The 116,132-nt window shown below is 36.1% G+C and overlaps 5 protein-coding genes across 8 annotated transcripts; 2 read left to right on the top strand and 3 right to left on the bottom strand.

Moving 5' to 3' along the window:
- The first annotated feature begins 7,182 nt into the window (after positions 1-7,182).
- Positions 7,183-22,843, top strand: LOC120771675. The gene is made up of 2 exons (XM_040099797.1): positions 7,183-7,307; positions 21,356-22,843. Exons 1-2 carry the CDS (start codon positions 7,284-7,286, stop codon positions 22,673-22,675), a joined length of 1,344 nt encoding a protein of 447 aa, XP_039955731.1. The 5' UTR covers positions 7,183-7,283; the 3' UTR covers positions 22,676-22,843.
- Positions 22,844-25,462: 2,619 nt separating this feature from the next.
- On the bottom strand, positions 25,463-26,800 carry LOC120770604. Its single transcript, XM_040098208.1, has 3 exons — positions 26,756-26,800; positions 25,969-26,060; positions 25,463-25,883 (listed from the first exon to the last, which is right to left on the bottom strand). Exons 1-3 carry the CDS (start codon positions 26,798-26,800, stop codon positions 25,463-25,465), a joined length of 558 nt encoding a protein of 185 aa, XP_039954142.1.
- Positions 26,801-36,701: 9,901 nt separating this feature from the next.
- Positions 36,702-81,955, bottom strand: LOC120770875 (ras-specific guanine nucleotide-releasing factor RalGPS1). 3 transcript variants are annotated; one of them, XM_040098510.1, is made up of 8 exons: positions 81,172-81,955; positions 45,935-46,192; positions 45,339-45,844; positions 44,914-45,238; positions 42,981-43,432; positions 42,709-42,918; positions 42,133-42,243; positions 36,702-39,168 (listed from the first exon to the last, which is right to left on the bottom strand). In XM_040098510.1, exons 2-8 carry the CDS (start codon positions 45,992-45,994, stop codon positions 38,514-38,516), a joined length of 2,319 nt encoding a protein of 772 aa, XP_039954444.1. In that variant the 5' UTR covers positions 45,995-46,192; positions 81,172-81,955; the 3' UTR covers positions 36,702-38,513. The 3 variants fall into 3 exon arrangements, with proteins under 3 accessions (XP_039954444.1, XP_039954442.1, XP_039954443.1); XM_040098508.1 differs by lacking the exon at positions 42,133-42,243; XM_040098509.1 differs by lacking the exons at positions 42,133-42,243; positions 81,172-81,955 and adding an exon at positions 65,629-65,649.
- Positions 81,956-89,719: 7,764 nt separating this feature from the next.
- LOC120771096 lies at positions 89,720-105,940 on the bottom strand. Its single transcript, XM_040098929.1, has 4 exons — positions 104,686-105,940; positions 91,164-92,235; positions 90,828-91,095; positions 89,720-90,727 (listed from the first exon to the last, which is right to left on the bottom strand). The coding sequence occupies exons 1-4, from the start codon at positions 104,771-104,773 to the stop codon at positions 90,452-90,454; spliced, it is 1,704 nt and encodes a 567-aa protein (XP_039954863.1). The 5' UTR covers positions 104,774-105,940; the 3' UTR covers positions 89,720-90,451.
- A 5,413-nt stretch (positions 105,941-111,353) lies between these two features.
- Positions 111,354-112,792, top strand: LOC120771097 (leptin receptor gene-related protein). 2 transcript variants are annotated; one of them, XM_040098931.1, is made up of 3 exons: positions 111,354-111,477; positions 111,687-111,942; positions 112,003-112,792. In XM_040098931.1, exons 2-3 carry the CDS (start codon positions 111,721-111,723, stop codon positions 112,117-112,119), a joined length of 339 nt encoding a protein of 112 aa, XP_039954865.1. In that variant the 5' UTR covers positions 111,354-111,477; positions 111,687-111,720; the 3' UTR covers positions 112,120-112,792. The 2 variants fall into 2 exon arrangements, with proteins under 2 accessions (XP_039954865.1, XP_039954864.1); XM_040098930.1 differs by lacking the exon at positions 111,354-111,477 and adding an exon at positions 111,508-111,598.
- The last annotated feature ends 3,340 nt before the right edge of the window (positions 112,793-116,132 follow it).

Here is a 116,132-nt window from a genome sequence, read left to right on the forward strand (position 1 = left end):
TTTGTTGGAATACTGAAAGCATCAGTGAACACTATTTTGAAACATTATTTGAGTCTAAGAAAAGTGAATACACGATTGGTTCCAAAATCACTAAATTTTTCAGAAAAACAGCGTCGCGTTAACGTTTACCAGGACGTCAGGAAACATATTATTACTGGCGATGAGTCTTGGATATATGCTTACTACCCGGAAAAAGACGTTCAATCCAAAGGTGAGCCGAAGCCGAAAAAACCAGGTCAAATCAGGTCAAAAATCGAAGTTATGTTGACAGTTTTCTTCGATTATTGAGATCTGGTGCAACCCGAATTCCTTCCGACCGGCCAAACTGTCAAGGAATACTATTTGAGTGTTATGCGTCGTTTGTGCGAAGCTATTCGTAAAAAGAGGCAGGTATTATGGTCCGAAAAATCTTTTGATTCTTCGTGAGTTTTTCAACAAATTTTCTATCAATATCGTAACGTTGGTACAAGTGTATTGGGGCCAAGGGGGATTATTTTGTGGGAGACCACCTAGATTCTAAGAAAAAATTAAGAATATTAATTTTTTGGACTAAATATTTTTCGCTTATAGTAATACATCCGGGTATGGTTGTGGTCAAATACGATTGTGCTGATACATATTATAAGCAAATTCAAGCCAATATAAAGACTTTGCGCTATGAGTTTTTTGAGCTTATAAAAATATAACATTTGTTGAACAGTGTTATCGATCAATGCCCTTAACCGATTTTCGAATACCAAATACGCACCGTGAGTACACAGTGGTCTTTAAGGCAGTGGCGCATGAGTACTCGATGGGCCTATGTTCACATATGCACACATACACAGGTATATCGTAAGTATATTTGTATATACATATGTGTGTAAGCATGGTTATTTATAATAGCTAATTAATAATGTGATCATTGGCATACAAATTTTATGTGACGTTGAAAGCAACACACACCAGCTTATTAAAAATTATTGAGCTACGCCGCACAAAGAATGTAATGTGATTTATTTGCTTTAAGTTTTGTTGTTGCTAACTGTTTTATCAAACCAAATCAGAAATATATGCAAAGCCAAAATCCAAATTACGTGTCGACCTTCCTCATATTGGCTGAGAATTCCCAACGATGCAGTAAAAATGCTAAATAAAAGCAACAACAGCAACAACGACAAATAAAAACAGAAAACTAAAAATAAAAATTAAATCATAACTGCCAACTATTACTATTAATGTGGGAAAAACAACGCAAAGTAGGCGCTTGACCGCTTACACACACTCACACACATACATACAGACATATTTGTCAATGTAGTTGTGTGCGCCAAAAACTGCTGCATTTATAACTTTGCAGATTGCCATTTTTGTGAGTTTGGCGAATTTATCACCCGGCTATTGCAACAATACGCGTCGTAAGCGTTAAAAAACACTTGGGAGTAGCGAACTACACGCACACACACTTATGTATATGTTTGTATATTTAAAGCAACATTTAATGCAAATATGTATATAATCACCGGTGTTACACAATTTGGGAGCGTGAATGTTGCACAAACCGGCAGGCCATAATGAGGTGAACGAAAGCAATAAAACAAAAACAAAAAAAAAACACAAAAAAGAAACAATATTAAATAAAATGCCTCTGTATTTATATTTTTGGAAGCTGGCAGCGGCAGAGTAGGCGAAATTACTAGAAGATCATTGTGAGCTGTGAAAATTACAAAATTATTGCTAAACACCCTGCCCCTTATAAGGGTTAAAGCAAGGGAATTGCCTCGTGAGTGCAAAATTTCTCACAGTCTTTTAATTCGCTCTCACACATACACTCGCTAATGAGCAACAAGTGCAAAGCATTGCAGCGAAGGATGGTAGAGTGAACTTCGTAGTGAAGTGTTGCCAGAAAGGAAGGCTTGAATGTTTGCTATGTAAATAAAAATACAGATAAATAGCTAAAATACTTAAAAAAAATCCAAAAAGTACTTCATTATTTTAGCGATTATAATTAACAAGTAAGGAAAGGCTAAGTTCGGGTGTAACCGAACATATTATACTCTTGCAACTTACAAGAATCAAAGCCAGAGAAATATTTTATGGTGTAAACCGTCAACCTGAGGATAGAAATCCAAGAAATGCAATACAAACATTTACTATATATGTATGTATAATTCTTATACTGACAGACACATAATATTTGCTAGAAAAACGAAAACCATTGTATGTATGTAGTATATGGTAGTTGGGTAAGTATCGACGTTCGAGAATCCAGATATTAGTTATATAGAGGCAGTGGCGTAGCTAAGGGGGCGAAGGGGGCCGTCGCCCCGGGCGCAACGTCTAGGGGCGGCAAAACGATCTTCGCTGTTTTTAATATTCAGAAAAATACTTCAACAAATTTTTTTTACAAAATTTATTATAAAAGATAAAGAGTTGTACAGTCACGATGTAATAATCTGAATAACAATGAAAAATATTAATTTTTACTCGAATACTCTTTAGTCTTTACATTTGTCTTATATCTTTTGGCTTATATCTTTCTTAAAAATAGTGATAGAACTTAAAGATGCACTTTTCTAGCTTTGTCTAGCGACCTGTCACTCTCAAAGTTACCCTATGCTTTGAATGTAACAAATACTTTCATTTCTCCAAATTTTCAAAAATGGTATTTGAAAACTTCAATTCGGGCAAAAATTCCTGCAAGTTGTGTCAAAAGTGTACAAGATATATGGCGAAAATCGATTTTTTCTATGGCTTTTAATAAAATTTCTTGTAAATTTACTATCAATTTCCTCGTATTGTGAGAATTTTGGAACTTCAGAATTTGCGTGATATTTTGTAAAAATTCACTTTTGTTCGAATCACCTCATGAAACTTGTAGGTAGGTAGATAAAGGGGGGCGGCAGAACATCCTTTGCCCGGGCGCCCGAAGTTGTAGCTACGCTACTGTATAGAGGGTAAGTCAAGTTTTTAACTCAATTTTATCTCAAAGATACACTGTTATGAGTGAAACACACTCTGCAATTTTTATTGAGATAACTCAAATATTGGCCGATATACATACATATTCAGCATAAAATCACCTAGAAGTCGAAAATCTTTATATTAGGTGTATGGGGGCTGAGGGAAGTATTGACCTGATTCAACCCATTTCTGACATACAGAAATACCATTGTCAGAGAAAGATTAACCCTGAACTTCAATTATAGGTATTGGGATCCAAGTATTGGGTACCTACGGGCTTGAACAGTTTTTGTTAGAATTGAACAATTTTTGATTATAAAGTGGCATATACTAAAGGCATTATTCATACAAAGTTTAATCCCGTTATATTAATAGCTTCTTGATTTGTGTACTGAAAAATAAAAGAATCAAGTGGAATATAAAATGGATGTTATATGGAAAGTAGGCGTGGTTGTTGTCCGATCGCTCATTTTCACAACGTGACATAAAAATATGAAAAAAAAATACCACAAACTAAATTTTGTCGAAATGGGTTAGTCGGGTCCCGAGATATGGGATTTCACCAAAAAGTGGGCCACGCCCATCGTCCAATTTTTACCCCAGTCCCTATAAAGCCTTATCATACCATCCCGGCGGCAAATTTTTGCGTTTCTTGTGCATTTGTTTTGAACAGTACCGTTAAATGGGGAGTGAACGGAATTTTCATCCGATTTCATCCGTTTTCACACTGTATGCAGGAGTTCTTAAAATATTCGTTCTTGAATTTGGTTGTCTTAGGTTAAGCGGTTTAGGAGATATGCACATGAAACTTATTAGAAGGCGGGGTCACGCCCATTTTTCCACAACTTTTTTCCCACAGGTGCCATTGGCTACTGCAAACCTCCATTAGATAAATAAATGAGGATTGCACTGATTTTTTGTACTAATAAACCTACATACAAAGTTTCATCACGATATCTCACTTTTTACTCCAGTTGCAGCTTGCACAGACGGGCGGACAGACAAACAGTCAACCGGATTTCAACTTTCCGCGTCACCCTGATCATTTATATATATATATATATATATATATGTATAACCCTATATCTATCTCGATTAGTTTTAGGTGATACGACCTCTGCAAAGGTGTTAAGGATTATGATTTATGATGCACCTGGAATGTCCGGTCCCGTAATCCCAGCTGGTTGATGTCCTCGTTAGTGTAAATGCTGACATCACTGCCGTCCAAGAAATGCAATGGACTGGACAAGGACTGAAGCGAGTAGGTCTTTGAGACATTTACTACAGTCGCCGAGTACTTGCATTCACCCCGGGAATGAACGTCTAGCCACAATTCGCATCAAAGCGAAGAAAACCGAAGGAAGAGAAGGACGATGTGACCAAAGATTCTCTGAGCGCTTGGGACGCACCTATGAGAGCTGCCCCCGCCATGATGCCAAAAAATCTTGCTTGGACACTTTAATGACAGGTTGAGCAAAGAAGGTATCTTTGGCACACGGTCGGTAAATTCACCCTCCACTATGAAACATTCCCAAATGGGTTGAGGCTGATCGACTTCGCCGAGGCCCGAAATATGGTTATTTGTAGTAATAGATTCCAGCATAAGCTGTCTCGGGATCGAAAAGCCACCAACCAGATCGATCATGTTGTGTCAAAACACGCACATCAACAAACATAAGGAAGGTTCGTCGAAAAACTGGGACGACATTTCGAGCTCCTTCCGTACAACTGAAACGAAACCATTGCTTTTCAGAAAATGTAAAAGAACAGCTGGGACGAATAGGAGTGCCGTGTCGCAGCAGAGCGAAAACAGACTACCTATGTACATCGCAACGTTGCGGGATCCCGAGAACTGAAGAGGGAAGTATTTGCAGACAAAAAAAGAAAGAGACCGAAATGCGTGAGTATGGAGAGCTTGACAAGGGGCCGACAGGGGTAATGCTAGAAAATTCTACGAAAAGATTCACCGACTAACAGAAGATTTCAAGACCGGATCATATTTTTGTAGAACCCCCAGAAGTGATCTATTGACAGATGCCCAGAGCATACTAAAATTACGGAGGGAACACTTCTCCAGCCTACCGAATGGCAGTGAAGACATAACATCAGGAGATGGCGAACCCGATTCCTCAATCGATGGCGATTGGGTAGAGGTTCCATTTCCCAATCATAAAAAAGTTCGAATAGCAATTACACGTCTGAAGAACAACAAAGCGGCGGGGGCCGATGGATTGCCGCCGAAGCTATTCAAATAGAACTGATAAGGAGCATGCATCAACTTCTTTGTCGAGTCGACGTTATGATTTTTCGAGAGAAGGTTCTGAGGAAGATTTTTGGTCCTTTGGGCATAGGCAACGGCGAATATAGTAGTCGATGAGCTGTAAGAGATATGTATACGACAACATTGATATAGGAATATCTTCACTCCGTTGGGTGGACCAGATGGAGAAGGACTTGGCTACACTTTAAATCTCCAATTGGCGCCAAACAGTGAAAAGGAAGAACGACTGGCCTTGTAAACTCGGCTATAACTTCGTAAGCTGTGTCTACGCCAATAAAAAAGAAGAAATCTCTCAGTTTTCGAGATATCGATCCACTATAGCGTAATAGTGGTAATAGTGCCATACAAACTTACCGATAAAAATTAAGTTTTTGTATTGAATATTTTGTGTTATTGCTTCGGTGAATGCAGAGCTTATGTTTTTTCATGATTTAAGGGGTCAGTAGGGTAATTTGGCCTGTTTTTTTTTGAAATTTTTTTTCATAGAAATTTTTATTCTGCAATAGAACTTTTTTCACGTATCATGAGGTATATCGTGGAGTATATTCACAAATTTTTTTGAAATTTTTTGAGGACATCTGTCGGAGAAATGGCTGGGTGAATGATGCGTTTCTTCACTGGCGGACACGATTCTCATGTTTGGATCATCTGAAATACAAAATCCCAATTTATTTTTAAAAAGTACGTGAATGGTTATCGTTCCTCCTATAATCATAAAAAAATGTTGATAAATAAAAAAGTAATTAACGTGTTTTTTTTTTTAATTTTTCCCCATGTTTTTTCACATAAATTTTGTCATAGCATTGTCAATAAATTATAACAAATTATGAATCTGGTAGGGACGATTGCCAGGCGTTTTGGGAACATTTAAAAAAAATTAAGCAAATCGGTTGAGTAGTTCGACCGGAATCATGTCCGCCAGTTTAAAAAAGTGCGTTTTGATAAAAACGCGTTTAAAGTTTGAGGTACTGAAAGAGCATACAAAGATGAACATAAACGTTGAAAAAATGACATACCCCTAATTATTATTTTTGGGCCTTTTTCGAAACCTTCCAATGGTAAAGTGGGTTTCTACATTAATTGTAAGGGTATAAGGAAACAGGAAATGCAAAAAAATTTTTTTTTGGAAAAAAATTGCCCTACTGACACCTTAAATGTTTAGCAACCACATTTAATGTTTCCTTATTTAAAGTTCACACTACCAAATATTTTTCTAAAATTCAAATATTAATACATTACTTTAATATACAAATTGATTCTTATAGAAACCATAAACTTGCTTAAAAACAATTATACGGCAACACTCTTTTGTGTAGAGCTTTTTCTTGTCTATGGTACTGCTCTCGCTAACAAAAAATCGAGCGCTCACGCTCTCTTGCGGAACACAATACTGTCGCTTTTCGCTCTCTGCACTTCACTTTCGTTTTCATTTGCGAGCTTTTCTCCGCACATTTCGAATATTATGTCACTGCCAGTGGGTGCTTACCGTTAACAATGCGACTCAAGGTTGAAGCGATGTTGCAGACGTTTCTTTAGCTCACTTGCTGTTTTCAATGCTCTTCGCCGCTCGGCCGCGTGCCGCAACGCATGCGCGTCTGCATTGCTTTTCTACACACATACACATTTGATGAGCGGCTGGCTTTGTGTTAACATTTGGCGCTTGAGCTTTTCGGTGCATTTGCCACCTACTTTGTTTACCTTTTGGCGTCGCTCCCATGCATACATACATACATACGTACATATGTATTTTTTTCTTCTCGCGCCGTGTGACGGATTTTGACATTGTTGTCTGTGGTCGCTGCGGCTGCGGCTGCGCTGCACTTGCGACGCTTTGCAATCGCATTGCGGGTATTTAACTGGAGTGTCAAAGAATTATAAAAACAGTTTTTTCCTCCACACGCTGGAGTACGAGTTGGTCTGCACGGCGTGTCAGCCGTTTCAAGTGGATTACATTCGCGTTCAAAATTAGATATAAAATACGGAAGACTTCGTTCGAAAAGGCGGAGCGTTCATTTCTGCGCTGAAGTTGTAAATTTTGTGTGCTTAGGACCCGGGAACCATGCGGATCCAGCGGAGTCTAGTGGTAAATGTGCTGACCAATTGGAATTTTAATAAAAAAATAATAACAGAAAAATTAATAATAACTATCTAAGACTCCAAAAAGTGCTGACAGTGTTTATTAGTGTTGCTAGGCGTTTAAGTGATATGGAAATTGATAATTGACAGTAATTCAGAAAAGTTGCAAAATTTTTAACCCAAAGTATTATTTTGTTTGTGCTTAGATGGCGGACCTTGGCAGTTTATTTATATAACTATAACCCATTATCAGCTTAACGTCACTAATTCACCGGCCAATTTTACGCCAACAAAACAACCACCGAAATGTTAGAAAAAATACTCACTTTTCACGCTTTGTGCTCAACAAGGCAACATTAGCGTTTGCAATGCGCTGGCAGCCTTAATCGACGGCAGCAATAGTATTTATGCACATCAATATATATTTACGCCTTTTCTTTGTGAGTTTGCAATTTAATAGCCAACGTTTTTCTGCACATTTGTTGCATTTAAAATGCACTTCCAGCTGCGAAATGCGGCGTTCGAACGCTTCTGCTTATGTATTGCACATTTCCTATGCGAATCGAATGCAATAGGAAGTATTTACTGGCATTTTTGTGTTTGTTTTTGTTTTTTTTTTTCAACAATAATTTCATCAATTTATTTTATTATTATTATAACTGCATGCGCATAACAAGTGGCAGCAGCGTTGTCCCCTGTAGCTTTGCGACTAAAGACTTAAGCAGCGCACCTGGTTGGCAATGCAAGCACGGTTTGTCGATGGCGAATGTAGCAGACTCACTCTACATAATAGTATTTTTCTGCAACAGTCTTCTTCTTTATACTTTCATTCATTAATTTGAGCTAAATCTCTTTTACAGCTCATATTTTCTCTCGAAATATACATTTCAATGACATTAATCGATAATTTTTTTCTTTGTAAATAACGCTTATTCGCCCTTTTTTGTTTATACAATTACTGCATAATCTAAGGCTGATGTGTTCTTTTCAAATATATATATAAAAATAACCTTCAAAAATCCTATTTTTTTTAAATCAAAATTTTTTAGAGTTATATTTTTATGGTGCTTTCTGAATAATTGTAAAGGCCAGTAATGAACAAATAAATAAAATATAGAATACATACATATCAAATGAAAATAGAATTATTTTTGAATAGAGTTACCACCTAACGTGAAAGATAAAACTGAAATATGTAATCGCATAAAGGTACTCACGATTCATTTGTATTGTTTTGTACCATATAATTATTTAAAGTAAATTTCAACTCACTTATGACTTGACAGTCGGTGCTACTAAATGAGTCCAAGACCTGAAATATAACTACCATTCCACTTACTTAAAGTTATACTTAATACTGTACCTATTTTACATAAAAAGTTCTGTAGTAACACCGCTCAAAATTCGGTTAATTTTTTCATATTGTGTGACATCAATAGTCTGCCTGGATTGGAATAGATAAATCTCACTAATATTCTGTATAAAAAACCAAAAATCTGTTAAGTTTCTTCGGGGGCAAAAAATAGTAAGACTTAAAGTAGTCCCAGTTGGCCCCAATTCACTTATATCAACGTAAGAATAGCTTCAACACGTTTTCCCGCGAGCTGTTTGAGTTTTCTGAGTAGCCAGATTGCCGATTTGAACAATATATTCCAAAGTTATATTAATGCTTCGGACAATAATTAATGCCTAATTGAGTGAGGGTAAAGAATAATCAAATAAAAAGTTTTCCATGCAAAGACGGGACTTTGATCAATCAATGTGCATGACAGCTAAACCATATATTGCTTCGATATTTACGATTCCGACAAACGAGCAGTTTTTTGGAAAGATAAGACATATACAAAATTTCAGATCAACATCTCAAGAACTGAAGGATTAGTTTGTGTACATATAAAAAGTTGTGGTTAAGTTGACCCTGTTCGTCAAACTGATCATTTATATATAAGTATACTTCAGACATTTCCTGCCGGGTGTTATAAATTTCGTGGCAAATTTAATATACCCTGTTCAGGGTATAAATATGTTGTTCAGAAATAAAACTTATTCATGATTTTCCCTTCGAAAACACCCTCAATTCGGGCTTAGGATCCATGAGATAAGTAATAAAAAAAAATAGAAGCATCTGCGGTTTTTGCTCATCTGTGATTTCTTGTTTTTGTATTTTGTGTTTATAACTATGTATATAACTATGTATATAAAAACGTGACATACCCTTTCCTAAATTAATATGAAATACCAATATTTTTGTTAGTATGAATGGAAACGGCAAATGAAAAAAGTTGCATAATGCGCTAATACATTGAAATGACAAGCGTGACAATGTCATTAACACTTTTTCACCTAACTTCGCTGCGCAATCACATCAAATGGCGAAAATTACAAAAACACATCGATCAGTAGATCCAATAAATTGCAATATATATTGAAAATAGCACCGATATTTACCGTATTAATTTTATAATTATAAATTGTCAGATTTCGCTAAAAAATTTTCAGATTTCATTCAAATGAAAGAAGTTAAGGTTCTACATTGCAAGGTTTTTAAAATGAGTTTCAAATGGAATTATTAATGAAACCGCGATAATTCAAAAAGTCACAAAAGTTTTCTGGGGGAAGTTCGTGGGAGAATATAATAATAAGGGGGTGTTTTGGTAAAAATATGAAAAAAATCCAGCAGCATTTTTATTAGCCAAATCAGTTTGTTCAAATTACCTTTAAACATTATTTCTTCGATAGGCGGACACTGTATACATTACTATAAAGTAAAAGAATAGATATTGGGGTTATATTTGCAAAATGCTTTGAGATATTTTACTTACTTTTACTTTTTTCATTAAAAAAAACGCACTCATTTTTAACGAAATTCAAATGTTTTTGTATTTATTTCGAATACTGTTTCAAGCAAATCAAGTCGTATGTTATGAATGGTACATTTATTATTATTTCTTTAGCTTGAAGATAGTTTAGCTTTTTGCTAAAGATCAATGACTTCAAATTACTCACAAGAAATAGTCTAATAGTGTTAAATCACAACTTTTTGGAGGCAATGTCTCAATTTCTTGAAACAACCGAATCTCCAAACTTTTCTAGCATTAATTCGGTTGTTGCACGTGCTGGTTTTGGTATCAGATGTTGGCAAGATACACTACTTCCAATTGATCGATTTATACCACTCTCCATAGCCTGTAGCGGTGTCCCCAGCTTCATTTCAAAAGAAGTACGGACCAATGATACCACCTGACCAAAAACCACACCAAACTGTCAATATAGGTGAATACAATGGTTGTACATGAATAAATTGTGGATCTTCTTCGCACCAGAATAGACAGTTTTGTTTATCTACCGCAGCACAAAGACCCTCATGGGAGAAAATGATCGTTATCGTTGTCATGTTGTTCCAAGGCAAAATGAGCAAATTCTCGACGTTTACAGTGGTCCATTGGCTTCAATTCTTAAGTGAGAAGAATTTTTATCAAAATCCGCCAGTTTGTGATTTGAGAGAGTCTCAATCCTGAGAACGCCTTGGAATCGACAAATCGCGGTCTTAAGTAACACTTGTCTGAACGGCAGCAATATATTCAGTACTTCGAGCGGTTCTTTGTTTAATTGGCACTTGAACATTATGCAAAGAAAATGCACAATCGAAATTTCCAACAATTCGACGAATAGCGAGCACAAGTGGACGATTATTAGGATAAAATGGGAAAAGCATCCGAAAATTTGCAATTGAAGAATGATTATTGTGATAAAAAAATTGAATAATTTGTAAACGCTGTTTTTAAGTGTATTTTTCCATGATGAAATTGTAAACATTACTGAATAATATCATGAAAATAAAATTATAGCTCATGACATATTAAAAATGACCGAAACGACACTTAGAAATCAAATCATCGGTATTGCAAAACACGGTAAAAGTTAATGACTAAATCGCTTAAATTATTTCTAAGTAGTTATGTACAATATCTACATAATATATAGATTCTACATAACTATTTAAATTCACTTAATTCAACAATTTTTGTTTAATTATATATTAAAAACTACGAAAAGAACTGAAGAAGATCTCAGCTAGGAACAGATTGCCAATGCCGGCATATAATTATGTATGTAGATTTCAAATACCTCGCAAATCAATAATTCCAAAGTTTTCAAAATTTCCATTTGAACCTTCATTTTAGAAATGTGGCCTCAGAACACTATTTATTACAGTCTTAAGTTTCCATTTCTACCAAAGAAAGCAATACAATACAAACATTAAGTTATAATTTTTATACCCTGATCAAATTTTTTTCACCCTGAACAGATTATATTAAGAACATGTGTCCACTTGCAAATCAGAAAAAAACACATTTTTTTAAATTTTTTATTTTGTTTTGAAGGGGCATTATGTTTTATAAATAGATAAAATAGTGTAAATGTATAGAATTTCAAATAGTGTGATGATCGTGTATCACACTTTAAAAAGTTTTGAATTCGCTTGATCCCGTAGTCGGTCTACAAGAAGACCTCCAAAAAAAGGTGTCTGACGTTGGGAAAATTCGTCTGCTCAAAATTAGCTCAAATCCAAAAACCAAAAATAAGTTTTATTATAGTGGATTAATGCAAGCAATGTCCAAACAACTAGTTAACATTTTCTATTCGCTGAAATGCCAGGTTCCTAGAAAAAAAACACGTTTTTCTGAAAAAATTCACATTGCAGGGTCGAAATTATTATCATAAAACACACATATTGTTTTTGCTTCATTTGTAAACTTGTGAAACGTGATGTTATGATATTTTGCATTTTAAGTGATGTGGTATTCTTTTCAATATTTTTTTTAATACTACAATAGTACTAAAATATATTTTTGAGTTATTACCATTTAAATATTAGCAAATCAAATATTACATAAAGAAACTTGCCCCAATTATGCCGATTATGCCATAGCACGATAGTAAATACATGTCTGTATGTATACATATATAAATATTTGTCTATATTGAACTACACAAGAAAAGTAACATTTTTCTATTTGCGATAAAATGATAAATCGGGCACCATTTATTAACAGCGTGAGGTTCAAGTGGATGCATGCAAATAAGCTGTGCATACATATGAACATATGTACATATATACATATATATCACACTTTCACTATCAGCGAGTTGCTCACATGCAATTAGCACTTTTTGTGCTTCACTCTCCAATACTAAGTGCAGGCTTATGTAAAAACACACATACATATGCACACACATCCAGCTGATTGCAAAAACAATAAAACAACCGGCGTCATCGAATCACACGCGCTGCCGGTCGGCCACTGCCGCCACCGTATTTATGCCCATACTCGCCTATTTCGTAACTCTTCCGCAAAGCAATCATATCTCACTGGAAACTTGCCCATCCACTTGTATAATTTTTATTTCCAATTGCACATGTGTGATGATTTATGAACGAGTGTTTTTGTTTTTCATTTTCCACTTTTTTTGACGTCAAAAAAATGCATTTACTTTCATAGCAATAATATGCAACATTGGATTGTGGCAATGTGGAGTTGCACGCTCGTTAACAGCAGCCACAGGAGCTGGTGACGTAAGCGACTTGCAGTTGTCCAATTGTGGTGATAACTTAATCACTTTTCTTACATCGAGTTTGTTGCTTAAGTCTTTAGTAAGGAAAGTGGGCCAATTGTGGAAAATGCAGACTGTTTTGGCGACTTAGGCTAAGTTGCTTTTCAAGTGGAAGAAAACTAATACTTTTGCTATAAAAATTTGAAATAATTATTTCTTTATAATTGGGGATATAAAGATTTTGCAAGTAACAATTTTGTACAAACTTTTAATTTATTAGCTATATCACGCAAAGGTTGCCTTCTTTCCTTATTTTTAGTAGTTTGTTTATAATTAAGGGATTCTTTTCTATGGATATTTTAACCCTCATTCAGTAAAAATTTCTAAATCTTTACAGCAGTTAAGAATTTGGATTTTACTTTTTAAGTTAAAACACGATGATTTAATATTCGAAATGCAAAAATAATAAAGCGATTCTCACTTTATTAGCAAGAATTTATTATCGTGGTTTTTGAGCTATAGGGTTGCAGAGTTAAAACCTAAAATTTTTATTTTATTTTTTCGACATTAAACAAAATTTGAAATTGGCACTATCGATTGTTCGAGTAATCTCATACACTTCTAGTTGTTTTTTGGTTAATAAATGTTCGAATTGTAAATAAGATAACGGTTGGTTGGATACTATGCATTGTCTTCTTTCGTATATTTTTCCAACTGATAAACAAATAAATATTATTAACCTGGTGAATTACTAGATTGCATGTTTTCATATATTTGCAACCTGTTGCTACAGAGTATAATAGTTTTCTTCATCAAACGGCTGTAAATATCACCTAAAACTAACGAGATAGATATAGGGGTATGTATATACATACATATGTATATACAAATGATCAGGATGACGAGAAAAGTTGAAATCCGGTTGACAGTCTGTCTGTCCGTCCGTCCGGGATAAAACACACACACAAATAATGCTTTTGAAGTATATCACGTTATGACCATAAATTTTCCAAATCCAACGAAAACTTTTCAAGTCCCTGTGAACGAATATGTGGACTTCAGAGCCTATAGTTAACTTTTTATCGAAAATATCGGTTAATGTGTTGAATCGGGTTAATGCTTTCCTTAGCCCCCATAAACATAGTAAAAGATTTTAGAATTTCCAGGAGACTTATGTGTATGATATATTCGGCATCGGTCAAGATGTGAGTTATCTTAATAAAATTAAGCGAGCTTTACTAATAACGTTGTGCTTAAAATGAATAAAATCGGGTGAACTGAAGGTACTTCCCTGGCTTTAATCCTTCCCAGTTGCAAGAGTATAAAATGAACTTAGCTCTGTCTTACTTGGTTTATAATTTGTTTGTTCATATTTCAGAGAAACACAATAAAATAAATAAAAACAATAAATATTGTATACTTTTGTAGCCATTTCCAAAATAAAGCACTGACTTATTCTTGACTAGTACAAATGTCATTATGGTATGAACCAAGAAAACTGATAAGAAAAAATCCATAAGGTGGCGGCTACTCAAATATAGAAGTATATTTTTCTATACTTTTTTAACATTTATGTTTTTCAAATTGAAATTTTTTAGTTTCTGCAATTACTGCCAAATTTCAAGTAAATCAACTGATGAAGTAACTTAGGATCGCTTCGAAAAATGTAGTTTCGAGAAAAACACGTTTAAAGTTTAGATTAAACTGGCCGTATTGCCGCAACACTCAAACATTTATAATTTTGAAAATAATTTGAATTTTGAAAAATTATTTTTGGGGGATTATTTTGAATATGAACACTATCGAAATTTAAAAAAAAAAACTAATTTTCCAATTCAAATCCCCTTAATGTCATGAAATACCATTACAATTATAATGTTATACATATGTATATTGCAGTGTTGGTGTCAAAGGAAAAGTGAGCTATTTCAAATGCCTATAAGCAATTATGCTTATCAGGAATTTATAAACCACTTTTCAGGTGTCATAAAGTAATCTTAAATTAATGCATAATATCTCAAGAATATTGACTGGAGCAAAGTAGACGTAGTTATGGCTATTTTATACCAGCCTTATTAATGTTTTACATCAGATTTCAATACTTTCCTTACAAGTCACGTTCTCAAAATCGGTCCCCTCATAACTTCGAAACTATTGCATCAATCCTTTTGGAATTCTGGACGCTATTTCCATACAGAATTTACGAGACAAGATCGAGATAAAAAATCATGTTTTTTCCCTTCAAAGTATTCCAAAAAAATCGAAATATGAAAAAATATAACTGAAATATTGAATTAATTCATAAAAAAAGTTTTGAATGGTTTGAAATTAGTCAGTTCCACAATAATTTTTATATGCTTGCTCATAAAAGGCAATAACATTTCCATTAGTCTTTGATAAAAGTGGCAACCAATTTACATTTGAATCAATTAAAAGTCTATTTTTATTGCAAATCAGTAACACAAAACAGTAGTGGAAATTTACGCCAGCGAAACATAACCTCAAAACAAACCATGCAAAATTAAATGAACGCATAATTTAAGCGTTTTCGAAGACATTTTTGGCCATATGTATGTATGTCAACATGAGTCAGCAATATTGGAAAAAATGCGATTTAAAATGGGTTAGCCAAGGGCTACAAGCAAGAAGAAGAGTGGGAAAAGAGGGTAAAGCAAAGCATATTCAAAGTCTGATTAATTTTGTAAACAAATTTACAAATAAAAGTGATGATGATACGCCAATAAATAGCGCAATAAAACTTGGCGGCTTGTGAGAGGAGAGGCAACATTCATGAACCACTGAATAAATGAGCAGTTTGCAAGAAAGTAAAATTAACAAAGAAACAATGAAAAAAAGGCAATTCAAAGTTAGAGCTCAATAAAGTGAAATGGCCACAATGATTGAGTTGAATAGTCAATAATATGCTCATTGTTGCCATTTTTAATAACAGATATATATACTATACATTATGGTATATTTGTAAGCATTTTGCCGGGCTGCTGTGCGGCAGACGTCAAGCAGCAGCTGGCAGCCACTTTATAATTGTAAGCATTAGTTAACATGAAATTTGCTACGGTTTTGGAGCCACTGACATTAGCGAGGCTTTGGCCATCTTTATTGGCATTAACAAAAGCAAAATAAAGCTCAGCAACCTTTTGGTTTTTCGAAATTTCCCGAGATGAGCTGATGATATCACATGTCTTGATGAAATGATGCTTGCTGAGCTTAAATAATATGGTTTCAAAATAGTTGTACGCAATAGTATTTCTCACACACAGTTATTTCTCCATGTTTTATGTTTTAAACTCACAAAAACAAAATCTAAAAAACATTTCTAAACAAATAGTTACCGTGAGGGGAAGAAAAAAAAGAAGCTCGCCAGAGCAGAGACATTAAATAATACACGCAAAACAAAGCAAAACAAAATACTCACAAAAAATAAAAATAAAATAAAAGGCAACAACATAACCTCAAATCGCGACATGCAACGAGCGACACATAGTGCCGATGTGATAAAGCGGCAAAGGTTGCAGGACAAAAGTCATTCCATGATTTTGAAAATGACTTGCATTTGGCCATAAAAAAACAGCGTAACGGTAAGGTAATAAATGTAGAAAGCAACAACAACCACAACAACGACAACAGCGCGAAATATAGCACAATTGTTAGTGGCGGTGTGCCGTTGGTGGCTGTAACCCAAATTAAACGTAATTTCCCATACACTTACCTACATAAATAGGCAAATTAATAAATAGCTGCATATTTATAGCGCACACTGTAGTATTTTTTAGCGGTTTGTTAACATTGTTGAACTCTTGCAGAGTGCGTTGCGTTCAACGAGGCACGCTTAGAGGCCACAAGCGGAAATTAATGACGACATTTGTTTTTGTTGTTTGGTGTGCGGCGCATTTTGTTGTTGGTGGTAATTTTAAGCGCCATAAATTAGCTGTATTTCATTGTAATTTTGCCAGAAAAAGATTACACAAAGAGGTGGTTAAATTACTTATTATTACATAAGTGGCGTGTATTATCGCAAATGATTTTTTTTGTTGTGATTTTTATATGTTTTTATTTCATCTTCGACCATTGGAGGTGATATAATTATTGTGCTTGCTTATAAGCAGCGCGAGGGTGTTAATTTTTGACGGTTTAAAGATTAATAAGTAGCGTAAGTAGCAAGCTTTGGCTTATTCGTTGCCACCTTGAGTACGGGCGTTTGAGCTATTCATTGTTATGTAACATTGCAAGAAAGAGAATGATATTTAAATTACTGTTATCCCCTTATTCATATATAAAGGGTGATCCATTTCGAGGTTTCTTTTTTTTTTTAAACAAAAAACACAGAAACTTTAAATTTGATGGATTTGATTCTCCATATCCTTCGAAAGAACATTCTTTTGCACTTATTTTTTGAAGTTTATCTATTACAAGTGCTGGCTGCGGCTGCGTCTCGATTGCCATAGTCCAATTTTCGATGACTCATTCGACCATTTCAACTGGTGACTGACGAATGACATGCGTGTCTACATAGACTTTAGACTTTAAATATCTTCACAAGAAAAAAGTTTAACGGTGTGATATCACACGATCTTGGAGGCCAATCGATCGGCCTAAAACGTGAAATTATCTGCTCACCGAAGTGTTCTGTCAATAAATCTATTGGTGCCACGTGTGAGAAGTGGCGCTGTCTTGTTAAAACCAAAGGTTGCCGAGGTCAGGAGTTGGAATTTCAGGCACCAAATAGTCGGTTAAAACGGCGCCCCAAATGCGGTAACTTTGCTTTTTTATATAAACAATGTCGGATCTTCTTAGAATTTATTAAATGCCCATAAACTGAAGCTATGCATTTTTAATTAATTTTTGCAAATTTTAATGAGTATTAGCCGATTTACGCTAACCTAGAGAATCAGAAATATTATGATCACCTGATTAAACACCAAACATCATATTACGATACAATATAAATAAATACTACTTTCTCTCTTGTTGATTGGAGATTAAAATATGTAATCTTAAGCCGACTTATGAAATGTTATCATTATATTTTTTGCAGTTTACACTCATTGCCGAAGTTTTTCACACTTCCTTTTCTTCACACGAAGCTACTCAATTGTCGATATCGGACCATTATAGCATATTGCGATTAAAATCAAGACTTCTCTTGTTTAAAGCAAAAGTATAATATTGTCCTTGTAATAAACACTTTTTATTTGAAGAGATCTCTTCACGAAATTGGGCACAGATTATTGTTTAAGTCAACGGTAAAGTCTTGAAACAAATTAATTAGATCGTATGAATAGAGCATATAACTGACATACAAACTGTCCGAAGAAAATTAAGTTCTTGTGTGGAAACTTTTACATTTGTGAGGGATAATACTTTTTTCTTCTTTTTGCTCAGTTCACTATGTCAACGTCAATAACCTTAACTCATGATATCGTTTATAATCTTGATGCTAAAAGCGAAAGTGAAAATTCAATAATAATTTTTTTTGGAGATAGTTCTGCTCACACTAGTTAGATGAGAAGAATTGCATAAATCGCCATAATTCAAGCCTTCTATACTATGAGATTTTCTATATAAAAAAATAAATAGAGCATTTGCTAACATACTTTTAGTGTTTTCAGTTCAAATTTCCAAGTATTACAACTCTTTCCAGGAGTTTTTATGGTTCCGTAGCCGCTCAAACTATCCTAGATGTGAGAGGCTTTTTAATGCTTATGAGCTGCTAAAGTTGCTGTAGCAATGAAATATTTAATCATACTACTGTAAACAAAAAATAGCAGGACTTTGTTCATATTTTTAAAATTCTTCATTTATTCTTCACAATCTATGTCGTCCCCTCGCACAATACACATTGGCCACAATACACATTTGCCAATTTTTTCCAAATTCTTGAAACAGTTGTTAAAGTCAATTTCCGGAATAGCCTTTATTGTGTAATGTTTTCAATTGACTCAAACCATTTCCCCGGAGCTGTCGCTTGAGTTTGCTGAACAGTCAGAGGTCACAACGAGCTAAACAGACAAATCCGATGGTTTGGCGAAAAATTCACGAAGAATCAATACTGTATGCGACGGTGCATTTTTCTGGTGCGAAAACCAAGAGTTGTCTGTCCATAATTCCGGCCTCTTTTTACGAATAGCAACGCATAGCGCTTAAATGGTATTCCTTTAAGACTGTTTGGCCGGTCGGAAGAAATTCGGAGTGCACCACACCTCAATAATCGAAGAAAACTTCCAACATAACCTTTATTTTCATTTTCTTTGAAGTGGCTTGTTCGGGTTCGGCTCACCTTTGTCACGATATTCGACCGATTGATCGTCGGTTTCCGGGTCGTAAGCATAGATCTTAGACTCATCGCCAATAATAATACATTTCATGATATCCTGGAAATAGGAAAGCATTGTATCACAGACGTTAACGCAACGCTGTTTTTTTCTTCAAAAAATTTAGTGATTTTGAAACAAATCGTGTTTTCACTTTTCTTATGCCCAAATGATCTTTAAAAATAGTTTTCACTGATACTTTCGATATTTCAACGTCTTTCAAGCACCAAATCCTTAATTTTATTGACGTGCTGATCATCAGTTGATGTTGATGGTCGTTTTGGAGGTGGTTTGTCGTCAATGCGTTTACGATTATCTTTGAATAATTCGCACTAATCAAAAACAACTGCTCGCGACAAAAAATTATTACCGTAGGTCTTTTCCAACATTCTGAACGTTTCGGCACCAGAAATTTTCCACACAAAAAATTTAATGGAACTTCTTTGTTGAACAATTTCATTCATCGTAAAAATCACCTAATCCACTTTATGTACTTCAGAAAGACAATATACTAAACTTCTTCTTTATTCGCGTAGACACCTCTTACGCGTTTATAGCCTCATACTAAATACTAGTGATTATTTTGATATCAACCTAGAACAAAAAATATTTCGACGAATGCGTTTTTTCGCAAAATTTTAATTAAGAGTCTTACTATTTTTTGCGCACAGTGGTATATTTTGTTTATGACTGAAATTTTCGAATGCCAGCAGAGCATATCGATTTCAAAATGTTCCATTCTGTTATTAAGAAAGAAAATATTTTGTGCATACATCGGTGCATAGACGATAATCTGGTCGGAATATGAACTTTTTCACTTGCCTTTTTTAGTGAAAAGCCTTCATTTCTAAAAGTATTTTAATTTATATTATACATGGTATTCTTTAATATTTTTTTCCAAATGTTACTCTTCGGCAAGCTAACCAAACCGACTATTTGCTTTCTGAATTATTATCACTGTACAACATTCGGGGAAGATCCATAGAGCAATAACATTATAATGACCTCTTATAGCATTGGTATGGTTTGAAATAGGCTGTACTTTGAACTTCGAAGGAAAATATTTCAATTTTGGAGTCTAACATTAAAAACGCAAAAATTACTTATTTACTTATGACTCAAACTCTCAGAAAATATGATTTTTTTGTACCTAGAAAAAGGCGTTTTTAATTGATGAAAGTTTTGCTCACGCTAAAGAGTTATATTTAATCATTTTGCACCAAAGCTACAATTGAACCATTACGAACGGAATAATATATTTCATTTATTTCCTTATATGTCTCATAAATATGTCTTTCATAAATAATTTGACTTATTTATTTTGTTAATATATTTTATTTACTATGTTGTATAACAATACCTTTCACAATGGACCTCCTAAAGGCCTAAGTGCGCCGTCAGACAGGCAGTCTACCTACGATAACAATACCTTTTAGCTGATCAACACGCAGTAATCGTTAATGTCCATATATTCGAATAGTAATTACCACATTTCAGCGCTAGTTTCTGGGAAGGCGGATTAAAGTGACCTTCGATTTTTACAATTTTTGTTTACCATATTTTTCACCAATTTTGTTGACAAGCATATATTTCACCAATTATTAAACTCTTTTGTTGTTATTGTGGACATAACATATTTTTGAAATTGTTACATTTTTTGCTTTACATCAATCTTGTCGACCAGACACCCACAATTTCCCTTTTCTGCGAATCACAATTCCCATTTTGAGAAATTACATAACATTTCAATATAACAACACACAACAACACGCATGTAAACTTGAAAGTACATATGTTTGTATGTGGTGTATATTGCGGTCAGCGCTCCTTCATTTCGTTATGCAAATTTCGAATGGTCTGCAGCCCAGCGGCTGATCACCAAAGACAGCCGGCGTGATCAACCGCGAAGTCCGCTTTCAGCATGTTAACCGCATTTGCAGACAGCGATGCCAGACTATGACCTCTTTAAGTGATGGTCACGCTAATTTATGAATTTGACCTGAATTATATAGTAACCTACATCCTGCTTTTAAAAATTTTGGGTATTTATTTTTAAAGGCATAAGAAATTGACATTATTATATAGTTTTTCTATATACCGTATTCTCGCCACTACTTCCCTCTTTTACTATACTCTCAATTCACGCTCTCATATCGAATCTCTTCCACAGTTTTGTGCCCTTGGTACGCTCTCTCTACTCACACTTGTCGCCGGCAAGGCACTGATCGATCAACAGACCGCCGAATCGCAAGCGAACAGCGCTACTGTCGCTCAGCAACGCATCGGCTGGGATCATGATCACCATGAGGTGCACGAACATCACTATCATGAGCATCATCACGATCCAGGCTTCTGGAAGAAGAAAGTGACGTGGAAGGAAGGTTGGAAAAAGATTTGGAAACCAGCAAAGAAACAAATTTGGAATCCATCATGGAAACAAATCTGGAAACCGATTTGGGTGCCAGTTAAGGTGCCCGCTTGGAAGGACATCAAAGTGCCGGCGTGGAAGCAAGTGTGGAAGCCCATATGGAAGGAGATAAAGGTGCCCGCATGGAAGGAGATACAAGTACCGGATTGGAAGAAGATTTGGAAGCCAGTATGGGTGCCAACGAAAGTGCCCGCATGGAAAGATATACAAGTGCCGGCGTGGAAGCAAATTTGGGTGCCCGTGTGGAAGGAAATACAAGTGCCAGCTTGGAAGGAAATACAAGTACCGGAGTGGAAGCAATACTGGACGCCAGAGTGGATTAAGGTGGGTATACCTGGTGAGAAGTATTTAGGTAAGGATCCCGAAGGTTGGGAATACACAAGTCATGATTTATGGAAGAAGAAGTTGGTTTGGAAATCACATTGGAAAAAGATTTGGAAGCCAGCGAAGAAACAAATCTGGGTACCAAGTAAAAAACTCGAATGGAAAGAGGAATGGAAGCAAATCTGGAAACCGGCGAAAAAACAAATATGGGTTGATGACAAGAAACTGGAATGGAAGGAAGCGTGGAAACAAATCTGGAAGCCAGCTAAGAAACTTATTTGGATTCCCGACAAAAAACTCGAATGGAAAGAATCTTGGGTGCAAATTTGGAAACCGGCGAAGAAACAAATTTGGGTCGAAGATAAAAAGCTCGAATGGAAGGAAGCATGGAAACAGATTTGGGTGCCTGGCTGGAAGGAAATTTGGGTGCCTGCATGGAAGAAAATCTGGCGACCAGTAATCATATCCGAATGGTTCCCCACACCCGATCATCATGATCACCACCATGAGCACGTAGAGCATGGCTGGGATCGCAAAGATGTCCAATCGCAGGGAAGTAACAAAGTGGTGTGGAAGCGCGATGACGAAGCGACACAACTCAAGCCTGTTGCCACTGTCGATTTTCAAACGGCAAAAGCAACTGAGGTGCGCACATCCGCCGCGGTGGGTACGAAACCTGTAGCTACAGCGACGGCGGCGCCAACGCCAGGTCAGGGCTTCAAGTTCCCCGGTGCGTAGATGATTGCGTTGAACGAAAATTTTGTTGTGTTTTGAATTGCACATCATTTAAGCATCTTTGTTGTACTTGTAAATATGTATTCCAGTCGTTAGTTTTAAGTCGCTTCACAAATCGTAATTTTATTTAAATTTATTTAGTTTTAATGCGCCCCTCTATCACCCGTTCCTTTCACCTTTCGATTTGTACCAATACATTTGAATTCTTTCCATAACTTTTGTATTATTTTAATTTAATTACATATACTTATACTCATGCCACGATTATGACAAGTAAATATAAATATTTAATTTATGTCTAAGTTGTTTCGGTTAACTTCATTTCATTAATTTTAAGTGAATTACAAATGAAGTTGTCATATAGAATTGAGAAAAATAATAAAAATTGTTGAGTATTTTTTATACCATAATAAATAAATAATGAAGATGTAGTTTCAATGTTTTTGAATTTTAGTAATTGTTAAACATTTTCTCTACAATCAGGTCGTCAAAGTGGTTTGGAGTTTTTTGGCGAGACTTACATTAGATTCAGCTCAAAACTTTCTTAGCCTGTCCAATATTATATTATAATTTATAAAGGGAGATCCACTTCGAGGTTTTCTACTCTTTTAAAGAAAAAACGCAAAAACTTCAAATTTAATAGGAAATATTTATTATCGTTCAAAAGAACATTCTTTTTCAATTATTTTTCGAAGATAATGTCTTTCACATGTTAGCCGAGCCTAGGTCTCAAATGGTCCACTCAATGAGTACAGTTATGACTCGTTCGAGCATTTTGAAGAATGACACGTGTGATGTTTTGCTAAGACCTGATTCGGAGAGAGATTGTCCGCATACAGGGTTTGTAATAGGACTGAGTCGATTTAAAAAAATTTATTGAACCAATCGTAACAATTCTTTAAAAACATTCAAAATAGGCTCCTCCTGCGTCGATGCAGCGCTGCCAGCGCGATTTCCAAGCATTGAAGACGTCACGGAAGGCATCCTCCGTAATAGCCTTGAGAGCCGAGATGCATTCTGCTTGGATTCCTTATGCCGTCATGTGTCACTCGGAAGATTCCTTCTCTGTCTCACGATTATACTCGAAGATCCATGACTCGTCACCTGTGATTACGTTATTCAAAAATTGGGGGTTACTTTCACATATGTTCAAATTTTCTTGGCACACTTTCACTCACCGCAATTTCTGGTCGTCAGTGAGCACACCTTGTGCATGTTCAAGTCCTCCGTCACAATGTCATGAACCACAGATTTTAATAAATTTAACATCTGGGCAATTAAACGAATACTTAGTTGACGTTCTGAGTTCAAAACTTTACTCACACGAGTCACATTGTCAATGTTTGTTGAAGTCGCAGGTCTCCCAGCACGGTCTTCATCAGCGACCTCTTCCCGGTTCTCTAAAATGGCCTGATGCCAACGAAACACACCAGTTCTTGCTAAAGCAACATCTGGGTAAGCCTGCTTGATCATATCAAACGTCTCTGTCGCAGATTTACCGAGTTTCACAGAATTTAATCGCGTACGGCTTGCACCACTCACAGAAACACGTCGCGAGAAAATGTTTGACCTGCTCGCTCGTTAGCTAGGAACGCCCGCTTTCAAATTAAGATCTCGACGTAAAATGCGCCAAATCAACTCTCCGGTCTTTGTGTACTTTATCACCTACGGCTGCTATATTTTCTTCTCTAAGCGTCCGGATGTGGTCTTTTCGGTCAGTACGCTGAGTAGACCAATTAAGTTGACCATAAGTTGAGCAAAGCGCGCAAAACACACGTCAGTTTGACACAACTCATGCGTGGTCTGACAAAAAAGTTTACTGAAAAAACTACCTCTACTTGGATCACCCATTATTTCAAGACTTTTTTGGCGAAAACTCGAGAATACGGTGGATGGGCATGGCGACAGTATCATGATTTTGTCATAGTTGAAGAATATTTTTTCCATCGCCAAAACAAACCGTTTCTTCTGCAGTTAGGTCGATTTAGAATCATAAGGAAACTCTTATAAAGTGAGAAAGTGTGAAATTTTTATAGTATCAAAAGCAGCACTTTTTCTTAATAAATAGAAATCTTTGCCCTAAGATATCCCACACACGATGCAAAATTCACCCATCAGGAAATGTTTGGTGTTTTACTTGGAAAGTGTAAAGTAATTTAGATTTGAACTCTTCTTCATTCGAAAGTTGACCACTTAGACTTTGAAAGTAGGCAGCAAGATAGTAAAGGCAAAATCGTCTAACACACAGAAGTCTTACATAGGTACTACCGAAGTACAATTGGGGCGGGTTTGACGATTGAGTTTAACAGTTCTGTAGAGACCAACTTAAAAATTAAACTCTTCAAAAACTGTTCTTCGAAACTCTATTTCTTTTCGAATAATAGGAAATTATCCATCTGGTTTTATGTCCTATTAATGGTAGCGCTATTTGCAAGTTAGATGTTATTGAAGAAGATCGAAAGAAAGTTCAGCCCCATGACAATCGGTGTTATGTTTCTTTGGACTGCCAACTAGGCAGCATTCCAATGTTTATTTGGCGACTTTTTTCTGCCGTTGCAATAAGAACAACGACAAGCATCTTCAGTTGAAGATATCGAGAAATCGGTTATTAAAATCAAATGTTATTTAGGTTTCCGTATTACGTGATTAAATTTAACACTAGAGGACTAAAATAAGTTAAATAAATAAACCTGAGAACTAGTATATACATACATACATACTTATATACCATATAATATTAAATTTTTGAACCACCTTTGGTATACAAGTTAAGTCGGTGACCTCCCCGCGCTAGTCAACGTTTACTTCCCGTACACGGGTGCGTTTTACACCTTTCTTCCAGCCACGACTGCCGCTGCTATAACTAGAACCGTAACTACCGCTGCTCCCGCTACCCCAACCACTGTAACTTTTTCCCGTACGCAGCCCACTGCTGCTGCTGGATGAGCTCGAAGAGTCGTCAACATAGCTGCTACTGCTCTTCCAACCACTATTGGTGCTGTCGCTCACACCATCCTTGCGCACCTCCCACCCTGGTGGCACTTTCGGCAGTGGCACCCATTCATTTTGCACTACCGGAGTCCAGACCTTCTTCCAGATGGGCACGTAGATTGCTTTCGGTCGCCAATATTTCACCCAGCGTGATTTCCAATCGACATTACGTTTCCAGAAACCATCTGCTGTGGGATCAGTGCTCGTGCTGTGTTGTACACTAATGTGGGGAGTAATGGTGAAAACAAGGAAGGATTAGTGTAAATGTTTGCCTCCTTTTAGGCGTTTTTCATTTCATTACTTACACTGTCGTCTGTGAAGAGGAATGTGCAGTACAAGGTGTGCCAAGAAGTGCAATGAGGAAGAAAGCTGTACCCAGGCCGATGTATGCAGCTAACTGTATTTATTTTAATTAATATAGAAATAGGAATATTAAAAGATGAATTTACTTGGCAACATTAGAAGAAGCGTTACTATTAGAATTGAGCCTATGCCATATGCTTTTCGTAGTTCAGATCAAAAGTAATTAAATTAAAACGAAAAAAAAATTAATTTCGCTTGCACCGATGCTAGGATACCCTTCACAGATTGGGATATAGAGCAGGCTTGTCTCCGCTCGGTGCATCCTGAGCAACGCTAAATGACCTTCGGCCTCCACGGCCTTTTGCACTCTTACGGATATTTTGCCCGTATCAATACTCTATTAGCTCAATTGGTATGAACCCTGGTCACCTAATTGTGCAGGGCTGACACCATGCACAAATTACTGATGGGCTAATACCGAGGCTGCCTCCGCCTCGTTAAAACCCTGGCAGGCCTCGGAGTACGTTCTCCACCCGCCCTCAATAAGTTGGTCTGGTCGACGACCAGCTCCTGTACGGCGGCCAGATCCTTTTCTTTTAGAGTAGAACTACTTGTCTTGACCAAAGCTCATCTAGCCGCAATTGTATGAGTTCTTACTGGACAGTGCCCAATAGGCATCCATGCGGTAAAGCTAAAAAGGAAGGAGGGTGAGGTGGAAACATCTAGGCACTTTCTTCTCCATTGTCCAGCCTTTACACGATTAAGGCTGAAAAATCTCGGTGGTTTTACCTTCGGCAAAGCAGAAACGTGATCAACATTGGGAAATCCATGCATTGCCTATACGACGATCATGAAAATCAAAACCCGAATGAACGAGCTACCTGGGTGCGAAACTGTAAAAGTCATGTGCAAAACGGTAGATTGGACGTTCACAAAATTTCTATTGGAATGAGGCTAACAGCTCAAGAAGCCTACAGGAAATGTCTAGAGCAAAGTACCAGGGAAATAATGGAGCATCTATTGTGCACTTGTTCCGAATTCGCATGACTACGCTGTACGAATCTGAGGTCTCCACAGTATGATACATTGGAGGAAGTATAGATAGTGAGAGCTTGTTAAAATTCGCCTCAAGCTCCAGGATCCAAAAGGATGACCACTCCGCATGGACCTAGTAACTGAACACCATTTGGTATCGCAAAGGACCAGATCTGGCTTATGCGTGGCTCATTGGCCTACCAGACCTAACCCAACCTATATAACAGATACTATGAACAAGCTTTCTATAGTTACAATCAGGGATAAAGAACATTGAGTATTACAGTATTATAAGGGAATTCTTCTATATAAGGAAAATTGGAACGTTTATAAATTTCTTTGTTTAATATACCGCTCGCTTTTACGTTTAGAAGACCAGACGTGGTAGTAGAGTTGTTTGCGGGCATTTCGCGTAGGCAAATTTGTTTTGTATTTGTAAAGGTTTGACAAGCAATATCCCATTTATTTCAAAAAAACTACTCGATGGAAACTTAAACGTTTTGAAAGCCTTCACTCGACAATATATATTATCACTTATAACCTTGAATATATTCTCGTACTCAACTATGAGCCTTATTCACTTGCTATATATGTATATATGTATATATTTGGTTGAGCCCACAAATATATTATTTTTTAATTATTGACATTTGATGGGAACTCACTTTCAAATCCATTCTCAATTATTTTACTTATGTATAATCCCGCTTCCTCTGGTTTTTGTGCAACAGTATACTTTTTTTTATAATATGTCCACTACAATGAATTGATCTGCACACCACACACTTCAAAGTCTCAATTGATTATAAAACGCCGGCGCTTTCTTTTGTCGCATTAAATACCACTTCCGATTTTTGTCGGTAAAGGAAATATACACACATTCGTACTTACATACATACACATAACTATTTACAGTTGATTCGATGCATTTAAATTCGCAGATGCATTGAAAAGTGGTCAAAAATTCGTCAATTTGCATTATTACGTCGCTTCATGAACGTTTCTAACGAGTTTGACGATATGTTTATGTCCCCCTTGAGGGCGTCTAGATACCACCATACTTGCCCATTTGCGCGTGCGCTCTTGTTTATTGCCAGTTTTTTAACGCCGTTTCTTTTTTCTCTATTTTGGTCGGAAACAAACTCAATAAAAAGTCTTGTATGGAACTTATTGAGCTACGCGCCATAATTAAGAATTCGATGCATGCAACTGGTGGGGCGACAATTACAATTAGATCTACATATCTACATACGGTATATATGTTTATTTTCCGACAGATACCTGCTGCAACAGAATCAATAATATTTGGTTTTGATATAGTTTACATCCATTTTACTGTAGTCAAGCAGACTTGATAGATTTTTTGGACGTGGAGAACTCAGTACAATAATATTTAAATAATAGTCTCGAATACTCTGCTCCTTTTTCTTATTCTTACAGGGTAATCAAAGAAAAATCACTTTAGTATCTCTGCCGATAGTTTTTTGTGGACCAGATCTCAGAGGGAAGCGAGACGCATTTGCAGACAGAAAAAGAAAGAGGCTGAAATGCGGGAGGCTTACAGAAGGTTTCAAGAGCGGAGCATACTCTTGTAGAACCCCCAAAGGTGATCTAGTCACCGATACCCAGAGCATACTTAAATTATGGAGGGAACACTTCTCCAGCCTGCTGAATGGCAATGAATGTACAACGTCAGGAGAAGGCGAACCAGATTCCCCAATCGATGACGATGGAGCAGACGTTCCATTGCCCGACCATTAAGAAGTTCGAATAGCAATTACCCGCCTAAAGAACAACAAAGCGGTGGGGGCCGGTAATCCATCTATACAAACACGGCGGCGAAGAACTAATAAGGAGCATGCATCAGCTTCTTTGTAAAATATGGTCGGACGAAAGCATGCCGGACGATTGCAATTTAAGTGTGTTATGCCTAATCCATAAAAAGGGAGACCCCACAATCTGCGCCAACTACTGTGGGATAAGCTTCCTCAACATCGCGTATAAGTTTTTATGGAGCGTATTGTGTGAAAGATTAAAGCCCACCGTCAACAAACTGATTGGGCCTTATCAGTGTGGCTTCAGACCTGGAAAATCAACTACCGACCAGATATTCACCATGCGCCAAATCTTGGAAAAGACCCGTGAAAGGAGAATCGACACACACCACCTCTTCATAGATTTCAAAGCTGCTTTCGATAGCACGAAAAGGAGCTGCCTTTATGCCGCGATGTCTGAGTTTGATATCCCCGCAAAACTAATACAGCTGTGTAAACTGACTTTGAGCAATACGAAAAGCTCTGACAGGATTGGGAAGGACCTCTCCGAGAAGTTTGGTACCAAACGAGGTTTCAGACAAGGCGACTCCCTGTCGTGCGACTTCTTCAACCTGCTGCTGGAGAAAATAATTCGGCCTGCGAATCTTTTATAAGAGTGTACAGCTGCTGGCGTATTCCGATGATATTGATATCATCGGCCCCAACACCCGCGTCGTTAGTTCTGCTTTCTCCAGACTGGACAAGGAAGCACAGTAAATGGGTCTGGCAGTGAACGAGGGCAAGACGAAATATCTCCTGTCATCAAAAAAAAAGTCGTCGTTGGCTCTCACGTCACTGTTGACAACGTCTGATAGTGCTTAACGTGAGATCCTGCTGTCGACAGCTTAACTCCACGGTGCTCAAAAGCACAATGGATCAATACAATGCGTCGCTCAGCGCCCTGAAAACTGGGTAACGATTTTCAGTACCAATCGGCAGTGTGGCATGGACACACTAACCACCTTGGTAGGGCTCGAGGCCCATCTAAAACCTCTGCCGTACTTTGGGTCCGGCACCCGGTTGCAATGCAACTGCACATTCGACTGACAAAGTCAGTTCTTCCCGCGATTTGGGTTTTAACCACAGCCACCACGAATCTCCACAAAAGGCCAAACCCAATGAGCAGACTGGAGCGAGCTCCAGGGGCTACTGCTCTACGTGGTACCAGGTTAAAGTCTTTGGTATTGACCTTGTAGCCGAAGCTACGACCAGTTGAGCTTCCATACACCGCGGGTATATTCGGTTTCCCCTCGAACCCAGAGGAGTCCTCCCGTACCCGCAGGGGGAGTCACTGTTGACAGTCATAACTTTGAAGTCGTAGATAGTTTCGTCTCTCTTGGAACCAGCTTAAACATCACCAACAATGTCAGCCTTGATATCCAACGCAGGATAACTCTTGCCAACTGGTGCTACTTCGATCTCGTGCATGTGACACATTAATATGCAGTGCCCAGTGTTAATCCACCAACCGCCTTAATTTATCCCAGAGGAGGCCAGTAGCCGGTATTAACCTTTTCAGGTTGTAAGCTGTCGAAAAGAGCTTTGTTTGTAAAAGTTCAGATATTTGTAACCAGTGTCGATCACTTCTAACATTTTTTTACCTTGGCCTTCTTCTTCAATGATATGTGGGCCTTTCTAACACAAAGGATGGGCTATTTTATTTCCTTAAAGTCGCTTAAACCCATTCAAAATATACCACTGCATACCTTAGAATTTAATGTTGTAACAAAGAATTTTGTGTAACCTGGAATAAGAGTTTTGCTGAATTTTAACACTAAGAGTGGGATAGGGAAAATTTATTGAATGGTCAGAAATTTTTTTACGATATTTCTCTCTATAAAAAGGGCTCAACTTTAATAATAAAAGGCGCTCGTGATGTCCTTTTCTACTCGGATTCGTAACGCGCATTCTGTGCTCGCGAGTACAATGGAAGCGTCAACCCATTCGACTATATTTAACCTCATATTCTTGCGAATTCATCATACAACCAAACAAATTGCAAAGGTCTCAGTCTGTCGTGAATCCTCATATTGAAGCACTAGTGACGACGGTTATAACAGGTGCTGAGTAAAATAGATTAATATTCCGAACATTTCTCACAACCGTTAGCTTGAATCGCAAACAAAAATTTAAAACTCAAGACGAATACAAATGGAGGCAGCGTCTGCAGTTTTAAAAAAGATACAAAAAAACGATTTAAAGTTGTGATTTCGGCTCTTACGCAATAGAAAGTTAAACATATAAATTTGGATCAATTAGTAAAAAAAGAGTAAATGTTATTCAATAAGTGTCCAGACAACTATAATTCGACTTATATATTATACGTTATAGTAAGACACTGGTAGACACATAATTTTTGTCATGAAAATATTGATACCCAGAAATCAAATTTGAAAACAGATATTCTGTAACCTGCGGCTTTAGATTTTACAATACTATTGTGATCAAATTGAAAGGTGAATTAATTTGAATTAATTTATGTTTCGCATGTTTTTCGAATCGGTAATTTTTTTTCTGTAGGTTGGTAGTACTGACATCTATGCTAAATTTCTCGCCAACATATTCATTAGTATTTGAGATACGCGTCGTTTTATGTGGCTCTAAAAGTGAATTCTTCAATTTTTACTACATATGTATGAATTTATTGAACAAAGAATGGCGATAATGCACCATCTCATACTGCATTGGTTATTCGTGATCATTTCGCCACATTTTCAAATAATATCGTGGCGCAACCACCGCATTCGCCTGATTTACCAGTGGCCAGTACGTCAGACACTCACTCCGCGAGAAAAAAACGATCTCAAAAAGGTATTACTACCACCTTTGCATATTAAATTGGGTTTGATGAAGAATTTTGAGGGTTCTTGTATCTGAAACAAAAATTTCCAAGAGTCAGTGAAGCAAAAATTAAGGAGGGTATATTTGTGGGTCCGCAAATAAGAGAACTAATGAAAGATGAAACATTTGAGGAAATGCTCAATAAAACTGAAATACGAATCTGGAGTGCCTTTAAAAGCGTTGCTAAAATTTTTTTGGAAATGTGAAAGCTGACAATTACAAAGATCTTGTGACTGAACTACTTACTGCTTATAAAAAGATGGGTTGCAACATGTTCCTTAAAAATCACTTTCTGGACTCTCATCTGTATTTTTCCCCGTAAGCGACGAACATGGGGAACGGTTCCACCAAGACACTTCTGCTATGGAGAAACGGAGTGTCAGTTTGCTTGCCGATTACTGCAGGACATTGTTATGGGATACTCCAAAAATAAAATATCGCGAAAAACATCGACAGTAACATTTGAAGGTATTCTTTGGTTAATAAAATAATATAACAGTAATATATCTATCGCTGTTTTTTTTAAACAAAAATCCTCATAGCAAAAAACTATAGATGATAGAAGAAATCTGTAGCTATTTTCTGCATTTTTGGCAATTTTTACATAATAAACTCTTTGTTCTGTTCATGTCACATAAAAACAAGTGGATTTTTGTTTACCAGTGTTATTAATCACGAACTCGACGGTTGCTGCATTCATATGGATTCAGTGAAAAGCCCCTATGTGCAATGAATTAAACTTATCTATGCGGAAAAATGCAAAAAGTAGACGCACGAGGCTAAATCGTGAGGTTGATGTAGCAATTCGTAGCATAATTCTACGTAAATTTGCACTAGTCGTTGGTACTCGTAAGAGCGCGTTCTCACTATTCTCAACTATTACGACGTCAGGTTTCTGAATATTTCATGTAGGATATAACCTGTGCAGTCTTCTAAGATGACTACTTTCTCAGCTATTATCTTCCGCTCCTTCAATTAGTGAACTGTTTGCTCTAACTTAGTTATAATCGGTGTTATTGAAGAAGACACTTCCACAGAATGACGAAATATCGTGCAATATGAAACCCCATTGTTATTTGTTTTACCAGGTTTCAGTAGAGGAATTATTATTGCGCTTAGCGACCATTTATATCTGGCAAAGCAGAATAAATTAAATGAAGATTTTGTCTTTCTGGTGATAATTTGGCTAGTTCTCCTGATGAACGCCGTTGATTGGAAGTTTGTGCCACTCTCAAATTGCTCGTGTGTTGGGATTACCCGCCGAAGGGTAAAGGTAAATTGTATCAGAGAAGAGTTAACAAGTATTTAATAACTCTATTAAAAAAATTACCGCTTCTGTTCGGGGATTTGGTCGACGTTATGTTTTCTTATCGTTGGTTAGGAAAGATTCTTTTTCTTTACTAGCGTAGATACAGCTTATGTGGTTGTAGCCGAGTTCACAACAGCGTGCCAGTCGTTTCTTCTCTCCGGTATTTGGCGCCAAATGGAGTTCTTCCTTTTCCTTCTCTTCCACTAGTGGATACTGAATCGAATACTTTCAAATCTGAATTGTTCTCATCGAACCGGACAACATGACCAAGCCGGCGTAGCCGCTGTCTTTTGTTTTGTTGAGCCATATACAGCTCATCTTTTCATCGGCTTCTGTATTCACCGTTACCAATACGTAAAGGACCACAGATATTCCGCAAAACCTTTTTCTAGAACACTCCTAACGTCACATAGCAGGATGGAAATGATGAGGGACTTTAAGAGTTCCGTGTTTGTTCGTCGAGAGAGGACTTTACTTCTCAATTGCCTACTCAGGCCAAAGTAGCACCTGTTGCAAGAGTAATTCTGCTGGATTTCGAGGCTGAGATTGTTATTGCTGTTAATGCTGGTTCCAAGATAGACGAAATTTTCTACGACATCGAAGTTACCACTGTCAATAGTGACTTGGGGGCCTAGTCGAGAGTGCGGTGACTGTTTGTTTGATGACCAGAGATGACCTATATGCTTCGTTTCCTTAACAAGTCTGGGAAAATCAGAACTAACGGCGTGGTTATTGAGTCTAATGATATCAATATTATCGGCGTACGCCAGCAGCTATACATTCTTAAAGAAGATTGTACCTTCTCTATTTAGGTCTGTAGTTCGTATTATTTTCTCCAGCAATACAGGGATTGTCCGGAAAGCAATAGGACTCAGTCGATTTAAAAAAATTGATTGAACCAATCGTTCAAATTCTTCAAAGATTTTCAAATTAGGCTCTTTCTGTGTCGATGCAGCGCTGCCAGCGCGATTTCTAACATTGAAGGCGCCACGGAACGCATTCTCCGGAATAACCTTGAGAGCCGAGATGCATGCTGCTTTGATCCTCTCTGCCGGCGTGTGCCACTCGGAAGATTGCCTCTTTGTCTCAGGATTATACTCTAAGATCCATGGCTCCTCACCTGTGATAACGTTATTCGAAAATTGGGGGTCACTTTCACACGTGTTCAAATTTTCTTGGCACACTTCCACTCGCCACAATTTCTGGTCGTCAGTGAGCACTTTTGGGACCACCTTCGCACACACTTTGCGCATGTTGAAGTGCTTCGTCACAATGTCATGAATCACAGATTTTGATAAATTGAACATCTGGGCAATTAATCAAATCCTTAGTCGACGACCTGGGTTCAAAATTTTGCGCACAGCAACCTCTTCCCGGTCCTCCAAAAAGGCTGAGTGCCACCGAAATACACCACTTCTTGCTAAAGTAACATCTGGGTAAGCCTGCTTGATCATATCAAACTCTACTCTAACGAACGCTGCATTGTCTTCTTGCTCCACTCACAGAAACACGTCGAGCGAAAATGTTTGTCCTGACTCGCCAAGTGCTCGGAGGCAACTGACCAGCCGCTCGTTCGTTAGCTAGGAACGCCCTCTACCGAAACTAGTCGGTGCATGCACGCTCCGAAGTACATTCGCGGTGGAAGAAAATAAGTCCTATTACTTTCCGGATAAACCCTGTAGATTGAAGAAGTGGCACAATAGGAGTCTCTTTAAGGAGTATAATGAAGCCAAGCAGTTACTACGTCGACGACTTCGTACAGTATGCCGACCGGACTTCGGACGCAACTAACTTCCGACAGGTACTGACCGCCATTCACACTGGAATTATCAACACCTTCACCGACTCCCTTCCGGTGAATGGCGTTCTTGGATTCAAACCACCACACATCGCAGACGAAGAGCTCGAGTTGCGTGAGAAACGCGAGTGACCCTAGCGCAGCTTCGTTCTGGATATTGGAGCAGGTTAAACTCCTACTTGTCCAGAATAGACCCCGACATATCTAATATATGTCCTGCATGCAACGAATCTCCGCATGACACTAGCCACCTCTTTGCATGTCCTGCCAAACCCTACTCATCTAACACCCCTTTCCCTTTGGTCCGACCCCGTCGAAACAGCACGTTTCCTGGGCCTCCCACTAGATGACGTCGACGACAACATGGATGACCCTTACCATCCTAACGGGGATTGATATCCGTTAGAACTACAAAAACAACGTAGGAGTCGCTTTATCTGAAACCTCGCTTGTTATCGAACGAATCGGAGAGGTTCTTCCAAATTATGATGGAGTTTTTTATGTTTCTCAACGTCAGTTTACAAAGCCATATTAGTTTTGGGGATATGTCAAATTTAGGCATAGCGGCATAGAGGCAGTTCCTTTCATGCTTTCATCCGACTAAATTTTACAAAGAAGCTGATGCATGCCCCTAGTCTGTTCTTCGCCGTCGGCTTGAATGGCACAGAACAGCCGGCAATCTATCGGCCCCGCCGCTTTGTTGTTGTTCAAGCGGGTTCCGAAAGATTACATCCATATTGTTTTCTTGTTATTGTTCTGGCGTCATAATCATCCCAAAAAAATTAAAAGAGAAAATACAATATTTTAATTTCTTTATAAATGTTTTATTTATTTTCTTTTCTCGTTTAATGGCTTTTTAAATTTTTTTCTTTGCGATTTTGTTCTTTTCACGCTTAACATCCTTTATATGTGAGTACATGCATCATATGTATTTAAATATATATTGTAATAAATGTATGTATGTATTAATGTATGTATGTATATTATAAAAAATTTAGTTTACTTTGCAACGCACATACATATGCATCATAAATATCGTAGGTACGCAAAACTAATAGTATTTTAAAGCGCTGCGCTTAAATTACAGTAAAAACAAGCCTATAACAAAAGGAAAACAATGCTAATGACATGCAATTACATTCATAAATAACAGCTAGTATAAACATACATATGTATATATGCAATCGCCCTATATTGTTTGTAATGATAGCGCCATATTTTTATTTTGTATGTATGTAATAGAATCGCATAAAATTGATTTATATGAAGTAATAAATAAATTTTGTTATCAATATATATGTATATAAGCATTCTGAGTATATATGTGTGCTTATGAGTGTATAATACATACAAATATGGTGCTTTAGTAATTTTGATTTTAATTTTGCTCTTTATTTTCATTTTAAAACAATTTAATTTTTTTTCTAGGCTTTCAAATTTTTTATTAATTGTTTCATTGTACATATGTATGTGTGTGTATGTCGGCATGGTTTTAATGGAACTTTGCGATTACATGTGCATGCATATCGACGCCGAGGAGACACGCTAAACTTGAGTTGCCATTGCAAATTCACACTTACATTTATAAAATCTAAGCATTGCTCAGCAACTTTTGGAGGCACTGTTGCGACATTTCACCTTAAATGATTCACTTTTGCAACATTTAATGATGCACTGTTGCAACATTTCACCTTTAATGGGGCACTGTTGCAACATTTCATCTTTAATGATTCAATTTTGCCATCAACAGGATTTCTAGCAATAAAGTACACTTTAAAAGTGCCTTTTAATTTCGGTTTAGCACGTTTGCCTCCACGACACAGACACGTTTGCATTGGAACAAATTGTTTAGGCTTCTCTTGAATTTAAAGCTAAGTGTACACTAATCCTTTTTATATTAAATATGTAATTTATAACATGAGCGTATTATAACTAAGCAACTAACAATTAGATTTTTGCATATAAAACTAATACATAGGAGTAATTAACAGCTACATTTGTGGTACATAGTACATGAAACGCTTACAGAATATACTTATACAGTATGTATGTAAAAGAGAGTATTCGCAAAGCGCTAAGGCAAAGTATGATTATAAATCTTAAGTCGTTGTATGAACTAACAGTAAATCGTAATTTAATTAATTGTAAGACTAATTTTAGGTTAATCGTAAGCAAATTAATAACTACATTAAACATGTATTTTACTGGGCATTTTAACTGATTAACGGAGAGAGAAAAAGAGCGGAAAATGAGAAATACAGTACGAATTATAATAATTTTATACTCAATAAATTTGCTTCAAATTTTAACAATTTCCACATTTTTTTTAACATATTTTACGATGTTGTTGGAAAAGTAACAAAGATTGTGTTAATGGCGTACATTTTTTTAATTTATAAGCTATGTGGTGTTGGAAATGTCGCAATAGTCATTACTTAAGTTGAAAATAGATTTCTTATAGATTTTTCAATTGCAAATAATGGCTACTTCAAGAGAATTTATTTCAATCTAATTCAATTAAGTTTTAAAAGCAACGCAAATAATTAAGGATACAAAAATAAGAAATAAGTTTTTCGAGCCACAAACAAATAAAGTTCTTATAAAAAATGTGAGTTAAGTTACCGCAGGCCTTAGGTTTCAATCTGCATATTAATTGTAATTCTAGTGGATGTACTTGTATGACAAAGAGTTACAAAATCTATTCAAAACTACATATAACCTGTAGATTGTCCACAAAAATTTCATTATATTCACATTTTGGAGGTTTTTAAATAAGCCGCGTATTGTTTTAAGTTTGATTCAATGGTCAAAAGCAAAAAGCCAAAGCACAAATTCACATTCAACTCTTTCTCGCAAAATTCTTATTTTAAGGCAACAAAATGTTTTAAGGCAGTTTGCGAATATTTGAACGCGAAATGTTTTCAAATTCGAGTTTAGCGGTTATTCCCGGTGACCATACACAGTAATTTTTTAATTTAAAGTATTCTATAATTTTTCAGCTACAATTATTGTTCTTAAAAACCAAATATTTTTAATCTCACATTAGCTCAAATTGTACTGCAGCATATTAGTTGTAGACTCACATAAATTGTGAAATATTTACTTTCAAAAATACATAAGTACATATTGAAATCCTCACTCTCCTCTATTGACCTTTCTCTCCGTACCATTAGCAAGCACTTGCTTTATTAAATAAGTACAAATGTATGTGTGAGTAACAGTTAAAATGCCTTACAAAATTGTTGTATGAGAATTTCGTGTAAACAATTTCAGAAATCTTCAGCAAGAAAAAAATTAAAGTAATCTTACAATAAGAAAGTTGCTTTCGTTTTGTTCCATAAAGAGTTTCGGTTGAGTTTCCACTGAGTCTCCATTGAGTTCGTTACGTCCGTTTATGCGGACAAGTATCAGTCTTTAAAGGATTAATTCTCGTTTGTAAAATGATGTGCTGTCTGCTCACCAACTTTCATATGAGGCTTGCTGTTTCTGCTATGTTTCGAGTAATTTGTAGACAAGTTAAATGAAAGCAACAAACATTAAACAAGCGCTGAGTATGTAAACTAAGCTACACCAAGAAGAGTATATAGAGAGGGGATTTCATGCTGAACACGATTCCACAGAAATTGGCAATCCATTGAAGCGCGTCGCCTGCGTTGTAACATTTCAAAGTAACCGCTACCCGTTGCATTTACCGTAATTTAATTTTAGCACAATTAGCATGCCACACCCCCGTTCGTCTGCCAAATCAAATCACTCGAACGACATCAAATTGATGGGCAGCGGTTTGGGTGCACTGCGTTGCATGGCCACCTTGCAAATGGAGGCGGTCCAAAGCTGTGTCGCCTGCGCGCTATCCGTGCGAAACTTGTAGATTGTACCCAATGTGCGATGATAAAGCTCAAATGAGTTTTTATGCTTAGTATTATCGACGACTTGTGCGAACCAGCCCTCGAGCGGACACACTTTGCACGGTTCGCGCTTGAAGTCGCTACGTTCGCTGCCTTTGAATGATTTGGGCGGAAAGTACACGAGCGAATTAGCCCAAATCTGTAGCCAATAGCGTTGCCAAGAGGCCACAGCGGGCTTACGGCCCTCCTTTTGCACCGTCTTCCGACGCACACAACCTTGCACACAGTTCTCCGGATCGAGCGTGGGCGCATAGATGAGCTCCAAATCACTGTTGTGGCAAAGTGCGCCCTCAACGCTATCATTCGAGGTGGCATCGCCGCTACTCAACATATTACTGCTCTGCTCCAGCACCGAATCGTCCAGTAGATGGCGCGCTTGCTGGTGGCTGAGCACACTGTAGTCGTGCAGATAGTGTTCGTCGCCGTAGCCGAGCATTAGCGTGGGATTACCATAGTTGGCGCTGTCGTTGTGCGAATGTGTGATTTTACCGAAAATGCTGAAAATGGTGGAAGGAAGGAAGAAGTGATTAGTTTGTGGTGGAAACATGCTTGCAAAATTTAGAAATAAATAAAACTTGTTTTTGTACAACGTTTTAATAGAAATTATTTACAAAAATATACTGTGAGTCAAACTAAGTATACGTACGGCTGCAGGTTGCAACTAAAAATAATTGTAAATCAATAAAAATATAATTTTTCTATAATGGATATGAAATTCTAAATCGATTAAATAAAATCAAATCGATTTTTAAGCGATAAAATTGATTGCTTCATATTTTTAGCTTTTAATTTATTTTGATATAAAAGGGAGATAATTTAAGTCTAGTAAAATGGACACCATTACTTTTCCTATAGAGCAATTTGGATACAAAAAGAGCTGAGTCTCAACAAAATCGATCAATGTCTGTAGTTAATAGTTTCTGGAGGGGGAAAACAGACTTACGGCAACATTAAGCAAACACGGTTGCGGTTGATTTGCGGTTAGCCGACGTAAACGGTGGCAAGCCTGGTCAGGAGGGATTTGCTTTGTGTTTGATAGGAGAGACAAGGGATCGTCTACTATTAGCTACTACCGGCCAAGCTCCTAACTCAAACCTGTGCTATAAACAATTGAACTGTATGAAGGAAGCAATTGTCAGAAGTGGCCAGCTTAGACAAACGCCAGGCTACATACATCAAGAAAGATTAGCCATCAGCTCCTAAGGTTTAGTTGGGAGAAAACCGGCTGTCCCAATTTTTTGCCAATAGAGCTGAGTGTCTATTTGAGAGTGGCATTATGCAATTACCTTGAAAATAGCAACAAGTCATCGAACAAATCGGTAGATATATTATATATTGGACTAAAGTTGTATATTTCTAATTATGCCAACCTTCACTTTAATGCTAAACAATGTTTTTAATCCTCCTATAAATATTTAGAAAAGAAATGTAGAGCGTGTTTTTTTAAATACCCAAGGGCATATTATTGTATATTGAAGGTTTGCATTGATTGAGTAAGATATTAGCTTTATTAGCTGATTGAAAAATAACAATAAAAAATAAGCTGAAAGCCGCATAACACAAAAGTAAAAATATTTGTATGTTTTTAAGCCAGACGACATAATTTTACCACTACAATATAAAGAAATAAATCATGCAAGGATTTCTGAAAAAAAAGTTAAATAATATAAGTAACTTAAGAAATGATATGCACTGCCAGACTTTCAATTGCTGAATTATATTATCAAAATGAAAATTTTTGGGACATATTGGAGGTATATACATTATGGGAACATATTCTTATTTTTGATGGGAACCAATTTATTGGCCTCTGAATAATATCATTCATTACGATATCAATAAACATTTTTTCCGTTTGAAAGTATCGATATTTCCTCATATACTTATACATATAATATAAGATAATGAAATAAAATAATATTTACATAAAGATATTTACAGAAAGAGAAACTATCCGTTTGCAATACATTTATGTAAGTTTTGAGGATATCCGTAATGGCATTTATTTTGTGCCACTTGTTGAAGAAATAATTTCTAGCGGTCTAAGAGTACCCTGGCGAAATAAACACTAGTTGTGCATAACGTGGAACTATGAATTGATCGAGTAGTTATGTGGAGGATGCGATATATGTAAGTGTGCTTTTAAGGTGCGATGCAAGTAGAGATTCTTTTTTCAGTAGACTTTCTTTGACAGATGACGCGTGATTCGTGTCAAGCTGTCATGTTAGTTTATTTAGTATTCTTTGGCATTTCATCATGGTAAGACTTACGCCTAAACAACGTTTACAAATCGTTCAACTTTAATCGTTAATCGGCCTACTGATCATACTATTCGTAGCACCATCACCAGCCTTGAGATCCAGCATTCACTATTGGATAATATTCGATCGAATAGACCACGTCCAGCACCCAGGGTAGCGGAGAGTGTACACGAATACCGTGGAGAGTCGATTCGGCATTGTTCGCAGCAACTCGGATTGATGTATGGAACGATTTGGGACAAAGAACAACCGGAAGAGCTCACATTTCTTCCAGGAAAAACTACGGTTTAGTGTGGTTTGTGGGTCGGTGGAATCATCGGTCTATATTTCTTCAAAAAAGATGCTTGCGAGAACGTAACCGTCAATGGCGACCGTTATCGCGCCATGATAATCGACTATTTGATGCCTGAAATTGAAGCTCGTGCAGGACTTGGAGCAAGACATCACACGCGTCATTCATCAGTTACTAGTCGAAATGTTCGAACGAGTCATCGGAAATTGGACTCAAATTTGAAAGAGATAATCTTCAAATAATAAATGCTAAAGAAGTTCTTTCGAATGATAATAAACATTCTCCACTAAATATAAAGTTTCTGTGCTTTTTCTTTAAAAAAATAGGGAACAACAGAAAGTGGATAAAGGTGAGCGAAGTGAGTTATTGAACGTCCACGTTGCATGTTCCAGTTGTCTCAAACAAATTGTTCTGATAGGATGGAATATAATTATTTTCATACTTCAATTTGAGAAAAAAACCCACTGTTTTTAAAGTCGTTTGCAAATACCCGATACCCTAACGTTGTAATATTGTGTTGGAAGTAGTTTTTTGAATCTCATCGAAATGGGAAAGTATGGCTGAGATTTTTTTTTGCTTTACACACATACATATTTTTAGAGAGTATTCTTGTGCCTCTTGCTTATAAGAGAACTAGGTTACTAATACCAGAAACCGCTTGAAAAATAAATAATTATCGAAACGTTATTTTTAATATAATAAAATAAACAAGGTTAACGAAGGGAAACAATTCAATATTTCAAAGCTTTGCAACGAATGAGTTAAATCTTTAAGCAATGCAAAAAAAGGCGCAGAAATTTAACAAGCAGCAATAATTAATTATGTAAAAGTGAAATTAGAGCACAAAAAGCAAAATGGTATTGTAATTTGGAATACGAACTAAATGTTATGTATCAATTTGCACTCACCGACTGCATCTACAACGCTTATTCGAAATGGTGCCAATACCGGGTGCGATCATCAGAATGGAGCACTGACATTTGTGATAGAAATTTCGCGGCAAGCTCGTGCTGCGAAATCTGCCAGCACGCATGACAATGTCATACAAAATAATAATAATAATAATGAATTAAAGCAAATTGGTTTTGTTTTGGCAGCACACAATCGTTGTAGAATTTCGTTCGCATATTTGTTTGGCCGACGCACGCGACGTTTAATGTAAAGTATGTTTGTATGTACATCCAATTGCATGATGTGGTGAGTTAGTTAAGTACACAGATACAGAGAGAGAGAGAGTAAGGAAGTAAGAAAGATTGCATGATGGGTGTGTCGTTTGCGTTGCAGGTGACAGATGTTAGTGAGAAGGCATTTCAAAGAAATACAAAAAAACACAAATTGTAAAATTACAAGTGTTATATAAATACAAATACAAAGTACTTTTAATTTGTTAAAGGCAAATGTTAGTATAGCAATTGTTAAGTAGCCAATTAATGTGAGACGAGCGACGCTACTGAGACGCCATTTGTGTGCGGTTTAGAACTTACTTCGTGCCCAGGCTGCGACATTTGCGATGGCCGGGTATGAATTTAGTGCCGCTACTGTTGGCGATGCGCATGGAACCGATCGTTTTGGCGGGTGAGAGATTCAAGCAAGCCAGCGCCGGTGTGATGGCGTCTATATTGAAAGACTCCTTCGAGCTGCAAGACGATGAACTCGGACCGGACGGTGAGGCGGGCTCCAATTTTAGTGATTTTCTGCAAATAAAAAAAATGTTATTATGCATAATGAACAAAATCAATAATAATAATAAACTCACTTGTATTGATCCTCTTCGAAGATGTTCTGCAACTCCTCAATATAGCGTATGGATGTCAAATACTTTTGTGTTGCCTCAATTGGCATTATATGCGTGTAGTCTGACTGTTGATAATTGGCGATAACGCGCAAAATATTATTCATTTTATTGCGGCGTTGTTCGGGTTCGAGACCGCCCTTATGTGGATGTGCCAAATCAATATAAATTAGATCGGTCAGGAATAAACCCAAATAGGGTATGCATGGTAGGCGTAGACTCTCCAAATAGGCACGTAAATTCTCCCAATTATTTTGATCGCTGAATATATCGCTTAGTCGTTCAAATGCTTGCCGATCCTTTTTGGAGAGACAAGCCCAAGTCTTTTTCAAGCGGAAAATGCTGGCACTTTGCATGGCGGAAATGATGGCGAACAGCGAATGCAGATTGTTCAGTTCGTGCAGTTTCTTGGACACCTGTTGGAAGACGAAATTTGAAGAAATACATTAAATCATTAATATAAAATTTTATAAAAATATTTGAAAATTATTTTTATTGTTAATAATAGGTAAAGATAATTTTAGTAACTAAGAGTATGGAAGTAGGATGAAATATAAAAAAAAAACTCCGAAAAACGCTGCCGTATTTCGGTTACAAGAACCCAACTGGCGTGGAAACATTAAAATGAGTAGTAGTAATCAGTAAAACAGCAACAATAACCCGTCGGGTCTGAAATTTCTAGTCGGCTCTCATTAACGAAGGTTAACTGTTCTCATGACAGTCGAGTCTACGTAGCCGCATTTTTTTTTCGCCAAGGAAGTCTACTCCGCAGAGTTCTGGCGCTACAATAACAACAACAACAAATCGCAACTGAATTTTAATCCGACAAAGTCCAAAACGATTTGTATAATTGGTTTTATAACGCTACAGCTACCAATTCGAAAATTTCCAAAACAGCCGCCTCTACGTTACCGGAATGCAGCCTAATTTTAACCGACCAAGGGTTAATATTTCGGCGATTTAACGCTTTTCGGATTGGTAAATAGTAATTGGAGGTAAGTTAGACTACATAGATGTCATCGGAATTAAGCTTAGCCAAGGATCCTAGTAGTATTTAGTGAAAGTTTTGGCTACTACTACAACAATATGTCGTTGGTACGAAGTCGGATTGTCACCTCGGCGACAAATTCCAAAATTTGCTCTACTAAAACTTAGTTTTTTCTGGGACCAAAAATTTACTCTATATCCGTCTTAGTTAGTTTAATAGAAACTAATTGAAAAATATATAAAAGTCACTACAAAATACCCTTATAATAGGTTGTCAAAAAAGTCTTGCGGTATTTTCGCTAGTTGGCGCTGAAAGCGCTTAGTTCTCGTTTTATTCGTCGCATCGGGTCATGCTATACCTTTTGGAAAGCTCATTCCACGCGCTAGTTATAGCGTCGCAAATATGGAGCAAAATAAAGAGAAAATACGGCATATTTTACAGTACTACTACGATAAAGGCAAAAATGCATCTCAAGCCGCCAATAAAATTTGTGCAGTTTATGGACCCGATACAGTTTCCATTTCCACCGCACAACGATGGTTTCAACGTTTTCGATCTGGTGTAGAGGTGGTCGAAGATACGCCACGCTCCGGAAGGCCTGTCGTCGAAAATTGCGATAAAATCGCTGAATTGGTCGAAAGAGACCGGCATAGTAGCAGCCGTAGCATCGGTCAAGAGCTGGGCATGAGTCATCAAAAATTCATTTCAATTTCAATAAAAATACCGCAAGACTTTTTTGACAACCCATTATATACCAAATTTATGAGGCATCTAACCTCACTAATAGTATCTAGCTTAATGTTTTAATAAATTAATCATAAATTAAGTAAAATAATGAATCAAAATAATTAATTAACCTCACTAGTAAGTACCTCCAAGATAACCAAATTTATACAAACTTTCCCTCACCTTAATGAAGTGTGTCAGTATTTCGGCACGTTGCTTTGGCTGTTCGCCACTCAATATTTCCTGCACAGTCCAAAAGCTGGTGTGGTTGAAACGTTTCGTAAATGCAACAATATTCGGTGTGACGACGTGTTTGTCCTTCTTCGTCCAAGCGCAACTGGTCAACTCGTCCGGTTGTATGGCAGCGAAGATGGGAAAATCCAAGAGCGTAATCTGATTGGCCAACTCATCAGCCGGCACGCGTAGCGCATTCAAAATGACCGCATCCAAGTTGTTCATAGACGAACGTGCGGGCAGACTTTGGCTCTTGCCGGGCGGTGGTGCGGTGCTGCGAGCAGTATAGAAAACAGTATGATTAGACAGATAAACTTACAAGATGACACATTGCACATATGACACACGAGCTAATTAAATGAATAGCTACTTACCCCACACAGTAGTAGCAACCCGGCGAGCCCGGCGATGAGGATAACGAATTCAGGCAGCCGATGGAATTCTTGCGACGACTACTTTTCACATGCATTGTCTTGCTAGCGATTGCTTGCGTCAACTGCTCGGCATCGAATTGACAACTCTGCGTTGAGCGTGTGCTATCCTTGCGTGGACGCATGTAGGAAATGGTTGCGGCGCCATCATGACTACCGTTACGCCCACACGAATAACGTTTGGAATTGCGTAAGCCGGCTGAGTGTTGTTGGCCGCAATTGCTCATCGAATTAGTGTAGTCGACGCGGTGATGCTGTGGCTGTTGCTCCTGTTGTGAATTCAATTGTTGTTGTTGGGACTGTTGCTGTTCTTGTTGTTTAAGGTGTTGGTGATGATTGTTGGCGGTGTATGTTGTTGGTGGCGCCATGCAACCGCTGCTAGCATTGGAATGAGTGTCACTGCGCGGCGAATCTTCACGTAAATTTTTATAGATATACTCCTCACCCAGCTACGAGGATAAATGTGAAGGTAAGTAGGTATTTTTACAATAACAAGTGCAAAAGTCTATAAAATATGTCTTAGCGGTTTTATTACTTACTTCAACGTAACGCAAACTATCCGCCGATAATTCTCTTGAGATTTCCGAGTAACGCATCATGGCACGTGGGGTGTAGGGAAATGCATGCGGAGGCTCCGCAATGAAGGCAATGGATAGAATAACACACAAACGCTATGTACGTAGCGGTAAAATAACACACAACGTTGGGTTTCACACTATTGGCAGGGTGTGAAAGGGTCTCCTTTGTGTCTGATGCAATCACGTGTACAATGAAGTCATTCAGGCGTAAAGTGATATCTGTAAAGAGGGAGAAAAAATTTAATTTCGTTATGAACAGAAACAAAGCATTTTTCACATTGAATGAGCGGAATCAAGATTAAAACACCATATACATAGGTATATAAATAATAATTTTGAGAAATTGAATAGAAAATAAATCGGCATAAATTTAATTAATCATTATAGTGAGAAGTAAGTAGGCTTTACGTTCGGTGGGAGTCAAATATTAACAGGTTTCCTGTCCCCATACAAAAATTAATTTTTAACGGTACACGTCCAACACTTATTTTTGAAATTATATTGCTGCAGGCGTTTTTATACTATCCCACACATTTTGACAGCGTTATAACGGTAACAAAAAATTTGTATCAGCTATGATACACGAACGTGTTACTACGAAGTTGAATTGCATAAGCTCAATGTATCATCAGTGATACATGTATATCATATATTTTTTAATTTATTTGTATATATACATATATCATATATCATATATATGTATCATATATGATACATGGACGCTGTACACATGGTACATGAAAATAATTTTGTATCACATGTGATACATTGGAAAGGGAACCTGTTAATTACCCGCATATCCGTCAGATGTATAAAATGTATCGGATAAAATACAAAAACCGTTAAAAATATCCTTTGCACTTATTGTATTTTCAGGAACATACCTATTTTTTTCAAATAATCGTACTAAAGGTTAGCAGTATATTCAGCATTTGGAGACTAAAGGAAACTGTAGACCGATCTTATCAAGTTTTGACATTCCGTTAAGTGATTAATTTTAATTAGAAAATCTACGTATTGACCGACACATATATTATGACAAAAAAATACCCGGAAGGTCACTCCTCCGGGGAAAAGGCAAAGAAACGTTGTAAGCCTGCTAACCCTACACATCTGAGACCTCTCCCCCTAACTACCTCCGACCACGTCGAAACAGCACTTTTCCTGGACCTTTCGTTGCATGACGTTGGTGACAACTTATCTAATCATTACCATCGTAACGGGATTAGGTACCCGCTATAACAACAACAATAACAGAAACATTGTGGAAACGTTTCGTCGAGTCAGTGAACGGACCCGAATTTTAAACCGGCCATAATTTATATAGGAAAATGTTTAAAGAAAAAATAATATGTTCAAAGTTAAACAAAAAATTTCATTAAATTATCGAAAAAACTTAAAACTAATAATATAACAGTATTTTTAAAAAATAAAACGGAATAATTATTTGAGACGATATTTTGCTTGCATTGAAATAATATAATTTGAAAATCGAAATTTATACAACTTATAACCTGTAAATAAAACTAATATGTGACCTGGTCTACGAAAGGAGAGCTAACGTGCGAAAACTAGTTTTCTGGAAAAAGCTGTTAAAAATAATCGTCAGTTTCTCGATATCTTATTAATTGTTCTCCTTTTTTTTGACACCTAAGCCCCCTTTCCGTAGACCAGGTCACGTATATTTATGAAATTCTGCATTTTTATTTTATTTATTTTTCATTTATAAATACAAATATATTCTTTAAAATTATTTTAAGCTCTTTATTTGGTTCATTGCCGATATTTATGCAGCATATTTGCATTTTCTATAATTTATGCTCACACTTTCGACGCTTTACTTTAAGAGTGCATTGTATATTTAGCGACCCACAAAGCAGCTAGGGAGCCAGCGTCATTCAGAGGCGATAATAAATTCTGACTTCAACGACGGCGATACCGACGGCGACGAAGTAGCAAGACAAACGGACCGCTTTCAACAGAAGCAGAAATAAATGGCATGCTTGTTGTTTTTGTTAGTGCAATTCAACAAAACCTAAAAGGAGTACAATGTTCACTATTTGCATATGCGCATATTGTACAGAGCTTACATTTGTGCGCACAAAGTAAACATACCAAGTACATTGTGTGTATGTTGGTGCGCTGCGGTTTTAAGTGATAAGCTCAACTCATGCTTTTCCTCAAACCGATTTTGATTATCGTACATGAGTTGCAACTTTTATATGATATTGTGCGTACATACATATGGATGTGTATGTTTTTATGCGTGTGATTACAAAGTGAAGTTTTGTTTCGAATTTTTCCGCATAATTTTGCGTAAGTGGCTTAAAATAATTGTGATTTGAAACAAAGAACTTTTTTGAAATAATGAAAGTTTGATTTAATGAAAGAAAAGCCTTTTGAATGCCGAATGATAGGTTATGTTGAAATAAATTTCAGGGAATTTGGTTAAATAAATAGCGTTAAATCAGTTAAAATTAAGGTAAATCAAAGGTAGGCAAAATAGTAAAAATAAATCCAGAAAATCCAAGTACCGAGAGTTGAAGAGGGAAACGGGACGCATTTGCAGAAAAAAATGAGAGGGACCGAAATGCGTGAGTACAAAAAGCTTGAAAAGGTGGCCCACAGGTGTAATGCTCGAAAATTCGACTTAAAGTTGAGGCGACTAACAGAAGGTTTTAAGACCGCAGCAAACTATTGTAGAGCCCCCAGAGGTGATCTAGTAACTTATGCCTAGAGCATACTAAAATTATGAAGGGAATCCTTCTTCAGCCTGCTGAAAGGCAGTGAAGGCATAACATCAGGAGATGGTGAACTCGATTCCCTAATCGATGACGGTAGCGGACGTTCCATTGCTGGCTATGAAGAAGTTCGAATAGAAATTACCCGTCTGAAGAAAAACAAACGGGGGGGGTCAGGATTGCCGGCCGAGCTATTCAAATACGGCGGCGAAGAACTCATAAGGAGCATGCATCAGCTTCTTTGTAGAATACGGTTGGACAAAAGCATGCCGGACGATTGGAATTTATGTGTGCTCTTCTCAATCCACAAAAAGGGAGACCCCACAATCTGCGCCAACTACCGCGGGATAAGCCACCTCAATATCGCATATAAGGTTCTATCGAGCGTATTGTGTGAAAGATTAAAGCGCACCGTCAAAAAACTGATTGGACCTTATCAGTGTGGCTTTAATCCTGGAAAATTAACAACTGACCAGATATTTACCATGCGCCAAATCTTGGAAATGACCCGTGAAAAGCAAATCGAAACGCACCAGCTCTTCGTCGATTTCAAAACTGCTTTTGACAGCACGAGCTGCCTGAATGCCGAGATGTCTGAGTTTGGTATCCCCATAAAACTAATACGGCTGTGTAAACTGGCGTTGAACACTACCAAAAGCGCCATCAGGATCGGGAAGAACCTCTTCGAGTCATTCGATACCAAAAGAATTTTCAGACCATTCTCCGACTAACTATCGTGTGACTTCTTCAATTTACTCCTGGAGAAAATAATTCGAGCTGAAGAGCTGAATAGAGAAGGTACAGCCTTCTAGAAGAGTGTACAGCTGTTGGCATACGCCAGTGATATTGATATCATTGGCCTCAACAATCGCGCCGTTAGTTCTGGTTTAACTAGACTGGATAATAAAGCGAAGCGTATTGGTTTGGTTGTGAACGAGGACAGGGCGATATATCTCTAGTCATCAAACAAACAGTCGTCGTACTCGCGACTTGACTTACCAGTTATAACTTCGAAGTCGTAGATAATTTCGTCTACCTTGGAAGCAGCATTAACACAAAAAATTGGCAATTGAGAAGTAAAGTCCTTTCTCGACAAACAAAGACCAAAACTCTATAAGTCACTCATTATTCCCATCCTGCTATATGGTGCAGAGGCATGGACGATGACAACATGTGATGAGTCGACAGTACCGTTTTTCGAGAGAAAGGTTCTGTGGAAGATTCATGGTCCTTTGCGCATAGAACGATGAGCTGTACGAGTTATACGACGACATTGACATAGTTCATAGTTCGTCCGTATGGATGAAAACACTCCAGCCACCTCCACTCCGTCGGAAAGACCAGGTAGAGAAGGACCTGGCTACACTTGGAAACTTTAATTGGCGCCAAACAGCTAAAAGAAAGAACGACTGACGCGCTATTGTAAACTCGGTTATAACCGTGTTAGCGGTATTTGTGACAAAAGTCTTTTCGAAAACTGACCAGAAACTCTAAATTCTAAAACTCCCATATTTGACTGGGCGTTGACTAAGTTGAAAAATATTTGTTTAAATAAGCCAATAAACTTACTATAATTATTAGCCATGTACATACATATACAATATTTTCCCACACTATAAAATAGATTAAAATGATTGGTCGACCGGTCAATATTGGGCCGCCGCTCCTACGACACGTGTGTTATTAAAAAAACGCGCCTTCTTTAACAATATCAATTAGTTATGACATTTTTAATAAATATTTACAATATTACATATACATATAGGGCATAAAGTTGATGCCCCATAAAAGGCAGAATTGCCCACTTGTTTTTTCTTTTGGAGTCACGAATTTTGTACACGATTTCCGGCACGCGAATGTCCATAGGCTGGGAAATAGCAAACATTAAATTAAACTGTGTAAATATATATATATATATATACTTGTACATTTGTGCATATGTATGTATACATATGTATTTACGGTTCGAGCCATTAAAAGTGGCCAAATCGACTAACAATAACGGTCAATGTAAACTTACAAATACAACGGCGATTGTTATACAAAATGCTCGGGCAAAATAACAATGAAAATTTGTTTACCTTTCCGATACTGCGTTAATTCTTTTATTTTAAGGAAGCGATGAAAATATAGCATACCATTTATTGTATGAATTTTGTTTTCGAATTGAAATATAGAAGGCGTGTAGCAGCCAACACCGACTGTTTGATTACTTGTTTACCAAGCACTTTCGGCAACGGTGCGCTGGGCTCGGCTGCTTCCATGGTTTTGTTGAATGGTTCGTTAACTGACTGCTTAGCGGACGAAGCAGCAAACAGTTGTAAGTTTTGAAAATTTGAATATTTTTATACCCTGAACAGGGTATATTAAGTTTGTCACGAAGTTTGTAACACCCAGAAAGAAGGATCGGAGACCCTATGAAGTATATATATAAATGATCAGTATGCCGAGCTGAGTCGATTTAGCCATGTCCGTCTGTATGTCTGTATATATACGAACTAGTCCTTCAGTTTTTAAGATATCGTTTTGAAATTTTGTAAACGTCATTTTCTCTTCAAGAAGCTGCTCATTTGTCGGAACAGCCGATATCGGACCACTATAACATATAGCTGCCATACAAACTGAACGATCGGAATCAAGTTCTTGTATGAAAAACTTTCACATTTCACAATGTATTTTCACAAAAGTTAGCGCAGGTTAATCTAAGATAATAATGTAATCTCCGAAGAAACTGTTCAGATCAGTTAACTTTAGCATATAGCTGCCATACAAACTGAACACATGGTTACTAAAAGAAATGCATAATGAATAGTATATTAGCTTCGGTGCAGCCGAAGTTAACGTTTTTCTTATTTTTGTTAAAAAAATACAGATTTTGGCATTTTTCAATATAAGTCATTGTTAGCACTCATTTAGAGCCAATAGAAGTATTACCAGTGACATTGCTTCATGAAGGAATCAGGCGTAATCCCCAGAAGACACGCGTATATATTTCTAGATTTGGTTTTTTGAAGAAAGAAAAATGGATAAAAAAGAATTTTTGGCAGTCATAATGACAAGTTATTATTTTTAAGTGAGTCTAATCTCGCTCCCTCTCTTTCAATACCATAACAAATTTCAACCATAATTTCTATAACTTTTTAAAGGAATTCACCGTAACAAATGTAGATATGGAAGACTAGAATTAGAAACGCTAAGTTAGGGGGTTACATGGGTTTACGGGTTTCAAAAAATCGTTTTTTACTGTCTTATTAAATTTTACAACACCTCTAGAAATAAAGCTTTCAAGTTGGTCCGAGTAATAGTTTCCGAGATACAGCCTTGAGAACTTGTGCGCTCGGTGCTAGCGAGGCTAAGTGTGCCGTTTTGAAACGCGTTTCACTTGAAACTGTGTTTTTGAAGTCGGTTGGGAAGATTTCTCGAGAACTACTAGACCTATCTTCATAAAACTTTACACAGGTCTTTGAGATACAATTCTTAAGGACTTGGTCGAAGGATTTTTCTTCGGTTACAACTATTTCAAAAAAAAATGTCGCAAAATTTTCACTTTTTTTTTTTAAATTCTGCCAAAAATCCAATTTTCAGCTTTTCTTTCCTTCATCCAAGTTCTAAGTTAAGGTTTTAACAAAAACATGCATTTTTTCACTTTAGATGATCTTGTAAGGAGTTATCCTGCCTGTTATCCGATACAAATTCTAAATTTTTTCTGAGAAAATACAGCTCAAATTGTACCACTGTGCCTCTTGTGGGCTGCATGATCGCGTTTTATTGCACAAACACATACTTATGGGGCGCAAAAAGCGCATTGCCAGCCAAGCGGAGCGCAACAATAAAAACATAATCGAGCGCTATAAACATAAATATAAGGAGAAATATATAGCATATAATACATATGTACACATATATACATACATATATACTATATATATCTGTATATATGCAATGTACTACCAACCAAATTGAGGAAATGCAACCTGACAGAAATAAACCCGAGAATTATAAACTAGCTGTTGCGGCTCAGCAACCAGAAAGCAAGAAGCAAAGAAAAAATAGAAACAAAACTGTCTAAGCAGACGGAACGAACCAAAGCAGCGTTACGGCAACACCGAGTGGCACGAGCGTGTGGTAGACACCTTGGTGGTGGTGGCACAACAATATGCAGGTGTTGGTGGGGGTGATGATGATAGGCGTCATCTGCACTAGACCGTCGTTACGCAACGCCAAGCAAAGTGGTTGCACGTCATGGCAACGATGACGCCCTCGCCCCGCTCCCCAGTGTCTAGTTCCAGCGAACTAAGTGAGGTAGCTGTCTCAAATTAAAGACAAAAGGGAAACTTGCAAACACGCCACCGCGCTAAATGGTGATTCATGCCAGCGCATAGATTCAGTTACACTTGCGCTATAACTTGTTGTTGTTAGTTACTTACATATACATACATATATGTATGTGTATGAGTTACATGTTCCACTCAGCTGCTAAGTGGCTTATGGGTCATTTGTTGGTTTGGTTGACCGAGCAGTTCGGTCAACTGTTGGCTGTTTTGTTTTACGCAACGGACGTGAAATATTGATTGCGAAAGCAGAGTGTGAGCGCCGTCAAGTATGCTTTGCTAGTGATTCAATAATGGAAGTGCAAATGTAGAGTAGAAGAGAAATGTCGGATGACTGTAATACAATCAACTGACTTTTGACGGCTATTTAGTAATCAGTTATGCAGTTATTTGCTGTTATAAGGCTTGTCTACTTATTTGTTGTAGATATAAGTGGCTATATTTTGTATAATATTCTTTGGAAGGTCTCCATGTTTCACATATCTAAGACTTGCTGAACGAAAAACAGTCTGAAATTGGCGATTCTCAGTAGATCATTTCAAGAGTTGCCAAATCAAGCTTACAAGTTTAAGGAGTTTACGGGTTTCAAAAAATCGAATTTTTTAAATACCTTTAGAAGATTATCCAAAATTTTCAAGTTGATCCGAGTAATGGTGTCGGATATACAGCCTTGAGAACTTGTGCGCTCGAGGCTACTCAACCGATTTTCATGAAATTTTACACAGGTCTTTGAGATACAATTCTTAAAGACTTGGAAGAAGGATTTTTTCGACAACTATTGAAAAAAATGTCGAGAAATTCTAACTGAAACTATCATTTTTTTATAAAACTCTCTGCCAAAAATCCGATTTTCAGTTTTTTTCCTTCGTCTAAGTTCTATGTTAAGTAAAGCACGTATTTTTTCATTTTAGGTGATCCTGTAAAGCAGGCGCATCTGTTTACCGATTGGTCACCAGAAATGGCGTCGCAATAGTGGAGTTTAAAATATTTTTTTCCAAAAATTTAGAATTTCTTTGTTAATAGTGTATGTGATGTGTGGTAAAAAATTGTTAAAAAAAAGGCTACTTGTTTATCCGACAAAACTCATGTAACCCCTTAAAAAGTTTCCTAATAATAAATCAAAAATTTTCATTTGCAAAAATATCTACTAAACTAACTAGTTCGATCAAGAACAAGGTTTATCTTTATATTTCGGGATTTGGCAACCCCAGTGTTGCAATCTGGCAACTCACAACTTCATCGGAAAGTTTGACATTTATATTTTGATATATGAGCGCTATTTATGTTGTTTACAGTAACTTACAATATTCATCTCGGCCAAAAATGAGAATCAAATCTCGAACAAGTTTTTATCGATAGTATGGTGAATTCATTCGCGGTTGTAGATCACTCCAAGAAGAGTTTCGTGAAGGTCGTCCAAAATCAGCTGTTGTTCTAGAAATATTTAATGCTGTGCGCAAACTGATATTGTAAGATCGTCAAGTGACCTATCGTGAGATTGCAAAAACTATAGACATTCAGTATTGCATGAACATTTTATTGCGAAAAAAATTGTTACGTTGGATCCTTACAATTTCTCAATCGCTCCAAAAAATGCTCATATCGATTAGTTCAAAGAAATGTTCAAAGATACGATAGAGATACTTCGAAGACAGGCGAATACTTTATTTATAGTTTCCATGAAAGTTTTACAGTTCATTTCGACCGTTTTCTTGACCAAAAGAAAGAAAAAGACCAGAATTTGAACCGGGATCAATGTCAAAAAGAAAATATCTTCACCAATTACTTTAAGTTATAATATCTAACTCTTCTAGTGGCGATTAAATTGAAAAAGTTAAGGGAAAATTGTTTCAAAAATCGTCATTAAAACTTTCGAGATCGACTAAAAACTTTCGGTTCTTATTTAAGCTACGAAACGGGTTACTACCAGAATCGTCCCAAAGAACCAAAATTTCATCAGTCATGCTAGGGGTATTCTCTTGCTCTTGCAAACCCCTTGCACGGTGCACGAATTGCAAATATTTCTTCTTGGAAACTCCCTTGAGCCATTCCGTAATACGATCTATGAGTTGATTAAGGACTGATAAAGAACTTTGCTATGGACTAAAACAATCACTCAAAGCAATATTTTGTTAATAACAAGGGTACAACAAATTCTTTTTATGAAGTTCTTAAATGCAACTTAAAAATACTAATATCGAAAAATAATTATAAAATTACTTTTAAACTTTCATAATTTACGAATTGTTTAAAATTTAGTCAAATTTTCCTATTCCAGAACAAAAAATGTGACAGACTGCTTCGATTTTCTTGCTGGGTAGTTCAGCTGCCACAGCATGCAATCGAGTGCGTGAAGTGCCAGCGGAGAGCACATATGTATGTTATGTATATTTATTTATTGAAATATTTACGCACATGATGTGTGACCAGCTAAATTGAATTATTGCTACTGCAAAGGCCATTACAAAAGCAAACAATTTCCCGTATAAAAACAAACAGTCTAGCCAAGAAAAACCAAATGTGCCAATCAGCAGCTGCGAAAAGCAAGAAAAAAAATACATAAATACATAAAAGAGAAAAGAAAACATGACAGGGTTGCAATATACATATATGCATGAAGAAGTGGAGGAGGGTGCAAGTGTAGAGAAAGAAACGTAATTTCAAGGTGAACGAAAAGAACAACAGACGACAAGTACAAGAAACTACGCCCACGAAAATTCCAAATGCATATTTGGCAAGCGTTAAATACACATTTTTATTTAATTTACTGTTTTAACGCTGAAAAACGCAAGAGAATTTATAGTGGCGTGCAGTGAACTTGCCACTTCCGATTTTTCGCAATTTTACAATTTATGTGGTAAAGCTCGTTGTTGTGCAGCAAGCTGTTGGTTGCTCGAAAATTGTGTTGTGACATGAGTGTTGGCTTCGCTGATCAATTTTTTGACAATTTCTTAAAGTGACTTAAGTCAACTTGAGAAAATTTTGACAATTTTAAATAATATGGTCAATTTATTCCAGTCTATTCGATAAATATTCGAGATTATGCCTACAAGAGGATTTTTCAAAACGCTAATTATTTTCAGAGGTATGTAGCTAACCGGTTTTTTCAAAACGACGCCATATTTTTTCCCGCTCTTTTGACATTTCTCTTCAGTAAGGTTAGCCATTTCATCATGGAAAGATAACGATCCAACAACGAGTTGGAATTATTAAAAATTACTACCGAATTTCGGAGGCAGTGGCCTCAACTTTAAAAGCGCTACGTCCAATTTATGGTCGTATAATTGTCTTGTCAAATCAACAAATGAGCGTCGAGTGGAAAAATTTGAATCCACAGGCACAGTACAAAATGTTCCAGTGGCAGTGAGACAAAGAAGTGCCCGTAGGGTCGAGAATATTTCTGGCTGTATGGCTTCGTCAGTAAGCAAAATATCCGTTATTGGTCAGGCAGCAATCCATGAGTCACCATTGCATCCTGAAAAAATACGGTTTGATGCAGTTTATGGCCCGGCGGCGTCATTAGGCCGTCCTTTTTCCGTGATGATCAAGACCGGCGCGTTACTATCAATGGGAATCGCTACCGCTGAATGATAACCGAATGTTTTGGGCCCGAATTGGATCATATGGACTTGGACAATATGTGGTTCCAACAAGACGGCGCCACAAGTCATACAGCGAATGTCACAATCGATTTATTGAAAGCCAGGTTTGGTGAACGTGTTATCTCACGAAATGACCCAGTCAATTGGCCGAATCGGTCGTGCGATTTGACGCTGTTACGATTATTTCCTGTAGGGTTACGTCAAGTCTATGGTCTATGCCAACAAGCCAGCGACGATTGATGAACTTCGCACGAATATCGAACGTGAAATTGCAACAGTATCGGCCGATTTATGCTTGAGAACCGTCGAAAACAGGGTTCAGTGTCTGGACTTCTGCAAGCGTGCCCATGGTGGCGATGCAAAAGTGTTTCATACATAATGGCAGCGAATGTACTTTCACAGTTTTAGCACTTTTGTTGCTGAGCTGGCGTGCATTTGGGTTCGGCCGGAACAGAAACCTTAAACAGAATTTACTTTGAAAAACTGGAAAATTTATATTCATAATACTTTTAAAAAACTCAGCAAAGTTAAAAAAAAGTGGAAAAAACGATCCCCATTTTATGATTTTTTTTCAGTTTTGCGGCTTTTTGAAAGAGCGACTCACAAGAATCCATCATTGTTTTATTTTTCAGATGACCACAAGAGAAATCATAGCGACACGGCCTTTTTTCCCTCTACTTCAAGGATGCAAAAATCAATATTTGAATATTCAAATATAAAAAAAATTATAATAAAAATATCAAATGCTTTTCATTAACTGCTAAAAAACGGTCGAAATTCGGGCCTCTAGACTAGAATATCCTCTTAAGCCCACTTAAGCTATTTTACTCATTCGCATAGAATTACTGTCGCATTGCACTTTTTACACCTTTTTTCACCGTTAAGTCAGCGTAAATATGACACACGGACGCAATGCAATTGCAAACAAACCGGCGACAACAACAAAACATTCTCCAAACGCAACCAGAAAAACACGTTGTTCAAGTAGCAAGCGCATTGATAGTCTCCTGTTGGCGAGGAAAAGACCAGGAAAAGCGCCTGACGCCAGCCGGTCGCCCACCACATCGAAGAGGAGGATACACGACAAAGAAGAAAACCAAATAAAAGCGCGGTATCCGAGAGAAAACACAAAGAAAGCAAATGCTTACTCAGATAATTGGCTAAATGTGTGTGGAAAACAAAACAAAAAAGAAACAAGTAAGGAAGGGCTAAGTTCGGGTGTCACCGAACATTTTATACTCTCGCATGGTAAAGTGATAATCGAGATTTCATTATACGTCATTTACATATTTTTCAAATACCGTAATTTTGTAAAGTTTTATTCCGCTATCATCGTTGATTCCTAATGTATACATACACGTATTATACAGAGAAGGCATCAGATGGAATTCAAAATAGCGTTATATTGGAAGAAGGCGTGGTTGTGAACCGATTTCACCCATATTTCGTTCATGTCATCAGGGTGTTAAGAAAATATTATATACCGAATTTCGTTGAAATCGGTCTAGTAGTTCTGAGATATGGTTTTTGGTCCATAAGTGGGCGAGGCCACGCCCACTTTAAATTTTTAAAAAAGGTCTGGATGCAACTTCCTTCTGCCATTTCTTCCGTAAAATTTAGTGTTTCTAACGTTTTTTGTTAGTCGGTTAACGCACTTTTAGTGATTTTCAACATAACCTATGTATGAGAGGTGGGCGTGGTTATTATCCGATTTCTTCCATTTTTGAACTGTATATGGAAATGCCTGAAGGAAACGACTCTATAGAGTTCGGTTGACATAGCTATAGTAGTTTCCGAGATATGTACAAAAAACTTAGTAAGGGGCGGGGCCACGACCACTTTTCCAAACAAATTACGTCCAGATATGTCCCTCCCTAATGCGATCCCTTGTGCCTAATTTCACTTTAATATCTTTATTTATGGGTTAGTTATGACACTTTATAGGTTTTCGGTTTCCGCCATTTTGTGGGCGTGGCAGTAAGCTGATTTTGCCCATCTTCGAACTTAACCTTCTTATGGAGCCAAGGAATACGTGCACCAAGTTTCATCATGATATCTTAATTTTTACTCAAGTTACAGCTTGCACGGACGGACGGACAGACAGACATCCGGATTTCAACTCTACTCGTCACCCTGATCACTTTGGTATATATAACCCTATATCTGACACTTTTAGTTTTAGGACTTACAAACAACCGTTATGTGAACAAAACTATAATACTCTCCTTAGTAACTTTGTTGGGAGAGTATAAAAAACCAACAACAAAAACATGCATACATACATAAGTATGTATGTATGAAGTGACAATGGACCACAAGGCAAAACACGGCTATAACTGACAGCGAAGAAATATAAAGTCGAAATAGTAAATGCACTCGAACGGCTGGATGTGCAGCAAGTCACCTAACACAGCCACGCTGAACAGACTGGCATGACCACACACACTCTGCACGAATCTACGAGCAGATGCAGACGCGCCCAGCGGCACGTTCAACCGGGTCAGTGTTTTTATTGTGGGCCAGAATGCTCTCACAAGACACATTCCTTATTACGCTTTTGTTGGTTGGCTGTTGTGGAAATTCAATTGCGTATTTAGAGCGAAAACAGGAAACATCCACAAAGCAAGTGTCGAAAATGGACTCGCAATTGAAATGTGCTGCCGAGGAGGTGTCTATATTTATTTAAACGATACTGCGAATTAAGTTCACAGATAATCTCGAACGCGCGCACATACCATGCCTACTGAATTATTTCGAGATTTCGAGTGTAGGTCGTCGCTAATAGTCGTTGAACTTCAAAGGAAGGCGTTGAAATGATTCAGCACCGACAGGAAAGAGGCCCTGGCAGGGCGGAAAGCCGTAAATGAATTATCAGACAAGTGTTGAAAGCGTGGTATTTTCCTGATAGGTCAATTAATAATTTGTGTGAAGAGGTCTACAAACTCGAAAGAAAACATTATTTTGTAAACGAAAATTTCGAAAATATTTTGTTTTGATAAGACATAAGGATTTCATTGCTTCGAAAATACCAGTATTTAGTATTGATGATGCTAACTTCGTAGCCTACATTTGATGGTATTTCCTTTATTGGCTAGAAGCGAGATATTATAGGACTTGAAATATGTGGTCCTCGTGTTTTATTGACTACGAATTACAACATGGTCAATATAATCGGCTTACTGAGCGTACTATTCGCAACACCATCACCAGCATTCATTATTGAATAATATTCGACCGAATAGACCACGTCCAGCACGCACTGAAGAAAATATAGCAGCCGTACCTGAGAGATGATGAAGGGTCGGTTCGGCGCCGTTCTCAGCAACTTGGGTTGACATAAGGAACGACTTGGCATATTTTACGTCCACATCTTAAATCGAAAGCGTACAAAATACGCTTCGATCTATGGACTCTTGAAAAGTTACAAAGAGATCCGACGTTTTCGAGCCAAATTTTGTTCAGCGATGAAACCCATTCCCAGCTCAATGGATATGTAAAAAAGGCAAATGGCAGCATTTGGGACAAAGAGCAACCTGAAGAGATTCAAGAGCTTCCATTTAATCCAGAAAAAAAACAACGGTTTGGTGTCGTTTGTGGACCGGTGGAATCATCGGTCTATATTTTTTCAAAAATGATGCTGGTGAGAACGTGGCCGTCAATGGCAACCGTTATCGCGCCATGATAACCGACTATTTGATGTCTGAAATTGAAGCTCGTGATCTCGGCGACATTTGGTTTCAATAAGATGGCGCCACTTCCTACACATCGCAGCAATCGATAAATTTATTGAGTGAACGCTTCGGTGAGCAGATAAGTTAACGTTTTAGGCCAGTCGATTGACCACCAAGATCGTGTTATATCACTTCGTTAGCCTTTTTCCTGTTGGGATATGTAAAGTTATGCGGCCAATCCCGTTTCTATTCAGGCCTTGGAGCAAAACATCACGCGGTTATTCGCCGGTTACTAGTCGAAATGCACGAATGAGTCATCGAAAATTGGACTCAACGGATGGACCATCTGAGACATAGCCGCGGCCATCGACGTCCACTCCATTTTCGCTAATGCTGGTTTATAGATAAGAAAACTTATTTCAAAACCAAAATCAAACCAGAGTTTTGAGGCAAAGTTCTTGAATTAGAATTATATTAGGTTTCATCACTTTATCATAAAATCGGATCACTACGAACTCAGAACATGAAAAACCTTCCGGTTTCGCAAAAGCCTTTAAAAAAATGCAGAAAATTTTATTGGATGTAGAGCTTTAAGTTCTGAATTAAAATAAATTACTATTTATCGCTCTGGTATTATTTGCTATTTTTAATTTTAAAGGAGTGTCTTCGCAGAAAGAATGCCAATAAATGTATCGAGCTGAGAGCAGTCTGTATTAAGTTAATTTTATATATTTTCTGGAAAATGTATAATTATATTGTAGTGACAATCAAACTTATGAAGGTTAGAAGAGCTGTGATATAGTTGAATTATTAGAAGCTGCATTAACTTATGAGTTTGAAGACAACAAAAAAAGATTAATATATTTTATTCACAATTCGCGTGTATTTTAATTTTATTTATGGAGTCCATTGAACGCGTCATATTTTATGAAATTTTTTGTGATCAATTAATATGTATGTTATACCAAGAACCTGAAAATTAATGCATAAAAATGTCTTCAAGAATATATTCATTTAAATTACTTTCGAGCGCAACCGTTAAACTTATTCATGATGTACTGTGCAATAAAATTCCATGAATTCATTGAGGTCCCCAGCAATAAAAGTTGATAAATTAATGGGTTGGGTTGGGTTATTTATGGAATTTTGTTGTATGCAGATACCATGTGACACACCCAAGACACACACTTCAAGATGTATGCACTCATCAGCCGAAAATGGAAAGCGTTTAGAAAAAGCAACCAATTAAAGCGAAAGTCGAGACAAAAAAATAGCATACCCTGAAAAGGAAGAAGTAAACGCGACCGAACTAATTAGTTTCAATTAAGATTTCTCCCGATAATTCCAGTGAAGCTGCCAACAAATGAATTTGCGAAGATACTTGCAGCTATGTATGTGATGTATAATGGAAAACATTGAGTCCAACTGGGTACCTAAGGCGAATGTGGCAAGCAGCGTAACAAAAATTTATAGCACGAGAACCACTGCAAACGATGCATATGTGCATTAGGGTGGTGCTAAAAACTAGTAGAAATATTTATACATGCTTTCACACAGGATTTCCTAACTTCACAACAGTAAATTTATTATTTATAAGAACCACCCTAATGTTCTTATTCTACAAAACCATGCAGATCTTTCATTGTAAACTTAAATTAGAAGAATAACCGTGTAATGTGTCGAAATCAGAGCACACAAATCATATTCCAAAAAAATTCTGCCACGCCTTGAAGCGCAGAATATACCTTGTATGAGTAAACGATTACAAAAGCTTACCTACATACACACACGTTTGCAACGCATTTCGTTAGAGATAATATTTTCAAAAGCAAACTAATTATGTAATAAATAATAATGCATTTTGAAGACCGCAGACTTGGCACACATTGCATACAAAAAGCGTCCGAAGGAAGGGAGAATATAAATAAGCACACATGGCAAGCTTTGCAAATGAGTAAAGTCCATTACGAATACAATAAATGGCAGATAAAATCTACAACTGGACAACCAAATAAACATATAAGCTTCATATTTTATATATGTACAAACATACATATAGTACTCGTATATGTATGTATGTATGTATGTTAGCTTATATGCAGGTAGTCCGGCAGTGGCGCGTCCTAACGGCGATCGGGCCACTGACGCTGCACGTACGCAACCACAGTCGCCAAACTAATAGGCGGTAGGCTTTGAATATAAATTAACGGTAAAACGGACTACAGACATAATTCAAAATTGCGATGATACAATAAGTTGGAAAAGTAATGCGCATATTATATTAAATGAATGGATCTTTGAGTTAAGAGTGGGTTCCGTACTGAACAGATTGGAGATCAATCTTTAAAATATTAAACACAAATTTCGACACTATGAAAGGGAAAAGGGAAAAGGCGATGATGATTTTAACAGTATTCATGACTATAACCATATAAAACAGCTGATCGAACCAACTCTGTTTCCACTTGATGGTGCCCTACCATAACGCCATGGCTATAACCATACCTATCAATTGAATTTTGGTTTTGGATATGGGTTATTCCTTTCTGGATGTTTACAGCCTCCAACAACAGGTTTTGCAATCTCGCGCCTGAGACAACTGTGGATCTACCTCCATTTAACAATACAACCAGCTATTTCAGTTTGCGAAGTTTTTTAGAGCTAAATATTCACCATCTGTACTTCATTTATTACTTAAAAATATCCACTTCTTTTTGGTCTAGAATTTAGAAAAGAAGTAAAACTTAGACGGTGAAGATGTTCTCTTGGTATCATAATTTGAGTTAAGACTTCATTAAAATGTGATACCCTTATGATGACGCTTCAGCTCAATAAATCAGTTTAATCTAGACGAAACCGCGTTTTAAGCAACTGTCGCTTCAACTAAGACGACTGTGGTCAGACTTTCTTTTAAATTGGCAACGGAAATGGTTTAATACACTTGTGTTTTACTCAATGATAGTCATGTATATGAATAATCCATCAGTCGAAACACAAAACTCTTGGTTCCATCGATTTTAGTAGTTCTTTCTATTAATTTCCTCTCCTTGAACAGTAGGTATTAGATAATAGTTCACAGTCCGTTACATTTTAAAAGTTCGAAGGAAGTGAGTTTTTGAAAACTTTTTAATTGGCCTCTCTTAGTTTCGCTGATATCGCTGGAGTTTCTTATGAAAGATTGTATAGGAACACTTGCAAGCTTTACAGGTCTTCAGCCTACTCAACTAACAGAAAATTACCAAGCCATAGGAGGAAAGAATTTTGCTGACTTGGTTTTTATCAAATGTGAAGTGTGGGCTAGAAATCTTAAAATTAAAATAAAAAAAGCCTTGAATAGAAATATCTACATACATATATGTATGCATGTAAATATGTATTTCGATCCAAAACGTGAAAAAATCGAGCTGGTTGGATACTATATGCTTTTAGTGCCTTAATTATAACGATGTGTATGGTATGTTGAGCGATGACTTTGACTCTTTTTGACAATAAAATTCTGTTGGATATCCAAAAAAAAAGTCAAAAACGAAAAATAATCCACGTTGGGACTAATTTTTCCAATACTTAAGGCACTTAATAAGACTAACTTTGGCTGTAGTGTCTGTGCACTTTTCCCTAAATAGCACTACAATGGACTTGAAATTATAATTTAAATTTTTGATTTGCATTCCCAGAACACTCGCATAAATGTTTAAAAACTCTTTTAAGAGGGAGTAGGGTTTTTAAATTTTTTTCGATCTTTTTTTGGCTATTATATTTTAAGGTATTACATGGGTAAGGGGTTTCGAAAAATCTAATCGAAAAAAGTTTTTATTGTCTTATTAAATTCGTCCTAAATTTTCAAGTTGATCCAAGTAATAGTTTCGGAGAAACATCTATCGAGGATATCGAGACTAGCTATGTTAAGTGACATGAAGAAAGCCTTTGAAATACAATTCTTAAAGACTTGGACGTATATTTTTCGATTACAACTATTTGAAAAAATGTCGCCAAATTTTCATTTTTTTTTTGTAAAAATGTCTGCCAAAAAACCAATTTTCAGTTATTTTTCCTTCGTCCTAGTTCTAAGTTAAGGTTTTCACTAAAACGCATATTTTTCACTTTAGATGATTTTGTAAGGAGTTATCCTGCCAACGCGGGTGCATTTTTTTCCGAGGGGTCACCGGAAATGGCGTCGCAATGGCCGAGTTTAAAATATTTGTTTCCAAAAATTTTAGAATTTATTTTTTATATAAGAAAAAAAGTTTTTGAATAGAGGCTGTTTTTTAACTCGAGGAAACCCATATAAGCCCTTAATGAACGTGGTGTCTTAATTTTACTGGAGAGTTGTTTTTTTGTTACCATTTTTCATTTTACAATAACAATCTAGTGGAATTTTTCACAAAAAATCGCGTTTTTTCCTGTCAAAGCATTCTTAAAAATTGAAAAAGATTTAAATTTCGGAAAACCACCCAGCGTTAACTAGGCAAAGCGATTATCTAACAACATAATTTTGATTTTTTTGGTTAGGATCCAGCACAGAGTTATGAGGGGCACCGTAATTTAACTTTTATCAAGCCGCTTTAGAGTAATTGTGGCTGCAGGCATTTTTTTAATTTCTTTATGAAAATTTAGCAGAATATTCTACAAAAATCAAGCTATCAAAAATAAATAAAAATAAAAAATTAAAAAAATTAAAGTTAAAAAATTTAATAAAACAATAAAACAAAATAAAAAAATTAAAAATAAAAAAAATTAATAAAATAGATTTTAACTGTTTCATAACAAATATCATAAAAATGGCTCTTGTTTTACGCGAATTAGCTCTACTCCCCCTTTAATGTCTCTTTGAGTTTGTGATTTGAAGGAGGTTAGATGCAGAATTGATCTCATAATTTTCACAGCTTTGGGAAACAACAGGTAAAGTCAGATTAGCTAATTGCTACATATACTTATTACAATTCACATATTAATCGATCTGAATGCACAACCATAACCATCTTCAAGAAGAAGCAACACAAAAATCAACTTCACAAACTTTTTGGCATCAGAAAGAACAAGACTACAAGTATCCCGGCGCGATCTCCGGCAGCTCCACAACTGATTGATATTACGCGTATAATTCCAGTACTCCCCGCGCTTCATGCAGCAAAGACAACAACAAAGCTGATAGAATGTGACAGCTAAATTACAAAGCGTTTTGTGGAAGAAAAATACTGACGCGTCAGCATAAGCGCCTGCGTGCAGGAATTCATTCAAGAGCTTACACAACGCACAACAACAGCAATAACAATTACTGTACCGGTTAATAGCGCCAAGTGTACGACTTACAATTTTATACGCGCAGCGTTTTTTTCTATATTTTATGCAAACTGCCAATTTCTAGCGTAATTAATACGCTCGGTACTTTAGTCCATATAAGCGATGCCAAAGTAAGGCCACCACGAGCACGCAAACGGTACACAATGCGTTGCCGCAAAGCGCAAGTTGGAGAAAAAATTAGAAAAAATTATGCACCGACACGAATTGAAAGAAGCGTACGATTATGAAAACAAAAGCCAACTAAACGGCGTTGGAGCGAAAATTATTGGCAACAATAAAATGTTTCGATATTTGCAGGCGGCGCTGGCCACATACATACATACTATATACATATGTACAAACAACTGGATATATGTACATAAGTACATACATATATACTTAAGTATGGATACATATGTATGTACGTCCTCAGTGGGGCAGGTGGCGCAGCGAATTTTGGTGGCAACCGCAGCAACACCACAAACACATACATACACACACATACAGTGGCCGCATTGAGCATAGCATAACCGCAAAGCGAATAAAAGCGTACGTAATGTACGCCTCCGCCAAATGCCGTAGCCGCCAGCCAGTGCGTCCATTCATTGAGGCGACCGCCGCTGCTGACGTTTTGGGGCTGACGTACGCCGTTGGTTGGTCGCAGTTCGCCTACTTCTGGATTTTCTTTACATAAATTTTCCTATCGAAAAAATAAACAATGGAAAATGGCAAAAACAAGAACACACATGCACAAACAAAGATACATACGTTTGGTTGTAAGTAAAAATAATAATCGGAGGAATAATTGAAATTGTTTACATACATACATACCTATAGCGCAGAGAACGCAAGCAATACATTTGCACAAACATGCATACATATCTACAACCGAATGCGTCGATAAAAGTTTGTGTGTTTGAGCATTCGCATACCGCAATCGGGCGTTGTGTGGTGGGCGGCGGCAGTCAAACTAGAACCGCAATAGCATACAACTATCAAAACAACAATAATAACAATACGATATTCGTTGTTGTTGCTCGCGGCTCTTTTACAATTGATCCAACAATGCACGCGCATTAAATTAATAGCAATCGCAACAACAACAACAAGTTGTAAATAATAATAAATATGTAGTAATGGCGATTAAAACAACAACAGTAACAAAAATAATAATAAAAACACGTCATTGTGGTCCCAACCAAACCGCAACGTCTCACCAGTAGCAAAACGCTCAAGTGCCGCAAGCACAAGGAAGCAGTTACGAGCTGCCAAAGTGGGTATGCTATAAAATTACATACATACATACTTATGTAGGCACATTTAAACTTTTTTACATCAGTAAGAAAAATGCTAGCTCTACACCACGTGCGGTTTCACATATTGATTAGGATTAAATTTGGCTTTGATTTAAAACCAAATAGAATTATCGAGATCGTTTTAAGACTTCGGCTTAAACTGGTACTGGCAGAGTTTTTTAAGGAATTCGAAACCACGACCCTCTAGGTGAAAGTCTCGCACTTTACAGAGTCTACTATGCGACCACCATATTATAACGGGTGATCCAAGTTGAGCTACTTTTTTGAATAGCCTTTCCCTAGCGACATCGCTTCGCTCTATGGGTTCTTGAAAAGTTTCAAGAAGATCCGACGTTTTCGAGCCAAATTTTGTTCAGCGATGAGACCCATTTCTGACTCAATAGGTTTGTAAACAAACAAAATTGCCGCATTTGGAACGAAAAGCAACCTGAGGAGATTCAAGAGCTGCCATTTCATCCAGAAAAAACAAAGGTTTGGTGCGGTTTGTGGGCCAATGGAATCATCGGTCCATATTTATTCAAAAATGATGCAGGTGAGAACGTAACCGTCAATGGCGACTATTATCGCGCCATAATAACCGACTATTTGATTTATTCAGAGAAACTTCAGTGAGCAGATAATTTTACGTTTTTGGCCGGTCGATTGGTCACCAAGATCGTGTGATATCACACCGTTAGACTATTTCCCGCGGGGTTATGTAAAGTGTAAGTAGTAGTAAAAGTAGGGAATCCCGAAATGGATCACATTTTACAACCATAGCACTTCAATTTAACCAAAAAACTGATAAAATCAAGAAAAATGTTAACTTCAGCGGCACCGAACATACAAGACCTTACTTTAGATCGGTCAGTTTGTATGGCAGCTAAAAGCTATAGTTCGCCGACATCGGTTCCGACGAATGAGCAGATTTTCGAGGAGAAAAGGGCTTTTGGAAAATTTCTGATCGATACCTCAAACACTGCGGGACTAGTTTGTGTATATACAGACTGGCGGATCGGCCAGACAGATATGGTTAGTAGCGTCTGACGACACACCTAGGCCTTTAGGAGGTCCATTGTGAAACCAGCGGGACTAAAATTCTCTCACTCTATTATATCTCCTCTGCTACCCTATTCTACTCATAAAGTTCATTAATACAAATAGTTTTATATTTGCAGCCATCAAGCCATAAATCATCTGTTTCACAGTTAATAGGGATATCACTATGTACAAGAACCCTTTCCAGATTTATCGTGAATTATGTCGTTACATCCATTAAAAGATCAAGGCATTATTTCACCAGTTTCGATGATCCGTATCTAGAAATATATAATAATAAATATATAATCTCCGCTTAGAAAGACACCACCTCCCTATCGTTTATCTAGTTTGGATCCATTCGCATAGATACTTATTTCTGTATCCCTGTCCACCTCACCCCAAACTTTCTCCGGAAGTGGGGACAATATTGAGGACAGGCAGACTGGCTAAATCGACTCAGGTCATCACGCTTATCATTTATACATATACATACGTACATGTATATTTTACAAGGTATTCGACGGTTGCTTCTGTGTATTACAAATTTCGTGGCAAACTTAATATAGTAACCTATACAGGATGTAAAGTGGAGTCAATATGTGGTTGTTATCATTTCTTAATCGATAAGATATGATATTGAACTGAGCTTACATTAAACTTGAATAAATTTGGTCCCCATCAGAGTGAAAATCTTCAAGCTTCTCTTTAAACTTGTAGGAATACCTGAGAAGACCAACTCCATAAATGTGGTGTTAGTTTTGTAGGAGATTCACAGTGAAGTTGTTTCTAAATGTTACTAATTGAACTACCAGCTGACCACCCCTGGCTAAGTTTGTGAAACGCTGCATCCGTTTTTTATTGTAACCCCTTTTCGTACAGGTCCATGGCAACTGCTTGCGTTGAATAAAATTCAAGCACATTCAAAAAAGGTGTGTCACTTTACGAAATGCTTCAATTAAAGAAGCTGATCCACAAAAAAAAGATAAATGGTAGCAAAATGAAAACAAACGCCCAAATGTTACGCTTTATCAGCATATTTTGTTTCCCAGAATTCGCGAATAAAACTTCCAGCAATTGGTTTCAATCAAACTAATGAGAAATTTATGTTTTTTAATATCAAAACAATCTTCTTATTTTTCTCTCTGCGTGTGTCTGCGTCTTAATCATTCCGTCAATTTTAGCTGCCAATACATACATACATACATAATTGAGCATGAAATCGCCGGCCGAAAATAGATTTGCGCTTATTACACTAATTAAAAAATCAAATGGAGGCGTAAGCAGTCTTACGTAGAATATTTAGCTAAATACCTGAAGCAACATGGCATGACCTAAGTAGGCTTATAAAAATAGCAAAGTGATTCCCAGAAGAAAAGTCCAAAAATATTTTCTTATAAATATGTGAGAAGAATGTTTGGGGCATGGAGTATGTCCGACTAGACAACACGTTTACTTTTGTGCAACGGAACATAAAAAATTTCTTGTTTTTCACCGTAAAGAAAATCCCTCGCAAACATTCGACAACAAGTATTATTTAAGAAAGCAGCAGAATAATAAAAACAATGTGCGGGCGGTATTAAGCGTAACAACTGCCAATTGCAAGGCATGAGGTGCGGGGGTAATACAACAACATACCAAACATTCCAGCGCATGAGTGAAGTCAGCCAATTTGAATAGTAGAGGACACATTCTTTATTTTTCTTTGTCGCTAATATGACTTGTGCATGAATCAGGTATGATGAGGTGGTGATGATACATATAATGGCTTAGAAGTCAGAGATTATAAGCTTTGCTTCATATACTTTTGCATGAGCGTCATTACGAGCAAGTTATTTTAAACTAACTACAGAAAAATTAATTCAACAAAATTTGGAGAGTGGCCAATCGAACAAATAACCAAGATAAAATAAAAAGAGATAGAATAGAATTGCGTCATTCAATTTCAATGAGGTAACACGCAATCTCTTGTATCGAACTCAAGTAGATATACATAAATGTTGTTGCTTTCATATGTAAGTGGCGAATCGAAGACGCATGTTATATCTTATACGAGATCACCTACTTCTTCTTTACTGGCGTAGACACCGCTAACTCGATTATAGCCGAGTTAACAACAGCGCCCCAGTCGTTTCTTCTTTTCGCTATGTGGCGCCAATTGGATAATCCAAGCAAAGCTAGGTCCCTCTCCACCTGGTCTTTCCAACGGAGTGGAGGTCTTCGGCTTCCTCTGCTTCCTCCGGCGGGTACTGCGTCGAATAGTTTCAGAGCTGGAGTGTTTTCGTCCATTCGGACAACATGACCTAGCCAGCGTAGCCACTGTCTACCTGCTAACATCTCCAACAAAACAACTGTATTTTTGCTGTATAATAAATTTTCCATTTCAAACAATGCCGCAAAAAAGCCAGTTGGAATCAAATCATGAGATCTCGATGACCAGTGATTCAGGGTCACTCATTAGAACGACAATTTACTGGATTACTAGTTTACTGATTTGCATCGCAAGGTACGCAATTATTCTCATATTACAGGAAACATCAAAAGCGATGCTAAAATTAGGCAAAGGGACTAATATCGCGCATTTTTAAGTGAAATCCAATATCTCAGGAACTACTGGGCTGGACAATGAAATTTGTTGCGAAACTTTATATTTGCCTCCTTTTTGTATATCATAATTTTGAGTCCATATATCAGAGTCTTTGACTTCAGAATTATAGAAATAAAGAGCTAACTAAGGCATCTGAATAAAATGTTCCAGAAATTATTCCTTTAAGTTATGCCACCTTACGACCGAAAATTCTTCAAACCAGTCAATAACATACAGGGTTTTTCCGGAAAGTAATAGGACTGATTTTCTTCCGCCGCGACTGTACTTGCGTCAGTTGTCTCCGAGCACATGGAGACGCGCAGACGTACGCGATTAAATTTTACGTGAAACTCGGTAAATCTGCGACACAGACGTTTGATATATCAAGCAGGCTTATGCAGATGTTGTTTTAGCAAGAAGTGGTTTGTTTCGGTGACACCAGGCCTCTTTAAAGGGCCGGGAAGAGGTCGATAATGAATGGGCAAATCCAAAGCGAAAACGATGATCATTGTCTTTTTTGACATCAAAGGCATCGTCCACCATTAATTTGCTCCTCCGAGACAAACCGTCAACGCCAAGTTTAACGTGAAAGTTTTCAAGAGACTAAAATGAAGGGTCAATTGGATCCACATCATCAAGACATCGCAAGCGATTGGAAGTTGCACCACGACAACGCTCCGGCTCACACCTCCTTTCTTGTGAACAGTTACTTAACCAAAGCCGGCATCCCAAGCGCATTGCTACACCGCCAACAGAAATTGTTAATCCAAATTTGGAGGAAAGGCAATTCAATTTATTCATTTTGTTCATCTGTTGAAAATTGGTCGTACTAACTCAAAACCCTTCTTTGGCTCATGCACTACAACTTTGCTAAAGATCATCACATGATCAGATGCATAACTTACGATTCTTCAAATGACATACAGACAAACCTTCACAACATATATATAACTATCTTTTTATATACATATGTACATTCACATAAAATATGATATCGGCCAATATGTGAGTAACCTCAATGAAAATGAAAGAGCATGTATTACTCAGTGCAAGTAGCGCTTAAAATAAAATTGGGCGAAAACTTGATCTAATCCTTATATAACTTATATCAAAATTTTCAAACATCTGGCTGACTTTACTCCAATGCCACATGATGTCAGGCACGTTAATGAAAACCAGGGAACATTTTTTTGGTAAGTGGAATGTAAATATTATGTGGTACTTGCAAAAATAGGTAAACTCGGGTCAATACGGGTAGTATATATATAGTATATCCTCAAATTTTTCTGAAGAAAATTTCTCGAACTTTGATTTTTCCAAGTTATAAGAGTATAAAGTTTTCGATTACACCCGAACCTAGCCCTTCTTTACTTGTTTTTAAATAAAGTTTTGACAACACCTAAAGGTATCCCGTTGGCTTTCACCCTTTCAAGTTGCAAGAGTAAAAAATGTTCGGTTACAACCGCATATTTAAGGGGTTACATGAGTTTCCTCGGGTAAAAAACAGCCTTCTTTCTACATTTTTTTTCTCAGATAAAAATGAAATATTTATTAGAATTTTTTATTGTCATAAACATACACTATTAACAAAGAAATTTTGAATTTTTGGAAAAAAAATATGTTAAACTCAGTCATTGCGACGCCATTTCCAGTGACCCCTCGCAAAAACTATGCGCCCGCGTTGGGAGGATAACTCCTTACAGAATCATATAAAGTGTAATAATAAATGTTTTAGTTAAAGCCTTAACTTAGAACTTGGACGAAGGAAAAAAAATTGAATTTTTGGCAAACAGTTTTACAAAAAAAATTAAAATTTCAGTGAAATTTTCACGACATTCTTTTCAAATAGTTGTAATCGAAAAAAAAATCATTTGTCCAAGTCCTAAAGAATTGTATCTCAAAGACCTGTGTAAAATATCATGAAGATGGATTGAGCAGTTCTGGAGAAATCTGGCCAACCAAGACGGCGCACTTAGCCTAGCTAGTCTCGGGCGCACAAGTTCTCAAGGCTTTATCTCCGAAACTATTACTCGGATCAACAAATTGAGGACAATATTGTAGAGGTGTTGTAGAATTTAATAAGACAATAAAAAGTTCGACTTTTCGAAACACGTTAACCCATGTAACCCCTTAAAAAACATTCAATTTATACTTATATAATTAATTTAAGGGGCTATAACTTTTAGAATAAAGTAAAAGAAATATGGAAAGTTCTCCATAGTCAACGTTCAAGAAGCATTTAATAAAAAAAAAGGCTGAAGCACTTGTGAGGATTTTTCAAGTTACATATCATACCGAACCATAACATTACATAGCACTCAAAGCATAATAAAAATTTACACAATTTAAATTCCACTTTTGGAAAAAATGCAAATATTGCACAATTGCACAGTACGATAAATATCCGTTTCATTTACAAACTCTACAATAACTGTAAATATAGTTTAAAACAATAAGAAATACACACATAAACATACACTTGTGTATTACAGTGCGTTTCATGTGAATATATGCTAAATATGTACAAATACTTAACAATAAACATTTTGTTATAAGCCCAATGGCCAAGTTAAAAATTTATTGGACATAAAATTGTAAAGTATGTAAGTAAACAAGTGTATACATATATTGATGTGTATATTACAAAATCACTTAAGAATTTTTAGCGCTGGCACAATAATATCTCTAAATTCAATGTAAATGTGGGAAATTTGTGGAGTGAGAAATTTTTTTCGAAACCAATAAACGCCTGTTATTGGAAAATCGGGGCATTTAAACAAAAACAAAAACGAAAAAAATGGATTAAAGCAAACAAAGTTGCATATTAAGATACATGGAGACATACATATGTACATATATTTGACTATGTTTATGCAGTATGCCACGCGAAAGCAATGATCTAGTCATGGTTGCCAGATGAGCATTTTTTTAAATATCAAATAAATGTTTGCTTGTATGTGGAGCCGAAAAACAGACGCCACGAAATTAATAAAAATAATATACACAATTTTATGTTCAAATTAATACATTTTCATATATTAATGTATATATGTATGTATTTAAGTATTATATGTACATATATGAATGAATGAATGCTCGATCGCGAGTTGTGAAAATCTTTTAATTTTCATTTTCAATGTCAAAATCTACAAACGAAATAAATTGTATTGTTGAAAATATTAAATTTTAATTTATTAAGCATACATATGTACATACATACATACGTAGGCAATTAATTTGTGTTTTCTTCGGCCAAACATGTGCACATCGGCCAATGACTACCACTAATTATATAAATCAAATGGAATTGATATGAAATCAACAATGTTTCAATGCAATGCCAATGAAATTAAAACAAAAACAAAAAAACACAAAAAACTAATATTATGAAAATATGCGTAATTTAGAGAGGGGTCACATTTGGCGAATGAAAACATTTAAAATTTTTACAAAAATATGTTTTTATTTGTAAATACATATGTACATATACATATGTATATGTATGTACATACATATATACATACATGGACTCAAATCTGTTTTCAACGCCAACTGATTGATTTACGATTAGTCATTGTGGACATTGGTCGCACTTATCATAGTACGGCTCCTACACCCCACCCCCCACAAAAGCAAGGCAGCCATAGAAGACAAGGTCAATTGGCTTATAAAATGCGTCGCGGTGGGGCTGGGTGGGTGGCTCGATGGAGATAATAAAGCAGATGTTCGTATTTATGTATATACTTGTGACCATGTTTTAGTTTTCAGTGTCGAATGGCAAGTTCGTACGCTGCCAGTTCAATAACCGTTAGTTTTTTCGACAAAATGCCAACCTTCAGAACCGGCAGGGCGACTGAATGCTTTTTTCAAACGTTTCGAACGAAACAATACAATTTACAACAGATTTTTTTTGTAACAGATAGAAAAAAATAAAATAAAATAGAAACAACAACTTTAATTAGTGATAATGAGCGGACGTTGAGTTGTAAATAGCTTACGAAGAATGGGGTCGTCGCGCGCGTGATTTACAAAACAACACACTCAATGGTGGCTAAACGCCAAGTGCAAGTGCTGTTAGTTGGATTCACACGCATTTTTTAAAAAAATGAAATCCATTATTCTAGGTGTAAAATGCTGGGAGCGTTTTTTGCAAAAAAAAAATAATCATAACCTCAAAATTACAACGCCGAAGTCGAGTTATTTGTTAGTGTACATATTGATGTTGAAAGTTTTGTCTTATTCATGCCTGAACTGAAGAATTTGTGTTTTTTTTTGGTTGTTAAAATGGGGGAATATAAAGCTACCTAAAATGGATCAAAAAGAATTTCCTGTGTTAATAAAGCATTGTTTTTTTTATTAGGGAAAAAACACTGTTGAGACCAAGGTCTGGGTTGATCAACATTATTTGGACTCTGCATCAAGGAAATCAACCGTTGAAAAGAGAGTTCTGGTAAGGCAATGCACCATATCTGAAGTCAGTGGCGACCATTTCCTGGAATTTTTCGTCTAATGAAGAGATTATCGCCGAAACTGAGACCTATTTTGAAGCAAAGGACAAGTCGACCATGTTGATTAAAAAACGAATTTTGCCAAAAATATGGGTTTTATTATGGTAGGCCGGGGACTTTTCAATTGATCTGTTAGTTCGGAGCTTACTGCACAATTTGCTTCCGGTAATTGAGAAATGGAACTCCAATTCTCGGCTATATCTATAGTTATTGTAGAGGTAAAATGGCCCCTTTTTGTAATGTAAAGGTGGGAATATAAAAAAGTTGTCATCTTGCGGTGACGGTGACAGACCTTAGGGACAGGGGTGTTATATATAGGTAATGGGATTTACATGCCATGTTAAGAAAGAGGTGATTAGCGCGATACTGGGATTCTTGGCAGACAGACAATTTCCACAACAACAGGCCCTACCTTACCAGAAATGACACAATTTTTATTCGGACAAGGATCGCTTTGGTCAAACTGCTTAGTATTTATCTCAAGCTTGGACACTTACATATATTATTCTGATATCTTGAGAACCCTTGACATTATGAGGGTATTCTCATGTGATCACTTCGAAAAATCGATTTTTTTTGACAGTAAAACCTATTGAAAACATGCTGTTAAAAATTCAGACCGAAATTCATAGTATTTGATAAGTTACAGCTCATAGTCGTCGACATGTCGTAAGCGACTGTCTACCAGGCGCCATAACAAGTCTGCATTTTTCTCGAATCATTCTGAAACTGTCATGGTCCTAAAAAAAAAGTATTCAACCGATTGCTTTAAAATTTACATATGTTCTTCTACTCATTTATAGTTATCGTCCCTACCAGAATTGTTTATTTTCGAAAATATTTTCATATTTTTTTAAACGATTTTTAACGAAAAAAAAAGATTTTCGTGATTTTTTTTTTTGAAGTTCGACATTTTTTTTAATGAAATTGATTATACATTATTTGGTAGGGACGATAGCCGCAGAACTACTGAATAATAATCCATTCGATTTTTTTATTTCAGACAACATGAACAGCCGTATCACCATGACTAGTGAACTACTTTTTTTTTGCCGGGGACTACTTTGATTTAAAAAAAAAAATGATTGAATTTTGTTGTCGCATAAAAAAAAATTTCCTAAAAAGTAGTAAAATGTATGCGTTCACATGAGAGTACCCCCTTATATATTCTAAAAGGATAATAATCAGTCTGAATACCGGTGTGTACATCGCTGTACTTATAATAGAATCTTCATAAGTTAGTTCTCTCACTTCTAACTAACTATTATGAAAGTTATTATAAGATCAGCAATTCTGATTTACAAGGAAAAGTGTGTCATAAGGGCCTACCTAAGAAGCACCGAGATGGCACCGTAAATATCAACAGAATACCAATCATGATCGAAAGATCAATATCAATATCAGGGACTATCTGCAGCATAGTGAAAATTTAACTCAAAGTTCTAAGGATTAGTCTTAATTTCAAACCATAATTTTAGTTTCGGTTCTTAACAGCAATTAAATTATTTTCGGTTCACACATTCGTCTACTCCGACAGACGGATCTACGAATCCGAAATAACTTACATGTATCTTCATAAACATTTGCCTATCGAAACACCCAGTACTAGGTGAAGCACTTGTGCCTCACAGTAACTTTTCGTTCTTTTGTTTTGATTTCCACTCTCTGCCGTGACTCTGCCATCAGTCAGCGAGCACATTAAGTAGCGCGTACTTACGCATAGTACTCACACACACACGCACACAAAGCAGCGCATGCAGCTGCACTGGGCCAACTAGTCATTTGTTGACCGAGCACAAAACAGCTACAAATTGACGCGAAAGTGTATTTTTTTGCAAACACAACAAAAACTGATTGCAGTTGAAGAGGCTGAAAGGGAAATGTGAAATGTTGGGGGCAAAGGAAGTGCTGAAGTACACACTCGCTTATAAAAAGTATGTCGATGAAATTGAGTGAAAAGCGTTAATTGTGCGACGGCATGTGCGCACACGTCAAAGTGTCGACCACTAAAAAGCATCTAGGTTCTACACAAATGAGTGGCTGGCGGCCGGCAAAATATCGAGCGTTTACTAACTGGAACATTTAGTGCGGTGCGGTGCGAAGTGGAACTGGGTATGTGTGTGAAGGGCAGCACGGCAGTAAAGGCACATTGTGGCAGTTGCAAAGTGTTGCATAGTGCAAATGCGTGGAAAAAGGTCTCACATCAAAACAAATATATGTATGTATGTATGTACATATGATTGTGAGTAATGCATTGAAGTGACAGAAGCTTCCAGCGGCATGATTTTGACCCACATTGTAGTGGTAACGTCGAAGCGCCGTCATTAAGTGGGTCACAAAACGAATATTCTCTGAGTAGCAAAACAAAGCAAATAAAAGAAATAAAATGCAAAATGAAAATGTCAAAACAACAAAACAATAATTTAGAAACACTTTCGCGAACATGTCACTTCTCTTTTGCTTTTTGTAGTTGTTTTTTTTCAGTAGGTTTCTTCTTTTGCTGTATTAGAGTAATTGTAGGTACATACATATTTAGTTCTAAATGCAATATTACTACATATTTTTGCAAATGGATGGTATTTGGTAGGAGGCAGAGGAATTTTATCTCAACTGCAAAATGACTTCCTATTAAAAAACATTTTTAGACAAGGATTGCTTCACTCAGTATTATTTGAAACGCATCAAATATGGACACTGAGTGCTGAGAGACCTAATACTGTAAAAATCCATAATGCGCAATTTTTGCTTCGTCGATAACGTTTCGGTAATTTTAATGTCATAGATGGACAACGCTCTAAAAAGTTTCCGAATTATCGATGGAAATCGTTGATTTCGACCGTCGTATAAGCACTGTTTGGATTGCGCACAAAATACGCTATAGTACGACTTAAATAAGGCTGGACATAAAAAGAAGCTCGATGTATGGGTGCCACACTAGTTAACACAAAAAAAACCTTTTGGGTTTCGTTTGCGAATTGTTGCTGAATTGCAGTAAAATCAATCCATTTTTGAAGCGGAGCATTACTGGTGATTAAAATTGTGTCATTCACGACAACTTTAACCGAAAGCGGACGTATTCTTAATCTGGAGAACATTCTCTATCCGCTCATACCCATATTATGCCCGAATGCGAGGTTGCTATACAAAAACAGCTTCACTTACTAGAACGTATTCCATAAAACGATGTACGGAATTTTTCTGCTGATACAACGAAAACACGGTCTACTTATCTTGGTAAAGCTTATTACTACCCATTTTGGGAAAACGATTATGAAAACGGTTTAACCATTTTTCTGAATTTCTATACACACGAGGCCTATTATTACATGAAACAGGCAGTACCTTTTATCCTTGAAAATTACTTAAGGTGTTTGGAGTAACATACAAAAATAAAACAGCTGCTGCGAAATATATGTAAAAATGAGAGCAAATATGAGAATGGATAAAAATAAAAATCAGCACAATAAAACAGTTGAAAGTAGCCCTACCACACAAAAACACCAGCTTCAGCCATGATATGGTTAAGTCTACGAACACATCAATGTCAATAAAACAGTAAACACAAGCAAAAAAGTAGCGGAAGTGACAGCGGAGATTGCAGCAGCTGTCAAGTGTGTATAAAAAAATATTTAAATATCGTCCGGCCTATAAGCGTTTCAGATAGCTAACGTTAACAAAAACTGTGCAAAGCAAAGCAAATCAAAAATAAAAACAGTTTAATGCAGCAGAAATGACAGATGCACCTGCGATATGAAGAACAGCTGTGAAACTCACCAAATTGAAGCTCTTTTTCTCCATGCGATAATTCATTATGCTCAAGGCTAAGTTAATCGCAAAAAACATTGCAAATTGCTACAGTTTATATTAATATTATAACTTATACTATAAATCATTAATAAAAATGCAAAAACAAAATTTACTGGAAAATAATCGAAAAATATGTTTCCCTATAATTAAAATGTCATTGACTTGATTGTTGATAGGGTTATTGAAATAAATGAGAGTATCAGCATATTGGAAACAAAAAGTGCAAATACAGCACACCTTGAGAAAAAATAGCTGGCAAGCAAGTCATTGGGCGCACTATCAGTACCCTAGACGTTACTTCGCATAATTTGCATCTGGCTACAGCCAAAATAAAAAATCTAAAGCAAACTCTGGTTTTTTAAGTGATTGCAAATATTTTTTAAAGGTATTCTATGAAAATGGAATTGTTAAGTAACGATGTAAAAAATGCCATTGCACTTGGTCATTCAAAAGTTCAGTGCAGATATTGATAAGAAAATCATCCATCTGCATATACGCGAACTAGACACTTAGTTTTTAAGTTATCTATCCGAAATTTTGCACACTTCCTTTTCTTACTAAGAAGCTGTCCATTTGTTGGAACCGATATCGGACCACTATAGCACATATGTACATATGTAGCTACCGTACAAACTGTCTGATCAAGATAAAGTTCTTGATGGAAACTTTTTTGTGAAGGTTGTTACAGCTCGGTGCAACGGAAATTAAAGTTTTTTCTTATTTTGTATAGTAATAGTACGAATTTTTTCAAGCAAATGCATTTTCAACGGTGGTTTTACAAAAAAAAAAAATAATAAGTAAAAAGTTCTTCTAAAATCGTCGCTATTTATTGTTGAAAATCTGGCCATTGAGAACTTTGACAGTAAGCAAACATCAGTAATGAATATTTAAAGGAGCGGGCGCTAAGGCTTTTCCAAATGCTTTTCACTCCAACAAACCCCTAAAAATTCGTGATCATTTCCTGAATACACACACATAAATATGTATACATACACTTCTCATTGAAGTATGTATTTAGTTTAAAATATTTTTAGTAATTTTACGATTTGCACACAGTGCAGTTGTTAGGCGATTAGTCGGTATTCCATCCAAAATAAATACTCGACATTGTCGCTGTTTATAACAGAATAAAGCTAAAAATGTTGATATCGAACTAAAATTAATGATTATTTATTTTCTTAAAACCTTTGTAATGGAATGCAAATGTAAATTTTATTTCTGTTGATAAACAAAATTAAAGCAGATGTATTATTAGTGATAGGTGGGTGGTGTGGGCTATTTAGCAAATATTTTCCATTTGCTTGAGAGTGTGTACATACTACATTCGTCCAATATGCACGTATGTAGATAGGAAGTAATTATTTACGTTTCTATTAATTGCAAAAAAATCTGCACAAATGTATATGTAAATTTTTGGGGACTACAAGAAACGCCTACAAATATTCGCCCTCCCCCACAAGAATTTTTTTTTCAAAAATAACTAACTAAAGCTCGATTATATGAATATACTATTTTAGTGCATTATTCACCCGTAGGAAACATAGCCATGAAACATAGTTTTTTTGCCACCGTCACTTGTATAGGAATATCTTTGCTATATAAAAAATGTATTTGGTATCTTTCATCATCTCTGTACGTATGTACTTTATTTACGTAAACCGATATTATGAATGCAAAAATACAAACATACAACACATCTTATACCGGCGCTGAGATTAAATTTACGTATGTACATACATACATATACATACGTCACAGCAAACATAGCAACAAACCATATTCCACAGCAAAAAGCACATACTTTTTCGCATTCTTTAAATAAAAGCCACGAGCCGTACTATAACTCGACAACAGCAGCAACAAAATGCGAAATTCTTTACGTAGATATGAATGAAGTATTTTTAGATATGTAGGTATATATCAGCCGATTGTGAGCACTTTAAAACATGTTAATTTCAGTAACTTAGATAAGATTCTTATGTGTAATCATAATTACTTTGGAACAATATCTATCTAGTAGTCGCAAGAACATTTTGAACTATATGAACCTGGAAGCAAGCATGGCAATGCATGGAACTTAATTAAATTATATAAATATTAACTTTTTCAAATAACCCAACTCAAACAATTGTAAAAGAAAAAATATGCACAGCCAGCGAATATTCTTCTTATTTTCAATGACAGAATCGGCTCATGGGAAAGTCTCTGCTAACAATACACTTTTGCCCAACTTGAGGACAGCTAGAAAAAAGTATATATATAAATAACAAGGCGTAGCCAAGGCGAAATACTAATTTGCATGCAATTTGTAAAACACTTCCCTGTTCATGGTACATACCTCTTCCTGGCGAGCTTCCACTGTTGTATGATGAATATCTGCTTGATTTCGCGGCTGCCGTCTGACAAATTCACAGCCAACCAACTGTGCGTTCACACCCCTTTTTATTATAATTTAATTTTAATTATTATTATATATTTTGTATGTATAGTGGCATTTCAAAGCGACATCGCCAACAGTGCCAACGCTGTCATAAGTGAGTACCACACAGTCCCCATATGCAATTTGTCATTAATTTTATTGTTTTTGCTATTTTCTTGCTTAGCTAGAACGTTTGACTTTCTATTTGCCACAGAAAATATTCAGAATATCTATCACAAGATTTCTTTCAACAATTATGCACCGTTTCTTGCTTGCCTCACAATCTCAACACATTTCCAAATTTGTATGTACATATACACACGCGATATATGCACAATTTTTCAAATTTTCACTTTTACGAGAATTGAAAACACATCAAATTTGATTATTATCTTTTTTTGTATTAAGAATTTTCGTTAATAAATTGTGTATCTTGATTTTACAATTTATTTATTTTGTTTGTATATATTTATAAAACACTTCACTCACTTCAATTTTTACAAATGTATAAAAATGTTTGGAAATCGACTGAAGTGAAAAATCAAAGCGTGAAAAACGATGCACAAAGGTAAAACAACTACAACGGCGTCAACGGGAAAACTCGAACATCCGCTTATTTCTTAACTAATTGGCTTTACAATGTCTGATTTTTCCCACTTGCACCACACAATTGAAAATGCTGCAAGCGAAAATCGTATGGAAAACCAACGGCTGCAAACCAAAGGCGGTGAAGCAGCGGCAAAAATATAAAATAATAATAGAGGGAAACAGCAATGACAGAAAAAGCGAACGAGCATAGAAAGGCAAGAACAATAAGCAGCATTGCCAGCTGCAAGGTATATGATATGGAAACTCAACATTATCTACATTTTGAAGCAACGTTGTCGTTTGAAATTTTTCAAAGAAACTGTTCCCAATTAAACTGTTAAATGTGTTTTATGAATTTTAATTGGTAAATTTTAGAATAGCATCACCGGATTTCGGGGTTAAAATGGGTATTTACGGATAGAGGAAGTCCTCTAGATTAAGAAAATATATATGTATAGTTGCCGCTGATTTATGGTTTTTGAAATTTTGCATTTAAAGTTCAAAAATTCAACTATTTAAAATGCGTGTTTTTCCCATTTATAATGAATTTTAGTGTTATATTTTTTAACTTTTATATCCACTAACGCTTCACTAAATCGTTTCTAACCATTTATTTTATATTAAATAATGCAAAAATAACTTTTATTCAACATTTAACTTCTGTTCATTTATTTTTGTTCGTACAATAACAAAAAGGTTGCATTCTAACTAATAATCAGTTCGTTCATATTTTACAGAAGAACCAAAAGAAATAAAGTAAACAAATAAAAAACAAACAAATAGTTTTCCGCATAGAATTCCTTTGTGCGTTGGCGGCCTTTGGCCCTCGGTCGGACCAGCACCTGGGCGTGCTCAGTTCTTTTGCGTTGAACTCTTTTGCGCGTTGGCGGCCTTCGGCAGCGCTTAAAAAAAATAACCCTTGGATGGACCAACACCTGGGCGTGCCCAGTTTTTTTGCGTTGAACTTCTTTTTGTCCGATCCAACACCGGGATTTAGCAAGATAATAAGAATTTTGAAAGATTTTTTATTACTCATCACACGATAATGAATTTAGTTATGACGTCATAATCTTTCTTTTTTCTTATTTTTATTCCATTACAAAATATGGTAACACTAAATTTTTTGCTTGTTTACAACCACTTTCTTATTTTATGAATAAATGGATTTTAACTGAAGTTTGATGTGGAATTAAAGTTATTTTTGCATTATTTAATATAAAATAAACGATTAGAAACGAATTAGTGTAGTGTTAGTGGACATAAAAGTATAAAATATAAGTGTAAAATGCGTTACAAATCGGAGACATACTCATTTTAAATAGTTGATTTTTTGAACTTTAAATGCAAATATCTCAAAAACCAGCGGCAACGATATGTAGATATATTCTTGATCTGGGGGATCTCCTCTATCCGTACATACCCATTTTAACCCCGAAATCCGTGGATGCTATTCTAAATCGCAGGCCTTATAATGCTTTGTTGTTATTAATTATTATCCATTAGAGCCTCTTACGAGCTTTAACGATCTACGCAAGCTTTTTATTGCTTTATTTATAAAGTACCTCACCAGAAATATCTGGCAAGGACGAAACCTCCGCAGACAAATTATAACTACCTGATTTCCGCTGCCGTTCGTGGTCATCATGCCAATCTTGCTTGTCTTATATTACGTATTTGAATATTTTGCAACAAGGAAAAGTATGTGGAAACTTTTTTTACACCGTTTCCATGAAGGCGCAAGGAAATATGGAAAGTAACTGTCAAGCAGCCATATTGTATGTCAATCGGCCATCTTTAATAAATTTTAAATTGCGAAAGGTTAGTTTTTAGCGAAATTTTAATTTGATACTACTAACAAATAGCGCAATAAATAAACTGTAGTTGTTTTGAAATATCTGTAAAAATATATTTAATATTGGTAAAAGCAAGTGCTTAGGAGAATTGCTACTGGACATGCTTAATAGAAGATTTGAATTTTAATGGAAGCTGCGTTGTGCTTACACACATATGTATTTACATATATGCGTGCATTTGTCGTTACATTCATTTATGGTGGCAGAGGCAAAAACTGCTGAGCATTCTTTCAACTGCGACACCAAACAACTTACCATTTTCATTACCCAAAGTTAAGTAAAACTTTTGTTTGGTTAGTTAAGTTTAGTTTATTTGTATATATTTATGTATAACTTGCATTATGTAAGTACAATTAATTATGTATATATAATTTATCATCATTATACCATTTTTATCATTTCTCATATGGCTTCAACTCATCATCCGCTTTCCGCGACAATTGTTTTTCCAGTTTATTGTGTTTCGACTTGAGTTAATAGTTATCGATACATACAAATTATCAATAATCGACGTTCATTTGCAATATTGCAGGAATGTAAAAATATGAAATTATTATTGTTTTACGTGTGAAGTGAGTGAAAAAATGTTTAAGTAAAGTAAAGATTTGTAGCAAGTATTGTAGTAATTTTCCTTTTTGTTTGGTGTTAGCTGTCATTATGTAAAGCTGTTAATAATATATTATCGATTTGCTAGATTTTATTTATATTTTCTGTTTAACCACGTCCTGCAGCTGTTGCTACCTACATGTTTATGTATGTATGTGTTTGTAACGCTCACTATTTCTAACAAATATGCAACATTGTGAAACGGCTTCTTGTCATTATCTATTTATTTACAAAATGCAATTTACTCCCCTGTACGTTCATAATGCAGACATTCATCATTGATATATATTTCTTTTATTTTTATGTATTGTATAATTATTTCGCTTCATATTAAATTTTTTAAATACCTTTTCAGAATTCACAGTTACTCAATCAATTATTGATATCGCTTAGTCCTTTATAATTGATTTATTTGTTTTCTCTTAGTAGCATTTCTTTATTGGCAAGAGTTGATAAAAGTGGAAATTTGCAATTGAATGTTTGTTGTGAGTTGTAAATATTTTGTGTTGTTTGTATACGTATATATATTTTAAATATATTTAACTGATAATTTTTGCATTTTTTTTAAATTTGCATGTTAGTTTTAAAATCAATTTTTGTTAAATTTAATTGTAAATCTTAATTGTTGTACACCACCGCCACTTTATATATTTATTTTATATTTGGAGTTGTTTTTTCTCCATGTGTATGAGTGTTTGTATATACATATATATGTATGTATGTATATGCAAATGTTAGTGTGTATGCGATTGTGTACAGGTGTAGGGGAATTCAGTCATTCGTAGTTTGGTTTGTTTTAGTTTACTGAAATAATTTCATTATATACGTACAGTTCTTGTATCTTTTGTGTGTATGTATTTAAATACTTATTCAAAATAATTGAAAATGGGCTTTAATTGTTCAGTTTTTGCAATATATACATATATATGTTTGTGTTTTACCATATACATATATATATATATATATATATATTTATATATGTTTTTTTATATTTTTATATGTTTATGTATATCCTAATGTTGTATAGTTTTTTTTCTTGTTCACATATGCATGTATGTATATACATTGACGTTGGCGCCTTAATATTTTACTATTTACATACAAACAGTGTACTTAATATGAGAAAAAACGCAAATAATAATTATATTCATAGAAAAGGGAGCAAAATAGTTGCACATTAATGCTAGTTTTCATATACATAAATACATATACATATATGTATAATAAAATCATGTACACATGACATGTTTAGCTGATTAATTTACATTATTACACATATTGCTATATTTATACATATGTACTTATGTGTTTACAATTTATTTTCTCTCTGCAATTATAATTTTTAATATACAACTGTAATGTTATATGTATATGTATAAATTGACACAGATATATGTATGTAAATTTCTTAGTAATTGATCACAAAACGTTTATACAGAAAATTAGTTACACAATTTTGCAACAAAATATGCATATGTATATGTATGTATAACAACTCAAATTCGAAGTTGAAGTAAATACAATGATTTCAATAACCTTTTTTCTCGTTCTACGAAAAAATCTTAAAAATGCATTTTGACTTCATGCATTTTATTTAATAAATTGTCAAAGTAGTTTAAAATATTAATATGATATTGTTTTACAATACATACACATTTAATTAATTTCATTTGATTTGTATAAATATATATATATATAGTTATTAATATATAAATTAGTATATACTATATGTAATATATAATATACATATATATACTATATGTGTATTTATTTGTTCTTGCAGACATTCAATTCTTGAGGCCATTACTTGTTTAGCTGCTAAACTTAATTCGCTCTACGCCAACTTGCTTGCTTGCAATTGCAATATTTTATTGTTATTGTTATTATTATTATATAATTTACATTGATAAGTACACACACACATACAATTAAAATGTATATTCAAATGTTAGCCAATTGTAGCCAGAAAATGAGCAACATTTTGCCATTTAAGTTACACAATCGATAGGAATGTCTCATCTCAATGCTAAGCATAGGTTCAAAGTCATTATCGATTGCATGCAACTCTTTTCAAAACTTTTGAAGCTCACTAAAGCTGCTTTTGTAGGGCCGGCCATATTTCTATATATGTATATATATCATTTTTATTTTGTTTTAAATTTTTTTAATTTAGGAAAGTAATAAATTTAATGATATTATGAAAATATATATGTATATTTATGCTTTCTTTTTATGTGTTGCGTATTTTTGTTTTAATTTATTTACATAATGCTCAGTATGCTTATGTTGCATGTTTATTTATACAAGAATTTTTATGCAATAATTATTATGTAATTATTATTTTGTCTTGTTCCATTAGTATTTGCACACACAGTTAACGTGGCTTTGCTTACAGCCAGTTGCAAAATTTGCACTAATAAATGAAAGCGCCTAAAAAATTTTGTTTTCAAATAAGTGAGGTTGGCAGCAAAGCACAATTTTGAGCGATAAGCTTATACTCAACTGATTTCGCAATTATTGAATTGAAGATTCAAAGATGTATAGAAAATAATTATTTAATTCAAATCCCTGAAACGTAGCTGCAGTCAGTTAATTGACACCAATTTTGTAAACACGTTTCAAATTGTTAATGTTATTTTAAAAAATATGAAAAAAATATTTGATGATAGAAAATTAAGTTGTAATTAAAAGCAAAATGATGCTTGCAGCAAAGTGGGAAATATGCATTTGCTAAACGCCTAAAAATATGCAACTCATTTGAATACTCTCAAATTATACTGATTTTCATAGTATATTTTAGGCGCATTTTAGACAAAAGGCATATACGAGTGAAAATAGGACGATATTTCCATAATATTTAAAAAAATTAGTAAAAAATAATAAGAGTTAAATAGTCCTGCTTTCAAATTGTATAGCTGCGCACAAATATTCACACATACATATTTGTTTTACCATGCTGCCAAGCGTTAAATATGTAGACCAATGCGCATGTGTTTAGGTGTTTTTGCATAATTACAGTTACATTAATTTACATACATACACAAAGTTTGTTTTTTTTCGAATAAGAATTGAATGTCTATTTATTATTTTAGGCTCGGATGAAGTTAGCTGTTTCTGTACTGTATAGGCAAGTGTGTTTTGTGTGATTTTTTAGAAAAAGTGTGTATGTGTGTTTGTTTGTGTTTAAATATGTTCTAATAAGTTTGCTAGTTAAGTTTTATATGCGTATGCTTGTATATACACAGTATAAATAGTGTGTACAAGTATGTTTGTATGTATATGTATATTGATGCGTATGTATGTATGTATATGTAAAAATGCTAAAAGTTGCATATAAAATTACACACGCTCTTTGACACAGACAACTAAATTTTAAAATTGTATTACATAAATGCGCTTTTTAAGTTTTTTTGTTGTTGTAATCGTTTTAGCTTATTCTCAGTTTTAGTCACAGTGCTGAGAAATACTTTCGTTATCTCGCTGCCTGTTGACCGGAAAAATTTTTGTTTTTATATGCATCAATGCTGGGTTGCTAGTAATTGAGTTAGGTTCATATGCATGTATGTATGTATGTATGTTTGTAGTAGTTAGAAAAAATTATAGCTAATCTATAAGTAGGGAAGAATTTGAAAAATATTTTTTGGTTTCATAAATTTAAGTTTTTGTTTTAGTTAGTTAAATGTTAAAGATTGTTTTCAATTTTTTTCACTTTTGGCAAGGAATTTGATTCCTTACATCATTTATGTACGCACAACATGTTTGCGACATTCGTGCCCTCAACATACATTGTTTTACAAACTTAACAAATGGCTGAGTTTGACTTACACCACTTATTGTATAATCTTTTGTATATTTCTGTTTGCTCTTTTGGATTTAACATTTTTGGAGGTTTACAGGTTAGGTGCTGATGGCGCAGTTTTGGCGTTAATGAAGTTTGCAGTTAACATTTTGAACACAAAAATATATTAAAAAAACATATGGAAAATATATGTATATATTTGCATAATTGTTAATAATTATTTTTGTTTAACCATTTTCAAATTTAAAATTAATTTATAGGTTATGGTGAAAAATATGAAATTGCTTTCACAATCATCGGAATTCGGAAAAATACTAAACACTTATATTTTCTGAAATTTTTTAACAAAAAAAATTTAAAAATAAGTGTTTATATTTGAATTTGTAAATATGTTCATTTTTATGTTTTCAATCTTAAAGTTTACAAATATTATAAATTAAAAATAAATATTTATAAATAAAATAAATATGGATTTATTTAATTAAAATTTAACTAAAAATTAAAAAAAGTTTAATTGTATATTTAATTAAATTTATATTTTCAATTACAATAAACATCTATTTATTTTATTAATAGATATTTTTAAATATTTTTTTAATTACAATTTTCTATTTTTAGGCTTCTGTTGAAAAAACGATTCAATATAATTTTAATTACTTTTCTTTTTGATTATTATTTTTAAAGTATTAATTATAGTTCGAAAATGTTGAATAAGAAAGCAAATAATTTTAATTTAAAAAATACTTTTGTTGAAAAAGAAAGTTTTTTAATTAAGATAAAACAAAATTAACTAACAATGTTCATTTTTATATTTCAGTTGATATTACCATTTTTTAAATCTTAAAAGATTTTTTTAACTAAGAAAAAATAGTTTTTTATAAAAAATAAATTAAAATAAAATATAATATAAATTAAAAATATTTTTAATAAACAATAAGATATTTTTCTCACTAAAAATATTTTTATTTAAATATATTTTTATTAAAAATATTTTTTCTGAGTTAAAACATAATAAGATATTTTTAACTGAGAAAAATTGTTTTTAATAAAAAAGTATGTTTTTCATACTTAGAAAATATCTTAAGTAGAAAACAAAAATTTTAGTTAAAATAATAATAAAAATAAATTTGTAAAACAATAAAAATAAGGTGTTTAAAAAATTAATGAAAGTAACAAATAATGTTTTCTAAATATATGTATATTTATTTTATTTTACTTTATGTCATATTTCTAAATATTTTAATTTTTTTAACTATAATTTTCTGTTTATAAGCTTCTGCTGACTGCGCACTTTTATAAAAAAAACAAATATTTTTAGTTTAAAAAAATAATAAAATTAATTAACAATGTTCCCTTTTTCAATATTTTAGTTAACTTTACTATTTTTTTTATAACTCAAAATATTTGTTTTTCTAAGAAATAAACGTTTTTATTCAAAAAGTTTTTCTTTCATTAAAAAAAATGTTTTTAGTAAAAATATTTAATTAAAAAATTTTTATTTTTAATATTATATTTATTTTTTATTATATTTTAGCTAAAAATATTTTTTTAATAATTATTATTCAGGTGTTTATTTTTAATATTATATTTATGTTTTATTATATTTCAACTAAAAATATTTTTTTAATAATTAACTATAAGCTGATGTTGACTAAAATTAATACATCTATATTTAAGTGGGAAGATACAATTAAAATTGATAGTGAAGACAAGTTTTAGCTTAAGCTCAAATATTAAAATATGTAAATATAACGTTATTTTCCAGAACAAAATAAAAAGAAATGAGTTTCACCCAATTTAAAGAACATTAACCAAAATAACGGTTATTTTGGCAAACCTTCAACATTCACCATTCCAAAAATATTGACAGGCTCTACCATTTCCCTCCTTCAATCATCATTAACACCAAAACTGCGCTTTATTAGAACCTCTCCTTTATATAAAATGTATTTACAATATTGCAACAACAGCAAGTGGACCTCGTCAACAAAGCCCGCTCACCGTTGCAGCTCAAACACCTATTATGTTGCACATATAGTATTTTGAATAACCTGTTTATTTTATTGTGTTAATTGGCCTTGTGAAAGAGAGTGGTTTCCAGTTGAACGCTTCGAGAAGTGTGCATAAACCAACAAATTAATTGAAGTAATACTTTGCGCCACCATTTTTTGCATCTTATGGCACCACTCGTATTACCACACTGTTCCCTGTTTCTCCACTTCCGCCCGTTGTTTGCACGCTTAAGTAAATCACTCGCGAACTCACTTGCGTGAAACACTTTTCTATTTGACAACACAAACAACAAGCACCGCTACTGCGCCGAGCACCACCGTTCCGTCTGCACTTAGTTGGTTTACTTCTTGCTCTTCCTGCGCTTGCTATTCTCCTCGGAAGACGTGGACTCTGCTGAGGTAGCTTTGGGATTGGGTGCAGCACCAGCAATAACTTTGTGAGTGGGCTTCTTGCCGAGTTGTTGTGTAGGTGGTTGTTGTGGTGTGGCATGTGTCAGGTTATTGGTGATGATGGGTGTGGAAGTGGTGGTCGTGGTTGTGGTGGTGATGTTGGTCGATGGCGTAACTGGGGTTTCATCTATAAACAAAGGGTTCTTCACCTCCATCTCGCCCATTGGCTGTGTGTTTGAAGAGAAAAACAAAAAAAAACAAATATTTTACTGCACACTTCTTCGATATACTAATTTTTTAAACGCAATTTGATTTGTGAACACTCACCGGTGCGAGTCCGGGACATTCGTAGACTGTGTAATCGCCCTCCTCATTCTCCTCATCGTCGCTCTCCACATCGGACATGCCGCAACTGCCCTCTGCCGCCTGGCGGTTCTCCATGGCGATTATCTGTTGCTTCTGGTGCTGGTAGTGGTACATTTGTGCGCTTTGTGCCAATTTGCGATCGCCTGACGGTGAGATGTCCTTGTTGGGCCCGGTCACACCGTACGCCGGATATTCAACATCCGCTGCGGCTTTCGATTTGCGACGCAAACTGCAATGTAGGCAATACATACAATAAAAAAAGACTGCCGCAATCGCAAAATCATCGGGAGGACTTACGTGTACCAGGCTATGCCGAGTGCTATGAAACCCACAGTCACAGCGGCGCTTACGCCCGCAATCAAAGCCACCAAATACATGCCCATCTCGCCGTCGACGCCCAGATGTTGACGCACCACCAAATTGTCGCCACCACCGATGCCGTTACCGCCCAAAGCTGCAGCCACATCGTGTGTGTTGGCGAGGGACGCCGACTTGCCTTCCTTCTGCAGCTTATCAATGAGCGCATTGATGTGGTGTCGTGCATTACTGTCATCGCTGGCGTCCTGTGCAACTGGGAGCTTCATTGCCGCCACGACGCCGGCGCCCGCGACCGCAGCTGCCGCCGCAGCGTTTTGCGGCTTGATGCGATGGAAGGTGGTACTGCCGCTGTCGCTCAGTTTCGCACTATCAACAGGTGCTGGCGCCAGAACAGGCGTTTTGACGTCAGTGGGCGTGCCTGTCGAGACCTCAGTGTTAGTTGCGTTGGTGGCTGGCGCATTTGCAGCTGCAACAGCAGCTGCTTTTTCGCCAATATTCTGCGACTCGGCTGGTACAAATTCCTGATAGTCATCCAAGGCGCGCGAGTCCAACTCATCGCTGTTGCGCGCGCTTTCAACTTCGCCGCTATTCTGCTCGAAGAAACGTGGATCGGATGGACCCACGGCGAAGGGTATGCGTTCACGCAAATTCATCTCCATGGGTGTGTCATATTTATAGGTGAAGAAACCGTTCGGGTCCACGTATTGATTTCGATTGTTATTGTTGTTGTTTCTATACACATTATCTTGATTTTGAGTGACATCGTAGGCATTGTCATCGACTTCCGTCGATTCCATTTCAACCTCACCGCTATCCTCGTTGCTCTCCTCCGCATTCTCGGCGGCAAGCATCTGTAGGCGTTGATTCAAACGGTCGCGCCGCTCGTCGCGTTGTCGCTGCCGATTCATTTGCAAGTGGATGCGCTCCAACTGCTGTTCGAATGTTTGTTGTAGACGCCGCCGCGCATTCTCCTCCATAAGTTGGGCCAAATAATCGGATGACACATCAAACGGTTGTTGCAGAAATTGGCGTAACGGTTTGCGTCGAAGCCCTACAAGCGTAGAAATGTAGAAAGAAAAATTGCTTGCATTAAATAATCGGTCGGCGGAGGGCAAATGAAATAAAATAAGTACAGGAAGTGGTTATGCTAATGGAGCGCCAAAGTGAGGGTAGCAATTCTTGTTTGCTTTTGTGTTATTAAAATTTTTACTGAGGAAAATTTTTGTATTTATACCACGAATGTGTCGTGGAATTTAGATATTCAAAAATAAGAATCGGACTTTATTAAATTTATTTTGTGGATCTATCTCGAATCGGTGAAACGCATCCAAAGAAAGCTTAATCAAGTCATGATACACACGCAAGAATAGCTCGACTCACACAACCTCCAGCTCGCTTCGGTAATAAGTATGCAAATGACTACGGATATTCTTAGGACACAGAAAGCAGTAAACTACGCACGCATAAAACTGGACACCAGACTAACGTTCTGGGTTCAAATTCAGCACGCCGCAAAAAAGGCAGCGAAAATCACCTCGCAACTTAGCAGACACAGGGGGCCACAGACAAGGAAAGAGAAAGCTCTTAATGTCGATGAAAATCAGCGTTCTATTATAAGGAGCTCAGATCTGGGCAGTTGTGCTTAAGAAGAAAAAGCGGTGTAAGGTAACGTAAGTAACCATAGTGCACCGTACCGCAACTTTCAGAGTAGCATCAGCCTATCGAATAATGGCAAGTGATAGAGTCCGCAAGTTCGAAGAAGTCGACTTTTACACAACTCAGTTGTTATCCGGGCACGGATACTTCAAAAAGTACCCCCACAGAAAAGTCGAAGAGTCGTCATGCCTATACAACGACTCGACAGAGGATGACGCTGAACACACATTCTTTGAACATGTGCGATTACAACGAGAACATACCGCCGTAGAACACCTGGTTGGCCCAAAAAACGCGGACTTTTAATCAGTTTCATGCTAGAGAGTGAAGCAAACAGGCGATTTATACAGCATAAAGCGGAACCTGGACGCCGTCCTGATCCTGAAGTAATGCAAATGTGGTTCCAGACTGGGTGACGGTTTCTTAGAGGGGTGTTTTGATGATGTGGAAGGCATTTTCCACCCCCTCATGAAAAAAAAGAGCACAATACAAACCGATCTGAAAATCAGGTCCTTATTATTTGGCACGATATCTTCACAAAAATTTACTTGGATTATTGTCCAAGACAACGGTATAATCTTCGAAGAAACTGTTCAGATCGGACCACTAAAGCTTATAAATAGTTGTCATACAAACGTTACTTGTTTTATATGCAGAAAACACAAATCACACTTGACTTTTATACCCTGAACAGGGTATATTAATGTTGTCAGGAAGTTTGTAACAGCCACAAGGAAGCGTCGGAGACCCTATAGAGTATATATATAAATGCTCAGTATATTGAGCTAAGTCGATTTAGCCATGTCTGTCTGTCTGTCCGTCCGTCTGTCCGTCTGTCTGTATATATACGAACTAGTCCCTCAGTTTTTAAGATATCGTTTCGAAATTTTGCAAACGTTATTTTCTCTTCAAGAAGCTGCTCATTTGTCGGAACTGCACATATCGGACCACTATAACATATAGCTGCCGTACAAACTGAACGATCGGAATCAAGTTCATGCTTGGAAAGCTTTCACATTTGACAAAGTATCTTCAGTATCTCCGAAGAAATTGTTCAGATCGGCTTACTATAGCATATATCTAGCTGCCATACAAACTGAACGAACGGAATCAAGGGTTGTACGGAAAACTTTTGCATTTGATAAGATATATTCAAGAAATTTGGTATAGATTATTTTCTAAGACAACAATGTAATCTCCGAAGAAATTGTTTAGATCGGCTTACCATAGCATACAGCTGCCATACAAACCGAACGAACGGAATCAAGGGCTTGTACGGAAAACTTTCGCATTTGACGTTGTATCTTCACGAAATTTGATATGGATTCCTGCTTAAGGTAATAATATAATCTCCGAAAAAATTGTTCAGATCGGATTACTATAGCACATAGCTTAAATATAAACTGAACATATAGTTACTAAAAGAAATGCACCTGTGCAGCCGCAGTTAACGTTTTTTCTTGTTTTTTATGCTAGTGTTACTAATGTTCAATTTATCTTGAGCCACTTAGTATTGCAAAATATGTATAAATTAAGAAATCACAAATTTTAAATTTATAAGAATAATTTCCACAATTTAAGTATAAAATTAGCTCAATATATTTTACTGTAAGCATAGTTTCAGGCGCGCTGCGTGAACATCTGACAGTACTAAAGATTAAACAGTTAGCGGATTATCGCCATATAAAACTTAAGTACTCCGAAAAATTCGCATAAAATGTCAGTGATTTGTGTGACTTGGAATGGAAAAAATTTGAAGAGCTTCAGGCCGTTTGATGTTCGCGCATATACACATAAACAAACAACAAACATGTGTGGTTTTGCATTCACATAGTATATGTACATACACACGCTTAGCACAGCAAATTAGTGCCGTTTTGGTAAACACACACACACAGGCATGTATATACCAGTATGTCGGCCGCCTACACATAATGTCTAATAACTGTAAACACTTTAGTTATGCCAACATCAACAACCGCGTAGGCGTTTTCATGAGTTCTCAAATTTTATACATGCATCTATCTATGTGTGTGTATGTATTCGTGTGGTAATATATATTTTATAAGATATTAGACAAGCTGATATACGCTTTCAGACAAAGTTTTCTTTCAACGCCCACTTGAAATTTCATGCAACCTTTTGCTTGAAGATTTTTATAACGAATTACCTTTTGAGATTTTTTCGTATTTCCAAAGAAAAGTAATATAGGTGCAGAGTATGGAAAACGCAAGAATAATAACCAATGAAGCATGCTTAAATTCAATTCTAGCAGGATCTGCAAGCAACTGGCTTTAAGCCACCCACTATTCGAGCGAAAATTTACTAATTTTATACACGAAAGGCTTTAAGTTATTAATTAAGACAAAAATTATTGCAAAATTTGTTCAAAGTCCTTGAAAAAAATATAAATATAACGTTGTGTAATTATTTTTAAAATATGTAAATAATTTTTTGGAAATAATTATTTTATTGGAATTAGTGAAAACTGTTGCCGCAGTAATTACAATAATAACTATTAATTTTGACACAGTGGTACTTTTAATTGGACGTAATTGAATAATTGCTTTGTAAATAGTTAGCTGGGGAAGCGTGTTACTGTTAAAGCTTTGAGGACTTATCACTTTGCTTGGACACATACACGCACAAGTGCGTAGAACTACGTATACTACATAAACTTTAAACTTTTCGACCTAATATATTGCTGAAAATAATTCTATATGAATCCCAAAAAGCATCGACCGCTTTCACTGGGAATCCTACTAACTTAGTTATACCCTGAATATCCAGAAGGAAGTATCGGAAAACCTATAAAAAAACATATACATATGTATATAATCAGACCGCACTTTTTTAACAAAGAAGCTGTTCTTTTGTCGGAATCGATATCGGAACACTATAGAATATAGCTGCCATCAAAGAGATCATTCGGAAAACTTTTTTATTTGATAAAATTATTTATTTGATTTCTTCACGAAATTTGGCATGGATTATTGTCCATAAAATCGATATAACTTCCGAAGAAATTATTCAGATTGGACTCCTATAGCATATAACTGTCATACAAACTGACCAAGCAAAATAAAATTCTTGTGTGAAATATTTTGTATTTTTCAACCCAAGATAAAATTTTCTCCTGTTTTTTTAAGAAAGAGGCCTCAAGGCAATCAGTATATGAACGCTTTTTATACAAATATATTTCTTTGAAATATCATATATATTTCTGTTGATGGATCGACTGTTCGGTAGAAGAAGGCATGATCTTTTCTGTACGTTTAAGCTCTTACTAAGGAGTCACGTATGCTAAATTTTGTTTGGAAATGTTTTCGGAAGCTTCAGTAGTTCACTGTAAAGCCAATTTTAACTATCTGATCAAATCGAATAGTCGAATAGATTTGTTTATTTGAAGATTATATCTTTCAAATTTTGGCTGCGGCTACGTCGCAGATGATCCATCCGTTGAGTACAATTTTCGATGACTCGTTTGAGCATTTCAGCTGATAACCGGCAATGTCACGCGTGATGTTTTGCTCCAAGGCGAAACGAAGTGGAATTGTCCACATACTTGTAGACTTTAGAATTTACACATCCCCACAAGAAAAAGTCTAACGGTGTATCACACGATCTTGGTGGCTCATAACGGCCCATAACGTGAAATTATTTGCTCACCGAAGTGTTCTCTCAATAAATACATTGTTTGGTGCGATATGTGGGAAGTGGCTCCGTCTTTTTGAAACCAAATGTCGCCGAGATCTCGAGCTTCAATTTCAGGCACAAATAGTCAGTTATAACGTTCGCCACTGACGGTTACGTTCTCGCCGGCATCACTTTTGAAGAAATATAGACCGATGATTCCATCGGCCCACAAACCACACTAAACCGTTGTTTTTTCTGGATGAAATGGGAGCTCTTGAATCTCTTCAGGTTGCTCTTCGTCCTAAACGCGGCAATTTTGCTTGTGTACATACCCATTGGGCCAGAAATGGGCCTCATCGGTGAAAAAAATTTGGCTCAAAAACGTCGGATCTTCTTAGAACATTTCAAGAGCCCATAGAGCAAAGCGATGTCGCTTTGGAAAGTCGAGCGACTTCAGTTCTTACACAAGTTGTATTGTGTACGTATTCAATTTAAGATCTCGGCATAAAATGGGCCAGGTCGTTCCATACGTCAGTCCGAGCTGCTACGAACTGCCCGGACTTCTTGTGCACTCTCATCTACGGCTACTGTATTTTCTTCACTGCGTGCTGGACGTGGTATATTCGGTCGAATATTTTCCAATAGTGAATGTTGGGTCTCACGATGGAAGATGGTATTGCGCATTGTACGCTAAGTAGGCCAATTATGCCGACCGTAAGTTGAGCGGAGCCCATGAATTTCGAGAGAACGCGAATTTTTGTAATAAAGTTGAACGATTTGTAAATGCTTTTCAGGCGTAAGTCTCTCCATGATGAAATGCCAAACAATACTGGACAAAAATAACTTGACAGCTTGACACGACCCACCGTCAAAAAAAGGCTTTTAGAAAAATACCTCTACTTGGATAACCCGTTAAAATAATAGATCCAAAGATTATTTTATTAAAATTTACTGTACAAAGTTCTCTTAATTTAAACCAGCGAAAAGCTGGTCTATTTCAAGGCAAAAATCGATAGTATTTTTTAAAACTACCAAGTGGTCCAACTAACAATAGTTTTTCAAAAATCTTTCAAAAATATTTCTGACAGCAGGAAGCATTTAATTTCCACAGCGTTGTAATAAAATATCATTTCTGTCGATAATTGAGCTCGTAGCCCCACCCCAAACACGCTCCAATTATTCCAAACTTATCATTATTTTATTTGAATATTTTGGAAAAAGTTACGAAACCAACAAAATTTCCCAACATATGCTTAATGGAGCTAATTAAAATTCCAAAAAGTTTCACACCACGATCAACCGGAGTAATTAACGTATTTGGGGCATGGAAATTACCGCTGTGTGGCACATACGGTGTTATTGCTATCAGCATGGAAGTACTGTCAAGTGTAAATAAAAACAACAAGAACAGCAAAAACAAAAATAGAAATAACATAGTTGAAACTTAAGCCAAATGAGCCACTCAAGTGAATACAGTGCAAATATAATTGAAAATAGAAGTGGCCACTGAACGACTAACGCCCCAAGGAGTAACAAGAACACGAACCAACCAGCGCTGCCTGAAAAGTCGTTGAAAGCCACCAACAAAGAGCGTATAATCTAAGTTTAAAAATAACCCGAACTTTATGTATGCAACGAATAAACCAACACATGCATATATGCACACCAACTACAACACCCCGCACCACGCGCATCACCGCAATCCCACAGGCGCCATAGCAAGCTTCATGGAGCGAACGGTTGCTAGCTGAGCTGTGTTGCATTGAGGCGCTGATAGTTTCTAATTTAGTTAGCCACCGAGTGTGAGAGTGTGAGTGTGTATGTAGATGTGTGGGGATAAGGGAGACCGGATTTAAAGGCAAGTGTGCTAGATAAAGAATAACTGCTTCATGCACCCGCTGCGTTAAACGGTTAAGACAAGGCTAACACCCGCAAAACAACACATATTCACACGCATACAAAGGTGTGGATGTGTGTACGTAATATTACGCACGAATTGAATTCACCCACCCAAGGAGGTCTGAGGCGCCTTCAGCCGAGCAAGGCCCATTGAAGGTGTTTCTAGGTTCGCTGGTCGGTTTGATATAGTTGTTGTTATCTTTGCTTGTTTTTTTTTTTTTGTTTTTGCGGGTTGTTGATTTCGTTACAATTTCTTCCTCTCGTTTTTTTAGTTGTTTATTTGTTGGTCTCATTAATGCGGTGATTGTGGTGGAGCCCACACCACTCGCCTTCGCTTCTTGACTCACTAATCTTGGTAGTGGTAAGCTTTTTTTGTTGTTGTTGTTGCCTACTTTGGCTTTCACTTCACCGACAACTGTTGTGTTCGGCATGTTCGGCTACTCAGCGCAGCCGATAGTGACAAAGTTCGCTCGTTTGATTGTTGCTTTTTGTTGGTAAATCGGCAAGTTGGCCAAGACAGCGGTGTGGCGGCGACAGGAGTTGGGCGTTGTTAGGAGTGTTGGTGTTGGCTTGCTGCGCGAATATATCGCATTTGTGGGGATATTCATTGGTGGAGTGATGGCGGTGGTTTGGCTCTAGTTTGTGTGTGTTTTTTGTTTTTATGTGGAGCTGGTATCCGCTTTCGGCAATGACGTCGGCGAGAATAAGATATCTAGGTACATATGTACACTGATTATATATATACATACATATCAAATAATCATATATATTATATGCATATATCTCTAAAATATGGCACTTATGTGCGCGTGCTTGTTTGCTCGCGCGTGTTTGTGAATGTAACTATACTATGTATGCATGCGCGCGCCTGATTTTCCACACTTTAGTATAGGAAAACAAATTTTGTATACCGAAAATTGCAGCCCAGCTGGTAAAATGGGTGTTATTTAGCTGGAAAATATTTAGCATAGAATTTTATTAAGCTTAAAATTTTAAGTCGATAGAAGTAATATTCTTAGAGTTATCGTCTTATTAGTCTCCTGGTCTTTAATGCTCTAACTTTAACAGCTGAGGGCGGTCGGGATAGAAGTGCAGCTTTAAACGCGTTTTTCTCAAAACTACTTTTTCAAAGTCCGTGTTCACAGTCATTTCAAAACTACTTGATCGATTAATTTCAAACTTTGAACACCCACAAAATGGCGGATTTATTTTTATTTTCGGATAATTTTCAGCCGAGTTATGGTGAACACCGCAAAGTCTTTTTTCTCAAGTCGTTATGGGAGAAGCTCTGTTACCGGCTTATGCTTCAATATTTCTACACGAAAAAATTACCCTAGATTATCAAAAGTGTGCTCTATATTGTACAAAAGGTCCGAATAAAATTACTCAAGCCAGATTTGAGAAATAAATTCACAAAAAAAGTATTTTTTTACATTGAACACCCTACACCTCCCTTATATTACATAGTATTGCTTACAAGTTTTCCTTTCACAAATTTTGCTTTCATTTCTGAGATCGCTAGTTTTGCCGACCCAATTAAGTGAAACTAACAGTACTTCATACTTGTGAGCTTTTTATAGGTTATTAAAGCCAATAAATATATACAAGGTGCGTTCCAAAGTAAACAGGACTTTTTGAATCTAGCGCCCCCTGGTGACGCCATCTATATGCCGACTGCGTTAGAATCTGCTATCTTTAACGATTGTCCAGTGAGAATTTCATGATATTTCATAGATTGGAAGTGAAGTTATTGCGTTTTAAGTGTCAGTATGTTTGTGTTATCGGTGCGAAAATGAGCTTCGAACAAAGAGCCAAAATTAAATTTTGTTTTAAAATTGGTAAAACGTTTCAATTGATGAAACAAGTTTATGACGACGATTGCCTATCCCGTAGCAGAGTTTACGAGTGGTTTCAACGTTTTCAAAGTGGTCGTGAGGACATAAAAGACGATCTCACATGTGGGCCAACCAAAATCCGTGATCACCGGTAATTCCATCGAAACTGTGTGTGAATTCATAAAAACACATCGTGTGTGCACGGTTTGTTCCGCACAAATTGACTGACGACCAAAAATTGTTCAGAATCCAACATTCGAAGCACGAGTATTTGACCAAAAATCACATTTTAACCATTAACAACACCCCGTATTCACCTGATATGGCACCGTGCGACTTCTTCCTTTTTGGAAAAATGCATTTGCTCATGAAAGGAAAGCGTTATGCAGACGTGGAGGCCAACGGCATACTGGCGGCAATACCGGCCAACGAGCTAAAACACTCTTTCGACATGCTTTTGGACCGTGCAAAAAGCTGTATTGAAGCAGAAAGACTTTGAATAAAATAAATTGATTTTGGCGAAAAAATTTTGTTTTAAGTTCTGTTTACTTTGGGACGCACCTCGTATCGTATGCCAGCATATCACTTGGTTGGCCATGTGTTCTATTCCCAAACAGGTTTGCAAATAATGCATTAAAAATAATTGAATTGACATTTTAATATTTTTTTGTTTGCCCGAAAATTTCAATTGAATATAATTCTCACATTTTTAAGCCCTAATGCCGTATTAAAAAATTAAAAATAATTTTTAATCCCAAATTCCGTATTTAAAAAAATTAATCACAAATTTATAATTAAGAATTAAAAAAGTAAACAACTTTACTAAAACTTAATAATTTTCCCGCTCACGTGCTCTAGCATTTTCAACTAGAACGCACACAGAGTCATTATATTGGTTTATATTTCATTATATTTTTATATTTTTTATTTTCATTATAATTTTATTTTTATTTCTGACTTCTAGGTATATTATTCAAATTAAAGGAAAAACTACCAAGGCCTTATTATTTGCTGATAAAGTCATTCTTGCACAATCGGACGTTCTACGTTAGATGCCGTGAACTTAAGTTGGATTTGAGACCTGTTCTTGTTGACGTGCCCCAAGGCTGTGTACTCGCCCCTGTGCTCTATATGTTTTTTTTAGTACATCAGACCTTCCAGAGATCAACTCTGACTATTTGAGGATTACAATAGATAAGAGACGCTCTTGGAAAGATCACGTAAAAATAAAAAGAATTCAGCTAAGACTAAAGTTGGCGCAGCTATACTGGCTCCTTAAACCAACATCGAGCCTCAGTCTGAAGAATAAGTTGCTAATTTATAAGTTAATACTTAGGCCGATCTGGACGAATGGCATTCAAATCTGGAGTTGTGCAGCGAATTCAAATTACAAATTTAATTTATTTAATTCAAGCTTTTCAAAATAAAGTTCTGCGCACCATAGTGGGGGCTCCTTTCTATGTGATTCACCGGGAGCTCAAATTGCTTACTGTAAAGGAACCTCTTCCGTTTGAAACATCATGAAAGTATATGAACTGCTGGACAATAGTTTACAATGTAGAAGATTGAAAAGATACCACTCGCTGGACCTCCCCTTTCGATTCAATTAATGTATAAAATTTAATGTAATTTATTTATTTTTTTATTTATTTAGTGCCCTGCTAACATAATGCATCTTCATTGTGTTTTCATGAAATTTAGATATTTTTTTTATAAACATATTCTAAATATAATGAAATTTACAAAAAATATATACATATATACTTCATCGTTCGATATCTTCTTCGATTTTTAAAGAATACTCTCTAAAAATTTCGGGTAAATCGGTTTAGTAGAATCTGATAAATCGTGTGTATCGTTTTGAAAAAGACGCTTTCGAGAAAAACTAATTTAAAAATTTGGTTCCGACTGAACCAGTTTGGATGCCTGATCTGCTAAATTCCTATATCTCCGAAAATAATTTGAATTTTGAAAAATACTCTATTCTTGAAAAATATCCTTGGATAGTTACAAAAAATCTAAATTTTTTTTTTTCTCCCCTTAAGTGCAAATAACTTCTTGGCTGTTAGGAAAGCGAAAACCTAAATCTTATAAAGCGCTGACTTCGACGTAAAAACTTTTTCGTATTTTGTAAGTATTTGCTCTTGTCTTAAAAGTTTTTTTTATCAGATTTCGTATATGACTTCTTATTTCCAGATCATTGAGGCTTTAAGTGGAAATCGTTGAAGATTGAATGTTTTGTTGAAATGTATGTATATGTATGTATATAAGAGAATCGTCGAAACACGTCGCAAACTCTTTAGCTTTTTAATATCATCTATACTTGTAAAACGACAGTCATTTAGGGTTCGCTTTATTTTCGCAAATAGGAAAAAGTCATACGAAGGCATGAAAATGTGAGCTTTTAACTAACGAAAATCGCTATGCCCATAATGACACGTCTAAGCTTAGCAGCTCCTACAGACTAAGTAAGCAATGAGCACAGCTGATAATTCCCGATATTTTTAGAAAACTCCTCGTAGATTGAATATTTGACTTCAGAGGTGTTACCTTGTCTCTAATTAAAAAAAAACTATTTATGCATACAAATCTCTCTTTTATTAAACAAATGTTGATATTTTCGAGTTGGCAAAAGCGTAACTTTCATTTTAATTTTCGAGATATTTTCAAATTTCCTCAGCTCTGCATAGGAAATGACCGAAACAGCACTGCATTGCAACTGCTCCGCACAAATATACGCTTCAACTACAAACATATGTCAGCCAGTCTAACAGAACTGCGCAATTTATAGGCGAGTTGTGTATTTTAAAATTACATCAAAAGCTAAGAATTCTATTTTTATGCACATAATTGAGCTACGGCGACCGAAATATAACCTGCATTGCTGCCCAACCCAACTAATTACACGTAACTCCACCAACAACTGCACGCAAGCAGGCAGGTGAATGGGCAGAAAGCTTGCGACAGCTGGCATCCCCATACCAAGGAAACTCGCATTGCAATCGGAAATGACAGCGAAGCCACGAAAAAAGGATATCAAGAGCAACAAAAACAACAACAGCAAGGAGCGTGCTAAAGTTCAGCGCCGATGTTTGTTTGTCGGATAACGGTGTTACGTATGCATGTAGTCGTTGCGCTGCTGGTAAGGTAAGATCTATATTTGGAATTCCATTCGTAGAAAACTGGTGCTTGGAGCAGAGTGGGCAGGCGGCAAGAATAGCGGTGCTCGAGGGTGTTGGCCATAAACACGAACGCGTTGCTGACGCGTTTCGGCGCTATGTGTATGTGTTTATGTATATGTATGTATATGCGTTATATGTAAGTAGTATTCATGTATATATGTATGTATGTATGTTTGATTTATATATGTATGTACATATATACATATAGTTAGCTTGTAGTGAGCGCACACGAAACTCAATGAAGTGCCGAGTTTTGTTGCTTTTTTTGTTTTTGTTTTTCGCTTACAATAATAACAATTACACGTATTTATATATATACATACATACATATGTATCCATTAATGATAATTGTTGCTATTGTTTTGTTCGGCCAGCCTGCTGTGCGCCTACTCCCCCTCAACCTCCTCCTCTTGCATACTACGACACTTCCTATTTATACGCCTAATCCGCGTTTCTTAGTTTCCAACAACAACAAACTAGACTTTATACGGGATTAGGATTTGGGTAGACATGTGGATATTGTGTGTCAGTGAGTGTGTGTGTGTATATGTGTGCTTTCCGATATCTTTTCGATACGCGAAGTGTTCAATTGATTGCTATTGCGTGTTGAATTCAACACTCCGGCCTAACGAAGTTGCACTAACACATACATATACATATGAGAACATACACAAACATACATACATATATATACAAACAAACATGCACACATATATACATATTTATTCACTTTGCCTCGAGTTACTGTATATGGCAAGGTGTCTACTCTATTTGCTTTTGGCTGATTTTCAAGAATATATAACTACTTATACATATAAAATTGTTTGCGAAATGGCATTCGGCACGCAAATGGCATGGAAATGTTTAAAAATAGCCAAAGGCAATCGTGCGAATGGCCCAAGGAGCGCTGTGGCTCCCTGTCTGTCCTGCTCCTTGCCAGTACGCACACATACATATATACACGCACACGTATTAAAATATAACAATGGCCAGTTTCAATTGCTTGTTCTGCTTGGTTAAGCGCTGTCCTCGTGCTTATAAATAACTACTAATTTGAATTCGATTTCTAAATTTAAACATTTCGAATGTCCTTTCTTGCTTTTCGCTTTTCGCTCTTCGCGGTTGCTGTCCCACGCGCGCCTCCTTTTCAGTAGGCGCGCGTGTGTTCAGCAGCAAGTTTGTAATTGCGTACATATTATTATTGTTGTTGTTATTGTTATAAAAGCCGTTACCGTTACTGTTACTTGTGTGTGATTGCAGTTGCGTGGTGTGCTATTTTTAGCCGATACGTACCTGGGTAAACGGACATCTCGCAGTGACCCAAAATGTTGAGCAGCACTGCAGCGAGCAGCGCCAACGCGATTGCACCGCACTTGGCCATTATAAACGTCGTCGCTGGAGCACGGCGTCGTACGCTGCCACTTGCTTACGCACGCACCTCTCACGAGCTGGGGGTACAGGGGGCACACTTGCACGGCACGAGCTGTGCAAATTCGTAAAGCAGTTCAGCGGCTTCAATGCAATTTTGCGTGTTCGTTGGCGAATTGCAATCAAACTTTGGTTTTTTCGCTTTTCGCTGCTGCCATATGGTGCGCTTTGTGGCACTAAGCTGCCGGTGCGTGTGTGTGTGCGGGGCCGTTTGGCGTTTGCCCTTTTAATGTAATGCGCACACAAACGCGCTTACTGTTATTGTAGTTGGTGTTGTTGCTGCTGTTGTTGTGCTGGTGTGCCGCGCGCCCGCTGCACGCTCGTCGAACGTTTGACTATCGATTTTCGTACGCGCGTAGGCAGTTGGCAATCTTTCGTATGTAACCAACAGATTTTCGCTTTTTCTTGCGTTTTTTTGCACTTGCGTCTCACAAGCTGCCACTCAAATTGACTCTACACTTAATTACACTTGCGGTTCGGTGCAAATTTTCATTTGCAAATTGTCGAATTTTCACTTTAATTTCCTCTTTTCTGTTTTATGTGTAGGCGTTTTTGCTCGGTGTATGTTCAGCAGTAGCCTTTGAGTTTCTTTCATTTAAATTTCAAGTTTAGTTTTCCGTTTCGTTTTCGTTCGTTTTGGTAGCAACGAAGTGTCCCGTTGTACTGAATTGGCGTTCGCCAACGTCCCACGGTTGGAGCTTGAACGTAATGCCACGTTCGTTTTTTCACAAACGGCGTCGTGGTTGCGTCGTTTGCCGTTCGGCATTCGATTGAAACTTGTAGCTTGCGAGCTGTGACGCAAAATGTCAATGGTGTCGTCGTCGCATATGCTTCACAATGTTTCAACGCCTCCGTAGGGCGGTGGTGAGAGCGTACGTTGGGTATATGTAGTGTGCCAAGCTGCCGCTGTTTTGTTGCTCCTGCTTCAACAGCTCCAGCTCGGACTCCTGCCGCTGACGGCAACGGATACTAAGTAGCTAAATTGCAGAGAAAAAACAACGAAGCTTTCGGAGACAAAGGATACAGTAGCCGGTTGGTTGGTTGGTTGGCTGGCGCGCTGGTGGTTTAATGCAGTAGCGCAAATGTGTTGGCTGAGTGGCGGTACAGTGTCTGGAAGCAGGAAAAATAACAAAGAAACTTTAGCAAAATTTTTTATATATAAGAAACTTAAGTATATGTATAAACTTTGCCATTTCTTCCGTCCGTCAAATTTTAATTTTTATTGGTGGGTACTCTTCTGTATACTGTTCATGTAAATACTGATTTTGTAAAATGTAGCATATTTTTAGGGGTTATGAAACTGATTATCTTATTCTTACTTTATTTTCGAACTTAATTAGAAATCAATGCGGTTAAGGGGATATACAGTGTGCGACAAAACTAAAGCACGGAATCTGCCTTGTCGGTATTTAACCGAATAAAATCATAAAGTAGGCATTACGTGATGTTTTATTGATTTGTATTATTAGTTCATGTATTCTTCTTTTAAAATTAGTAAAAATTAAACAAATTAACTTACTAAAATATTATATAAAATTAAATATATGAAGAACTCCAAAAATCTGGTGCGACAAAACAAAAGCACATAACTAAGATTTTACATTAATTGCACATTTATTGTTTGTCAAACGGTTTTTAATGATCAAAAATGTTGGATATGTGTAGTTATTACCTAATTAGAAAAATATTAATGCATATTCAGTTGCAGTTCGTCATTCAGTACGGTTGGTTGTATGTTAAAGAGAAAGATATTTCAATGGCTCGAAATAAGTCCTAATGTTTCCCGAACATTTAGCTGATTTGGCAAATCAAGCTCTTTGGTTACAGCGCATAGAGTTAGACGGCCGTGGAGAGCAACCGAACGAGAGGATAAGGGAGTCATTCGGGCAATAAAAAATTACCCTTTTATATCGGCAATATCTATTGTAAGACAATTACGGTTAAATATATTACAGAGATCCATACAACGTCGAGCTGTCGATGGGGAACCTGTAGCAAGTTATTGCAAAAAAGCCGTATTATTTATTTAAAGAACAGACTGGCGTGATTGGAATTTGTGAGGATGCATATAAATTGAGCGATTACCAAATGGCAAACTGTACTTTTTTCTGGCGAATCGAAGTTTAATATCAAAGATTGAGATGGGCTGACGCTGGTAGGCATACCGAAGGGACAACGCCTAAATCAACGTTATAAAACAAGCGCGGTGAAACATGGTGGAGACAATGTACTAGTGTGGGGTTGTTTTCCAGGGAATGCAATAGGATAAATTCATCATATAAACAGTATAATGGACAAATATAAGCATAAAAATATTTCTCAGAATATTAATGCTGCCACATGTTGCAGAAGAAATGGCTTTAAAATGGAGTTATCAACATGACAACGACCAGAAACACACTGCTATTTGTGTAAAACAGTGGTTTGTTGATAACAGGAATGAGGTTTTGAAGCGACTCGCACAATCACCTGATCTCAATCCCATAGAGAACCAATGGTAAATTGTAGATCGAAAAATCAGACTTTAGAATTGTAAAAATAAGGCCGTTTTATACATTCAAGTGAAGGTAGCATGGAAAAGCATTTCCTGGGACACATCAAATAAACTAATTGAGTACATGCCTAGCCGATGTGCAACTGTATTGAAAAATAAGGGATACGCAACCAAATATTGAAAGACATAAATTTTTCAATCATAAAACCATTTCGTGCTTTTGTTTTGTCGCACCAAATTTTTGGAGTTTTTCATATATGGTATTTTATATATTTTTTTAATAAGTTAATTTGTTTAATTTTTACTAATTTTAAAAGAAGAATACATGAACTAATAATACAAATCAATAAAACATCACGTAATTCCTAATTTATGATTTTATTCGGTTAAATACCGACAAGGCAGATTCCGTGCTTTAGTTTTGTCGCACACTGTACATATGTATTTAAAAAAAAAATTTTTGTTTGTGATTTTTTAAGAGGCATTTAAGAGTGATTTAATAAATAAAAAAAATTTAATGTAGTTTAAAAATCAGAGTTTCATTTTGAAATATTTTGGATTTCCTTGATTCCGTACACAATATGGTTATTTCGTCCCTGTTAGGGTGGTGAAGTTCAGAAAAGTTGTCATCGAGGTCATTCAACGGTAAGCCCAGGAAACGTGCTGTTTCTACGTGTCGGACCATAGGAAGAGTGGTGTCAGATGTGCAGGGTTAGATGAGCATGCAAAGAGGTGGTTAGAGTCATGCGTCGAATCGTTGCATGTTGGACATATGTTTGGGTCGATTCTGGATAAGTAGGAGTTTAACCTGCTACTGTATCCAGAACGAAGCTGCGCAAGGGTCACTCCCGATTCTCGCGGCAACTCGAGCTCTGCGTCTGCAAAAGGTGGTAATTTGACTAAAAGTACGCCATTCACTGAGAAGGAGTCGGTGAAGGTGTTTATGACTCCACTGTGAATGGCAGTTGGTGCATGTCTGAAGTTAGTGGCGAAGTCCGAACTCTGGTCAGCATATGAACTTATGTTGTTGACGTAGTTAAGGAAAGACCTCTTGATGTTTATAAAAGGAGGTTCCGCTCGAAGCAGATTACTGCTGGGATGACTTCTAGGAGAATTCCACAGATGATCTCAGGGCTGCTTAAAATTATCTCGATTCCAAAAACAAAAAAAAAATATTGTTACTATAGAAAAGTACAGATGATAGAAACACAGTACATATACTTGGAACTTTGACGTAGTCTTTAATAATAATTTTAGATCGTTGACAAAACTCGTTGAAATCTGTTGCCCTCACGAGCTTGATTAAAATATCAGCAAATCCTCACTAATACAATCCAAGTATATTTGAATGGAGTTGGCTTGAATTTTTATCGTCCAAAAGCTCTATATGAGTATCCTGATTTGTAAATTTTTTTTCTATTAAAAACGTTGCTATAATGCGAAGCGTACAAAATTACGATCTGAAAAAATTTACAAATATAGTAAAAGTTGATAAAAAATTACAATAATTATGTTTGAAAAGAAATAACTTAATATAAAAAAATAAATATGTAATTAATATAAACATTAAATTTTAAATTTGTACTAAAATTTCCCGAAACTGCCGTTATCACACACTATGCACACAACACTTCTCCGCTATTGAGTACACGCAGGCGTATGATTAACCGTTAGCGTATACACACACCGCCAACAGTTCACAGCGAAAGCTCTACTAGCTCATACACTCTTGTATACAGGCAAATCAAATTTCCAGCCACTCACAACTGCGCCACTGCGGTACGAATCGACTTTGCATTAAATGTTCACTGTGTTTGTATACACCCCCGACACCGCCTGCCGCATATTTCACCTTCAACTGCAGTTCATTGAAATACGAACAGGTGGCGATGGCATTGGCGTTGCGCTAGTATGCGAAGGAGCTGACAGAACCAGCAAGCGCCACCCCAGTTTGCGGGTGTATAATATAAAGCCCACAGGCCTGGTCTTGCACTCTGGCAACGTATGACTACATATGTATGTATGTATGTATGTACAAATGTACGGATGGCTCTCTTTCACTAGTGAATGTGGCCAACAAGTTTCTCGCTCTGCAGTGCTTGCAGCTTTGTTATTGTGTGCGAATGTTTGCCGCTGCAGCAGCAGCAGCAGGTATGCAGCGCGGGTGCTAAACCTATTTCTATGTGGGATAGGACAAAATTTTTCATCAATGAAAATTTTTTGAAGGACTCGACGCTCATGCGCGTCCCATTTCGGTCGCTCCATTGAACTTTTTCGGCGTTCACAAAGAAATAAACAAACATTTGCAGATTTTCCTCAAGCACGAACACATATTTCGTGTTTGTGTCCCAGTGACGTGTGGGTTTTGCGCATAGCGAAGCTTTTCATATAATACATGTATGTATAGGTTTGTACTCAACTTTATCGGTTACATATAATTTACTCGTGCAAAAGAATATGCTAATGTGAATACAGAAATACATGTTTGATGAGGCAATGGTGCCCTTATCAGCGCATAGTAAAGCCATAAAAATCATTCAAGCTGCTTTAACCAAAGCCAAGTGCTGGTCATATACATACATACATACATATTTACACACCCTCACACATTTATATACATATATATACATATATTTGTCTGTGTAGTAGTTCGGCTTTTGCCTTTAGTTTCTCAATTGGCGCAGTGCTGGCATTCAATTGGTCACGTTCGCGTCTTATCCATTTGTTCCAGTGGCTGATTTACTTGTGTTACGAGTATATGGTAATGTCAATATGTTGTTGATAGTGGTTCGTCCTTATGTCGCTTGCGCTGTTGTTATTTGTTCTTTTAAATCAGCCTTGAACTCGTAATGTATTGTAATAAGGCTTCAAGTGGATATTTTTAACTTTGTGAAAGGCGCAATAATTATATTACAATGCAAGCAATTTGTGAGGAAATGAGTTATATTAATACAACTAATAAGTATATTTGAAATATTATATACTGTACTCTTTATTGGCGCTATAAGAGCCTATGCATGTAGTCGGGTCCAAAAGAATACATTGTGGATTCTTCTTCACAAGCTGATGTTAAATTTAAAAGAAGGAACATAGCAGCTTCGGTATTTGATAATATGAATAAGTATTTTCATTATTAAAACAGAGCTGCTCAAACAAACCCGTTGAATCGTAGGTACGTTGGACCACAAGAATATTCCTTTTGATCAACAACATGCCGGCTTATCAACAATTTTTAGACTGCAGGTTGTACATATGTACATATATACATAACTGCATACAAACATTTTGAGTGGTTTCAATATTGAAAGAACTATCAACTATGAATTTGATATCAACCTATGCCGCGCTTGTAACAATTGTGGTTTTATCATAAGTTAGCTCTCTAAGCTAATCTTTATTTCCGACTGTACTAAACAATGGAACGGAACCGGAACTAAATTCTTGCAAACTAGTTTTCTATCTCAGCAACATTAATGTTAAAGAATTATTAAAGAATTTTTTAATATTGCTAACAACTTTTGAATGATGTGCCAAATTCGAAAGAAGTTCGAATCTTTTTATCTATACCACTAAATACAAGGAAATGAACGACTTTTGAGGCTTCACAATTTGATATGAGTTATTTCAATTATAATATGTACATATGTATGCATAAAATTCGAATAAACTTGTCCATCAAATTGTCGTAACATTTGTAAAAACAACGTTTCAATCAGAGAACGTATATAAATATACGTTCTCTGTTTCAATAGGTAGTCAGCTGTTCCTCAACAATTTTGTGTTCACAAAACTGTTCTCAATAATGTTGCCACATAATTAGATGTTGTCATAAGGAGCAAAAGGTGATATCAAAGTGGAACTCTAAGTTGTTTTCAGTTTATTTTACATACTACATTTTTATATTTAGCAAAACAAACATTATTTATTTTTAGAAGATGGAGAAATACGTGTCAAATCAAGTATACACAAATTCGAATAACCGATAACAGTACAAATTGACTTTAAAGCTGTACGGTAACTCTGCTTTTTGACAGTTGATTACACTTGGTTGTTTTCTTGATGATTAATGCAGATACAACAATTTTCGTAAACACACAAAAGGATCTCAAGTGAAAATTTTTAATAAATCCAATAAGTACTTCATAAAATGGCTGCTTTAAAGGGTATTTATAGAAAAATTAACTTTGTTCATTATTGTTTAATATTATTTTTGTATTTTTCGTATGTGCTTTGTTGCTGCGATGCGGATTATCTTTATGACGGAATGGCTATGTACATAATAGCGTAAGTTAACAAAAGATCCAAAGTGATAGCACAATAAATCTTATTGCGTTGTGTATTTTTCTCTCTTCAATTTGCTTTACTAATACAGATTACTGGTGTGCGCATTTTTAACATGCCTGGGTATGACATTCCTTATATTGGCATGTGCGGTGCCACAACCGAAGATTTTCTACCCGTTTTTTGTGTTGCTATTTTACGTCCTTTCCGTGTTACCGGTATTCATAGCGAAGCGTTTCAATCAAGGAAACGAAACTAATCCAAAGACAGAGTTTGCACTATTTCTTTGCGCTGGAATGGTGCTAAGCGCTTTTGCTTTTCCAATTGTACTGGCGCATAGTCAAGTGGTAAGAAAAATGTTAATATATATGTACATGCATTTTGGATTAATCTGAATTACTTTTTAGATTACTTGGACTGCTGCTACACTTACATTAATCAGTAATGTGATTAACTATTTAACTATATTCGGTTATTCAATGCGAGATAGTGAATTTGATGCACCCTACGGTGGAATGTTCTAAATACTATTTTTTTTTTTAATTTGTTTTGTTTTTGTTCTTGCAAATATAAATATATGAATGAAGAGACTCTTAACGCAAAATGACTGCAATGACTGCAAGTAGTCGTGTCTACATGAAACATATAAAACCAACAACAACAATATATTTATCATCATCGCAATTACAACGCAATGTTAACTAACGTTTGGAAGTAAAATTTTAACCGCCTTTGGTCTTGAGTGAAAACGTCGTCGAGATGCTAGTAGATTTTACAAAGGCTGGGTAGAATATCATACGCATTGCAGTTGAACACAGAAACACATACATAAAGATATAATATTTAGTTTTAAGATGAAAAGCTTTTTGTATCTACAATTAATGTGCTGAAACAAAAGTTGCTGCGAATTTGGCACATTTTTTGTTTTGAAAAAATCATAATAGTCAGGCGTAATTAAACTAATCAAATAACTCGATTTGAATAGACACGAATAAAAGAAAAAACAATAAATGTATGTTATATAAACTTCATGCGCAATTTTAAGAATCTCCTTTGTGTAATATTAGACACTTAATGTTTGTATATGTAGTATGGAATTACTTATGTGGCACCACTACGATGCAATATTTTATTTTAAAATTTACTAAGTAATACTGCATTCAAAACCATTTTATGAATAAAAAATTGGCAAACGAATTAAGGAAATTGAATAATTGTATGCTAGTTGACTTCTATGAGGTCTAATTGTCTTCTGACACTCCTATCTTTTAATATAGTTGCCGACCCAGACAGTGTTAAATCGTCGAGTCAGACCTTGGCCGCATAAAAGCGATCGTGAGAATTATTATCTATGGTCTGATCCCGTCAAAATATCTCGCTTTCTGAGTCTATAATTAGATGACTTCGGACAATTAATTTTTCTCCAAACTGGGGTTAGAAAGCCATTACAAAAAGAACATAAGACTTAATCACAGTTAGAACCGTTCATTATTTTTCTTTACAATCACCTTTTCAACTTGTACTTTTATACCTTGAAAAAATATTTTATGTTTGCCATAGAGGAAATCTTCAGAGATCTTATAAAGTGTACATATATGTATGTACATAAATGATCTACTTGCCTAGCTAAGTCGATTTAGTCATGTTCGTTCGTCTGTCTGTCTGTATATACATGACTTCTCCCCAAGAAGCTGTTCCTTTATGGAACCGCAGATATCGGACCCGCAAAGCATATAGCTGCCATACAAACTGAACAATCGCTATCAAGTGCTTGTTTGGAAAGCTTTTTTTTAACGGGATATCTTCACAAAATTCGCATGGGTTGGCAATAATGCAATCTCCGAAGAAATTGTTCAGATCGGAACACGCCCGTTTTAGTAATTGGACGAAGGTGTAAAATTTTAATTTCATTAAAAGAATTAACTACTGCTATACTCTATGCAAAACAAAAATGAACTGAGGAACAGACAAGGAAGATGTGGTGGCTATATACAAGGAAAACTACAAGACGGTCGATAATTACTAACATTAGTGAAACTATTATGACAAAGTTCCGGAAACTAAAGGCTTGTCAAACCTCACCTTTGAACAGTGATTGGTTGCCGCTTGACGTTTCTTCGATATACTCGTATGTTCAAGTGATGCCTGCTTGGATGTTTTCATTAATACCAACTCAACAGGAATTTGATAAAACCGGAATTACCTCCTAAAAAAGGGACTCTTAATACATACCGAGTCAAACTTGATGGGGCGAGGAGCTCGAATTTCTAACTAGGTTCTGGATTTTGTAATAGGTTAAACAACTACTTCTATCACCATATATGATGAGATGTCACAAGACCTAAGCCAGCAACTTCGAAAAAATTCAATCTCCTCAACCGTCCGTTAGACGACATCAGGGAAAAAAGAATTGTAAGAAGTATTAAAGTCGGACTAAAGACAGAAAGAGAAGCAGTTTTCAACATGTGAACCAAAAAAGTCGAATAACGATGCGAAACTGGTCCACTCCATTTGAATAAACATTTTACCAAATGAATTTAAAAATTGCTTTGCTTGGCGTCAAACAGTCTTACAAGCTTCCAAGCAATCGCAAGGAAGCTTTCAAAAGCTCTTTTGAACATCACACTTTTCTACGTAACACACTTGTGGCATATTTTTTAGTCGCTCAGGGAATCCCATTTGACACAGCTAAAAACAACAAGACAGCCTAGTGAATGTCAATGGATGCAGACATTGTGGGATTTAATTGACTTTTCTCCGACTACATTTTTTCGGCAGTTTTGTTTAGAACCGTTAAATGAGAGAATGGGATACAGCTGGATTGCCAACTCTGTTATATAACTTTTTTGGAATAATATTAATATATGTAGAGAGAGTATTGTTATTGATACAACTGTAAGCAATAAGATTTTTTTAACTCAAAAAATGCTTCTTGTATCCCAGTTTACCAAAGCAGAAGTTAGTATTTTTATTGGAAACAAAATTACATTATTATATTCACTTCCAAAGCAGAAAAACGCTTTTATGCATTTTTTTGAAGAATTTTGTTGAATCAATAAATAAAAAATGTACATTAATTTTGATAAAATTTGAAATTGGTGGATTCCGTAGTCGATCTCTAGGAGATGATCCGCTAAAAGGTGCGGGATGGTGAGGAAGATTTCTCTGCTTAAAATTATCTAAAAGCCAAATGCATACATAGGTACATATGTATATCCTATATTGAAATATAGGTAATGTTAGAAAAATTTGTCAAAATGTTGATTTTTGACAAACTGGTGGCTTCCCAAAAAATTGAGTAGTATTTTGTAAAAAGATACTCTTTAAAGAGAATTAAAAAATTAAAAAATATCGAAATGATCGTCAAAAATTTTATTTCTTCGATCCTTATCTGACAAATATAAAGTCGTCTTCAAGTTTGAATTCGATTTTTTAAGACATTAAGTTCAGCGTTTCGAGGAAAGACGTGTTTAAAGTCTTGAGAGCCGATTATACTAAGTTAAAAAACCTTACAAATACGGGCAGAAACTATTTGCCGGATAAGTTTCGAATTTTCGGAGAATTTTTTAAATAATTGAACCTTCGATATATACAAATATGTATGTATATCCTAAATGCAACAAAAATATATACTATATCTAACAAAAATCGATTTTTTCAAGTTCACAAGTGGATATAAGCTCTAAAAAGGTTCATGGAGTTTATTACGGGATTAAATGGGTTTATTCCACAAAACAAGGCCTGTTTTTAGTATCTTTTTTTTTTTTTTTAAAATTAAATATTTTATTATACTTTTAATTATTCCAAAGATACAATTTTGTAAAGCTTTTGTGAAGGGAAATTTGTCGAAGGGAAATATTCAAAACTCGGCCACTACGACGTCATTTCCAACAATTCCTCTTGAGATAAGTGCCTCCACGTTGACAGCAGGTCTTTTTACAAGATCATCTGAAGTGAAAAGAAAAATGGTTTTAATTAAGTTCATTAAGTAGGTATTGAACGATGGAAAAAAACAAAAATTGTATTTTTACCAGACGTACAACAAATTAAAATTTTTATGAAAATATTTTTACTTTCAATTAAAATATTCGTTGAAGACCATGTAAATCATTTTGCGAAGAACAGTGTAAAATTTCATTAAGATCGGTTGAGTTGATTGACTTTAAAAACATAAAACTATTACTCAGATCAACCTGAGTATTGAGGACATTATTCTAGAGATGTTATAGAGTTAAATTAGGCAATAAAAAAAATCGATTTTTGAAGCCGTGATACCCTTTAAATATATACCCAACCTCTAAATATATTGCAAAAAAGGTCTTTCTATTGCCAAAAAAAAGGTTTATTCTTCCGAAGATACAGCTAGAAGTTAAAGGAAAGAGATTTCTGTCGTGAGAACAGCCAGGGATAATAATTGCAACGGGCTAGACTCATATCTTGACCAAAGACAGTCAACTCAGCGGAATGGCCTCAAACCTATATCAAAATGTTTTACGCCTCTACACCTAAGATAACAAAAATAACAACCAACGTCTTT

This window comes from Bactrocera tryoni, chromosome 3 (assembly GCF_016617805.1).
Source record: "Bactrocera tryoni isolate S06 chromosome 3, CSIRO_BtryS06_freeze2, whole genome shotgun sequence".
NCBI classification, from domain to species: Eukaryota; Metazoa; Arthropoda; class Insecta; order Diptera; family Tephritidae; genus Bactrocera; species Bactrocera tryoni.

Coding starts and splice junctions, on each gene's coding strand:
- LOC120771096 (XM_040098929.1), bottom strand. CDS start 104,773: ATGGCCAAGTGCGGTGCAATCGCGTTGGCGCTGCTCGCTGCAGTGCTG. Junction 92,236..104,685: donor CGAGATGTCCGTTTACCCAG/GTACGTATCGGC, acceptor CTACGCTTGTAG/GGCTTCGACGCAAACCGTTA. Junction 90,728..90,827: donor AATGTCCCGGACTCGCACCG/GTGAGTGTTCAC, acceptor TCAAACACACAG/CCAATGGGCGAGATGGAGGT.
- LOC120770875 (XM_040098510.1), bottom strand. CDS start 45,994: ATGATGCGTTACTCGGAAATCTCAAGAGAATTATCGGCGGATAGTTTG. Junction 42,244..42,708: donor TGTCGCAGCCTGGGCACGAA/GTAAGTTCTAAA, acceptor GCGTGCTGGCAG/ATTTCGCAGCACGAGCTTGC. Junction 39,169..42,132: donor AAGCGTTGTAGATGCAGTCG/GTGAGTGCAAAT, acceptor CACCATTTTCAG/CATTTTCGGTAAAATCACAC.
- LOC120771675 (XM_040099797.1), top strand. CDS start 7,284: ATGCGGATCCAGCGGAGTCTAGTG. Junction 7,308..21,355: donor GGATCCAGCGGAGTCTAGTG/GTAAATGTGCTG, acceptor TCTCTTCCACAG/TTTTGTGCCCTTGGTACGCT.
- LOC120770604 (XM_040098208.1), bottom strand. CDS start 26,800: ATGCATGGATTTCCCAATGTTGATCACGTTTCTGCTTTGCCGAAG. Junction 26,061..26,755: donor ACGTTTCTGCTTTGCCGAAG/GTAAAACCACCG, acceptor AAATAAATACAG/TTAGCTGCATACATCGGCCT. Junction 25,884..25,968: donor TCCTCTTCACAGACGACAGT/GTAAGTAATGAA, acceptor TCCCCACATTAG/TGTACAACACAGCACGAGCA.
- LOC120771097 (XM_040098930.1), top strand. CDS start 111,579: ATGGCTATGTACATAATAGC. Junction 111,599..111,686: donor ATGGCTATGTACATAATAGC/GTAAGTTAACAA, acceptor TTACTAATACAG/ATTACTGGTGTGCGCATTTT. Junction 111,943..112,002: donor TACTGGCGCATAGTCAAGTG/GTAAGAAAAATG, acceptor ATTACTTTTTAG/ATTACTTGGACTGCTGCTAC.